The sequence below is a fragment of the Elgaria multicarinata genome, chromosome 3 (assembly GCF_023053635.1).
Source record: "Elgaria multicarinata webbii isolate HBS135686 ecotype San Diego chromosome 3, rElgMul1.1.pri, whole genome shotgun sequence".
NCBI classification, from domain to species: Eukaryota; Metazoa; Chordata; class Lepidosauria; order Squamata; family Anguidae; genus Elgaria; species Elgaria multicarinata.
This window is the reverse complement of record NC_086173.1, coordinates 154066460-154208117: the sequence shown is the minus strand read 5'-3', so window position 1 is coordinate 154208117 and position 141658 is coordinate 154066460. Positions and strand designations below refer to the sequence as shown.

Genomic DNA, 141658 nt, shown 5'->3' with positions numbered 1-141658 from the left:
ATATCCAAACGTGTGATTAGGGACTGCTGTCTGTAGTAAACTGCACATTCAAGTATAGAAAGGGGACAGGCTAATTTCAATCACACATGCACAAACAAAAAATCAGATTTGTTAACCAAGTAGGATGATCTTTTTGGGCACACATGGTGAGCCAAAGTTGAAAAATCCATTTCCGGGGTGGGGTGGGTTACTTGGGGACATTGGGAGAGAAGACCACATTGTCATGCAAAGCAGCATTTAGGCCTCAGAATTTGCTAGGTAAGACCGTCCACATTCCCAAGGCTGTTTTGGAAAAAGGGCTGCAAACTCTGTTAGTTATGCGAGTCATTTGCAAACTTCCTCCCCAATACAATTTGTTATTATTGCAGTAAGCCTCAGCACTATTTGGCAACCTTAGGAGGAGAGGGTCAGGTGACCTGTGCCCCCCAGGAAAAAGAATGGGACGAGGGGCTCTCCAGAGAATGAGGCATCCGAGACAGCATAGAGTTGGGTTGCTCTGTCGGCATCATAAATTATGATTTTTTGCGCCTGATAGTTCAGAACTACTCGGACCCTCTTGAGCTCCCCACTCATGGGAGGACTAGGGTGGGTGACACCTCCGTGGTCCTCTCTCTTCCTTTCCATAGCCCAGACGCCTTCTTCCAGACTAATGTTGAAATAGGCCTTTCTCTGTAAAGACTTTCTGGCAACGCCCACAGCCCAGCGTTCCGCATCACCCACGATGACCTCCCAGCTGTGTCGGCCTGATGTAAATCCCTTGTGCCCCAGCACAACGGCCCGTTCCTTGAATCGCTCTGGATTGTCGGGCACATCTTGACATTTGTCTCCCAATCTCACACTCCGGTAATCTTCTGACAGAATGAGGATGGGATGAGCCGTGTCTGGGTCCAGGGTTACTTTGGCTGTAGGGAGGTGGTGGGGAAATGAGAAAAAAAGTGGATCAGGTGGGAGAATGGTTTACACTGAACTCCAAAACATCCCAGGAATGACCTTCCCCTTTAAAAATCAATACGGTTTCCATGTACTTGCATTCTGGATTGGGATATTCTTCTTTCTTATAGAGGAATATCCTCTATAAGAAGGATGCAGACAAGCTGGAGCGTGTTCAGAGGAGGGCAACCAGGATGATCAGGGGTCTGGAAACAAAGCCCTATGAAGAGAGACTGAAAGAACTGGGCATGTTTAGCCTGGAGAAGAGAAGATTGAGGGGAGACATGATAGCACTCTTCAAATACTTAAAAGGTTGTCCCACAGAGGAGGGCCAGGATCTCTTCTCGATCCTCCCAGAGTGCAGGACACGGAATAACGGGCTCAAGTTAAAGGAAGCCAGATTCCAGCTGGACATCAGGAAAAACTTCCTGACTGTTAGAGCAGTACGGCAATGGAACCAGTTATCTAGGGAGGTTGTGGGCTCTCCCACAATAGAGGCCTTCAAGAGGCAGCTGGACAAGCATCTGTCAGGGATGCTTTTGGTGGATTCCTGCATTGAGCAGGGGGTTGGACTCGATGGCCTTGTAGGCCCCTTCCAACTCTACGATTCTATGATTCTATGATAGACTTTCCCCTTATTTGAACATGGAGAACGCTGCGGGCAGATTGGTCAAGGACAGAAAACATTCCCTCCTGCTAATCTTCATGGAGGATTTAGGGCGAGGTGCTCATCAGCTTCCAGACTGACGGACATACAATAACAACAGTTTATTGCTTATTAGCCAGTCAGGCCATGCGCATACAGAAACATAATAAAATACTCCTCACGCCAGAGGTAATACCCAAATACAAAGTGTTAATGAAATGGCTAACAAGAGCAAGTTAAAACATCTGGTAATCCTGGACAATATTTGCTGATATATTATACTATATTAATAAGTTCAGTCTTTTATGGCTGCCAGTGATGGGCATACTATACAGAGTAGGAGGAGCATGGAGGCCACCTTTGCCTCCATGCATTTCCTGCTCAGCATTTTTGCTAGATGGGCTTTTTTGCCTGTCTAGCTCAGGCTCTGAAGAGCAGGAGGGAAGGAGGTTGGGGAGGCTGGAAGATTCTTCCCAATCTGGCCTCCCCACCCACAGAACTGCCCCCTTTCCCTCCTCTCCGAGGAAAGGCAACCAGCGTGGGTTTCTCTGCGCCAACTGTGAAGGGGAGGAGGCAAGGAGCGCCGACCCAGAAATCTGAAAAATCCTAGGAGTCTTGGGAACATAGAATTGCTCCCTCTGTTATTTAAAATCCTAGTGTTCCTGCAATTCAAGGAAGCTTCGACAAAGACCACCCATAAAAAGCAGTTCTGTGTTTTGCTGTCTAAGATAGCTGGAGGAAGAAGGAAGGCCAGAGAGAAGCGATGAACATTTTTGCTGGCTTGACACTCCTTGTGGGAATTGGCCATTTATGCCTTCCAGGGAAGATCCAGGTGCTTCTGTTCAAGTACGCAGGCACCAGGTTATGCCCTCTGGTTTGTATGCTTTGGATTGGGAACAGCATCAGCACAGCAAACCTGCTGGCCAGTTTCGATTCAGCTAGTGGCATTGATCAGCATCAGTGTTTATTTCAAAAAATCTCCTTTATGCACTTCTGTGGTGCCACAGCAAATTGAAAATCTGTATTAGGGTCCTATCTTTATTAGGCCAACTAGCTCAAAGTCACAAAAAGTGTGCAAGCTTTTCAGATCGCCCGATTTGCTTTTGCAAACCACCCAGAGAGTTTCGGCTACGGGGTGATATATAAATGTAATGAATAGATAGATCTCTTCCTTAGACAAGACATAACCAAAATGTCACAAATCCCCCACCATTCAGCTGCAGTAGTATCTGGTCACTCTAGCTATAGAGTGGAATGAAGAGGGAATTTCACTAGGTGCAGCAAGCATACAAATGACACCTGCTGAAATTCCCTTTTCAATATAACCGTTAAAGATACAGAAGCCCTGTCCTCTTTTCATAGGGTCACCCTAGATGTTAATTAAGAGAGAAGCCAGATAAGTAATGTTGATAAGGGTGACCATATGGTAAGGAGGACAGGGCTCCTGTATCTTTAACAGTTGAATAGGAAAAATAATTTATTTATTATTCGTATTTTATTATTGCATTTATATCCCGCCTTTTTTCCTCTTAAGGAACCCAAGGTGGTGTACATAATCCTCCTCTCCATTTTATCCTTACAACAACAAGCCTGTGAGGTAGGTTGGGCTGAGAGTCTGTGACTGGCCCAAAATCACCCAGTGGGTTTCCATGGTCGAGTGGAGACTAGAACCCGGATCTCCCGACTCTCAGTCCAACACTTTAGCCACTGCACCACACTGGCTCAGAATTTCAGCAGGTGTCGTTTGTATGCATTCTCCCATCACCACAACACTTAAATCTGCAGGAGCCTTGCCTAGCATGACTAGATACAGAAGACGGCAGGGCTCCTGCAGCTTTAACTGTTGTGATGAAGAGGGAATTTCACCAGGTGCTGCAGGCATACAAATGACACCTGATGAAATTCCCTTTCTTATACAACTTTTAAAGGTACAGGAGCCCAGTCTTCCTTTCCATATGATCACCTTACAGTTAACCCTTTGATCAGCACAGGACTCGGGAATTCCAATGAAACCGAAGCAGGCAGCTCTCTGACAAGTCCCCCTCCCACCAGCGGATTTGATTCTTCAGCAGTTCTTTCAACTTACTTTTTTGCAGAACACTTTCTTTTGTTATGGTGTCTGGGAAAGGAAAGGGGAAAAGATTAGGCATCACACCATCAAGGGAACATAGGAAGCTGCCTTATAGACCATTGGTCTATCGAGCCCAGCATTGTTGACACAGACTGGCAGCAACTCTCCGTGGTTTCAGGCAGAACGCCATCCTTCCCCTACCTGGAGAAGCTGGGGATCAAACCAGGTGCTTTTGTAACACAAAAACATAACGCCTATGTTTCCTGTATTTCAAAGAAAAGATTAAGAAAACGCTGAAAGAGAGGATGGACTGGAGGGAGGAAATTAGCCCCTCACTTCTAATTAGTTTCCACATATTTGCTTCCAAATATTCCAATTTGTCTTCTGCTAATGAGATTCCTACCCTCATCTTGCCACAGCATATCCAAAATGATGCACGAGATGATGCATGGTATAGAGAATGTGGCTAGGAAGACATTGTTCTCCCTTAATACTAGACCCCAAAGGGGATCATCCCATGAAGCCGATTAGTGGGAAAATCAGGACGGATAAAAGAAAGGAATTCTACACACAAGGCAGAGTCAAACTATGGAATTCACTCCCACTAGTTGTAGTGATGGTCACCAATTTGGATGGTTTTAAAACAGGGTTGAATAAATACCTGGAAGAAAAGGCTATCAATGGCTACTGATGTCTATATGCTACCTGCAGTAACAGAGGAAGTATGCTTACGTACACCAGTTGCTGGGGAACATGGGGAGGAGGGTGCTGTTGCACTCATGTCCTGCTTGTGCGCCCCTGGTCAATGGCTGGTTGACCACTGTGTGAACAGAACGCTGACTAGATGGATTATTGGTCTGATCCAACATGGTGCCTCTTATGTTCTGATCCACTGACAGTTGCTTCAAAGTTGGCAAGTTCATACACAAGATAATTGCCTTCAGGCTGCCATCTGATGCATATTTACTTGGGAATAAATCCCATTGAAAACAAGGGGACTGACAGCCAAGGGAATATGCTTAGGACTGAGTTGGAAATGTTTAAATATCTGCATTACATAGGATTTGCATCACATCCGTCACCTGTAGAACTACATCCTCAACTCAGCCAAATTTAATTAAGTCCCACTGACACCATTGAAACCCATCATTAAATCCACCTTAACAATCTTGTTCCATTAATTAAAAGGGGACTTAGCCATATCTAGATTTTGCTCACTTAGAACAGATGTCTTTACAGGGATCCCTGCATAAACTTGCATGTGCTCAAGAAAACCCTTCTGAAGCTTCCTTTGTTTTTAAAGGATGTAGGTGTTGTTGTTGTTTTTAAATGGCAGGCATAATCTTAGAAGGGCAAGACCCCTCGATATGAAAAAAAGGAAACACCTCTTTTGAGATGCTGCAATGTTTATAAAGGTTTATAATGTTTACAAAGAGCCGGTGTAGTGGCTAAAGTGTTGGACTGGGAGTCGGGAGATCCAGGTTCTAGTCCCCACTCAGCCATGGAAACCCACTGGGGGACTTTGGGCCAGTCACAGACTCTCAGCCCAGCCTACCTCACAGGGTTGTTGTTGTGAGGATAAAATGGAGAGGAGGAGGATTATTTATTTATTACATTTTTATACCGCCCAATAGCCGAAGCTCTCTGGGCAGTTCACCACCTTGGGTTCCTTGGAGGATAAAGGCGGGATATAAATGCAATAAACAATAATAAATAATAAAGTAATTTTATTTCTATATCTGCTGCCCAATTAGATAACATTTTAGCTGACTTTTTTTTAGTTAATGAATCTAACAAATTAATCAAATACACCCCACAAGCCATATTATTTATTTCACACCATTTCAGTCTTCCAAACATTTAGATGAAATGAAACACATCCAACATCACATGAGGAGACGTCCGCTCGCACAACACATTTTCCTCTTTTTCTCCCCTCCGCAACCACGCAAATATGCCCCTAAAGCAGCTCCAGAGGGTTCTCCAGAGCAGATATTGGGCTGGGAGGGGGTGGGGTGCTAGAAAGGGAACCCATGAAGGGGAGGGGCTGAAGTTCAGCGGTAGAACACTGGTTCGAAAGTTCGATCCCTGGCATTTCCAGGGAGGGCTGGGAAAGAATCCTGCTTGAAACCCTGAAGTGCTGCTGCCAGTCTGTGTCAACAGTACTGGGCTAAATGGACCAAGGTAGAAATAGCCCATGCTTCTATGATAAAGGACCATGAGCCTTTCCCTTCCCACGCCTGGGCCAACGTTACAGCCAAAACAAGATCTTGGCATCCATTTCTCCTCACCTTTAAACTGCTCTATTGCACTTTGGAGGAACAGGCTTCTGTCAAAGTATTCGATGAGTTTCCATGACAGCGCTACAGGACAAGGTCCAGGAGTCTCCAATGACTTTCTCTCCTCGTACCTGGAGGGGGGGGGGGAGAAAAATGTTGCCATCTGTCCAACTAAGTGGAGGCTGATGGTTCTGATCAGGGCCGGATTGAGGCCCGCTGATGCCCTAAGCACAGCCCAATAATGGTGCCCCCTTGGCCCTTCCATTGCTTAGCTGGCAGGACATTACCGTATTTCTTTGATTCTAAGATGCCATCGATTCTAAGACGCACCCCATTTTTAGAGATGTTAATTTGGGGGGAAAAGGGCATCTTAGAATCAAAGAAATACTTCCCTCACCGCCCAGCCAACCTCCTCCCCCCTCCTCTGCGCTTTCTTCTAATGGTTGTGTCCTTTTCTTTTTTCCCCTCTTTGCGTGGGAAGAAGGGGGGGCGTTGAAACAAAGAGTAAACTTAACTCTCCAGTCCCGCTCTTTACTTGTCTGTGCATCAGGGGACGACAACACGCGAGTAAGTCCCATGGAAATCAATGGGACTTACGAATAAATTTGCCTAACAAAAAAACAGGCGCTTACCCTCCCACCTCGCATGGCTCGAGGCTGCTGCAGGAGCTTCCTCTTTTCCTCTTACCGTATTGCTTCGATTCTAAGACGCCATCGATTCTAAGACGCAGTCCATTTTTAGAGCTCTTTATTTAGGGAAAAAAGTGCGTCTTAGAATCGAAGAAATACGGTAAGACTCAATAAGTGCTGAAGGTGAAATCAGACATTAAAAACACCGTTTCCTTCAAGGCCGCCCCCCACGCCAGAACACACAACTATATTAAATATAAACTGGTTTTTGTGTGTGTTATATTTGACAATGAATAGCAGAAAGCAATATAAGCCAATTACTTACCTATAAGTAGGGCAACAGAATAAAATACAAATTTTCATCACTGTTTTATGCATTTTTTCCCCATAAAACTGTTATAAGGGGGAAATGCAAAAATTTATTGAAAACTACTTTTTAATCTGGAATTCCTTAAAATTAGATGGCTACAGCTGTGGTACCAATGGTGCCCACCTTCCCTTGGTGCCCTAAGCACGTGCTTATATTGCTTAAAGGTTAATCTAGGGCTGGTTCCAATGTCAGAGGAGAGGTAAATCCACTCAGAGCTATCCAAGAATAAAAGAACAGTAGAGTTCGAAGGGGCCTATAAGGCCATCGAGTCCAACCCCCTGCTCAAGGCAGGAATCCACCTTACAGCATCCCTGACAGATGGTTGTCCAGCTGCCTCTTGAAGGCCTCTAGCGTGGGAGAGCCCACCACCTCACCAGGCAACTGATTCCATTGTCGTACTGCTCTAACAGTCAGGAAGTTTTTCCTGATGTCCAGCTGGAATCTGGCTTCCTGTCACTTGAGCCCGTTATTCCGTGTCCTGCACTCTGGGAGGATCGAGAAGAGATCCTGGCCCTCCTCTGTGTGACAACCTTTCAGGTACTTGAAGAGTGCTATCATGTCTCCCCTCAGTCTAAACACGCCCAGTTCTTTCAGCATTTTCTTGAGTTCCAGGGTAGTATACAGGCTGGGGGGAGGTGTTTGCAGACCTCTATTTTAGGTCCTGCATGCAGGAAGAATGAACAACTTCCCCTTGGAGCCAGAAACAGGGAAATGTTTATTTCTTTAGTTCATTTCTGTACCACCCAATAGCTGAAGCTCTCTGTGCAGTACCCAAAAATTAAATCCACAAGGTACAGCATAAAATATTAAATATGGAAGCTTAAAACCACAATATGAAAGTGCAACCAGAATAAAAACGAGTAGCAATGCAGAGATTTAAAACAACAGAGTTAAAAGATTAGGATGGTAAAATGCTAAAATACTGGGTAAATTAAAAGGTCTTCACCTAGGGCCAAAACCACTTTACCAACCATTCAACTTTCTTCAGCTGTTTCCCCCACCCCACCTGCTTTTTATAACGTCTTGCCTAATTAAGGAGCAATCCTATGACTCCTAGACAGCATCTGAGGGGCTTTAGGATAGTTCAGATTCCCAGCTCTGGAGATACAGCTCTGACCAAGGGGTGGGGGAAATCGGAGCTGAACCCCCCCTCCCTCACAGAACTATGCCAGCTCTCTGAAGCTGGGAACATATGATCCAGCCTCCTGCCCTCCCACTTCAGAATGCCCCACCATTGTTAGATGGGCTTTCTTGGCCTCAGCAGCACCTCCTGCTCTGCACTGGATGTCCGTAACCCTCCAAGGTTTACGACCATCAAGAGTGGAATATGGAGGATTGCGCCCTAAGAGATCAGGGGATTGTGAAAGCTTGTGCATTCTTGCCTGACTTTATGCTTGACCTAATCAAGGTATTACAGTAGTTTAGATTTAGGGATGTTCTTCACTGGCTCTCCACATTGTCCCCAGCATCATGAAGCAGGACAGAAAATGAAGGAGATCCACTTACCTCTGCAAAGTGCTGCTAACATCCTATAGAGAAAAGAGAGAAATCAATGGGAAATTCAGTGTCTGTCACCATCCGTGCTCTCTAGACGCATTATAGAATCATAGAGTTGGAAGGGGCCTATAAGGCCATCGAGTCCAACCCCCTGCTCAGTTCAGGACAGATCATTGTCTAGCTGCCTCTTGAAGGCCTCTAGTTTGGGAGAGCCCACAACCTCCCTAGGTAACGGGTTCCATTGTCGTACTGCTCTAACAGTCAAGAAGTTTTTCCTGATGTCCAGCTGGAATCTGAGCCCATTATTCTGTGTCCTGCACTCTGGGATGATTGAGAAGAGATCCTGGCCCTCCTCTGTGTGACAACCTTTCAAGTATTTGAAGAGTGCTCTCATGTCTCCCCTCAATCTTCTCTTCTCCAGGCTAAACATGCCCAGTTCTTTCAGTCTCTCTTCATAGGGCTTTGTTTCCAAACTCCTGATCATCCTAGTTACCCTCCTCTGAACATGCTCTGAACATTAGGCCTGGAAGGAAGATGTCCGACTGTCCAACTGAAGTAGTTTAACCAAAGAACGCAGCATAACTTCTTTAAAGAAGCATGAGACATGAAAAGGCACATATCCCAGCCTTGAGAAAGGCTGGATCAGACCAACTGTCTTGTCTAGTGGAGCATCTTGTTGGCAACAGGGCTGACTGAAAATATTTTGCTGCCCGAGGCAGAGCAGCAAACGACATCCTGGTACATAACATACCCAAGGCCAGTCAAGTTATTTTAGTATCCAAGGCAGAAAATTCCACAAACACCTTTTGCCCTTCCAATTAGTAACGATGTAACAACAAACATAAGAACATAAGAAGAGCCCTGCTGGATCAGACCAAGGGTCCATCTAGTCCAGGACTCTGTAGTAGCTACTACAGCTAGGAATTTATCCAACCCCCTTTAGAAGCCATCCAAATTGGTGGCCATCACTATGTCACGTGGTAGTGAATTCCATGCTGTGTGAACAAGTCCTTCCTGTTATCTGTCCTGAATCTCCCACCAATCAGCTTCATGGAATGACCATGTTGGGTTCTAGTATTATGGGAGAAGTAGAAAGATGCCTCCCTATCCACATTCTGCACACCAGGCATAATTCTGTACACCTTTATCAGGTCTCCCCCCTCAGCTATTTTCTAAGCTAAACCAGATCAGGAACTAACTATTTGCTGCCCTTCCATGACATCCATAATCATCTGCCTCACTCTGCCTACTTGTAGGACTGGCCCTGGTTCACCAGAGTGGCTTCTGGGAAGCCCATAAGCAGGACATCAAGGCAGCAGCATCTAACCAGAAGCCCTGAGGAGACAAATCACATGCAAACAGCTCAGAACTGCAACCGTTCTAGCAAGCTGAGCTGAAGGAGGCGAGAGAGAGGGCTATTCCACCAGCCCTCCTTTAAAAAAAATTCTCCTCTTCCCTCCTCGTTCCTCTTTCCTTATGTGTCGTGCCTTTTCAGATGGTAAGCCTGTGGGCAGGGCCTGTCTTGTTTAAAAAGTAAACTACTTGGGGAGGCTTTTTGGTTGAGGAATGGCATTAAAATTCTTCAAACAAACAAATAAATAAATAAGAGCATCAAATAGTAATCTGTAGTTGGCATCAAGGAGAATTCCCTCTCCTTGATGCCACTTGGGTGCTCCTGGATATGACAGAGTAAACTTCTCAGCTGTATAAACAGGGAAATGTCATGCTTTGTGTACATGAGGATGACATCTTCTTAGAGCCGCCCTGGTAAAGGGCTGGGGCCATTTCTGCCCCCATCTGACCTGCAGGAGTTCCCTCGCTGGCTGCTCACGCTTCTCCTCCATCTCCCGGATCATTCTTCCAAGGGAGTTGTAGTCTTCAGAGAGTTTGGCCTGGTGCAGTTCTCCGTTTCCTAAAAGCTCCTCCTCCAGCAGGTCCATCTCAACCAGAGGTTCATTTTCGTGATGCAGATACTCACACAGTTTATCAAATCCATCCTTTACTGCTTTCCTCTGACATTTCATTTTTTTCTGTGGCAAGACGATGGAAAGAGAAGGAAAAGAGGATCATGTTAGGAATGAGGACAGTCTTCACGAGTTAAGCGGGAGGTTGGGAGAATTCCTGCAAGAGGGGGGCACTACTGAAGCTTCAGAGCTTCCTAAAGACTTACAGAGGCCACCCAAAACGTGAATTAGCATCGTTTTGGAAGACCAGGATTTTCCAAAGAAACACACCTCCCGACACATCGTGGCTTTAAACTCTACAGCATTTAACGTACATTTCCCCCCCTCCCCAAACGTCAATTCTAGAGCTGCTTTGCTTCCCAGTAATAATGACACTTACCAACGCAACTTGTTTTTTATTCTCCGTGTCTACTTTATATGCAGTATTTTTCGCTTTCTCCTTCTGCAGAATCTCCAGGTAGCTGGTGATCTGATCCTGGAAAGCAAGTTTTCCTTGTTTGAGGTTTAACGGAATACACACATCAAAATTTGTCTAATAATAATTATAATAATAACAACAACAACAACAACAACAACAACAACAACGAGGAGTGCAGTTGGATAATATGTTTGCTCCCTCTGTAACATACCAGCATCAGAACCTGGATGATGTAACGGTTCACAGCATTTCTAGCCTTGACTATCCAGATGGTGTTGGACTACAACTCCCATAATCCCTAATGGCTGGGGATGATGGAAGCTAGAGTCCAGAAACGTCTGGGAACCCAAGGTTGGGAAAGGCTGGATCAGAGTGTCGCACTAGATAGGATAAGGAAGATCCTGTTTCAAATCCCCACTCAGCCACAGAGCACATTGGGTGGTGACCTTGGGCCTGTCACCAACTCACAGCCTAATCTACCTCAAAGGGTTGTTGTGAGAATCACATAGCTGGCCTTCAGCTCGTTGGAGGAAAGGCAGCAGAGAAATGTAAAATAAATAAATAAAGCACCATTCAGGAGCAGGCCACAATCTGAAGAACATTGATGCGAGGCTAGGAAAGGAGGCCTGGAAACAAAGCCCTATGAAGTGAGACTGAAAGAACTGGGCATGTTTAACCTGGAGAAGAGAAGATTGAGGGGAGACATGATAGCACTCTTCAAATACTTAAAAGGTTGTCACACAGAGGAGGGCCAGGATCTCTTCTCGATCATCCCAGAGTGCAGGCTACAGAATAATGGGCTCAAGTTAAAGGAAGCCAGATTCCGGTTGGACATCAGGAAAAACTTCCTGACAGTTAGAGCAGTACGACAATGGAATCAGTTACCTAGGGAGGTTGTGGGCTCTCCCACACTAGAGGCATTCCAGAATCAGCTGGACAACCATCTAAGGTTTGCTTTAAGGTGGATTCCTGCATTGAGCAGGGGGTTGGACTTGATGGTCTTATAGGCCCCTTCCAACTCTACTAGTCTAGGATTCTATGAATTTTCCCAGCAACAACGTATTGTTGTGACCTATGCCTGATGTAAGGCAAGGTATTTCGGGGTGGCTTGGTTTTGAATGGGGTGTTAAGGCCCAGTTGCTCTACAAAAAAACCCCTGCTCCACGTGGAAATGACATCTGCGAGAAGCCGGTCAATATTTTATTTATTTATTTATTTATTTATTTATTGCATTTCTATACCGCCCAATAGCCGGCGCTCTCTGGGCGGTTCACAATATGGATCAACAGCTGCCTGCCTTTTGTGGCTCTGGGGACACTCAGAATGAGCTTCCAAATTTCCCACTCTGCCACTGAAAGCCGAGCGAGGTTATCATGTCAGCAGGCACCTAGGGGATAAACAGAGCCTTGGAGGAGCTACCATGACTCCCGGCTGGGTTGTGGAGGCTCCAGTCACATTCAAAGCCCTCAATGGCTTGGGGCCAGGCAATCTGAAGGAACGCCTCCTCCCATATGTACCTGCCTGGTCCTAAGATCCTCTTTAGGGGTCCTTCTCTGTGAGCCCCTGCCAAAGAAAGCGAGGCAGGTGGCTACCAGGAGGAGGGCCTTCTCTGCTGTGGCACCCCACGTGTGGAATGAGCTCCCTACTGAGGTTTGCCTGACACCTACTCATTTCAATGCCAGGCGTTATCAGTTTATCATCTTAATCTTTTAACTTGCTGTTTTAAATCCATATTTTAAATCTGTATAAACCTCTGCATTGATGCTCGGTTTTATCCTGTTTGTGCTTTTATATTGTACTTTTACATTGTGTGTGTGTGTGGTTGTGTTTTTTTTAAAATATTTATTTATTTTATTACATTTATATACCGCCCCATAGCCGAAGCCCCCTGGGCGGTTTACAAAAGTTAAAAACAGTGAACATTAAAAAGTATACAAAATTTAAAACATTCAAAAACATAAAAACAACGGTATCCATTTAAAAACAACAGTTCTGGGGTCCGTTAAAAACAAACTTAGCATTGTTAAATGCTGTTGAATGCCTGGAGAAGAGAAAAGTCTTGACCTGGCGCCGAAAAGATAACAATGTTGGTGTCAGGCGAGCCTCATCGGGGAGATCATTCCATAACTGGGGTGCCACCACTGAAAAGGCCCTCTTGTGACTTGTTTTATACCTTGAAATGTATTTAATGGTTTTTAATTTTTGTGAACCACCCAGAGAGCTTTAGGCTGTTGGGCGGTATAGAAATGCAACAAATAAAATAAACATGAAGTGCCTAAAGCAGCCGCTTGCAACCTGGGGCCCTCTAGAGGTTTTTGGACTGCAACTCCCATCATCCCCAGCCAGTCAATGCTGGATGGGGATGGTAGAATGTGTTAAGTATATGAAAAGAAATACTTGCTTAGTCATTAAAATTGTGTGTGTATGGCTATCTCAGGGTTAAACAGAGAAAGTATATCTGTGGGCAATTACCTTGAGATAGAGGCTGTTCTGGGAACCTTGCCAAGATTCTAAGTTAGCCTCATCACAGCTGTATGTAATGTAGATAAGAATTGTGTAGATCTGTATATAGTTTCTCACTTGTGTAAAATGGAACTGATCACTGCTCTATGATCACTGCTCTCTGTGTATGCCTCAGTGTGCTGATCTGAACTGATCTGATTTGAACTGCACAGAAGCCTGAAGGAAATAAACCAGCTCTGCTGTGTAAGACCTGCGTGATGTGTGTTTGTTTCTGAGCACAAACAGAGTTCCAGAGAGAGAAAAGTTCTGGCACAATAACCCAACAAAGGTTATGGGCCCAGTCTAGCCTAGACCAGCCTACGCCAGCCTAATCCAGGCAGAAGAACCAGAACTTGATGGGAACGGTGCAGTATCAGAACCAGGAGTCTGCTAAAACAGAAAACTGTTGATGAAGGAAGACATCAAGCTAAAGCCAGTGCTGCAAAGTGAGGAAAAATCTCAGTCGGCTGACTCTGAGGAGGACTCTGAGCAGGAGGACGGTGAGATACCAATTCCTAAAGCAGAGGGAATGGCAGGAGCTAATATGTCTGGTTTGCATCAATTGTTAGAAAAGCTGAATGACTCTAACTATGCATTATGGTCTTACAAAATGCAAATGTATCTGATTCAGGCTGAACTGTGGTATGTAGTCACAGAGGATCCACCAGATAGAGCAGATCCACAGAATGCTAAATGGTTTAAGGACGATGCAAAAGCAATGGCAGTTATTGCATTAGCTGTGGAAGACTCTCAAATTTCCTTCATTCAGTTTTTGAATACATCAAAAGAGTGCTGGAATGCACTACAAGCTGTATATCAAAGAGAAACAGCGGGCAGTAAAGTAATTCTAACCCGGAAACTGTATGGAATGAAGCTGAAACCAGGGGAGTCTATGTCAAACCATTTGAAAAGCATGAGAGAAATCTTCAATCAACTCAGGGCACGAGGGATGGAGTTTACAACTATACACCAAGTCTATGTGATTTTGTCAAGTCTTGATTCATCGTATGACGCGGTTGTCACCATGATGGAAAGTCAAGAGGAGAAAAATTTAACCCTCGAGTATGTAGCTGGAAAACTACTGGAAACCTATGAAAGAAGACAAGCTTCAAAACAACAGAGCCTTAAACTTCCTGTGGCTGAATTTCAACAAAGCCATAAATCTTCTGACGTGGTGGCTGCATTAAAGGCAAGGAAATGCTTTAACTGTGGTTCCACAGGACACTTAAGGCGGGATTGCAACAACAAGAAGAAAAAGCAGTCAACAGCAAAGTGGAGAGAAGAAAACAACATGAATGAAGCTGAATCAACAAAGAAGTGTCTTCTAGCAAGAGTCAAAGAAACAATGAATCCTTGGTTTTTGGACTCTGGGGCTTCAATAAGTATGGCAAAAGACAAACTTTCATTTGTAACCTTGGAAACTTCTACTTCAAAGCAAAAGTGTGTTACCCTTGCAAATGGAACAAAAATCCAGATTTGTGGTGTGGGTAATGTATATTTTGATTGTCTGGGAGTTGAACTACAAAGTGTTTTATATGTACCAGAATTGGAAACAAACCTTCTAAGTGTGTTTCAGTTAACAGAAATGGGGTATGAGGTTTGTTTTACTGAAGAAAATTGTACTATAAAACAGGGAAACAAGGTGTGTGTGCAGGGAATAATGAAAGATTCTTTGTATGTGATTAATACTTGTACAGAAAATGAAGTTGTAGCCAGCAAAGTCACAACAAAAACAATAGCCAATTGCAAACCACACCAAGAGTGTATCCATTTAACTCATAAAAGGTTTGGTCATGCTAACTATAAAACAATTTCTAAGATTCCAGAATTGTGTGAAGGGGTGAAAATCAAACCATGTTCTAACTATCTAGAATGTAATGTATGCAGTGAAACCAAGTGTCATAAGTCAAACATTCCAAAACATAGTGAGAGAACAACAAAAAGAATTTTTGAATTAATTCATGCAGATCTTGCAGGTCCTTTTGAGACAAGTCAAGGAGGAAACAGATTTTTCTTGTCTATTGTTGATGATTACAGTAGATTTGGATTTGTGTATGTGTTAAAACAGAAGAGTGAAACTTTTGGAAAGTTCAAAGCGTTTGTTAAGTGGAGTAAAAATAGATTTAAAGAACCTATAGCTAATCTAAGAACGGACCGGGGAGGTGAATTTCTTAGCAACCAATTTAAAAAATTCCTCAGTGATGAGGGTATACAACATGACCTTACTGCTCCATATTCACCATTTCAAAATGGAGTTGCAGAAAGGAAAAACAGAACCTTGCAGAACATGTTAAGAGCTCTATTGAAAGAATCAGGATTGTCTAACCTGTTCTGGGCAGAAGCTTTGTCCACCTCAAATTATTTGTTAAACAGGCTTTACCACTCTGTACATGAAAAAACTCCATATGAAATGTTTTACAAAAGAAAACCTAGAGTGTCACATATAAGGGTTTTTGGAAGTAAATGTTTTGCTCATATTCAGAAAGAAAACAGACCAGGAAAACTAGCTCAGAGAGGTTTGGAATGTAAACTGTTGGGATATGATACACAAACAAAAGGCTATCGTTTGTGGTCTCCATATCACAAAAGTGTAATTGTGAGCAGAGATGTAGTTTTTCATGAACAAATGCAGGAAACAAAACAGTATGTAAGTTTGCCTGTAGAACAGAAAGCTGTAGAAACAGAAGAAATTCCTGAACAATCTCAGCAAGAGAGGGAGGGGGAAGAAACTGTAGAGGAGGAAACTATGCCTGTAACTATGCCAAGACGATCAGAAAGGGAACGCAAAGCTCCAATTCGTTACTCAGATGAATACCAAAGCAAACAGGTTTCTCATAGAGCTTTACTAATAGCCTATGAACCTACTTCATTTGAGGAAATTCAGGAAATGGAACCTACAGAAGCTCAGGGCTGGCATGAAGCAATGTCAGAGGAAATCAGAGCAATGGAAAAAAATGAAACGTGGGAGCTAGTACCTTTACCTGAAGGTCGTAAAGCCATTACCTGTAAATGGGTATTCAAAGTAAAACAAAATGAGAAAGGACAGGTGGAACGTTACAGAGCAAGATTGGTAGCAAGAGGATTTGCTCAAAAATATCTAATAGATTTTGAAGAAGTTTATGCACCTACAACAAAATACTCAAGTGTAAAACTTTTGTTAAAAATTGCAGCAGAAAAACAATTGAATGTATTTCATTTTGACATCAAAACAGCTTTCTTATATGGAGATTTAACTGAGGAAATTTACATGACTCAACCAAAAGGTTTTGTTAAAAATCCAGGGTTAGTTTGTAAATTGAAAAAATCCATATATGGTTTGAGGCAAGCAGCAAGGTGTTGGAATAAGAAACTGGACAATGTATTGATCAAAATGGGTTTTAAACAAAGCAAAGCTGATCATTGTTTGTACACAAAACAGGATGGTTCAAATGTAGTGTATTTGCTGATTTATGTAGATGATTTGTTACTGGTTTTTAATGAAGAAGAACAGAAAAACACATTTGTAAACCAGCTGCAAAGACATTTTGAGTTAAAAGACCTTGGTTCAGTGAAAAGTTATTTGGGAATGCAAATTTCAAAAGATTCTAACACAGGGTCATTTCTGATTGAACAAAGTGGCAAAATTAAAAAATTGCTGGAAGAACACAGCATGGAGAATTGTAAAATTGTTGCCACTCCTATGGTCACTGATTTTCAAAATCAGACAGACAGTACTGAAATGGAAGACATACAGAAATATCAGAGTGTGATTGGAAGTTTACTTTATCTAGCAAACCTAAGTAGACCAGATATTACATTTGCTGTAAATCTTTTAAGCAGAAAAATGACAAAACCTTCTGTAACTGATTGGACAGCTGTAAAACGTGTATTGAGATATCTAAAAGGTACAATCAATTACAAATTGGAAATATCTACACACAAAGATGGAAATTTCTGTGTTTATGCAGATGCTGACTGGGCTAACGCAATTGATAGAAAGTCTACCAGTGGAGCAGCATTCTTTTACAATCAATCCTTGATTGATTGGTATACAAGAAAACAAAATTGTGTAGCAACCTCTAGTGCAGAAGCAGAATATATCAGCTTATCTCTGGCTTGTAATGAGATTGAGTGGTATAAACAATTATTTGCTGATCTAAGGTTGGAAATTGAGACACCAGTAACCATATTTGAGGATAATCAGGCATGTATTAGTATGGCTACATCTGAAAAGTGTAAACCAAGAACTAAACATGTGGATGTTCGTTATTCTCATGTGAAAGATATAATTCAGAAGGGCTGGATTAAGCTTGAATATTGTCCATCTGAAATGATGTTGGCTGATTTATTCACAAAACCAGTATCAATGGTAAAACACAAAGAGATGCTTTTAAAGCTGGGTCTCAGATTGTAACACAATTTAAACAACATGCGCAAGAGGAGGACTGTTAAGTATATGAAAAGAAATACTTGCTTAGTCATTAAAATTGTGTGTGTATGGCTATCTCAGGGTTAAACAGAGAAAGTATATCTGTGGGCAATTACCTTGAGATAGAGGCTGTTCTGGGAACCTTGCCAAGATTCTAAGTTAGCCTCATCACAGCTGTATGTAATGTAGATAAGAATTGTGTAGATCTGTATATAGTTTCTCACTTGTGTAAAATGGAACTGATCACTGCTCTATGATCACTGCTCTCTGTGTATGCCTCAGTGTGCTGATCTGAACTGATCTGATTTGAACTGCACAGAAGCCTGAAGGAAATAAACCAGCTCTGCTGTGTAAGACCTGCGTGATGTGTGTTTGTTTCTGAGCACAAACAGAGTTCCAGAGAGAGAAAAGTTCTGGCACAATAACCCAACAGAATGTGTAGTCTAACAACATCTGGAAGGCACCTGAATAAGGGAAGCTGACTTAAGGCACCTACACGCCCACCAGGATTGAGTGAGATGAGGCACACCTCAGTCCCCTCCAAAGAAAGGATTCATCTAAAGACCCATTAGATAGAGGAGAGAGCTCCTGAGTTTGTGCAGCGTTCACTTCTGCACAACTGCATAAAGGAAACTATTTCTCATACTTGGGATCAGGTATAATGGCTTCCCAAGAGGGGAGAGGATTCTGGGCAGCCCTGAAGCTTAGAGGCTGAGGCTTTTCAGAGTAGGCCCTGCTCATTCCTCTCAGTGGCCCTGTTCAGAAGACACCTCAAACCACAGCTTTAACTACACTGAATACAGCTTTTTGTCTTATTCGCCCGGGTTACAGCCATGATTTAAGGTGTCTTCTGAACAGGGCCAGTAGCTCACTCTTACCTTGTACTCTTGGGCGGCTTCTTCCACCCGGACCACGCTGTGACCTCCGTGCTCTTGGGAACCGTGGCACTCCACGCAGAGGGGAGCATGATCATCCCTGCAGAAGAGGTCCAGGGGCTGCTTATGCCGCTCGCATTCAGCTGCCCAGGCCAGCGTCTCTCTCCCTGCGGACACTTCCCAGTCGTTGAATATTTCAATCAGGTTTGAGAGAGAATAGCAGGGATGGAAGGTGTTTTTGATGACGGTCCTGCAACAGGGGCACACTTCTTTCTCCGCCCAGCTTCTACGGATGCAGGTTTCGCAGAAGGTGTGCCCGCACTCCAGGGTCATTGGAAGATTAAAGTAACGGAGGCAGACAGGGCAGGTCATTTCCTGTTGAGTCTTCTTCCTGACACTCTTTGCATCCATGACTTCACTCTTGTAGCAAGGGGTGAATTTCCTTCTTCAGAAGCAGCCACAACCTTGCATAGAAATGTCAGAGTTAAACTCCATAGTAAACTTTTAATTTGAAACAGGGCATGGAAATAGGCCATGCCTTCACAGAGCGGTAAAAGCAGCAGTTTCTGCAGCCGAAACTCTCCCCACGGCCTGAGTTCGATCCCAGCGGAAGCTGGTTTCAAGCAGCCGGCTCGGGTCGACTCAGCCTTCCATCCTCCCGAGGTCGGTAAAATGAGTACCCAGTTAGAGATCAACTTCCGGATAACACCGTGGGAGGCTGCAGAGACGGAGCTCCAAACATAACCTCCCAAAGATAAGAGTTTTTAACTTTAATTTTATACGGACATTTTAACTTATTTCTATCTCATTTACTATCAAACTGAGAATCTGTTTTACACTTATGTGTTTGTTTGTTTTTTGGGAAGCAAACTGAAACGCTGCTCTCAAGGTTGGTGGTTTGTCAAGGCTTGAGAAGCCTTTCTCTTTTATTTTTTAGACTTTTTAAAGAAGCCTATCTACTCCCATTTTACTCTGGATATCATCAGTCTTTTTTTTTTAACCTTTTTAACTTTTGACACTTATCTTTTAAATTTTAATTGCAATTTGTACCTGTGTGCTTCATGGGTCAGACAGCCGCACCATAGAGGACCACAGAGAGAACCCAGTTAGCTGGGGGAAAGGTAATAACGGCCGGGGAAGGCAACGGCAAACCACCCCACTATAAGGCCTGCCAAGAAAACGTCAGCGAAAGCTGGCATCCCTCCAAGAGTCAGTAATGACTCAGAGCTTGCACGAGAGGTTCCTTTCCTTTCCTTCTGATCAAGATAATCTAAGGGCAGGGAACGACACCATCAGTTTGTATAATGAGAGCTTTGGCTATGGGGTGGTATATAAATGCAATAAATAAATAAATAGTAAGGCATATTCAGGGGCACTGAAGGCAGCAAAAAAAAAAACTTTGCTGCCACTATTAAATCTTCAATTTGCCGCCCAGCGGAGCTTTTCAGAGTTGTCCGGGGGCTATTACATGCTGGCCCCAAGGACAAGGTAGAACCATCTGAGGCCCGCGGTAATGAATTTGCTAGGCACTTCCAAAATAAAATCTTTTGCATCCGCCAGGACTTAGACGCCACTGTTATAGCAGGTGAATCTAGTGAGGTATCCAGAGTACAGGCTTGTCCAGTTTTCTTGGATGAGTTTCAGTTGGTACAGCTCGAGGATGTTGACAAGGTGCTTGAAAAGTTCCGTGCAAACACCTCTATACTGGATCCTTGCCCCTCTTGGCTAATAAAAGCTAGCAGGGATGGAACAGCCAGCTGGGCCAAGGAAGTGATTAAAGCCTCCCTGCGAGAGGGAGGGGTCCCGGGCCGTCTGAAAGAGGCGACAGTGAGACCACTCCTGAAGAAACCTTCCTTGGACCTGGAAAATCTTAATAACTACAGGCCGGTTGCAAATGTTCCATTCCTGGGCAAGGTCCTTGAGTGGGTGGTTGCGGGCCAGCTCTAGACACTCTTGGATGAGACTGATTATCTGGATCCATTTCAGTCGGGTTTCAGGCCTGGTTTTGGAACGGAAACAGCCTTGGTCGCCCTGTATGTCGGGAGAAAGACTGGGGGAGTGTGACTCTGTTGATTCTCCCTTGATCTCTCAGTGGCTTTCGATACCATTGACCATGGTATCCCTCTGGAGCGTCTGGCTGAGTTGGGAGTGGGAGTTGGAGGCATTGCAGTGGGTCCGCTCCTACTTGGTGGGTCAGCTCCAGAAGATGGTGCAGGGAGGTCTGAGCATTTAACACCGATTCTGGCCTGCTTTAATTGGCTCCCTATACGTTTCCAAGCCCAATTCAAGGTGCTGGTTTAAACCTATAAAGCCCTACATAGCTTGGGACCACAATACCTGATGGAACGCCTCTCCCGACATGAACCTACCCGTACACTGCACTCAACATCTAAGGTCCTCCTCCGAGTGCCTACTCCAAGGGAAGCTCGGAGGATGGCAACAAGGGAGAGGGCCTTTTCGGTGGTGGCCACCCAAGAGTGGAATGATCTCCCTGATGAGGCTCGCCTGGCGCCAACATTATCTTTCAGACACCAGGTCAAGACTTTCCTCTCCTCCCAGGCATTTAACGGCATTGAACGCTAAGTTTGTTTTTTAATGGACCCCAGAATTGTTGTTTTAAATGGATGCTGTTGTTTTTATGTCTCTGATGGTTTTTAAGTTTTGTATACTTTTAATGTTTACTGTTTTTAGCTTTTGTGAACTGCCCAGAGAGCTTCGGCTGTGGGGTGGTATATAAATGTAATAAAATAAATATAATGGGCAGGGATGGCATATATGAGAATTCCTGTGGTATAACTAAATGCAGCCTTCTACAACTGAGTGTATTTCATCTGCTGGGCTACAACTCCCATCATCCCCAGACAGCACACCCAAGCTGGCTTGGGGTGATGGGAATCATAGTCCCTGGTTGGGGAAGGCAGCTCTAACATATATGTTCAGCCTTGTAGGACATGAGGCTGGCTAGCTCAAACGCTCTAGGACACGGATGGGGGGCTGTGGCCCTCCACATGTTGTCCAGCTCCCATCAGCCCCAGCCAGAGTGTCCAATAGGAGTAATGGGAATTGTAGTCCAACAATATCTGGAGAGCCCCAGGTTCTCAATTTCTATACCTAATCTATTAGGGCAGCCTTTCCCAAACTTGTGCCTCCCAGATGTTGTGGGACTACAACTCCCATCAGCCCCATACAGCAGGACAGTGTTGAGTAAGGATGATAGGCATTATCATCTGGAGGGCAGGCTGTATTAGGGGATGTCTTGGTGTCAGACCTCTGTTGGATGAGCAGCAGAAAGTGAGAAAGATTTAGGAGCCTGGATTGGCATATTTGAAATAAAAGAGTTGTGGCCTAAGGCAGAATGTGCTAAGAAAAGCTTACAGGATGCTGAAATGTTTCTGTTGAAAGGACCAAGTCTGTTATGTAATCTAATCTATTATTTAATCAATGGTGGAGAGGTTATACCTAGCCAATGGGATTCCATTGTTGAAGGAAAGATCATTCTAATTGTCCCAGCTTGACATTGGACTTGAATATTTCAACTAATGAGATTAGTTCAGATTCTGGGACAGCATTACAATGGCCAGGCTGTGCCCTCAGGAAAAGAGACCTCAAAACAATAGGTCTCCACCTTGGAAAGGAATATGTGGGGATTGGGGGTTGGGTTACCACAATCCCCAGGACCAGGAAATGCAGACCTCATGATCTGCCCACCCCCAACAAGGGGGGGGTGTCCCTCCCCCTCCACATGGCAGGAGCTCTGTGGGATCTACAACTGGGCCCCAACTGTTGTCACTACTGTTATAAACAGTTTTAAAGCAGTATTTATTTATTTATTTATTAAACTTATATACCACTCCCATAGCCAGGGCTCTCTGGGCGGTTTACAGAAATTCTAAAATTGAGGTAAAAACAAGTATACAAAATTTAAAACTCTAAAACACAGAGCATACACACATAAAGCATTAAAAACCGATTAAAAACTAAATGTGTGGGTAATTAGGATGTGCCGCCATATGCCTGGGCAAAGAGGAAAGTCTTAACCTGGCGCCGGAAGGATAGCAGCATTGGCGCCAGGCAAGCCTCATCAGGGAGATCATTCCACAGTCTGGGGGCCACCACCGAAAAGGCCCTGTCCCTCGTTGCCACACTCCGAGCCTCTCTCGGAGTAGGCACCCGGAGGAGGACCTTAGATGTTGAGCGTAGTGACCGGGTGTACTCACGTTGGGAGAGGCATTCCGTCAGGTATTGTGGTCCCAAGCCGTGTAAGGCTTTATAGGTCAAAACCAGCACCTTGAATTGGGCTCGGAAACATACAGGCAGCCAGTGCAAGCGGACCAGAGCAGGTGTTATGTGGTCAAACCTTCTGGTTCCCGAAATCAATCTGGCCGCTGCATTTTGCACGAGCTGCAGCTTCCGAACCGTCTTCAAAGGCAGCCCTACGTAGAGCGCATTGCAGTAATCTAACTTGGAGGTTACCAGAGCATGGACAACTGAAGCCAGGTTATCCCTGTCTAGATAGGGGCGTAGCTGGGCCACCAACCGGAGTTTGTAGAAGGCACTCCGTGCCACTGAGGTCACCTGAGCCTCAAGTGACAATGATGGGTCTAAAAGAACCCCCACCCTACAAACCAGGGTGAGTGCAATCCCATCCAGAACCGGTAGAACACCCCCCATCCTGTCAGCGGAATCACCTACTAACAGCATCTCAGTCTTGTCTGGATTGAGTCTCAGTTTATTAGCCCTCTACAGTAGTGTAGATCCTGCCTAAGTGCTTGTCATGAAGATGGTCCCAGGGTCAATTTAGTTATTTACTATTATTCCATCTATATTCCATCTTTTTTCCTCTTGCAAGGAAACCAAGGCAGCTTACATGGTCCTCCTCCTCTCCATATTATCCCAACAACACTGTGAGGTAGGTTAGGCTAAGAGTCAGTGACTGGCCCAAAGTCACCCAGTGAGCTTTATGGCCAAGCGGGGAGTAGAACTCAGGCCTCCAGAGTCATAAGAACATAAGAAGAGCCCTGCTGGATCAGACTGAGGGTCCATCTAGTCCAGCACTCTGTTCACACAGTGGCCAAGCAGCTGTCGACCAGGGACCAACAAAGCAGGACATGGTGCAACAGCACCCTCCTGCCCATGTTCCCCAGCAACTGGTGCACACAGGCTTACTGCCTTGAATACTGGAGAGAGCACACAACCATCTGGGCTAGTAGCCATTGATAGCCTTCGGCCTCCAGGAGTTTATCCAACCCCCCCTTTTAAAGCCATCCAAATTGCTGGCCATGACTCTCCAAGTGGGGTCAGGCAAGAGACCTTAGAAAGTTGCTGCCAGTCAGAGCAAACAATACATGCAGGGTGACCATACAGAAAGGAGGACAGGGCTCCTTTATCGTTAACAGTTGTATTGAAAAGGGAATTTCAGCAGGTGTCATTTGTATATATGGAGAACTTGGTGAAATTTCCTCTTCATCACAACAGTTAAAGCTGCAGGTGTCCTGTCCTCATTTAAATCTGGTCACTCTAGTAAAGCTCCTGCAGCTTTAACAGTTGTGATGAAGAGGGGATTTCACCAGGTTCTCCATATATACAAATGACACCTGCTGAAATTCCTTTTTCCATGCAACTGTTGAAGATACAGGAGCCCTGTCCTCCTTTTCATAGGGTCACCCTAATATCTGGCTAGAAGAACCCATTTAGACTGCATAGATATATGTTCATAGTCCCACATCACTGGGACTATATTTCAAAGAGCACTTTTGCCTCTGCATGGTTAGATGAGGGGGGGAATCATACAATTCCCGGCATTTCCCAGCTATGGTCCAGGCAGTTGTAGGACCTTGTTGTCTCAACAGGCATAGGATTGTGCTCCAAATTCCTAAAACCCACTGCCTTGTGAGGAAAACTGGAAAGGGGAAGCAGATGGTCCTTTCATGCATGTTGCTGGAAGACCTGGAAGTTACCCTCCCACCCACCGCCATATCTCCTGTAAACACAACACAAGTTATATATGGTCTGTTGGAGGGGGGTCTCCTTCGCCCCCTCCCCTGTTTCTATCTATTATTGTTATTATTTATTTATTTATTTATTTATATATATAGCACCATCAATGTACATGGTGCTGTACAGAGTAAAACAATAAAATAGCAAAACCCTGCCGCATAGGCTTGCATTCTAATAGAATCGAAATAAAACAATAAGAAGGGGAAGAGAATGCACCAAACAGGCACAGGGTAGAGTAAAACTAACAGTATAAAAGTCAGATCAAAATCAAGTTTTAAAAGCTTTAGAAAAAAGAAAAGTTTTTAGCTGAGCTTTAAAAGCTGCGATTGAACTACCCAAGAAAAGCAGCACCCACTCCAAGCCCCCGTTTATAAGGAAATTGACCAGACCGTAGGGGTTTTAAAGAATCCGCTCCAGAGATATGTCGCCGTGGAGAATGTAGAGGAAAGAGAAGCAGAAAGGACTACCACTGCAATTTAAGAGGCATCTATAGTGCAAGCAGAGGGGCCTGCAAGGCTCGGCGCCCTTATACTGAAGCTACCTGGGGGTGGTGGTGTCGGAGCACACCTGGAGAAGATGAGGCTGCGAAACCCGTCCGACACGGAAATTCACTTTACCTCAATTAGCAGCAAAGCGCAGCTGTCCTATCGTGTAGGAGCGGAGCAATCGTTTTGATTCAAGCACTCGAAGAAACGCCGCTGCCGGGAAGAGCGCTAAGGAGCAGGCGGCGAATTCGAAACAGCTGCAGCCACTCCGGCGCGACGCCTACTGGAAGAGCCCAGCTTCCCTCCCTCCACGTGGCTCTGTTGATAATCCACCGGATGCTCCTGGAGAATGGGGAAGCCCGGTGGGCGGGGCCGCTTGGCTGTGCGTCGCAGCCAATCAGCAGCTCCTAGAACGCTACCAAGAAGAGTGCTCCGAAGTTCATCGCTGGAGGAAATTCCCTGGATAGTAATAACCAGGCAGCTAAAGATAAAAGCTGCATTCTCGCAAGGCTAGATTTCCGGTCTCCTTGTGAAATCGCCGCTTGAGGGCTTCTCTTCTGCATACGCGATAAATAGGTTTGGGTGTGGCGGTAAAAGTACCTCAAAGCCTGATTACATCAGGGCACATTCAAACTAAAATTCGTCAGCATGTTCAGTTCTTATCTTCTACTGCTTGAGTAGGGACAAAGGATTTTCTTTTGTTTTTATCGCTCTCCCGTGTGCTAATAAGTTCAGCGATGTGAAGATGTCTGTATACTTATCACCTGGCAACTGTAAATGTAAATAAAGTAATGATTAAGTACGTTCTTAAGTAATGATTAAGAACTGCATTTCAGTTCCACCCTGACCTCAATGTTAACAACCCCCCCCCCCAAATGTGAGTGTCTGTGTATGAAAATTCCAGAGAATATTTACAGTCAACAGACCACCGTTACGGCATATAAGTACACAGACGTTAATAAAAATACATGATGGTAAAAAGGATACAACATCTGTAAAATTCCATCTCAGATTGGAATTCACCAGGGGCAGGGCCTTCAGCGTGGTGGCCCCCTCCTGTGGAATTACCTGCCTCTGGAGGCTCCAACTTTGTACTTCTTTCAGCGCCTCCTGAAAACATCTTTATTCCAAGAAGCGTTTCCTTAATATGCAGCCTTGAATCTCTGTTTTTGCTTCTTTTAAATTTTGTTTTAACTGTTTTATTCTGTTTTTATTTTCATTTTAACTTATACACCGCTCCAAAAAATTTTCAATGGGGAGCGGTATATAAACATTCTAAATAAATAATAAATAAAAATGCTAATCAGTAGGTGTAAAATAATGATCAGACATCTGTGAGTGGTCTAATGAGAATAGCCAGATTCAAAAATTTGGCCACTTGCTCAGTAATAGGCTTATTGGTACCCTGAAGGAAAATAATCATAAGAGACTCAGGAGAGCGACTGGGGAAACGCTGTATAGTGGGGCATATTAGGTCTTTCCTGGCCTCTTGATAATAACTGCAGTAGAGTAGTACACTCAAAATGGACTCCACCTCTACATCATTACAGGGGCAGCATCTAATATTCTTTGGGATTTTCTTGAATCTGCCTTTTAATAGCTTGGAGGGGAGAACATTGAACCTTGCTAAGGAGAATGCTTTCCTATATTTAGGGATAGTTAGCCATCCCAGGTATGGCATTCTGTCTTTGCAGGGATGGCCTAGTAGATCCAATGACTGAAGGGAACATGGTCCCCATGCAGCTCCCTGGAGCTCCTGGTATACATACATATATCATAGAATCATAGAATAGCAGAGTTGGAAGGGGCCTACAAGGCCATCGAGTCCAACCCCCTGCTCAATGCAGGAATCCACCCTAAAGCATCCCTGACAGACGGTTGTCCAGCTGCCTCTTGAAGGCCTCTAGTGTGGGAGAGCCCAAAAACTCCCTAGGTAACTTGTTCCAGTGTTGTACTAACAGTTAGGAAGTTTTTCCTGATGTCGAGCCGGAATCTGGCTTCCTTTAACTTGAGCCTGTTATTCCGTGTCCTGCACTCTGGGAGGACCGAGAAGAGATCCTGGCCCTCCTCTGTGTGGCAACCTTTTAAGTATTTGAAGAGTACTATCATGTCTCCCCTCAATCTTCTCTTCTCCAGGCTAAACATGCCCAGTTCTTTCAGTCTCTCTTCATAGGGCTTTGTTTCTAGACCCCTGATCATCCTGGTTGCCCTCTTCTGAACATGCTCCAGCTTGTCTGCGTCCTTCTTGAATTGTGGAGCCCAGAACTGGACACAATACTCTAGATGAGGCCTAACCAGGGCCGAATAGAGAGGAACCAGTACCCTAACCCTAACCCCTTCCAAGTCCACATTCCACCATTTGCATTGCAGCTACTCTCAACTGAGCTCAACGGAGTCCCTCTCCTACCCTGGGTTTAATTTTCTGCCCTGCCCTTTTGCAAAGAACCAGAGAGTACAAACAGATGGGGCAGGCATGTACAGCATGAGGTGTTGTTGCCTCTCTCAGAATGGAGCTACTTTGGTGTGGAGGAAACAGACATGTTGAAATATCTCTCTGCTCCCTGTCCTTTCATTGGGGTGGGGTTGTTCCTCAAGTAGACCTCGACTCTTTATCTTGTTAAAAACCTATTAATAGATTGAAGTAGTCTCTAGATCCACTTAGAATATATGAGGAAGGGGAGATATCACCTCCCTTCATGGCCAAAACGTACTTCAAATAAAACTGCTTCTAAACAGTTGTCACACATGGGTAGGGTGACAGTATGAAAAGGAGGACAGGGCTCCTGCATTTTTAACAGTTGTATTGAAAAGGGAATTTCAGCAGGTGTCATTGGTATGTACAGGGAACCTGGTGAAATGCCCTCTTTTTCACTACAGTTAAAGCTGCAGGAGCTATACTAGAGTGACCAGATTTAAAAGAGGGCAGGGCACCTGCAGCTTTCACTGTTGTGATGAAGAGGAAATTTCTCCAGGTTCCTCATGTATACAAATGACACCTGCTGAAATTTCCTTTTCAATACAACTGTTAAAGATACAGGAGCCCTGTCCTCCTTTTCAAATGGTCACCCTACTCCTGGTGCCAATTGCAGAGTTGTCCCTCTCTTCCCTTCTCCTTCTTCCGCAGCACCCTCTCTTTGCACAGAGTACATACAGGTGGCACCTCTGGGTGAGCCCCCCTGCCCCCCCCTCCAGTAGCTGCTGATGCAGAAATTGTGCCTGCCGTTGAGAGTCACTAGCTTTGTGAAGAAGTCCAGGCAAATAGAGGAGGTGGCTTCATCCTGAAGCCTCTTCCTCTAGCTCTTCACAGTAGCCATGGCTCAAATTACACACCAGGATGTAACAGGGTTTGTTTTCTTGCCTTCCTTCCCTGCCTTACCCTACCCCACCACACCCAGGCCACTCCAGGCAGGACTGGGCGTTCCTCTTCCCTGAACTGCTAGAAAGGATCAAGTGTCAGTAGCAAAAAGGGAAATGGGGGAGGGGTGACTGCTTTCCCTAGATACAAAGAGATACCTAATCAGAAATGTCTAGGGCTCAAAGAGATCCCCCCTTTGTTTGTTTGTTTAAGAGATTTCCAGGCTGTGTTTATCAGGGCCGGTGCCAGACTATTTGCACCCTAGGCAAGGCGAGCTACTTTTAACCCCCCCCCCAAATTTCCAACTTCAATTTAGCTGTTTTTGAACTATTATATTTTCCTTTTTTCCTTTTTTTCTTAAAACAGCTAATTTGTATAAAACTGTGACCCTTAAAGGGCAATTGGCCTAATGGTAGCGCCAGGCCTCCGGGTTTTAGGACCATTTATTCACAAGGCACATATGGAAAACATAATAATAATAATATAGCAGTGTGCCAATGGAATCAGTTACCTAGGAGGTTGTGGGCTCTCCCACAGTAGGGGCATTCAAGAGGCAGCTGGACAACCATCTGTCAGGGATGCTTTAAGGTGGATTCCTGCATTGAGCAGGGGGTTGGACTCGATGGCCTTGTAGGCCCCTTCCAACTCTGCTATTCTATGATTCTATAGTGCACATACTTAGGATTAGAACAGGGAAGGGGGAAGGAGCATCATCTGGAGGTGGCATTCACTGTCCAAAGAAGTTTCTAGAATCATAGAATAGTAGAATTGGAAGGGGCCTATAAGGCCATCAAGTCCAACCCTCTGCTCCCATTTCTCCTTCAAATTTCCCCTTAACTGCACATGATGTATTTTATATTCGCTGTTGTTCCCCGCCTCGATCCAAGTATTATTATTATTTAGGGTGACCATATTTTGGAAACCAAAAAGGAGGACAACATGGTCTGCCCCCAAGGGGGCGTGTCCAGCACTAAGGGGGCGTGTCCACCTGAACATAGCCTTGGTCACATGTCTGATTTTACAGCACACATTTAAGACAAATCTGTTCTACATAGCATCTTAATGTTAAAATCACTGAAATAAAGAACAAGTGAGAGATTCAATGTATCTGAAATTAACTTCACTCACTCCAACTTTTGTAGGTTATGCTGTACTTTGAAGCTTTTGCTATGCTTTGTGTGATACAGTCTCCCCTTCCCTCAAATATATTTTCTGACTGTATCTTCACTCATTGCAAGCTGCTGTTGTTGTTAACAGAGTTTGCTACTGGCCGGCCGGATGGCTGGCTTTTTTTAATTTCAATTTTTTAAAAAAGCTTGTGTATAATTGTCACAAGTTTCTCTACTCTAACATTAGGGTGGGTGTTGTGGCAGTGAACACCACTTTGCCCATTCACACTTCTCACTTATATACATTAGCTTATCAAGGCTTGTGCGTTGGCACCACTTCGCACATCCAGACTTGAACTCCTGTCTACTTCCTGCACAAACATGCGACTCTGAGACCCTCTTCCTAATGCCCTGCATTTCATGCCAACACCATGGGGCTAAGTTACAATAGATGTCTCTGGGTTGTCTGTGCAGCCTCTGTTGTCTCTCACTCTAAGTCACTGCAGACAAACCAAAGCCTCCAGCCTCAAACAATCTCTCTTTCTCTCTCTCCCCCAAAGTCTCCCAACGGTCCAGCTAGGCTGCACACTTGTGGCTTGGGATATTGCTTATTGCAGGTTATTGCTTGGTCATGTCTGGTGACTCTTACATTATTATTATTATTATTATTATTATTATTATTATTATTATTATTATATCACGCCTTTTGCGTGATATAATATTTTAAAAACCTCTGCCACCAGCCGCCTCCACCTCCTCTCCTCTTGCACAACTTTGATGCACTCTTAAAACACTCTGCGTGGCAAGCCAGCCTCAGGGCCAAGCTACAGGTTCATCTGGGTTGCCTTCAGCCTCTGTCTGCCTTTTGCCAGCCTGCCAACATTTCCAGCCTCAAATAATCCCCCACCCACCCCCCTCTCTCTCTGCCAAAGTCTCCCAACGGTCCAGCCAGGCTGTGCACTTGTACCCTGTGGCTGGGGGTAGGGCAACAGCTTATGGCTTGGTTGCATCCGGTGACTCTTGTTTTTTTTTAAAAAAAACCCTCCAAAACTGCACCAAAACTGGACTCTGAAGGGAAGTGGTAGCGAAGCAAAGCAATGATATGCCAGGTTCCAACATTTTCAGCAACAGCGAATCTGCAAAGAATAGAGCCTCTCTCTCGACTGGCACCTTACTGTTGGTCGTGAGAGTTTTTCTCTAAAGATGACCCTTCATCGCCCGTGATGTGGAAATTTGAGGAAAAGGCCTCTGGCCCATTCTGTTTTGCCCTGTGGGCAGCTTTGACTGACCTCTCCTTTCCCACATTTTGATTTGTGGATGCCTTGCCTCTACTGAGCTCCAGGTACCCGACTGCACACCAAATCTGCAACAGGAAAGGTGCCCTGCTTGCCCAGGACTTCTTACCTAAAGACTGGAGATCCCCTTAATGCCAAGGGCTGAAGCTGCTCAATATGCAGCACCCCAAAAGAGGAGGTTTGACAACCTGAGTTTGAAGGGTATGGCTCCAGCAGTTTTAAAACACAATAATTTTAAAACTTTGAACTTTTTAAAAAATCCTTTAAAAATGGATGAACAGATCTGATTCAAACTTGGCATGGCTATTTCCATGCCAAGTTTGGCATGGCAATAATAATAATAATAATAATAATAATAATAATAATAATAATAATGGGTGACCATATGACCGGATTTTACCAGATTTGTCCGGGTTTTTGATGACAAATCCGGGAGGGGGGCGGGAAGCTGGATTTTTCCCCAAAGAGCAGCTCTAATGGGAATTAACAAAAATGCTTATAACTCCATCATTCTTAAAGATAAACACATGAAACTTGGCACGATGGTAGCTCTTAGGAAGGGCTTTAGTCAAAGAGCTGCTCTTTGGGGGGAAAATCCGGATTCCCCCCCCCTCCCGGATTTGTCATCAAAAACCCGGACAAATCCGGTCATATGGTCGCCATTATTATTATTATTATTATTATTATTATTAGTAGTAGTAGTAGTAGTAGTATCCCGCCTTTTGCCCAATGCTGGGCCTCAAGGTGGCCTTACAAAGTTTAAAACATACATGGGGGGGGGGACATAAATGTTTAAAATACACAACAAAATTATAAGACATTTATTATTATTATTATTATTATTATTATTATTATTATTATTATTATTATTATTATTATTATTTTATATAGCACCATCAATGTACATGGTGCTGTACAGAGTAAAACAGTAAATAGCAAGACCCTGCCGCATAGGCTTACATTCTAATAAAATCATAATAAAACAATAAGGAGGGGAAGAGAATGCAAACAGGCACTGGGTAGGGTAAAACTAACAGTATAGATTGAGGGCCAGATTATTCTCCAAAGGCCTGCTGGAACAAACAAGTTTTAGCCTGCTTCCGAAAGCCCATCAAGGCGGGAGCCAGCCTAGCTTCCCCGGGAAGAGAGTTCCAGAGCAGCGGAGCAGCCACCGAGAAGGCCCTCTCCCATGTTCCCACCAAGCACGCCTGTGAAGATGGTGGGACTGAAAGAAGGGCTTCTCCAGAAGATCTCAAAGCACGGGCAGGCTCATAAGGGAGAATACGTTCTTTCAAATAACCTGGACCTGAGCCATATAGGGTATAGAGTACCATTGGGTCCTTGAGTGAAAACTATTCACTCTGCATATGCTCAAGAGTACCCTCCATTCTTACTTCAGGACTGAACCCCAGTATTGAAAATAAATTCAAGAACTGTGGCTAGGTTCAAACAAAGCCTTTGGAGGTAGACAAAATTGTGCCTGAGGTCACCAATGTGTTGCCAGACACCTTCCTTGGTGATCACTGGTGCACCTTTTACCCTTCACAATTATTATTTTTAAGATTAAAAATTCATATTAGGGGCTGGGATTTCAGAAAAGTGAAATAAGGGTGTTCAGCTGCTAGATACAAAAGAGGGCAGGGCTCCTGCAGCTTTAAATGCAGAAGGAAGTTCATTTGCTGACTTCCAGTTAGCAGCTATGACCAACCTGGGTGCTGTCTAGAAAAAAGTCAGGAGCTCTTTTAAAGCACCCCCATTTGGAAATGAAAAATATATTAAAAATGATTTATGTATTATGTAAATATAAATTAATGTATTTCTGTGTGTGTGTGTTAAGTAAATAGTAGAATAGGAAAATTATGCAAAGTATTCAATTCCAAAATGCAGTGTTTCATGGATAGAGTATGAAGATATAATTCAATTATATCAGAATGCTGGTTTCTTATCGATATGATCTAAAACAGGGATCTCTCCCTGCATTTGCAGACTGTTTAGGCATAGAAGAACTGGAGAAAATGGCTAGCGCAATAACCGTTCATCTTCCATCTCCAAACACAAATATGTGAACCCCTTTCCTTTCCTTTGATGTATCCACCCTGTTCCAACTCCTTCTCCTGTTCGGTCCTACATGGCTGCTTGTCCCAACCTGGTGCCCTGCAAGTATTTTGAACTACAAGCTTCATCACACCTACCGTTTTACCCTGCTAAAACCCACAATTTCCACCTCCGGGTCCTTGGTACGTCCAGCACAGGTCCTTTTCACATGAGTCTTGTTGTTGCCTTATTTCCCGCTGTAGAACTTTTCACCTGCGGTTGTTCCGTGCTTCCGCATATTGCAATTGTCAAGCGAAATTGATTGTCACTGGATTGTTCTGGTGCTAGTGTGGTCACCATGCCTCTGCCCTTTCCCCTCCCCCTCCCCCTCCCCTTCATTGGTTGCTGGGTTGTGAGGGACATGGGCGCAATCTCACACCCACCCACACCTGAGTGTGTTGTTTTGGTTTTGTGGTTTATCAGTTCATAGTGCTGCCTTCGGCTTATGCCAATGGGGGTCTAGAGATGCTCGTTCCTTCCCGGTGGGGTGGGTGGTGGCACACGTATACAAAGCCGTGGTCTTGATACTCTGTCTGAGTGTGTGAATATAGATAGACAGATAGGTATTAGGCGAGGGCTAGACAACTACATATTCCCTAATCCCTGGCTAATGGCCATGTTGATAGGAACGGTAGACTAAGACATCTGGAAGGCATCAGGGGGTCTACCCCGGTATTAAACATTTCACAGCACACACATCTATCTCCTCTAAATATTGCCGCTTGCCTAATTATACATGCAGATGCACATGTTGAAATTTATTACTTAGAAAATGCAGTAAGGTACTGGTTTCCCTTTATTCGGCACTGGTTAGGCCTCATAAGAACATAAGCCCTGCTGGATCTCACCAAGGGTCCATCTAGTCCAGCACTCTGTTCACACAATGGCCAACCAGCCATCGGCCAGGGATGAACAAGCAGGACATGGTGCAACAGCACCCTCCCACCCATGTTCCCCAGCAACTGGTGCACACAGGCTTACTGCCTCGAATACTGGAGATAGCACACAACCATCAGGGCTAGGAGCCATTGATAGCCTTTGTCTCCAGGAATTTGTCCACCCCCCCCTTTTAAAGCCATCACTTCAAGAAGGAGGCAGACAAGCTGGAGCGGGTTCAGAGGAGGGCAACGAGGATGATCAGGGGTCTGGAAACAAAGCCCTATGAGGAGAGACTGAAAGAACTGGGCATGTTTAGCTTTGAGAAGACTGAGGGGAGACATGATAGCAAGTGCTTGAAAGGTTGTCACACAGAGGAGGGCCAGGATCTCTTCTCGATCATCCCAGAGTGCAGGACACGGAATAATGGGCTCAAGTTAAAGGAAGCCAGATTCCAGCTGGACATCAGGAAAAACTTCATGAGTGTTAGAGCAGTACAGCAGTGGAACCAATGACCTAAAGAGGTTGTGGGCTCTCCCACACTAGAGGCACTGAAGATGCATCTGAACAGCCATCTGTCAGGTATGCTTAAGGGTGGATTCCTGCACTGAGCAGAGACTCAGTGGTCCGACAGGTCCCTTCCAACTCTACTTTTCTAGGATTCTATGAAATTGATTTCCCATAGACATCCGCTGTCCCATACTGCTCCCCGCCTCTGCAGAACAAATATTTTAGGACTTTGTACTGTTGGGACTGGGTCGGGTGGATCCCTCTACAACAGCCTTTCTCAACCTGGGGCACTCCAGATGTGTTGGACTGCATCTCCCAGAATGCCCCAGCCAGCTGGCTGGGGCATTCTGGGAGTTGTAGTCCAACACATCTGGAGCGCCCCAGGTTGAGAAAGGCTGCTCTACAATAAAGAGAGACCAAAGAAACAGGGCTCTAATGTGAACAGGCTGCCAGTAGGAAAAACGGGACACATATCAAAGATATCATTGTGTGCTATGACCCCAATTGAAAAGCCTGAGGCACAGAAAGCAGGGGATGATGGGGCCACGTGGCACTGGCTTTCTGCCCAGTTTTCCAGATTCAGACATCTGGACTCTCCTGGCATCACACTGTCTGCATGATGCCTCTAGAAGACATGTGCTGGGTTAAAGTGACAACTAGCACTAACCAGAAGCTGAGAACAGCTGGCTTACAAGGCTGAATTGCTTTCTTTTATAGGGCACATGTGGATGACTTGATGCCCTTTAATGATACCACCAAATCTGCTGATGGAGGTGGGAACGGGGCAATCAAACAAACTGTTGGGCAGCCGGGGGGGGGGGGTGGAGGGGAAGCAAGATTGCATGCCCATCCCCCATGAAAATGTAAAATTCCCAGAAACACATAGGAACTAGTATCGCAAAGGAAATGCAAATCCAAAACCCTTCTTCCTCGCATGCACAAGGGGCTTTCATTTTTGTTTATTTGGAGCATTCAAATCATAGAATAGTAGAGCTGGGAGGGGCCCATAAGGCCATCAAGTCCAACCCCCTGCTCATTTGCAGGAATCCACCCTAAAGCATCCTTGACATATGGCTGTCCATCTGCCTCTTGAAGGCCTCTAGTGTGGGAGAGCCCACAACCTACCTAGGTCACTGGTTCCATTGTCGTACTGCTCTAACAGTCACAAAGTTTTTCCTGATGTCCAGCCGGAATCTGGCTTCCTGTCACTTGAGCCCGTTATTCCGTGTCCTGCACTCTGGGAGGATCGAGAAGAGAGTCAAGAGCGTGACTTTCCCAGCTGCAAAAAAGCATTTAAGTGCGGAGGGTCAAAGTTCAGCAGGCTGCGGAGTGAAAATCATAGCTAATGGCTAACAGTGAAAATTATAGAATCATAAAATAGTAGAGTTGGAAGGGGCCTACAAGGCCATAGAGTCCAAACCCCTGTTCATTTGCAGGAATCCACCCTAAAGCATCCCTGACAGATGGCTGTCCAGCTGCCTCTTGAAGGCCTCTAGTGAGGGAGAGCCCACCACCTCCCTATGCACCATGTTATTCCGGTGCCTTAGAAGATTCGCTGCTAGGTTGGGTTCAGTTGCAACAGACACTATTTAGTCTGGATGAGGTCCGTTGTTCGTTGACACATGGAAGCAGCGCCTGAAACAGGTGAGTTAAAAATCCTACAAATGAGACAACGTGCCATGTGAAATCATGCAGGGGCACACATTTTAATGCATCCTGAGCCTATACAATGGACCTCAAGTAACAGAACCCAGGATGTAGCTTCGAGAAAAGGGGATGAGGCTATGTAGGGAGGAGCTGGATTGGTTCTCAGGGACTCTTGTTGAGTTGCATGGAGCAGAGAAATTGGGAGTGAACTCTGGGACGGCGCAGAGAGAGCACAAAGCCTGACTCTCACTGCAGATATTACATCAGAACATAAGAAGGGCCCTGCTGGATCAGACCAAGGGTCCATCTAGTCCAGCACTCTGTTCACACAGTGGCCAACCAGCCATCGGCCAAGGATGAACAAGCAGGACATGGTGAAACAGCACCCTCCCACCCATGGGAGGGTGCTCCGCAATTCAAGAAGGACGCAGACAAGCTGGAGCGTGTTCAGAGGAGGGCAACCAGGAGGATCAGGGGTCTGGAAACAAAGCCCTGTGAAGAGGGACAGAAAGAACTGGGGATGTTTAGCCTGGAGAAGAGAAGATTGAGGGGAGACATGACAGCACTCTTCAAATACTTAAAAGGTTGTCACACAGAGGAGGGCCAGGATCTCTTCTCGATCCTCCCAGAGTGCAGGATACGGAATAACGGGCTCAAGTTACAGGGAAGCGAGATTCCAGCTGGACATCAGGAAAAACTTCCTGACTGTTAGAGCAGTGCGACATTGGAATCAGTTACCTAGGGAGGTTGTGGGCTCTCCCACACTAGAGGCCTTCAAGAGGCAGCTGGACAAGCATCTGTCAGGGATGCTTTAGGGTGGATTCCTGCATTGAGCAGGGGGTTGGACTCGATGGCCTTGTAGGCCCCTTCCAACTCTGCTATTCTATGATTCTATGTTCCCCAGCAACTGGTGCACTGAGACATTGCCTTGAATACTGGAGATAGCACACAACCATCCAGGCTAGTAGCCATGGATAACCTTCCCCTCCGGGAATTTATCCAACCTCCTATTAGAGCCATCCAGATTGGTGGCCATCACTACATCTTGTGGTAGTGAGTTCCATCCATCATTTAACTCTGCGCTGTGTGAAGAAGTCCTTCCTTTTTATTTGTCCTGGATCTCCCACCAATCAGCTTCATGGGATGACCTCACTGGGTTCTTGGGAAATGTTGGTCGCTGGGAAGGAGTGCAACAAGGGAAGGGCCCTGCGGGGCAAAACGCATGGATCTCTATCCCTCCTGCACCCATCTTCTAAGAAAGGAAACGTTGACTTGCAACAGGAAAAAGTTTTTATTGCGATACTTTTGTGGTGGGACAAGACAGCAAGAACCTTTCCCCGCGCGGGTGGGGCAGTCCTTTGCTGAGAAATGGAAACTTACACATTGGGATTCCGGAAAAAGTAGTGTGCCAATGCGTTCCGCACCTCCTTACCCTCTCGGAAGTGGTGATCATCACCTTGCTTATACTCATCGGCAGCATCTGGCAGCAGCAAAGGGCCTGTCTCCTCGTTTCCCTCTAACAAATCATGCCCCTTGGTCTCACAAATGTTGTGGAGCACCACACAGGCTGTTATCACCGGGACAATGTTCTCCTGCCGCAACGGGAGGCGGGCCGTCAGGCATCGCCACCTTGCCTTGAGTCGGCTGAATGCCTGCTCCACGACATCATGGCACCGGTTAAAGCGCTCGTTGAACGCCGTCTTTCGCTGGTCCAGACGCCCTTTGTACGGCTTGATCAGCCACCTCCGCATGGGGTAGTCGGAGTCAGCCAGAATGAGGGGTGGAACCAGGACATTGTTAATGAGGACAGTAGGGTTGCCTGGCACAAAGACCCCGGCATCCATTGCCTGGCACAGGGCGGAGCTGTGGAAAATGAATGCATCACGGTTCTTCGCAGTCCAACCAATCTCGATATCAATGAAGCGACCACGGTGATCTGTTGTTCCCTGGAGCAGCATGGAGTAGAACGATATTCGGTTCGTGGAGTCCAGGCCCTGTCCTTTTAGCGCATGGATTGGAATGTGGCAACCACCCAGAACTCCCACGCAACGGGGCATTCCCATGGCCAGGAATCCATCCATGATCTGTGGGAGGATGAAAAATACATTACAGTCTCTCTCCAAATCCCAGCCACCTGACAAGATCCAAATCAGGTATGTATCTGCGTGTATGTGTACACACACACACACACATACACCCCCCCTCAACAGCAGTGTTTGGGCAAAAAACTTTTATTAAGGACACACTCAAAACCACCATACTTTCACAGGTCCCATCTGTCTCCGGGGAGTGAACCTGAAAAATCCAGGATGCACACTGTTTAGTCCGGTTCAGTGTGTAGAGGCCAATGGGCTCTGAAATTGCTGGGGGTGTTGGGGGAATTTCCCATGTAGAACTCTGGAGGATCCCTGCCTCAGATCCATGGAAGGCTGATGGGCTCTGAGATTGCTGGGGGTGGAAGGGGAGGGTTGGGAAATTTCCCATACAGAATTTGCATGAGGCTGCTCTGCTCTCCCCCACGCTCTTCCCAGTGAGGACCCACGGTTTAACACTCTTTTATTTATTTATTTCATTTATACCCCGCGTTTTTTCCTCCAAGGAACCCAAAGCAGCTTTCATGGCCCTCCTCCTCTCCATTTTATCCTCAAAACAACAACACCGTGAGGTAGGTCAGGCTGAGAGTCTGTGACTGGCCCAAAGTCACCCAGTGAGCTTTAATGGACAACTGGGGACTTAGAACCCAGGAACTACCGACTCCCAGTCCAACCCTCTGACCACTACATCCTCTTTCCCGCTCTTCAGCAGGTTTCACGCTCCCCCTCCGCCCAGCGCTGGCCCACCGGTCCTACCTTTTCGTGATCACCCAGGAAAACTGTTTTTCTGAGGAGGACCAGTTTGATGGTCAGGCACACCTCCATGACAACGGTACTGACAGTAGACTCCCCAACTCCGAAATGGTTTGCGGCCTCCCGGTAGGTCTCAAGACTGGACAGCCACCAAATGGTTATGGCCAACCGCTTATGCGGAGGGAGCGGCTTCCTCATGATGGTCCTCTGCCTCTCAAGGTGGGGCCTCAGCTGCTCCGCAATCTCAAATAGGGTCGCCCTGGTCATGCGGAAGTTACGGATCCACCTCTCATCGTCCCAAACGCCGAGGACGAAGTCGTCGTACCACTGCTCCGGCTTGGGGAAAACCCAACATCTCCGTGGACGCATCCTCCTTGCACGGAGCGCGATCAAAGCAGCGGCACGTGCCCGCCGCGCCGCCTGTAGCCGGTGGAGTCTTCCCAGGCTTTCCCTGGCAAGCGCACGGAGGTATTCCTGGCGACGACGGGCGCACTGGGCCCTCCGCAAGCGTCCACTCACCCACTCCCTTCCTCCGCCTGCACATTGCTGTTGATACCACTGGCAGAGGTTGAGGATGTTCTGCAGAACCACTCCTATCAGCAGCAAGTACATCTTGAGCAGAAGCATGGCTCTCTGGGCATCCATGATTGTCCACCTTGGAGAAAGGCGGACGGAATCGTGGAAGGACTCTACACACGGAGCAGAAGGGCCTCGTTCCGGACGTGTGGAGCTTTGGTTTGGGAGAAGGTGAGCTCTGAGATTCCACCCCTTGCCCCACCAGTGCCTATTGAAATGATACAACAGTTCTTTCTACAAGGCCTGAGGGGTGTGTGAGAGAGAAAATGAACCTGGGCGAAAGGTCAGTCTTTTGTCTCGCAGAGGAAGGCTCCAGGACAGCTGGGAGGAAGCCGGCCTTGCTTGGAGTTGTGGTTTTTAGACTCCTTCCTCCTGAGTGTGAGGAAAGAAAAGAAAGCATTTTTAAAAGAAATGGCACAAGTTTACAGTATCCTCCTTCTAGTCAAGAGTAAACGCTGAAGCCCCTGCATGTTTACCCCTCTCAGGTCAGGGCTGGGGTGTAGGAGGCCGGGCAATTCTCCACACCGCAACGCCAACAAAGAGCCCATCTCCCACCTCAGCAGAAAAAGCAGGGATCCACCACTGATGGGCATGAAAACATGGCTCTGAGGCTGGGTTCCTCAGGGATGCAACTGTTGTTTGTTTTTATGGGTAATCCTCCACACCGCAATGACGACACAGAACCCATCTCCCATCACAGACTGCAGCAGAAGAAGCAGGGATCCGCCCCTCATGGGCGCAAAAACATCACTCTGAGGCTGGGTTCCTCAGGGATACTGCTGTTTGTTTTTATGGGTAATCCACCGCACTGCAATGCCAACACAGAGCCCATCTCCCACCACAGACTGAAGCAGAGAGAAACCATGATCCACCACTCCTGGGTGTGAAAGCAAGGCTGAGGCCAGGTTCCTCAGGGATACTGCTGTTTGTTTGTTTTTATGGGTAATCCTCGACACCGCAATGCCGACACAGAACCCATCTCCCACCACGGACTGCACAAGAAGCAGGGATCCGCTACTCATGGGCACGAAAGCAAGGCTCTGAGGCCGGTTCCTCACAGAACCCTCCACACCACAATGCCAACACAGAGCCCACCTCTCACCACAGACTGAAGCAGAGAGAAACCATGATCCACCACTCCTGGGTGCGAAAGCAAAGCTCTGAGGCCGGGTTCCTCAGGGATACTGCTGTTTGTTTGTTTTTATGGGTAATCCACCGCACCGCAATGCCAACACAGAGCCCATCTCCCACCACAGACTGAAGCAGAAAGAAACCATGATCCACCATTCCTGGGTGTGAAAGCAAGGCTCTGAGGCCGGGTTCCTCAGGGATACTGCTGTTTGTTTGTTTTTATGGGTAATTCTCCACACCGCAATGCCGACACAGAACCCATCTCCCACCACGGACTGCACAAGAAGCAGGGATCCGCTACTCATGGGCACGAAAGCAAGGCTCTGAGGCCGGTTCCTCACAGAACCCTCCACACCACAATGCCAACACAGAGCCCATCTCCCACCACAGACTGAAGCAGAGAGAAACCATGATCCACCACTCCTGGGTGCGAAAGCAAAGCTCTGAGGCCGGTTCCTCAGGAATATTGCTGTTTGTTTGTTTTTATGGGTAATCCTCCACACCGCAATGCTGACACAGAGCCCATCTTTGTGAACCGCCCAGAGAGCTCCGGCTATTGGGCGGTATAGAAATGTAATAAATAAATAATAAATAAATCTCCCACCACAGAATGAAGCAGAAAGAAACCATGATCCACCACTCCTGGGTGCGAAAGCAAGGCTCTGAGGCCGGTTCCTCAGGGATACTGCTGTTTGTTTTTATGGGCAATCCTCCACACCGCAATGACGACACAGAACCCATCTCCCATCACAGACTGCAGCAGAGAGAAACCATGATCCACCACTCCTGGGTGCGAAAGCAAAGCTCTGAGGCCGGGTTCCTCAGGGATATTGCTGTTTGTTTGTTTGTTTTTATGGGTAATCCACCGCACCGCAATGCCAACACAGAGCCCACCTCTCACCACAGACTGAAGCAGAGAGAAACCATGATCCACCACTCCTGGGTGCGAAAGCAAGGCTCTGAGGCCGGGTTCCTCAGGGATACTGCTGTTTGTTTGTTTTTATGGGTAATCCTCGACACCGCAATGCCAACACAGAACCCATCTCCCACCACAGACTGAAGCAGAGAGAAACCATGATCCACCACTCCTGGGTGTGAAAGCAAGGCTGAGGCCAGGTTCCTCAGGGATACTGCTGTTTGTTTGTTTTTATGGGTAATCCTCGACACCGCAATGCCGACACAGAACCCATCTCCCACCATGGACTGCACAAGAAGCAGGGATCCGCTACTCATGGGCACGAAAGCAAGGCTCTGAGGCCGGTTCCTCACAGAACCCTCCACACCACAATGCCAACACAGAGCCCACCTCTCACCACAGACTGAAGCAGAGAGAAACCATGATCCACCATTCCTGGGTGTGAAAGCAAGGCTCTGAGGCCGGGTTCCTCAGGGATACTCCTGTTTGTTTGTTTTTATGGGTTATCCTCCACACCGCAATGCCAACACAGAACCCATCTCCCACCATGGACTGCACAAGAAGCAGGGATCTGCCACTCATGGGCACGAAAGCAAGGCTCTGAGGCCAGTTTCTCACAGAACCCTCCGCACCACAATGCCAACACAGAGCCCATCTCCCACCACAGACTGAAGCAGAAGAAGCAGGGATCCGCCTCTTATGGGCGCGAAAACATCGCTCTGAGGCCGGGTTCCTCAGGAATATTGCTGTTTGTTTTTATGGGTAATCCTCCACAACGCAACGTCAACACAGAGCCCATCTCCCACCACAGACTGAAGCAGAAAGAAACCATGATCCACCACTCCTGGGTGTGAAAGCAAAGCTCTGAGGCCGGGTTCCTCAGGGATACTCCTGTTTGTTTGTTTGTTTTTATGGGTAATCCACCGCACCGCAATGCCAACACAGAGCCCATCTCCCACCACAGACTGAAGCAGAAAGAAACCGTCATGGGTGCGAAACATCACTCTGAAGCCGGGATTCCCGACCCCACCTGTCCCCTTCTACCCTTTCTAGCGTCGCCACCTCCACCTCCCCAGCGCTGAAGTTCCGCGTCCCTTTGGACTGCTGCAGCTTGGGGATCAACACGCCGGTGCACTGCCCCGACCCACGTTTCTTCCCTGGAACGGAGATGGATGTACTAACGGTGGCACACATACTAACCAATCCACACGAGGAGGATTTGCTTTACTTTATTAAACAGGAGCAAGTGGTTTAATCGTCAACGGGGGTACATAGGAATAAACTGAGAAGCAAAACAGTGCTGCCGGCAGGATACATCGCTGCTTAGCGGAACATCATCACCAGGCCGCAAAACAGTGTTGCTCAACTTCTTTGAACCTAAGTAACAAGCAACGGAAAGGAGCGACCCCTAAACTTAATGGGGGGGACTGTAGCGCACGTGAGGATGGACGGCGAGGGCGCTGCGCTTCAGCCTACCCACCCGAGGAAGGTGGCGCCGAGTCCCTTCCGTTTCAAGGAAGTGTTCCTCCTTTGAGTACAGGAGCATTTCTGGTGTGGCCAGCAGTGGAGAGACAGGGGCGGAAGCAGGGGGCCGAGACGCAGCTGGACCCTCCTCTGGGCAGTCTGTGAAGGTCTCAGCATCCGAACTGTCTCCCTGGAGCGAGTCGCTGCTTGAAATGGGGGGCTCCAGGCTTGGCTCAAGCGGTGGGTGTAGGAGCTGCGGGATGACCGGGCTGGAGCAGGATTCATCTGCCCTAAGAGCTGGGCCGGCTTGTGTTCCATCCAAAGGCTCTGCGTAGGCACTGCTGGGCACGGGGACGACTCCTCCCTCTGGAGGGCGGCTCAGCTGTAGCTGTGAATCCCGGCCTACATCCCCGTCTTCCCCTCCATAACAGTCCGCTGAGGAGGGCTTAACCTTCTTGCGTCGGGAGCGACGCTCCCTCTGCGGCTGGGGACTGCCGTAACTCGCCCCCTGGCTAGACACAAGCGTCTCGCTCAGGGGGCCAATCCGAGCCACCAGGGCACGCAGAAGCTCTGTGTTGGCAAGCATGCTCTCCCTAAACAGCCGGTTGCTCTCCTGGGCCCTGGCCCTCTCCTCGGCCCGCTCCTGGTGCCTCTCCTGGCGGTCCCGCTCCCGCTCCTGGCGGTCCCGCTCTCGCTCCTGCCGCTCCTGCTCTCGCTCTTTGTCCAGAGCCGCCAGCAGACTTCGCGCCACCGCCCGCTCCTCCGTCATTTGCTCCTGCTCCCGCCGGTTCTGCTCCACCAGCTGGAGCAGCAGCGTTTCCGTGCGCTCCCCCCTCTGCCTCCTGCCCTTGTGCCAGCCGAGGCGGGCAGACGGCGAAAGAGTTGCCATGGGGTTAGCGATGGCAGGACCTAACGGGAAGAAACAAGAGAAGGCGGGTCTCAAAACTGAAGCTTGTACGGTAACGGGGTGCTCTGATGGGCTTCTCTGTCCCCCAAGAGCATGCCTCCCTCTCCTTCTCCACTCCCACCAGTCCTAGCGCTGGGGGCCCTGGGCAAGCTTGGCCAGCCGCCGGTCACTTACCAACTTTAGCACATGGATCGCTGGGCCCTGGGCGGTCATCATCCGTCTGTCCTCCTGAAGCACCTCCGCCATCTATAGGAATCACACAAAGAATCTGAATGAGCCGAGAGAGACTGCTATTTTATTCAGTTTATTTATTATTGCATTTATAGCCAAGGATATAAATTACCCTCCAAGGAACCCAAGGCGGTGTACATAATCCCCCTCCTCTCCATTTTATCCTCACAACAACAACCCTGTGAGGTAGGTTGGGCTTGTGCCTGGCCCAAAGTCACCCAGAGGGTTTCCATGGCCGAGTGTGGACTAGAACGCGGATCTCCCGACTCCCAGTCCAACACTCTAACCACGACACCACACTGGCACTATTATTTTTGGGGAAAGGGCTGCCCAGGCACTCACCAGCAGAATTGTGTTCGGCGTTTGGGAGAGGGCTGGGGGTTCCCCCGGGCGGCAGCTGCTCCCCAGCGGGGTCTTCTGCAGGCAGGATTTCCTCGCTGAAGCCTGAGGGGGATACAGAAGACAATGAGCTTTATGCATGGTGTTATTTCAAAGAGCCTCCTGCCCTGCAGTGACCTGTGTGTCCGTGAAAGTGGTCTTACCCACCCACACGCTGTGTAGCATTGGCTAGTCCACAGTAGGGCTGAGAGAGAGGGTCTGCCCACTGCCCCCCCTCCCCAGCATCCCTGAGCCTCTCCTGCACGCCCCCCCCCCTCCAGCACAACCTCTTTCCTGTTCTCCCTCCTTGACCTGTTTTCGGAGGCAGGAAGAAACCATTTCGGCAGGCCTTTGCTGAATAATGTGGACCTCCATCTACGTGTTAAGACTTTTAAAAATTAATATGTATCTCAAAATGTTGACATGTTTTAATATTGTGAACTGCCCAGAGAGCCCCGGCTATTGGGCGGTATAGAAATATAATAAATAAATATTGAAACTTATTTAATTATATTTTCATCTTTTGTATATTTTTACTTACAGCTTTTACCTATATATGCTTTAATTTTGTAAAGCCGCTTAGAGACCCAGCATTGGGCAAAAAGCAGGATACAAATAATTCGTCAACTTGACAGTCTTTTAACATTTAAAAAAGCAATAAAGACCGATCCAGTGGAATTTCAGAATGTTTTTAGGATGTTTTAATTAGGGTGACCATATGAAAAGGAGGACAGGGCTCCTGTATCTTTAACAGTTGTACTGAAAAAGGAATTTCAGCAGGTGCCATTTGTATATATGGAGAACCTGGTGAAATTCCCTCTTCATCACCACAGTTAAAGGTGCAGGAGCTCTACTAGAGTGACCAGGTTGAAAAGAGGGCAGGGCACCTGCAGCTTTAACTGTTGTGATGAAGAGGGAATTTCACCAGGTTCCCCATATATACAAATGACACCTGCTGAAATTTCTTTTTCAATACAAATGTTAAAGATACCGAAGCCCTGTCCTCCTTTTATTTATTTATTATTTATTTATTTATTACATTTTTATACCGCCCAATAGCCGAAGCTCTCTGGGCGGTTCACCCTATTTTAATCATGTATACTATGCTTTTAATCAGTTCTTATGTGTTTTATATTCGCTGTTGTTCCCTGCCTCGATCCAAGTGGAGAGGCAGGTAAGAAATGATGATGATGATAATAATAATGATGATAATATTCAGAGAAGGGTAACCATTAGGGGTCTGGAAACAAAGCCCTATGAAGAGAGACTGAAAGAACTGGGCATTTTTAGCCTGGAGAAGAGAAGATTGAGGGGAGACATGATAGCACTCTTCAAATACTTAAAAGGTTGTCACACAGAGGAGGGCCAGGATCTCTTCTCGATCCTCCCAGAGTGCAGGACACAGAATAATGGGCTCAAGTTAAAGGAAGCCAGATTCCAGGTAGACATCAGGAAAAACTTCATGACAGAGCAGTCCGACAATGGAATCAGTTACAAAAGGAGGTAGTGGGCTCTCCCACACTAGAGACCTTCAAGAGGCAGCTGGACAACCATCTGTCAGGGATGCTTTAGGGTGGATTCCTGCATTGAGCAGGGGGTTGGACTCGATGGCCTTATAGGCCCTTTCCAACTCTGCTATTCTATGATTATAATAATAATAATCACTTTCCCAGCTCCCCACCCCCACCACGGCAGCAATGCTCCATATGGCAACAGGGGAAATGGGGGGGGGGGGGGTGACCCAAGAAATGGACGACAGGATGTGTGAGGGATATGCAAGGGACAAACAAATGCCTGCGAAATGCCACCTACCTATCCTCCCCACCCTAGTGAGGATGTGTGCTTTCATGCTCTCCAACACATCCTATTTCCTCCTCTCCATCATACCCTCTTTCTTCCCCCCCCCCATGACAGTGACGTTCCACATGGGGTGGGGGGAAATTAGAGTGACCATATGAAAAGGAGGACAGGGCTCCTGTATCTTTAACAGTTGCATAGAAAAGGGAATGTCAGCAGGTGTCATTTGTATATATGGAGAACCTGGTGGAATTCCCTCTTTATCACCACAGTTAAAGGTGCAGGAGCTCTACTAGAGTGACCAGATTGAAAAGAGGGCAGGGCACCTGCAGCTTTAACTGCTGTGATGAAGAGGGAAGTTCCCCATATATCAAAGTGACACTTGCGGAAATGCCCTTTTCTATGCAACTGTTAAAGACACAGGAGTCCTCCTTTTCATATGGTCGCCCTAGGAAAATGGGGGAGGTCACAAGCAAAGGTGCGAGGGATATGCGTGCGAAAGGCTACCCGCCTACCTGCGTTCGCCCCCTCCGGCGAGGCCGGGCGCCTTCGCCCCCTCCAACCCATCCTCTTCCCTGCTCTACATCACATCCTCTTCCCCTGCCCCCCACGTGCGCGGGGGACGTGCGAGGGACCACCCAGCCCCCGCGCCGCGCCGCGCCACGCCGCCTACCTACCTGCTCTTTCGTCCACGTGGTCCTCGGCATTGACGGCGGAGAGCCCAGCCCCGAGGTCTTCCGGGGAGGGGAGCAGCAGCTGAGCGGCCGAGAGGTGCCTCCGCCCCACCCGCTTCGGGGTGACGCTGGCATCCCCGCGGAGGATGCGATGGAGCTCGCTGAAGAAAGGGCAGGTGGCCCGGGTATTCCCGGAGCGGGAATTGTGATCCACCACCCGCTTGTACTCCAGGCGCATCACCTTCGTTTTGTTCCGGCACTCCAAGGCGGTGCGTTCGTGGCCGCGCGCAGCCATCTCGCCAGCAATGTATTGGAAGAAGTAGATGTTCCTGTGGCTGCTCCGGAGCTGCTCCTGGATCTTGCTCTCGCCCCAGATTTCGAGCAAGTCCAGAGTCTCCTGGTATCTCCAGGAGACCCCGCGGCCGTTGCGGGTATTAGAAGCCACGGGAGCTACTGCGGTCTCAGCCATGAGAAAAGTGGGGTGCGGGGGGGAGAGGGGGGAGGGAGGGAGGACAGAGCAGCGCAGCTCCCCGAGCAGAACAGGGGGAAAGGGTCGGAAGTTCAAATGGCGCGGCGGAAGAGAACGGCCCCCTCCTTCCCCGTTTGTCAGCAGTGACATCACAGGACCTCCCACCGTGTCACCCCACCCCCAACACGGTGGGGAGGGGAGGGGGGAAGGCTGGGAATACCCGAGGCTTTAGCCCTCTCGGGGAGTGGGGGAACGCCACACTTTCGCCGTCTTAAAATGGGAAAGAGCGAGATGATAACAGCACAGGCACGGTGGCGTGTGAAGATCGCGGGGCTGAACGATGAACAAAAGTTCATGTATAAAAGAGAGCTTCGAAAGCGAACCTGGAAACTGGTCGGTGTGAGCGACTCTCGGCGGAACAAGAGTCTTCAGCCGCTTCCTCTTCCCGGCCGGAGCTGCTGCGGCTGATTGACGCAGGAGCTTTGAAGCTCAGTTTTGTTCCGCTCCTGGCTACGGGTGAGCGCCGTCTGTCGGTCTCGCTGTCTATTCCTCCCCCGTGGCTCAGTTTTCCAATTCAGGCTTTATTTTTTTTATTATTGTTTCTCCTTATTTATTGCATTTATATCCCACCTTAAGGAACCCAAGGTGGCATACATGATCCTGCCCCTCTCCATTTTATCCTCACAACAACCCTGTGAGGTAGGTAGGGCTGACAACCCAGTGAACTTCCATGGCTGAGTGGGGACTAGAACCCGAATCTCCCAACTCCCGGCCCACTGCACCACACCGACTCTTTCCTTGGCACATATCCTACAATTATTATTTTTAAAAAATCCATTTCAATGTCTACTCTGATTCATAGGGCCTTGGAGGGTGGTGGTAGTGGATGCTTTGTTTTTAAAATCTGAGTATGAAATGCGTGCTCCATGTTTCTTAGGAATCACTATTAAAATGCACTAGATAGAAAAGGGGGTGCAAAGGGATACACTCTAATCTTTAGCACAGCCTTCCCAGCCTGGTGCTGTCCAGATGTTTTGGACTTCAAGTCCCATTTGCCCCAACCTGCATGGCCAATGGTCAAGAATGTTTGGAGCTGCAGTCCAAAACATCTGGAGGGCACCAGGTTGGGGAAGGCAGATGCTCGGAGGTGATTTCCAGGGGGCTGATTTTGCTTTGATATCACTGTTTTCGTCTGCAACCCTCCTATATATGTATATAGTCAGGGGTAGGCAAACTGGTGCCCTCTAAATATTTTGGACTACAACTTCCATCATCCACAGCCAATGGTCAGGGATTATGGGAGGTGTAGTCCAAAACATTCGGAGGGTGCCAATTTGCCTACCCCTGGTATATATACTCACCTACATCTGGTGAAGTGGACTCTACTCCACAAAGCTTAAGCCAGCCTTCCTCAACCTGATGTCCTCCATGGATTACAACTCCCATGGCCATGCTGGCTGGGGACAATGGGAGTTGTAGTCCCACATAGCTAGAGGGTGTTGGATTGGCGACGTTTGGTTTATGCCATAATAAATGTGTTGTTTTTAAGGTGCCACAAGACTCTGGCCGGGTTCATACGACACGCTAATCAACCTGGGTGGGTGGGTGCGTGGGTAATAGGAGGAACATTGAAATCAACAGTCAATTAGCCTGTTGTCCAAACCCAGCCTCTTTGTTATAGTTTCTGTCTAGAGTGGAGGAGACACATTCCTTTAAGCCAGCCTTCCTCTGCTGGCTGGGGCATTCTGGGAGATGCAGTCCAACACATCTGGAGTGCCCCAGGTTGAGGAAGGCTGCCTCAGTGGTGAAGAGAACTAGGCCTCTTCTGTGCTGCTCCATGGGGATGAAGTGACGGCTGAGGAGAATCCCAGGAAGAGGCTCCACCATGAAGCAAGCGCCTTGCCCGATTTGCCTGGACTGTTTTGCTGGCACGATTTCTGCCAGACACGTGCGTCACTAGATGTTGGGCAGAGCCTGCCCTCCAATGCCGGCGGGCTATTTAGGAGAAAAAGTTGCCTCATTTTAGACTTTCTTCTTCTTCTTAATGTATCGTACTTCTGCATACTTCAGGGTCCCTTCCCAAGCCTGCTGATGCTTACCTAGCTATACTCTTGCAGCTTTAACTATTGTGATGAAGAGGGAATTTTACAAGGTGCTGCATATGTACAAATTCACACCTGCTGACATTTCCTTTTCTATGCATCTGTTAAAGATACAGGAGCCCTGTCCTCTTTTCTATATGGTCACTTTAGTTTTAAGGAGCCAAAGTGTGGTGTAATGTTCTTTTAAGTTAAAGCATGTCCCAGCAGCTGAATAGTATTTAAGTAATCAAGGTTTGGTGGTTAGCTGTTCCATGTACAAAGAGTGTGCTGCTGGCTTGGATGCCATCTTGTGATGGAGAAATAAAGTTGTTTTGTTTGCTGTATCGGAACCTTGATTGTTTTGGATTCTTCTCCACAAATCTCTTGTAAGAGCCTGACATTACACAAAGTGAGGGTCCCACCCTCAAAAGAATTCTCTATTCCAATCGCTCTCTAGGCCCTGTCTCTAGACTTTGGCCCTGACTCAGCTGAAGTTACTCCCAGCTCAGTCTCAGTAAAAGCAATGGAACCAATTATAGCCAACATGGATTTGTCAAGAACAAGTCCTGGCAGACAAATTTGATCTCATTTTTTTGATAAGGTAACCTCCCTTGTGGACTGTGGGAACGCTGTGGACATCATATATCTTGACTTCAGCAAAGCTTTTGACAAAGTACCACATGACATTCTGATTAACAAACTAGCTAAAAGTGGGCTAGATGGAACAACTATTAGGTGGATTCACAGTTGGCTACAGAATCGGACTCAAAGAGTACTTATCAATGGAACCTTCTCAAACTGGGGAGAGGCAACGAGTGGGGTACCGCAGGGTTCAGTCCTGGGCCCAGTGCTCTTCAACATTTTTATTAATGATTTGGACGAGGATGTGCAGGGAACGCTGATCAAATTTGCAGATGACACAAAATTGGGTGGGATAGCTAATACCCTGGAAGACAGAAACAAACTTCAAAGTGATCTTGACAGGCTGGAGTGCTGGGCTGAAAACAACAGGATGAAATTTAATAGGGATAAATGCCAAGTTCTACATTTAGGAAATAGAAACCAAAAGCACAGTTACAAGATGGGGGATACTTGGCTCAGCAATACTACAAACGAGAAGGATCTTGGAATTGTTGTAGATCGCAAGCTGAATATGAGCCAACAGTGCGATATGGCTGCAAGAAAGGCAAATGCTATTTTGGGCTGCATTAATAGAAGTATAGCTTCCAAATCACGTGAGGTACTGGTTCCTCTCTAGTCGGCCCTGGTTAGGCCTCATCTGGAGTATTGCATCCAGTTCTGGGCTCCACAATTCAAGAAGGACGCAGACAAGCTGGAGCGGGTTCAAAGGAGGGCAACCAGGATGATCAGGGGTCTGGAAACAAAGCCCTAGTAAGAGAGACTGAAAGAGCTGGGCATATTTGGCCTGGAGAAGAGAAGATTGAGGGGAGACATGATAGCACTCTTCAAATACTTAAAAGGTTGTCACACAAAGGAGGGTCAGGATCTCTTCTCGATCGTCCCAGAGTGCAGGACATGGAATAACGGGCTCAAGTTAAAGGAAGCCAGATTCCAGCTGGACATCAGGAAAAACTTCCTGACTGTTAGAGCAGTGGGACAATGGAATCAGTTTCCTAGGGAGGTTGTGGGCACTCCCACACTAGAGGCCTTCAAGAGGCAGCTGGACAAGCATCTGTCAGGGATGCTTTAAGGTGGATTCCTGCATTGAGCAGGGGGTTGGACTCGATGGCCTTGTAGGCCCCTTCCAACTCTGCTATTCTATGATTCTATGATGTGATTCTATAGGGTGGCCATATGAAAAGGAGGACAGGCCTCCTGTATCTTTAACAGTTGCATAGAAAAGGGAATTTCAGCAGGTGTCATTTGTATATATGGATAACCTGTTGAAATGCCCTCTTTATCACTACAGTTAAAGCTGCAGGAGCTATACTAGAGTGACCAGATTTAAAAGAGGGCAGGGCACCTGCAGCTTTAACTGTTGTGATGAATAGGGAATTTCACCAGGTGCTTCATGCCTACAAATGACACCTGCTGAAATTTGTCGCAACTAATTTTAGATTGACCCTGTTTAGACAATACTTTAAGAGTCGGGAGATCCGGGTTCTAATCCCCACTCGGCCATGGAAACCCACTTGGTGACTTTGGGCCAGTCATAGACCCTCAGCCCAACCCACCTCACAGGGTTGTTGTTGTGAGGATAAAGTGGAGAGGAGGAAGATTATATATGCCGCCTCGGGTTCCTTGTAGGAAAAAAGGAGGGAAATAAATGCAATAAATAAATAAATAAATAAATAAATAAATAAACAGTGGTTTAAGCATTTTGAGCTAAACATTATGGCTTAGTGTGACGTGTGAACCATTCCTAACCATGGTGGCTACATAACCATGGTTTAAACATGCTCATCAACCATTTGCTGCAAAAGGTTTAGTGGACTAACCATGGCTTAGTGTGTTGTCTGAACAGGCCGACTGCATCCTTAGCCTGCATTAGGGTGACCATATGAAAAGGAGGACAGGGCTCATGTATCTTTAACAGTTGTATTGAAAAGGGAATTTCAGCAGATGTCATTTGTATATATGAAAAACCTGGTGAAATTTCCCTCTTCATCACAACAGTTAAAGCTGCAGGTGCCCTGCCCTCTTTTAAATCTGGTCACAGTATAGCTGCAGTATAGCTCCTGCAGCTTTAACTGTTGTGATGAAGAGGAAATTCCACCAGGTTTTCCATATATACAAATGACATCTGCTGAAATTCCCTTTTCAATACAACTGTTAAAGATACAGGAGCCCTGTCCTCCTTTTCATATGGTCACCTATATTGCCTGTGATGTCTGTTTCAGGTAACTCCAGGGGATTTGCTTCGGAATCGCCATGTTAGCATTGGGCTGTACCCAGCAAGAACTATGCTAAACAGCACACAACTGCACAAAATCTGAATAACAGACAAGACAATGGGGGTAAAAGAACTGATATAATATGAAAGAAATAACAAGATTGAACTATGCAACAAGCTATATTTTATTTTTTTTCCATTTTTTTCATTTCTATACCTCCCAATAACCGAAGCTCTCTGGGCGGTTCACAAAAATTAAAATCATGAAGAGCATAATAAAGCAACCAACCATTTAAAAACACAAATACAAAATACAATATAAAAAGCACAACTAGGATAAAAAGACAGCAAAAATTGATATAGGTTAAAATATGAGATTAAAACAGCAGAGTTTAAATTTAAGTTAAATTAGGTGTTAAAATACTGAGAAAATAAAAAGGTCTTCAGCTGGCGACGAAAGGAAAACAATGTGGGCGCCAAGCGAACCTCTCTGGGGAGCTCGTTCCACAACCGGGGTGCCACAGCGGAGAAAGCCCTCATGTATATATGTATACTGACAATAGCGTCAGTATACATATATACATATCAGAGTAATAGTTACAAAAACAGGTTCATGAATTGCCAATGACTTGCTGAGTGAGAGAAAACTTTACAGGACTCCGGATTTTAAACCTGTTTCGCCGCAGCTTCATCAGAACCTCGCTATAGTTACACTACTAATAAGCTTGTACCATGGGAGAAAGGTGAGGCAATTCTTATATTGTTCCTCTGTCCAAAAACATCTTTAAATGACCTCCCAAGCCGGATTGACTCGAATCCCAGGCAGGTTTCTGGAAACTTTCGGGGGGGGAGTGAGTTTTTTGAGCAGCTGCTCATTAGTGTGGGGAGGGGGTTCCCTTTAAAGCTAAAATGCTTCAAAAAGCACTTTATATTCCTGTTTGAGCATTTTCCACTCACAGGATTGTCTTGCTATCCTCATTGGGCCCTTCTTAGAATCATAGAATAGTAGAGTTGGAAGGGGCCTACAAGGCCATCGAGTCCAACCCCCTGCTCAACCCCAGATTTTTTATTTTTTTTAGGATAAATGACAGAGGAGAAACTGCTTGGGGGTGCGCTGGATCAATTGAAAGGAAGTAATTTCCCTATTGAATCACAGAATAGCAGAGTTGGAAGGGGCCTACAAGGCCATTGTGTCCAACCCCCTGCTCAATGCAGGAATCCACCCTAAAGCATCCCTGACAGATGGTTGTCCAGCTGCCTCTTGAATGACTCTAGTGTGGGAGAGCCCACAACCTCCCTAGGTCACTGGTTCCATTGTCATACTGCTCTAACCGTCAGGAAGTTTTTCCTGATGTCTACCTGGAATCTGGCTTCCTTTAACTTGAGCCCGTTATTCCGTGTCCTGCACTCTGGGAGGATCGAGAAGAGATCCTGGCCCTCCTCTGTGTGACAACATTTTGTCTTACATTTTGGGGGGGCCGTGTCATACAAAATGTTAATCTCTCTGCTAATCAGCCCCAGTGTCCAAGTGCTTTATTCTGAAGGGGCTGTCACTGCTTGCTCTGATGGCAGAGAAGAACTGGAGAACAACTCTGCAATGCTAGGGTGACCATATGAAAAGGAGGATAGGGCTCCTGTATTTTTAACAGTTGTATTGAAAAGGGAATTTCAGCAAGTCTCATTTGTATATATGGAGAACCTGGTGAAATTCCCTCTTCATCACAACGGTTAAAGTGCAGAAGCTATACTAGAGTAACCAGATTTAAAAGAAGGCAGGGCACCTGCAGCTTTAACTGTTGTGATGAAGAGGGAATTTCACCAGGTTCTCCATATATACAAATGACACCTGCTGAAATTCCCTTTTCTATGCAACTGTTAATGATACAGGAGCCCTGTCTTCCTTTTCATATGGTCACCCTAGCCTTATAGGCCCCTTCCAACTCTACTATTCTATGATCCATATCAACAAGCCAGTTCTAGCACTTTTATGTTCACCAGGAGCAGGTCCTCCATTTAAGTGGCCATTTAAGAACAGGCCATCCCCAAATACTTTGCATTACAACAGAGAATAATCTATTATGGCTGTGAAAACTAATTTCCCCCAGCTGTTGTAATCATTGAAGCTAAGCTCAGACGGAACAAAGAATTCTGAGGGGGATGGCAGATGAAATCAACTTAAAAATGTCAGTGTTGCTCTCCTGGGGGCCCTGGCCCCTCTACACACACCGCTGCCAGCTATAGCCCCCTTCACAAACAACAATATTTTGTTGCAACGTTTTGTCCACTTGTATTCTAGCTTGAATGAGGCTTTCTACCAATCGAACTTCTCTTCTGGATGGTCTTAACGGGTTTTACATTGTTGGCCAGCAATCCTTTCTTTGTCTAATGATCAACTCGCTTGTTTCATGCTTCTATTTAAATAAATATTTGCTAAAATCAGTAAGACAACATACCTGATTCATTTTTAGTTTTTGCTTCCTAGCGTCAGTTTACACTTTTGTTTTGCCGTAGGCTTCCTAATATGCTGTACATGTTTTATATGTTGTGGTTTAAAGAAACTTCCAAGCATCCTGAAAAGATTTGGTTCTCCTGATTTTCCTTTGAAAGGAGTACATCTAAAACATAGAGAATGTTAAAACTTATACATGGGCAAGTGCAAAAAGGCAGAGGGAAGCCGGTTCTCCCTTCTGAAGCTTTTGAGGATAACAAAGCCAGGCATCAATGCATGTTTGTTGTTGTTTATTCGTTCAGTCTAATTCCGTAGTTGATGCTGCACTTATTTAAAAGACAGTCCATGAAAATGACTTATACTAGACGGAGGTTTCTGTTTTCCACAAGTTGTTTTAGAACAGGGAAATGTAGTATTTCAGATGGTTAAAGAAAGCATGATTTTTCTCTTGTGTATTTGGGCTATTCTAGTATGCTACAGTGGCTCCTAGAGGTGATGAGCTAGGCTGTTCTCTCCCTTGCCCTAATTGTTTACCCTGGGAGGCAGGGGGTGCAGTTTCCCATGGCCCTTGGTTCTCTGGCCGATGGAGGAGGACAGTCTGTAAGTCCAGGGAAATTCAGTTGTTCTTCAGGCAGGAGGGGTGAAACAAGCTTCCTGCAACTGCTCTCTGGTGGATGCATGTGGCCAGGGTGGACTCCCCCTTGCCATGATGTTCTTTTACCCCTCTAAGGAGAAAAATATAAGGCATCGAAACAGGAAATTCCATTTGCAAACAATGAAATTGTCAGTCTAGTACTTTTAAAAATGGTAGCTGCTGGTTGGTTTTCTATTATCCCCACAAGGCATGGCAGGTGCTTTGAGAAACCATTGCAAAGCAGCATCACCCCCAAACTAACCCCAATGCTCATTTACATGCAAATGGCCGGATGTCAAAATCTGACATCCTCAGATAGCTGCAGACACACCTCTGATGCCTACCCTGTGTCCTTTCACTTTTTTTTTTTTTTTAGTGCTGGGTCACCATTTTTATTTCCCTGCCTGATGTACAGTCAACTCTGAGGGGTTGTGGCAAATTAAAATGGCAGCACCCGGTGGGGTTTAGGAACTGCCATTTTAATTTCCCACAATCCCCTAGAGCAATGCCACATTGGGGAATTATGGGAAATTTAAAAGCCTGTGGCTCTCACTTAGCTCTCACTTGACTGCTTGCAACTGCTTACTCAATAATATAGCAGAGAGTATACCTGAGGGCACTTTTTAAACTCTGGCTCCTGGGTGGCTGTTTAGCTTTTCTATGAAGAAAAGTTCCTGCAGGAAATGTTCCTCTCTCAAGAGCACAACACATGTGTATGCAGTAACTCCACTCCTGAAATCTCTTCATTGGCTTCCAATTCATTTCAGAATCCAATATAAACTTCTCCTGTTGACCTACAAAGCTTTTCACAGTCTAGCTCCTTCCTATCTCTCCTCTCTCATCTCACACTATTGCCCCGCTCGTGGTCTTCGCTCCTCTGATGCCATGTTTCTCGCCTGCCCAAGGGTCTCTACTTCCCTTGCTCGGCTTCGTCCATTTTCTTCTGCTGCCCCTTATGCCTGGAACGCTCTTCGAGAACATTTGAGAACTACAAGTTCAACTGCAGCTTTTAAAGCTCAGCTAAAAACTTTTCTTTTTCCTAAAGCTTTTAAAACTTGATTTTGTTCTGACTTTATACTGTTAGTTTTACCCTACCCAGTCCCTGTTTACCCTACCCTGTGCCTGTTTGCATTCTCTTCCCCTCCTTATTGTTTTATTATGATTTTATTAGAATGTAAGCCTATGCAGCAGGGTCTTGCTATTTACTGTTTTACTCTGTACAGCACCATGTACATTGATGGTGCTATATAAATCATCATCATCATCATGATCATCATCATCATCTACTCTTTGTCATTGTGATGAACCAAAGTACCTTCATCTTTCTGGAAAGGTAGAAGGATCCTTGAACAAAGAACAAATCAGTAAAGCTATATATAGAAGACTCCTAAATCTACATCTCTATACATTCCAGACTTCCCCCACACCTCAGTTATGTAAAAGAAGGGCAGTAAAAATAATCAGGGCCTCCCAGACTGATTGGTCAGTTTGAATTTCCTTAGGAACTGCCCATACACATCCCAGAAATACCTGCCTTTGCTAAGGAAACCTTTTATTCAGGTGGAAAGGAAAAAGGCCACATCAGCCTACCTAGGCCTGGAAGTCCCAGCTGTGGACTTCATCTCCTCCCCAACTTGTGAGCTGTTTTCGTGAGTTGCTCTTAGCATCTCGGTAAGTAAAGTTTTGGTGAGCTAGTTCGATGTTGCATTTTATTTTTGAAAGCAACTGGCTATTTCTCTGCTTCTCTCCGCTTGGTCCTTTAAGAAATATATTGGCTTAGAAACTGGAGTTGTCTTGCCTAGATGGAAAGTTGGCCTTACCCAGCTTGAGAAAGATGCTAGCCCGGTTGCTTAGGAGGCTAAAGGAAGCTCTGGAAAAGAGGCTTATCCTTCTCCATATATAAAGTCTATAAGCCTATCTTCTCCTATTAGCAGGATATTGCCCATAGATAGGAGAAGACAGGTTTATGGTCTTTATATATGGAGAAGGATAACTGGCTCTCACACCACACAGGACAGCCAGCATAGTGGTTAGAGTGTTGGGCTGGGACTCGAGAGATCTGGGTTCTAGTCCCCACTCAGCCATGGAAATTGGCTGTTCAGATGATGCACTAATCAACTGTTGTTTCCCATTCTGTTCCTATTACCCCCCACCCTCAGTTGCTTAGCATGTGGTCCGAACTCAGCCACTGATTTTCTGCTAGTCACAGATTCTCAGGCCAACCTACCTCACAGGGTTGTTGTTAGGATAAAATGGAGGGGAGAAGGATTATGTACTCTGCCTTGGGTTCTTTGGCAGAAGAAAGGCGGGCTATAAATGCAATAATAGATAAATAAATATGAGAGTGATGGTGTCTTGCAGTCAGTCCTACCTCACAGGATGGAGGTGCTGACACACAGCTTATGCTGGCTGGACATATTTTGTATCTCTTTTGTTGTTGCTGGAAATCGTAGGTAGTGAAAAATAAAGTGCAAAGATTAGCCGTTATCCCCATATTGGTGGGGGTGGATATGTCTGGCTTTTACCACAGCCCTGCAATGTAAACCATGGGTAACATTATAGGTTAGAAGAACAGGGGTGAGGCTGGTGTGGATTTTCGGCGCCCATACAAACGCCCCTTAAGCGACTTAAATTAACCCCTCACACACACCCCTCCAAGCTCCAAAGCAGCGTCATCGTTTTAAAACAGAAGCTTTGTGGCTTTAAACGTTTTCAAGTTAAAACAAATAATCCTACACTTTTCACATAGAAAGCGTTAGAAAGACCCTGAGCTTCTGCCTTTGCTGCAACCATTTGTCCGAAGCTGCTGCTGATCTTGGTGCTATTTTCCAAAAAGTTTTAAGTGTCGCTGTTGCGCATTATTATTATTATTATTGTTGTTGTTGTTTTAACTGTACTTTGCTCCTTTGGCTGAAGTTGGAGGTAAACTGATCCTATGAATATTTTACTCCGGAGAAAGTCCCACGGATTTCAGTGAGATTTATTTCCCCCAAAAGTAAATATGCACGGAATTGCAACTTGCAATTATAACTTGCAATAATAAATAATAACTTGCAAATAATAATAATAATAATTTTCGTACTCGCCTCTCCATTTTGATCGAGGCGGAGAACAACAGTAAATATAAAATACATAAAACTGAATTAAACCATAATATACATCGTTAAAACATGGAGGAGGACAGTCTGTAAGTCCAGGGAAATTCAGTTGTTCTTCAGGCAAGAGGGGTGAAACAAGCTTCCTGCAACTGCTCTCTGGTGGATGCATGTGGCCAGGGTGAACTCCCCCTTGCCATGATGTTCTTTTACCCCTCCAAGGAGAAAAATATAAGGCATCAAAACAGGAAATTCCATTTGCAAGCAATGAAATTGTCAGTCTAGTACTTTTAAAAATTGCAGCTGCTGGTTGGTTTTCCATTATCCCCACAAGGCATGGCAGGTGCTTTGAGATACCACAGCAAAGGTAAGTCATCTGGTTAATTTTGCGAGCAGCATCACCCCCAAACTAACCCCAATGCTCATTTACATGCAAATGGTCGGATGTCAAAACCTGACATCCTCAGATAGCTGCAGACACACCTCTGATGCCTACCCTGTGTCCTTACACTTTTTTTTTTTTTAGTGCTGGGTCACCATTTTTATTTCCCTGCCTGATGTACAGTCAACTCTGAGGGGTTGTGGCAAATTAAAATGGCAGCACCCGGTGGGGTTTAGGAACTGCCATTTTAATTTCCCACAATCCCCTGGAGCAATGCCACATTGGGGAATTATGGGAAATTTAAACGCCTGTGGCTCTCACTTAGCTCTCACTTGACTGCTTGCAACTGCTTACTCAATAATATAGCAGAGAGTATATCTGAGGGCACTTTTTAAACTCTGGCTCCTGGGTGGCTGGTTAGCTTTTCTATGAAGAAAAGTTCCTGCAGGGAATGTTCCTCTCTCAAGAGCACAACACATGTGTATACAACTGAGTGTGGGTTTGAGATTTACTGCAGAGGACTGTAATATAATCTACTCTTTGTCATTGTGATGAACCAAAGTACCTTCATTTTTCTGGAAAGATAGAAGGATCCTTGAACAAAGAACAAATCAGTAAAGCTATATATAGAAGACTCCTAAATCTACATCTCTATACATTCCAGACTTCCCCCACACCTCAGTTATGTAAAAGAAGGGCAGAAAAAATAATCAGGGCCTCCCAGACTGATTGGTCAGTTTGAATTTCCTTAGGAGTTGCCCATACACATCCCAGAAATACCTGCCTTTGCTAAGGAAAACTTTTATTCAGGTGGAAAGGAAAAAGGCCACATCAGCCTACCTAGGCCTGAAAGTCCCAGCTGTGGACTTCATCTCCTCCCCAACTTGTGAGCTGTTTTCGTGAGTTGCTCTTAGCATCTCGGTAAGTAAAGTTTTGGTGAGCTAGTTCGATGTTGCATTTTATTTTTGAAAGCAACTGGCTATTTCTCTGCTTCTCTCCGCTTGGTCCTTTAAGAAATATATTGGCTTAGAAACTGGAGTTGTCTTGCCTAGATGAAAAGTTGGCCTTACCCAGCTTGAGAAAGATGCTAGCCCGGTTGCTTAGGAGGCTAAAGGAAGCTCTGGAAAAGAGGCTTATCCTTCTCCATATATAAAGTCTATAAGCCTATCTTCTCCTATTAGCAGGACATTGCCCATAGATAGGAGAAGACAGGTTTATGGTCTTTATATATGGAGAAGGATAACTGGCTCTCACACCACACAGGACAGCCAGCATAGTGGTTAGAGTGTTGGGCTGGGACTCGAGAGATCTGGGTTCTAGTTCCCACTCAGCCATGGAAATTGGCTGTTCAGATGATGCACTAATCAACTGTTGTTTCCCATTCTGTTCCTATTACCCCCCACCCTCAGTTGCTTAGCATGCGGTCCGAACTCAGCCACTGATTTTCTGCTAGTCACAGATTCTCAGGCCAACCTACCTCACAGGGTTGTTGTTAGGATAAAATGGAGGGGAGAAGGATTATGTACTCTGCCTTGGGTTCTTTGGCAGAAGAAAGGCGGGCTATAAATGCAATAATAGATAAATAAATATGAGAGTGATGGTGTCTTGCAGTCAGCCTACCTCACAGGATGGAGGTGCTGACACACAGCTTATGCTGGCTGGACATATTTTGTATCTCTTTTGTTGTTGCTGGAAATCGTAGGTAGTGAAAAATAAAGTGCAAAGATTAGCCATTATCCCCATATTGGTGGGGGTGGATATGTCTGGCTTTTACCACAGCCCTGCAATGTAAACCATGGGTAACATTATAGGTTAGAAGAACAGGGGTGAGGCTGGTGTGGATTTTCGGCGCCCATACAAAACAAAAGCTTTGTGGCTTTAAACGTTTTCAAGTTAAAACAAATAATCCTACACTTTTCACACAGAAAGCGTTAGAAAGACCCTGAGCTTCTGTCTTTGCTGCAACCATTTGTCCGGAGAAGCCGCTGCTGATCTTGGTGCTATTTCCCAAAAAGTTTTAAGCGTCGCTGCTGCTTATTATTATTATTATTATTATTATTATTATTATTATTATTATTATTATTGTAACTGTACTTTTCTCCTTTGGCTGAAGTTGGAGGTAAACTGATCCTATGAATATTTTACTCCGGAGAAAGTCCCACGGATTTCAGTGAGATTTATTTCCCCCAAAAGCAAATATGCACGGAATTGCAACTTGCAATTATAACTTGCAAAAATAAATAATAACGTAATAATAATAATAATAATAATAATAATAAATTTCTTACCCGCCTCTCCATTTTGATCGAGGCGGGGAACAACAGTAAATATAAAACACATAAAACTGACTTAAACCATAATCTCTTCATCGTTAAAGCATCCTAAAGACACCTTAAAATCTTAAAACATCTTATTTGTTCGTTGACCGGTGATGGGTGATATTTCTGTAAGTGCTTCCTTTACCCCCTTTGCCCTCAGTTTTCTCATTGTTTGCCACAAGTCCCAGGAGCGCCTTTTAAAATAAATTCCATATTGATCTCTGTTCCACGCGGGTCGGGGACTGCAGGCGCGCGCTACAGACATCTGTGTTTTGAAATATGTATGTTTTCAGGAATCGTAATTAAAATGCAGCAGATAAATAGAAAGGGCAAAGCGACGAGAAAAATTCTGCCATAAAAAATACCCTTTTATGTAAACGTCTCTCTCTCTCTCTCTCTCTCTCTCTGGACATATGTAGTATTCACTAGGAGTGGTTGGGTGGGAGCGTCCATTTCAAATATTTCAGTTCTTTTTACACGTGGGTTCAGTCTTGCTTCCCGCCCTAAGATCTCCCATGGCTGTTGGGGGCAATTTTTTCAGCTGCTACTACCACACACATACACACATTTCAATCTCCCCTTGTAGGGCAGTTGAACCTTTTAAAAAAACCTCACCGTTTTTCCATGGGATCATCAGGGTGCAAATTAACTGGATTTAATTTATTTGTGATGAGAAATCAATAGTCTGGTTTCGGCTCCTGTGAAATTTAAATAAATCCTAGAAATTATTTCTAAATTATTTTTGTGCATAGACATATGAATTAGCATATGCAGATTTTATGCACGTTTGTGTCCTATGGGCCTGGCTCCCAAATCATATATGTGCCTAGCAATGTCCTTTGTAGATGTGGGAGGAAGGAAGGAAGGAAGGAATTTCTTGAGATGCACATTTTATATTTCTGGATGGAGTGGTAATCTCATACCATCCTCTCCACTACTTCTTTCTCTCTAGGGCAGCCTTGCCCAACTTGGGGCCCTCCAGATGTTTTGGACTTCAATTCCCATCAGCCCCAGCCAGCATGGCCAGTGGTCAGGAATGGTGGTTAAAGTGTTGGACTGGGAGTTGGGAGATCCGGGTTCTAGTCTCTACTCGGCCATGGAAACCCACTGGGTGACTTTGGGCCAGTCACAGACTCTCAACCCAGCCTACCTCACAGGGTTGTTGTTGTGAGGATAAAATAGAAAGGAGGATTATGTACACTGCCATGGGCTCCCTAAGAGGAAAAAAGGCAAGATATAAATGCAGTAATAAATAATATTTGTATTTCTTTATTTACAGTCAACAGACCAATATAAAACAAGAAGATACACCATTATATAAAACAGTACAAAGTAGGGATAAAAAAAAGAAGAGGGAGTGTTACAAAACCACTAAAGATACTAGATTGTTATTTGTTGGTTTCTGAAAAGGGAACAGAATTGGGTTATTGGGGCCTAGCATAGTGAAAAAGGGAGGGATATATAGATAATAAAATTGCTAATCTGTGGATTTAAGCACAATCAACATTCATAAGAGATCTGGTGCGGATGGCCAAATTCAGGAATTTGGCCACCTGCTCAGTGGTAGATTTACTGGAGCCCTGAAGTAGACTAATCAGGAGTGACTCAGGGGAGTGTCCAGGGAAACGTTGCATAATAGGACATAATAGGTCTTTCCTTGCCTGTTGGTAAAAATTGCAATGGAATTCTGCATGTGATCTTCCATTGCAATAAATAATAAATAAAATAAAAAATAAGTTGTCCATAATATTTGGACGACTGTCATTGTTTCAGGAGGGGCTTCTTCTGGGGAGAGGAAAAAGATATCTCACTCCTTTATGTGGCATTGCAGGGGTGACGTGATGGCTACTGCAGGCCCAGGCAAGAGGCTTCGATACGAAATGACTTGCCCCATCTGCCTTGGCTACTTTGCTGATCCTGTCATTCTGGAGTGTGGGCACAATTTTTGTCAAAACTGCATCAGCAGATGTTGGGCAGAATCCGGCGCACGCGTCAGCTGCCCTCAGTGCCGAAAGGTTATGAAGAGGAACTTCAAGCCAAACAGACCTCTTGCAAATATTGTGGACATACTTCGTGTTTGGGGCTTGCCTGCAAAAAAAGAGGTGGCCGAAAAAGGGATGCAATGCGAGAGCCACCAGGAGAACCTGACGCACTTCTGCATGGACCATCAAAGCGCATTCTGCATGGCTTGCAGCACGGCCCAGGAACACAAAAGCCACCATGTGTTGCCTGTGGAGAAGGCTGCCAGAGAGTACAAGGTAAGAATGAACCATTGGCAATATTTTGGCATGATCGCCCATTTAGAACAGGGGTACAAAGCTAATCCTCTGGTAGTTGCAATCTGGCCTGCTGACATTCCCTGGAAGATCACACCCCCATTTCCCAATCCCCCCATCCCAATTATTTTATGGTTTTCTGCCTTTTGTGCAGTTTCCCCCCATTCTTAAAAGGTTGACACGCCTCTCCTAAGGCTTAGCAAGAGTTACAAGAGTTACGGTTACAACAGCTGGGGCTGTTTAGTTTGGGGGAAAAGAATGTGGATAGGGAGACATTTTTCTCTATCAAAATACTAGAACCCGGGGTCATCCCATGAAGCTGATTTGGTGGGAGATTCAGAACAAATACAAGGAAGGACAGATAAAAGAAAGGACCCTCAGCTAGTTCTGTGTCAACTAGAGATAGCACATGGGAAGAAAGATATTTACTACTCTGGTAATTACACTGTTTTGATGCGCATAATAGGACTGTGTTTTTTTGTGAAGGGCCCTGGAAGTAAAAATATTGGCAGATAAAAAGAAGTGCTTTTTCCACACAGCGCATAGTTAAATTATGGAATTCACCACCACAACATGCGGTGATGGCCACCAATTTGGATGGTTTTAAAAGGGGGTTGGATAAATTCCTGGAAGAGAAGGCTATCAATGGCTACTGGTCCTGATGGTTTATGTGCTACTTCCAGTATCAGAGGCAGTAAGCCTATATACACCATTTGCTGGACAGCATGAGTGGGAGGGTGCTGTTGCACCATGTCCTGCTTTGTTGGTCCCTGGTTGACGGCTGGTTGGCCGCTGTGTGAACAGAATGCTGGACTAGATGGACCCTTGGTCTGATCCATCAGGGCTCTTCTTACGTTATGTTCTTACATGTCTGTGGGCTCTGGTAGGGGCAGCTGCTCCTCCCAGCACTTCTACAGGGACATCATATGAAGCTACTCATTGGGCGCTGGAATCCTCACACCTATATCTGATAGGAGATTACAGCAGCAATTTCTGCAGGGGATCACTGGAAGATCTATGGGTCAGATACAGAACTCCATGGCTGGAGATCTTCACCCTGGCCTGTAGGCTACAGTGGAACAGACAACACGCTAAACCATGGTTAGGCTGCTAACCCTTTTGCAGCAAATAGTTGGGGAGCGTGTTTAAGCTGTGGTTATGTAGCCACCATGGCTAAGCTTGGCTCACACGACATGCTAAGCCATAATGTTTAGATAAAAATGTTTATTTATTTATTTATTTATTTATTACATTTCTATACCGCCCAATAGCCGGAGCTCTCTGGGCGGTTCACAAAAATTAAAACCATTCAAAGTATAAAACAACAGTATAAAACCATAATATAAAACCATAATATAAAATACAATATAACCACTGTGGCTTAATGCGTCAGCTGAACAGGGCTGTTGTGCATTTTTTATGTATTTTACTGCTGAAAGCCACCTTGGGAGGGCTTCTGCTCAGACAGGCAGCCAAGAAATGTTTTAAATAAATTTCTATAAGCAAATGTGGGTGACTCCTCCATATGCTAGAATGTAGGGGCAGAAGCAAGGCTATTGTCTTAACGCCTTGCTCCCACACTTTCTCATTGACCATGCTGATCTGTATATAGAGCAATCCTCTAATAAGGAACTTCTTTCTGTTCAGATTTATATCCACAGCCGTATGGAGATGATTAAGGGCAAGATAGACAGCATCCTTACATCTAAAGTGAACGAAATAAAGGAAAGCCAAAAACTGTTCGTAAGTGTCATGACTGTTGTAAGTACTGGAGCCGGTAACTGGGGGGAAGTGAACAGAAAAGCAAAAGCCACAAGGCAGATCCGCTCTTTAAAAAAACAGGTTGCTTACCTGTAACCATAGTTCTTCGAGCGGCCATCTGTGCATTCACACATGTAGGGGCTCTGTGCCTGCATGGAGCTCGTTTCATTCAAAACGAGCTCCGTGCAGGTGCAGAACCCCATATATGTGATGCACAGAGACCACGAAGAAGCAGCTATATTATTTGGAATGGCTTTGATCTTCACTACAAGGGTAAATGAAAGCATATTGTAAAGGTGGAACTTTGTCAGGCACGGGTGGGCAACTTCTGGCCCTCTGGGTGTTTTGGCCTACGGTTCCCATCAGTCCTAGGTAGCATAGCCAACAATGAGGGATAGTGAGAGTTTTAGGCCGACATCATCTGGAGGGCCAGGACTTGGCCCACCCCTGCTGTCAGCAGGGCCGGTGCTACCATAGAGGCCACTCAGGCGGCTGCCTAGAGCGCCAAGGTAAGGGGGGCACCAAACGCCGCATCTGGAAGCCGCTCTCCCAAAGTGGGTCTGAGAGGGCGGCTTCCTGGCACGCCGTTCCGAAGCCGCCCACACGCCCAGCTTCCTGTCTTCACTTTGGCTGGGTGGGCGCGCCCTGAAGTCGCTCTCCCAGAGTGGCTTCTGGCCAGGCACACCATTCCGAAGCTGCCCACCCGCCGGGCCCCCCACCCCAGCGTCCTGGCTTTGCTTCGGCTGGGCACCCACCCAGCTCAAGTGAAGCCACACACCCACCCCAGCGTCCTGGCTTCGTTTCAGCTGGGTGGGCACCCAGCCGAAGCGAAGCCAGGACACTGGGGTGGGTGGGTGGCTTCAGAAAGGCGCACCTGGAAGTTGCTCTCCCAGAGCGGCTTCCTGCCGGGTGCGCTATTCCGAAGCTGCCCCCCCCCCCCGCGTCCTGGCTTCACTTCGGCTGGGCGGCTGAGATGGCGCCCCGCGCCCAGGTACACTGGGGTGGGTGTGGGTGAAAGCAGCTCACCTGCCTAGGGCACAAAATAGTCTGGCACTGGCCCTGGCTGTCAGTCTTTCTCTGCTGAAGAAAAAGGAGAAGGCTGTGGTTTAGAAACAACAACAGTATAATAGGAGTGATAACACTCAAACCACAAAAACATCAAAACAACTTTCATAGATGAATAATTCAAAAGCTTTACAAAGAGCTGCTTCTTGATTTTTAATTTGAATTGTTAATTGGGATGATTCTTCCTTAGATTTTTCTATAATAAGCAACATCAAATCAAAGGAACATTTGTTAAGGATCGAAATCCACTTCATTTTAAATTCATTGTCATCTCTAAATAGCACAGGCATCTTATTAATTCGAAGCCCTCTAGGTATTCTACGGGCTCTATAATAGTCCATAAGAGATGTTGCATGTAAGCTTTATAAAAGCTGTTTTATTCGCATTGCATAATGATGTATGTGATTGGTTATAAATGCTGAGTATGGTGTTTTTGAATTATCTTTCAGCGTCATACTGAGGAAGAATCTTCGAAACAGCTATTTGTACCGGACTACTGTATATATATATATATATATATAGACGCTTTATGTGAATAGTTCAATATTGCAGGCTTTGTTGTGAATGTTGGTGTGAACATCATAGAAATATTGTTGATGTGCCTGTTCTTTGTACATTTGTAAAGCTTTTGAATTATTCATCTATGAAAGTTGTTTTGATGTTTTTGTGGTTTGAGTGTTATCACTCCTATTATACTGTTAGTCTTTCTCTGCTGACATGGCAGCTGGATCAATCTCTGTTGAAAAACATCAGACGTGGCCTTTCATCACCCATTTCTTGTTGCCACAAAGTCTGCCTGTGTTGATGGGAGCCAGTGTGGTGTAGTGGTTAGAGTGTTGGAGTGGGGAGATCTGGGTTCTAATCCCTATTTGGCCATGGAAGCTGACTTTGAGCCAGTCTCCTAACCTACCTGGCTGTCCATCATCACCTGAATCTCTTGCTGATATAGGTAAGCAAAGGGCTGGAAGTGGCGGGTGTAACTCACAGGGTTGTTGTAAGGATAAAACGGGGCAGAGGAGGACCATGGAAGCTGCCTTCGGGTTCCTTGCAAGAAAAAAAAAAGCAGGACATAAATATAATTAATAAATAAATGATTTCTGAACCTTAGCTGGTGCTTATAGGCCCCTTCCAACTATACTATTCTATGATTCTCTTTTCCATCTAATTGTTCCAGAAGGAAATAGAAACCTATAGGAAAAGAACAGTGGCTGTGTTCAGACAACTGCATGACATTTTGGAAGAGCAAGAGAAGCACCTGCTGTACAATGTCGAAGAGATGAAGAAGGAGGTTGTGCGGAAAAGGGACGAGCACTTGACCAGACTTTCCAGGCAAAACTCTGCTCTTGAAAACACGATCCGTGAGATGGAGGAGATACATCAGCAGCCGCCGAATGAATTCCTGCTGGTAAGGCAGTGGCTCCTCCCAACTGGAGACCTGACCGTGTGCCGCCTTCACCTGTAGAAGTGAAGGGGACCAGTTTGCGGTGCTGAAAACCAGGTCTGATATTGACAGGCGCATCCAAGGGAAACAGGATAGCATGTCCGCCTGAGTGGATGTGATGAGACTGGGAAAGGGAGTGGTTGGGCTAGATGGCCTGTTCACAGTGGCTGGCTGAAATCAAGCTCAGGTGAAGCAGATAACATAGGGTGACCATATGAAAAGGGGGACAGGGCTCCTGTATCTTTAACAGTTGTACTGAAAAGGGAATTTCAGCAGGTGTCATTTGTATATATGGAGAACCTGGTGAAATTCCCTCTTCATCAAAACTGTTAAAGCTGCAGGTGCCCTGCCCTCTTTTAAATCTGGTCACTCTAGTATAGCTCCTGCACTTTAACTGTTGTGATGAAGAGGGAATTTCACCAGGTTCTCCATATATACAAATGACATCTGCTGAAATTCTCTTTTCTATGCAACTGTTAAAGATACAGGAGCCCTGTCCTTTTCATAGGGTCACCCTAGATGACCCTATGAATCTAGGGTCATAGGGGATGGGAAAACAGAGCAGGAATGGAAACGTCAGCTATTTAAACCCCCAGAGACCTTGGAAAAGCAGGTGACAGAAGGAGAATCATAGAATCATAGAGTTGGAAGGGGCCTATAAGGCCATCGAGTCCAACCCCCTACTCAATGCAGGGATCCAGCTGCCTCTTGAAGGCCTCTAGTGTGGGAGAGCCCACCACCTCCCTAGGTAACTGGTTCCATTGCCATACTGCTCTAACAGTCAGGAAACAGAAATGAAATGAAATCAAATAAATAACTAAATGGATGACCTGCCAAAATCTGGCTTCCTGTCACTTGAGCCCATTATTCCGTGTCCTGCACTCTGGGATGATTGAGAAGAGATCCTGGCCCTCCTCTGTGTGACAACCTTTCAAGTATTTGAAGAGTGCTATCATGTTTCCCCTCAGTCTTCTCTTCTCCAGGCTAAACATGCCCAGTTCTTTCAGTCTCCTCATAGGGCTTCGTTTCCAGACCTCTGAGAGAATGACAGAAGATAGCCAGGAAGCATCTGAGGGTGTATTGGATTTATGGGAATAATCAATCCTTGTAGGTGGGGAGGGAATTTCAGTTCCAACCATCCCCTATTAGAAGCTGGGCCATTTATCTATCTATTTATTTATGGTATTTTTACCCCTATCTTCAGCCAAGAAAGTCTTATAGAGCAGCTTACACAAATTAATAATGAGAGAGTAGCTTCCCTCAAGCTTAGCATCTGAAAGGCACCTCAGAGAAGGAAAAGGGAATGGGAGGGAAGAGGAGAAACAGCAAAACTCAGGCCCCAGTTCTTATAGGCTGTCTTTCTGGCATGGTGAAACAAGCTTCCTGCAGTGGTTCCTTCTCTGCCCAATGTTTGGGGCTAGACTGGACTCCCCCCCCCCCCTTGTCATGCTGGTGTTCCTGGGAGGCAGGGGGGTGCAGGCTCTCAGTGGCCCTTGGTTCTCTGGTTGGTGGAGGATGCCAGACGGTACAGCTTCTGGCAGGGAGGGCTGAATCAAGTTCCTTGCAGCCGCGACTTCTCTGGCCCATGTTTGGGGCCAAGTTAGTCACAGAATCCGAGACCTGGAGTCCTCCGGTGTAAGAGGAGGATGAGAACACTCTGAAAGGTTGGGATTTTGGAGAGACCCTCACAGAGGGTTATTTTGAACTGGATATCCTATATACCAGCCTTCCCCAGCCTGGTGCCCTACAATTCCCACCGTCCCCAGTTTGCATGGCAGGCTGAGGAATGCTGCTGTATACTAGCCTTCCCTCAGCCTCTTGCCCTCCTGATATTTTGGACTTCAACTCCCATCAGTCCCAGCCTGCATGGCCAATGGTCAAGAATGTTGAGAGTTGTGGTCCAAACACATTTGTAGGGGAGGCTGCTATATACTAACAGAGAACTCCTCCTGTGAGTATTGATCCTTATTTAGCCAAAATAAAGAAGGGGGAGGCATCAGCAGGCATGTCTGTGTCCGGGGTGGGTAGGTAGCAATCATATGTCCCCCCCCCATTTTTTTAAAAAAGTAGAGAAAACACCCCAACAAGGACTGTGCATCTTCAGCGGACACAGAATGCTAAGTATCTGTTGGGGGAGGGGGAGCAGATGGAGGAGGGAATGGATCGTGCAGCACCTGGTGAAATTTCCTCTTCCTCACAACAGTTAAAGCTGCAGGAGCCCTACTCTCTTTTGTATCTGGTCACTCTAGTATAGCTCCTGCGGCTTTATCTGTTGTGATGAAGAGGGAATTTCACCAGGTGCTGCACGAATAACAGTGACACCTGCTGAAGCTCCATTTCGTATACAATTGTTAAAAGATACAGGAGCCCTATCCTCCTTTCCATATGGTCACCCTAGCTTATCAGCCCACTGACAACAGAGCAACAGCTGATCATCAAAGGGACAGAGTGTCACCTCTCAGGGCCTCTGTGTGTGTGTGTGTGTGTGTGTGTGTGTGTGCACGTGGTTTTCATAGCACGGCCTGTTACAGACATTGAGCGCCTTCTTCTTTCTCTTTCCTCCCTCTCTAGAACATTAGAACCATCTTGGAGAGGTAAGCAGACTTTACTCATTTCCTTCCATGTTTCCTGAGGCTGGGAAATGGGGTGTAAGAAGAACATGGTTCATTAAGGCTCTTGAGGAGAGAATTTAGGACTCGCTCCACCTGCTGCAGCGTTTTCATAGGTGAAAATAAGGATATTCTTTGGACTCACACTCCGAATTTAGTCCTGGGGAGGTGGAAGCTTTGTGACTCCTTTCTGTAACCGTGTCCTCTACCTGAGCCATTAACTCAGGAGCTTCTTCTGGGGAAGAGGGGTTGGGGTCCTCTGAGGATGAACGTTCTGGGACTGGGACCATGACTCCTGTCTTGTAAGGCATTGGCACGGACTATTTTCAAATAAGTGCAGCACCTATCACGGAATTAGAAGCTTCATACATAATAGACGTTGATGCCTTTTGCTGTATTGGGGATTCTGAATTGGATAGATGGTTATTGTTGATCCCTTCTAGGCTTGAGATGCTCGACGCATGTGACTTTGACAATCAAGTGGATTTTTATCCCATGTTGAAGTGGGGTCTCTGGGAATGTAGCGATGTCATTCCCTTTCTGGAAGGCGTCATGGCGACATTCAGAGGTAATGAAGAATGGCTTCCAACACTTTCATACTTGACATTACGTTGACCCGGAAGTGGATGGTGTTTGTAATGTTAGCAGAGCCAGGGAAACGCGCGGTTTAAGTTCTGGTTGAGAAGACAACTGTAGTTCACTGGGGAAAGGTCAAAATTGCACATGCAAATGTAGCTCAGAATTGCATTCTCTCATTTAAAAAACAACGTAAAAGTATCAGTCATTCATTTGTACTTAGTACAAATTACTGGAGCAAGTTCATAGAATCAGAATAGTAGAATTGGAAAGGGCCTACAAGGCCATCGAGTCCAACCCCCTGCTCAATGCAGGAATCCACCTTAAAGCATCCCTGACAGATGGTTGTCCAGCTGCCTCTTGAAGGCCTCTAGTGTGTGCCTCTAGGTAACTGGTTCCATTGTACTGCTCTAACTATCAGGAAGCTTTTCCTGATGTCCAGCCAGAATCTGGCTTCCAGTAACTTGAACCCATTATTCCATGTCCTGCACTCTGGGATGATCGAGAAGAGACCCCTGGCCCTCCTCTGAGGGCCAGGATCTCTTCTCGATCATCCCAGATTGAAGGACATTAAATAATGGGCTCAAGTAACTTTCAAGTATTTGAAGAGTGCTCAGCCTTCTCTTTTTAAGGCTAAACATGCCCAGTTCTTTCAGTCACTCCTCATAGGGCTTTGTTTCCAGACCCCTCGTTAGTTGAGACTTCACTTCTGCGAAGTCATAATTAGGTTTAGGCAGATCAAAGCTTTATGCTGCAGTGTTCCTAGGAACTCAGTCTCACCTCAAAGGAACTCACTTTTGAATAGCCATGTTGAGTTGATAACTTTTTAAGCAATACTCACATGAGCTTGTCAAATTTGATATTTTTGCTCTACCATTTTTTTCAAGAAAATTGTATTCTGAGAAAGCAAATGTGAATGTTTTAAAACAAGGAGCTAAGGGAAGGATTTCCACCTTCCCCAGACTTGTTTCATCACTGACTTAAGCTGGCAGGCCTACCCAGATGAATTTTAAACCTAAGAATTTTAAGATGCTGAGATTATTATTTTAATGTTGTATGGGGTTTATATGCTCTTTTAACTAATTTTATGTATTATATTGTGTTTGGTGTTCTTCCCCACCTCGATCCAGAGGGTTAGTGGTTAGGCTGCATCTAGAGTATTGCGTCCAGTTCTGGGCTCCACAATTCAATAAGGACGCAGACAAGCTGGAGCATGTTCAGAGGAGGGCAACCAGGATGATCAGGGGTCTGGAAACAAAGCCCTATGAAGAGAGACTGAAAGAACTGGGCATGTTTAGCCTGGAGAAGAGAAGATTGAGGGGAGACATGATAGCACTCTTCAAATACTTAAAAGGTTGTCACACAGAGGAGGGCCAGGATCTCTTCTTGATCCTCCCAGAGTGCAGGACACGGAATAACAGGCTCAAGTTAAAAGAAGCCAGATTCCAGCTGGACATCAGGAAAAACTGCCTGACTGTTAGAGCAGTACGACAATGGAATCAGTTACCTAGGGAGGTTGTGGGTTCTCCCACACTAGAGGCCTTCAAGAGGCAGCTGGACAAACATTTGTCAGGGATGCTTTAAGGTGGATTCCTGCACTGAGCAGGGGGTTGGACTCGATGGCCTTGTAGGCCCCTTCCAACTCTGCTATTCTATTCTTCTATGAGAGGCGGGTAATAAATAATAATAATAATAATAATAATAATAATAATAATAATAATAATTCTTACTATTATCAAGTGGGTTTTCCATTTTTGTTTTGTGCTGACAAGATTTGTTTATAAGCATGATTGTCTGAGGGATGCTTAATCTCTGTTCTTTTTCCCCTCCTCAGAATTTCTAGTATCAGGACTTGCACCCAAACAAGGTAAATTATAAGAATTCAAGGAGGACCAATTTACGGGGAGGAATGGAGGCTTGAATGATTGCTTGTGCTTGATTGGAGCTCACCAGCTCTGCCCTGGGGATGATGGAACCATCAATAGATTAGTTATGAATAGTTGGAAAAAAGAACAAGGCAGCCGTTTTGTGCTCATCTTGATGTTTCTGTGGTTTGACATTAGGATAAAAGAACGGCCTTGCTACAACAGAGTAAGGGTCCATCTAGTCCAGAAATGTTGAATTCAGCCGAGGGCTGAGTTTTGGGGGGCTTTTGGCAGGCCGTTTCAGTGGTGGCAGGGCTGCGGCAAAGGGTGCAGGGTCAAAAATAAAGCGTATTTTATCCTGAAGCTCTTAACTGCCTGGAACTAAACCTTAGGAGAGGCATTCCAACCAGTTTAGAATGGGTGGGTGGGTGGACTGCTGAAAAGCCGGGAAAGCACCAGGTTGGAGGAAAGAAGTGGAGCTAGGGGAAAGGGGCGTGGCCATCCAGGTAATTCGAGAGGGCCAGATTGGGACCACAGGTGTGAGGTTCCTCACCACAGCCAGGTGTACACCTCTTTAAAGCTCTCATAAGCAGAGCAATGGCATCTCTTCACTCGTTTCTCCTCAGCATCAGGTTTTTAGAGGCAGGTTTGTAAATGGCTGATAAGAATCTACTCCCGATAACCAGCCAAGGGGCCTGTTGCCGTGGCCAGTGCTTTTTTAATGCTAAAAGTCCTACAACTCCCAGCATGCCCCAGCCAGCATGGCTGGCTGGGGCATGCTGGGAATTGTACGACTTTTTTTATGTCTAAACATGCATAGGATTGCGTCCTAAACTAGCTCTTCCCCAATTCTTGCGCCCTCCAAATGTTTTAGACTGCAAGTCCCAGCATTCCAGCATTGGCCAAGCTGCCCTGGAGCTGATGAGATAGGGAAGTGCAAAACATTTAGAGAAGTATATGGGAACACGTTGGATAATAATAAAAGTTTGTGGACTTGTGTGTATCCAAGGCTGTTCAGAGATATATGGCCCCTTTACATGGAGGCTCTGCTAAACTATCATGGCTGAGAAGTCTCCCAATCCCAAATTGAAGTCCTGCTGTGTTGAGAGGGAATGTAATTTCTGCAGTATGTTTGGGCCCAGGAAGTTTCTTGACTGATTCTGATTCTGGGGCCAGTGTGGTGTAGTGGCTAGAGTGTTGGACTGGGAGTCAGGAGATCTGGGTTCTAGTCCCCACTTGGCCATGGAAGATTGCTGGGTGACTTTGGGCCAGTCACAGACTCTCAGCCCAGCCTACCTCACAGGGTTGCTGTTGTGAAGATAAAATGGAGAGGAGGAGGATTATGTATGCCGCCTTGGGTTCCTTGGAGGAAAAAAGGCGGGATATAAATGTAATAAATAAATAATAATAAAAATAAAAATCTTCTCTCTCTCCCCCCACTCCCCTCTCTCTCATCCCCTTTCCCCTGCTCTGCAACAGCAAACGTAATTCTGGATCCGGACACAGCGCATCCCTGTCTCCTCGTGTCCGAGGATGGTAAAAGTGTGAGGATGGGAGATAGAGTTCAGGATCTGCCGGCGAATCCTGAGCGATTTGATTTGTACCCTTTTGTCCTGGGCTGTGAGGGATTCAAAGCAGGCAGGCACTTCTGGGAAGTCACCCTGGGACATAGAGAAATTTGGGTTGTGGGAGTCCTCAGTGAGTCTGTGAGTAGGAAGGATGTGGTCAATTTCCTTCCTGAGGAAGGGATCTGGGGGTTGGGGAAATGGGACGATGAGTACAGGGCCTCCACCCGCCATTGGGAACCTCCTCTCGCCCTGCTTCAGGAGCCCACGAAGGTCCGGGTGATGCTGAACTATGAGGGGGGGCAGGTGGCATTTTTCGATGCGGATACTTTAGACATGCTCTACGTATACTCAGATATCTTCTTCTCTGGGGAGACCATCCTTCCCTTCTTATTTTTGATTGGAGAAGAACCCATGATGCTCTCCCCCTGAGGCGTTCTAAAGGTGGTGGTGGGTGAAACCGATTTACAACTGGAGTTGTGTTGTACCTTCACCCTTCTGTCTGGAAGTGGGATCATGAGGAACCCTTTACTTTTTCTTGTTTAAAAGTGATGGATTTTTATGGTGCAAATTAAATGGTCCTTTTCACAAGCAGGAAGTCCCTCCGCCCAAATGCCTTACAGTGCCATTTTGAGCACTAGTTCTTCAACCCTTATGTCGTTTAGCAAGCCACTTTTAAGTGCAATAAAAGAGGGGGTATTTCAACATTCCTTTTTCTGTATACATTTATCTTCAGCCTTCCTTAAGGGAGCCAAATCTATCTGACAGCTCCAGTGCAATTATTTTCCAGACCATGATGATCAATGGTAGGGAGGGGAGGGACATTGGCCCTGTGGGACTTTTTGTTGTGGCGCTGGCAGCCATTTTGAATATCCTGGGTGCAGCGGGGGCACACTGTAAGAACATAAGAAGAGCCCTGCTGGATCAGACCAAGGGTCCATCTAGTCCAGCACTTGGTTCACACAGTGGCCAAGCAGCCATCGGCCAGGGATGAACAAGCAGGACGTGGTGCAACAGCACCTTCCCACCCATGTTCCCCAGCAAATGGTGCATACAGGCTTACTGCCTCGAATACTGGAGAGAGCACACAACCATCAGGGCTAGTAACCATGGATAACCTTCGCCTCCTGGAATTTATCCAACCCCCTTTTAAAGCCATCCAGATTGGTGGCCATGAGTACATCTTGTGGTAGTGAGTTCCATAATTTAACTATGCGCTGTGAGGAAGTCCTTCCTTTTATTTGTCCTGGATCTCCCACCAATCAGTTTCATGGGATGACCCCAGGTTCTAGTATTTTGAGAGAGGGAGAAAAATGTCCCCCTGTCACCATGCATAATTTTGTACACCTCTTATCAGGTCTCCCCTTAGGCTCCTTTTTTTCCAAGCTAAACAATCCCAGTTGTAACCTTCCTTCATTGGGGAGATGCTCCAGCCCCTTAATCATTTAGTTGCCCTTTTCTGCACTTTTCCCAGCTATGTGATATCCTTTTTTAGGTGTGGTGACCAGAACTGTACGCAGTATTCTAAGTGTGGTCGCACCAAAGATTCGTATAAAGGCAGTGTGATACTGGCCGTTTTATTCTCGTTACATGTGAATCTGGGAAGGGTGGGTTGTTGGGGTGGATGACAAGCCACCCACAACTAGGTATGTGAAGGCCCAGAAATAAAACTGGGAAAAATTGGGGGAAATGTTTTTCCCCCTGAGGACCATTTTTGGGTCCCACCCCAAAATGGAAAAAAAAAATGAAATATTTTCTTTTAAAATTTAATTCTAAATTAAATATTTTATTTTATGAACTTGGATGATGAAATGTTTTCTTATAGAATTTAAGGGAAAGTATTTATATATTGTTACCCTTTACTCCCCACAATATGATTTCTAAAAACGATGTAATAACAGTTTTATGGAAAGACTAGAGTTGTAAAATGTCTGGAAATAATGAAGCCGTGAGGGAAAATGGTTTTTAATCCTCTCCGTAAGATTCCCAGGATAGTTCATTTGTTTATTCCTTATTAAAATTATTGATCTAAGTATATTTTGCTGAGAGACATTTATGCTCTGTCTTTACAGTAAATGTGCATTTTTGACAGTTTGGGTTTTGTTCTACAGAGTCCTGTGTATCTGATGCTGTAGCAGTCATTTAATATAGTTCTAATCTATTCAGACAAGAATTACGAATTTACTGAGTTTACTTTTAAAATATAATGATAATTTTATGAGCAAACTAAGTTATACATTAAATCATTTTAGGAAGGCAAAGGCTGCTTTATGTTCCTAAAGCAGCCCTCCAGATGTTTTGTACTACAGTATCTAGCATCCCTGACCATTGCCCTTGCTGCCTGAAGCTGATGGGAAATGAAGCCCAAGATACCTGGAGGGCACTAGGTTGGGGAAGGATATAGCAATAAAGTCACTTTAGATCTGTAAAGAGCATTAAAAAAAAGTATTGCCTATTTTTCCATTTCCCCCTAAATTTGGTTCCCCCCCCCAAAAAAAAAACCTGAGGGGGAAAAAAGTTGTTTTCCCCATAGCTTCTCAATTTTCCATAAATTTAACATCTATGGCCACAACTGTAAAACTGCCAATAGGTTCTGGGTGACCCACCGTTGCCAGATTCAGATGTAACGAGAAGCTACGGCACCACTCCCGGCATGCCCCAAATATTCAAAATAACATGTCTTGTTACGTAGGGTGACCATATGAAAAGGAGGACAGGGCTCCTGTACCTTTAACAGTTGTATTGAAAAGGGAATTTCAGCAGGTGTCATTTGTATATATGGAGAATCTGGTGAAATTCCCTCTTCATCACCACAGTTAAAGCTGCAGGAGCTATACTAGAGTGACCAGATTTAAAAGAGGGCAGGGCACCTGCAGCTTTAACTGTTGTGATGAAAAGGAAATTTCACCAGGTTCTCCATATATACAAATGACACCTGCTGAAATCCCCTTTTCTATGCAACTGTTAAAGATACAGGAGCCCTGTCCTCCTTTTCATATGGTCACCCTATTGTTACGTGTGAACCTGGTCATATCGGTCAAAACAAACTTTGGCAGCTCCATGACAGTCTCTGCAGTCCTCTAGTCACTAGAATGAACTCACACGGGAGCTGCTTTTTCCTTCCCTTTTTCAGTTCCTCTGCAGCCAATTTCTTAGAGGCAGAAACACACGGACAATCTTTAGGCCTGGTGTCTAAAGGCATGACCTCCTTAGGGAGCTCATTCCACAGCCGGGGTGCCACAGCAGAGAAGGCCCTCCTCCTGGTAGCCACCTGCCTCACTTTCTTTGGCAGGGGCTCGTGGAGGAGGACCCCTGAGGACCCCCTACACATCCGCAGGCTCAATAAGATGAGTCACGGTGAGTGACTTAGATGAGCCTGTGGAGGAGCGGTGATGCTCTGGAAAAGGTGCCAAATTGATGCGTCTTTTTCTCTGCTGCTGCCGCTCCACTGAGCAGGATCAAGGCACCATTTTGGAGGTCAGAATTTTTCCGGCCAGCTGGACCAGGAATCCGGGATTCTTGCCCAGCCGGTCGGGACATTTCAGAATCTCCCGGAAATCGGGACATTCCCGGTTTTCCAGGATGTATGGCAACCCTATTTTTATGTCACTTGTTATCTATCCTTTGTATGTTCTATATTAATTTTGCTGGTCTGTGACCGTAGTAAATGGCAACCCTATTTTTATGTCACTTTTTATCTATACTTTGTATGTTCTATATTAATTTTGCTGGTCTGTGACCGTAGTAAATGGCAACCCTATTTTTATGTCACTTTTTATCTATACTTTGTATGTTCTATATTAATTTTGCTGGTCTGTGACCGTCGTAAATGGCAACCCTATTTTTATGTCACTTTTTATCTATCCTTTGTATGTTCTATATTAATTTTGCTGGTCTGTGACTGTAGTAAATAATAATTGAATAATAGTATGTGTCAGCAAATACACCTATTTACATAAGTCCTGAAGGGGCAAGAGGATGTTATTCCAAAGGACATTCCCATTTCTACAGTTGAACTGTAAGGATTGTAGTTAACAGCTAGGCAGAGCCAGATGTTATTTTTTAAAGAGGATTTTAGTTCCTCTATTAAGTGTCTGTGAACATGTTTTGTATCTGTTTTGATGTATTGAGATGTTAACTTTCATTAAAGGTTTCTCTTCCTATTGTTCTTGTCGCTGCAAAATTTTCTCTAGAATTTTCAATTCTGTTCCACAACAAAAGTCCCCAAGGTGGCTTAGATCTGAATGAAAATCCCAGAAAAGAATAATGCCAAGACAGACTAAAAACAGCAATGCCAATAGAACAAGTAGTAACCTTAGAACAATAGAACAAGTAGTAACAAGTAGTAGTAACACAAACCTATTTGTGTTTTTAACTTGTTGGCTGTTTTATGATGGTTTTAATTTTTGTGAACCGCCCAGAGAGCTTCGGCTATTGGGTGGTATAAAAATGTAATAAATAAATAAATAAAAATAAATAAATAACCTAAAAGTAGCAAAATCATAGACTCATAGAATAGCAGAGTTGGAAGGGGCCTACAAGGCCATTGTGTCCAACCCCCTGCTCAATGCAGGAATCCACCCTAAAGCATCCCTGACAGATGGTTGTCCAGCTGCCTCTTGAAGGCCTCTAGTGTGGGAGAGCTCACAACCTTCCAAGGTAACTGATTCCATTGTCGTACTGCTCTAACAGTCAGGAAGTTTTTCCTGATGTCCAGCTGGAATCTGGCTTCCTTTAACTTGAGCCTGTTATTCCGTGTTCTGCACTCTGGGAGGATCGAGAAAAGATCCTGGCCCTCCTCTGTGTGACAACCTTTTAAGTATTTGAAGAGTGCTATCCTGTCTCCCCTCAATCTTCTCTTCTCCAGGCTAAACATGCCCAGTTCTTTCAGTCTCTCTTTATAGGGCTTTGTTTCCTGACCCCTGATCATCCTGGTTGCCCTCCTCTGAACACGCTCCAGCTTGTCTGCATCCTTCTTGAATTGTGGAGCCCAGAACTGGACGCAATTCTCTAAATGAGGCCTAACCAGGGCCGAATAGAGAGGAATCAGTACCTCACGCGATTTGGAAGCTATACTTCTATTAATGCAGCCCAAAATTGCATTGGCCTTTCTTGCAGCCATATCGCACTGTTGGCTCATATTCAGCTTGTGATCTACAACAATTCCAAGATCCTTCTCATTTGTAGTATTGCTGAGCCAAGTATCCCCCATCTTGTAACTGTGCATTTGGTTTCTATTCCCTAAATGTAGAACTTGGCATTTATCCCTGTTAAATTTCATTCTGTTGTTTTCAGCCCAGCGCTCTAGCCTATCAAGATCACTTTGAAGTTTGTTTCTGTCTTCAAGGGTATTAGCTATCCCACCCAATTTTGTGTCATCTGCAAATTTGATAAGCCCTCCTTGTCCAAATCATTAATAAAAATGTTGAAGAGGACTAGGCCCAGGACTGAGCCCTGCAGTACCCCACTTGTTACCTCCCCCCAGTTTGAGAAGGTACCATTGATAAGCACTCTTTGAGTCCGATTCTGTAGCCAACTGTGAACCCACCTAATAGTTGTTCCATCTAGCCCACTTTTAGCTAGTTTGTTAATCAGAATATCATGGGCACTTTGTCAAAAGCTTTGCTGAAGTCAAGCTATATTATGTCCACAGCATTCTCACAATCCCCAAGGGAGGTTACCCATCAAAAAAATGACATCATCACCTCGCTGCATTGGAAAAAGTCAGGTTAAGTCCCCGACTTTTTTATTTTGGATCTTTGGGGGAAAGTCCTGGGATGGGTCCACAATGGCTTCTGCATCATATAAACAACACAGCACCACTGCAGAGCCACCCTGGGGTTTTCCCGTCATATAGACACCTGCCCTATCAGCTCCAGATTGTGGAAAACACCCTTTTCGGAGGCTCTGAGGAGCTGCTGCCCTTCAGTGGCTCCTTACACATCTCCAAAAAAAGAGAAACCTATCATCAAAAAGGAGGATAAAGGAAGACATATATTTGCATGTACGAATGAAAATTTATAGATGCAAATTTAGACGTAATTGCTTTAGTTTGAAATAATACATTTCCCCAGACTGGGGAAGGCTGTGATCAGGTGACTTGTGCTCTTCTCCAGTTTGCTGTTCAGATGCGAACTGCTGATGGGCAAATTTAAAAGGCTCCTGCTGCTATTGTAGCTAGAAAAGGGCCAAAAAGCCTTTCAAACAGAACAGTCATAGAATCATAGAATAGCAGAGTTGGAAGGGGCCTACAAGGCCATCGAGTCCAACCCCCTGCTCAATGCAGGAATCCACCCTAAAGCATTCCTGACAGATGTCTGTCCTGCTGCCTCTTGAAGACCTCTAGTGTGGGAGAGCCCACAACCTTACCAGGCAACTGATTCCATTGTCGTACTGCTCTAACAGTCAGGTTTTCCTGATGTCCAGCTGGAATCTGGCTTCCTTTAACTTGAGCCCGTTATTCCGTGTCCTGCACTCTGGGAGGATCGAGAAGAGATCCTGTGTGTGACAACCTTTTCAGTATTGGAAGAGTGCTCTCATGTCTCCCCTCAATCTTCTCTTCTCCAGTCCTTCAGACGTGCAATGGTTCTCTGGCAGCCCTTCAAATGGAGGAGTTTCCCCTGTGATGTGGGAGAAACGGCAAGAGTAGAGGGAGAAATGGTCAGACTCTGTATAAGGCAGCGGTCCTTTGTTGCGATGTTTTGAACTCAAGAAGTTTTTTAAGAGAACCCTCTGGAGAAGGGAAGAAACCCCCCCCCCTTCTCTCCTGCCTCCAGTTTCAGCCCTTCCAGGAAGAGGAACGCCACGTCCTTCCTGCGGCTAAGCGCCGCCTGGGCGGGGAGGAGGAGGAGGAACAAGCAGGAGAAACGAAACTCGCCCTCTTCGCAACATTCTGGCCTTTGCTTGCAGCCATGGCTGATGCTGAAAGCCCCAGGAAGAGGCTTCAAGAGGAAGCGACTTGCTCGGTTTGCCTGGACTTTTTCACGGATCCGGTGACCATAGACTGCGGGCACAACTTTTGCCGCGCCTGCATCGAGAAGTGCTGGAGGAATTCACCCACAGATGCTGCCTGTCCTGAGTGCCGAGAGAGAGTTCAGCAGCCGAGCCTCAAGCCGAACAGGCTGCTGGCCAATATGGTGGAGATTGCCAAAGAGCTGAGTTTCTTAGGGAGCAAAGAGGTGAAGGCAGAGGGGAGAGGGGAGAAAGTCTGCGAGACGCACCAGGAGCCCCTGAAGCTCTTCTGCAAGGACGACGAGGCCGCCATCTGCGTGGTGTGCGACAGGTCCAAGGAGCACCGAGATCACAACGTGGTTCCCTTGCAGGAGGCTGCCCAGGAGTACAAGGTAAAGGCGAGTCCCCATTACACAGACTGAGTCGTATTTTGAGAGATGCCAGGAGAGGAGGAGAGAAGGGAGCAGCTTCTAGGAGTGGGGTAGGTTGGGGGCACTGAAAGGGGTCCAGCCCGAAATTGGGAAAGCTGTGAGATGAGCCTGGATAAATGTGGGATCCACAAAATCAAACTCGGATCCTGTTGATTACATACGTTGTTGTTTTTTTTACAGGAGATAGGATTTCTGATTTCAGGGACTGCAATGTTCTTCCCTACTCCATCACAGAGCTTTTCTCCATTAAAACAACAACAACCCCAAAACCCCGGGATGGTGTAAAAGCCGGAATGGAACAGGCTTTATATTAAAAAGAACATGCCAAAAACAGCAGCATGTGTAAGAAACGCTTGAGCACGATATTTTAGGACGAAAACCCTTGCAATATGATATCGCTATTAACCTCATAACTCCCAGAACAACATTGGGCGGTATAGAAATGCAATAAATAAATAAATAGCCACAAAACATCCACAGAAACCATGTTTTGATGCCTGTTTTGGGCCATAGTCCATTTATTTAGTTATTTAGTTATTATGGTTATATCCCGCCGTTTTTCCTCCAAGGAACCCAAGGCGGCATACATAATCCTCCTCCTCTCCATTTTTTATCCTCACAACAACAACCCTGCGAGGTAGGTTGGGCTGAGTATGTGCTGGCCCAAAGTCACCCAGTGGGTTTCCATGGCTGAGTGGGGACTAGAACCCGGATCTCCCAACTCTCAGTCCAACACCTTAGCCACTACACCATACTGGCTCTCCACATTTAGCACAAAACAGGCTGAAACAGCCGCTTCCAACTGAGCCAACACAACTAAACTCACCACTCACACATTACTAGGTGGGACAGATATAATGAGCCACAAAACTTCCATGAAAACCATGTTACAATACCTGTTCAGGGCCATAGTCCATTTTGCCCAGCGAATGGCTGAAATCAAACAAACCCACCAGTCACATGTAATTATGGCAGAGATGCAACAAGCACCAAAACTTCCACGTAAACCACATTCCAAAATCTGTTCTAGGCCATAGTTCATTTTGCGCAATTGGCTCATTGCCACGTGGTTTCATTGGAATACTTCCTATCTCTGCCTTGAGTTTGAACTTCCATTCAAATCAATAAAACTGCACCATCTAGTGGCAGAATTAGAATCATAGAATCACAGAGTTGGAAGGGGCCTACAGGGCCATCGAGTCCAACCCCCTGCTCAATGCAGGAATCCACCCTAAAGCATCCCTGACAGATGGTTGTCCAGCTGCCTCTTGAAGGCCTCTAGTGTGGGAGAGCACGGGGCTCCTAATATAGGGGGTTATTTGGCGGATTTCTGTCTGTTTTCTGACTGTGGGATAAGGGGAAGGGCAGGAGATTTCCTGCATGATGATGACGTCATGAAATCGACCTGCAAAGTTACGTGAGTGGCCAGTCATGAGCGTGCTATAAATCACTCATTTACAAACAGCCTCAGCGAGTGATAAATCCAGACTCCAACTGGATGTCGTGACTATTCAGTCTCTTACACTATACTGGAATAAAGACAGAGAAAGCCAAGAGACTGCTCTACACACACCCAGTACTGGAAAGGAGAGGGGGAAAATATTTCAAAACTTGCCTCTCATCGTTTCTCACCAGCATTTTAAATATATTTATATTGACTAAATCTGTACGGAGGAACCAAACCGGTCCTTTTGTCTTCTTTGCAGGATCTGATCCATCATCGTCTGGAGATTCTGAGGAAGGAGAGAGAAGAAATCATGGCATTTAAAGTAGAAAGAGAAACGGAAATCCAAGCACTGCTTGTAAGTGGCACTGCTGCTAAAAAAGGGAATGTGTACAGGAAAAAAACTGGGGGAAACGAAATATGCAGAAAGGTATAAATAATAATAATAATTTATTTATTTATTTGTTACCCGCCTCTCCCGCTGGATTGAGGCGGGGTACAACACAAATAAAACACCATAAAATAAACACAACTCATTCAAACGTTTAAAACCAGTGCATCATTAAAAGTAGCACACCATTAAAAAAGGCATCTTAAAATTCGACTGGGTAGGCCTCCTGGAAGAGATCAGTCTTTATGGTTTTCTTAAATTCTGCAAGATTGTTAAGTTGACGAATCTTTCCTGGCAATCCATTTCACAAACTGGGAGCAACGGAAGAAAAGGTCCTCTGGGTAATAGTTGTCAGCCTTGTTTTTGTTGGCTGGAGTAAATTCTTCCCAGAGGACCTGAGTGTGCAGGGCGGATTGTACGGGAGAAGGCAGCCCTGCTCCTCAGAATCTTTATGACTTGGCCTGATCTGATCTCCCATCAAGTGTTTGTGAAGGGCCATGCTAAGGATAGGCCCTTGTCAGTCTTTTGAAAAATCTTTCCCATCAAATGTTCGTGAAAGGCCATGCTAAGGACAGGCCCCTTTGGGAGCACCATAACACATGGAGGCTCATTTATCAGGCATGCATGAATGGGCTTTCTCCCTCAAATTACCCCAGAATCATGGAATGTGCTCCCTCAAGATCTACTATTGGCCCCCACTTTCTTGGCCTTTAGAAAGGGTGTAAAGACACACTCCTTCACTTTAGCTTTTTATTAATGATTTGGATGAGGAAGTGCAGGGAATGCTTATCAGATTTGCAGATGACACAAAATTGGGTGGGATAGCTAATACATTGAAAGACAGAAACAAACTTCAAAGTGTTCTTGATGGGCTGGAGCACTGGGCTGAAAACGACAAAATGAAATTTAGTAGGGATAAATGCTAAGTTCTGCACCTAGGAAAAAGAAACCAAGTGCACAGTTACAAGATGGGGGATATTTGGCTTAGCAATACTACAAGCGAGAAGGATCTTGGAATTGTTGTAGATCACAAGCTGAATATGAGTTAACACTGCAATGTGGCTGCAAAAAAAGCAAATGATAACTTGTGCTGCATTAATAGAAGTATAGCTTCTTAATTGCCGCAAGGTACTGGTTCCCCTCTATTTGGTACTGGTTAGGCCTCATCTAGAGTATTGTGCCCAGTTCTGGGCACCATGCTTCAAGAAGGATGCAGACAAGCTGAAGGGGGTTCAGAGGAGGGAAACGATCAGGGGTCTGGAAACAAAGCCCTATTTTTTATTTATTAAGAACTGAATGTGGGAACAGAATGCTGGACAAGATAGGCCTTTGCATGTTCAGAGGAGGGCAACCAGGATGATCAGGGGTCTGGAAACAAAGCCCTATGAAGAGAGACTGAAAGAACTGGGCATGTTTAGCCTGGAGAAGAGAAGATTGAGGGGAGACATGAGAGCACTCTTCAAATACTTGAAAGGTTGTCACACAGAGGAGGGCCAGGATCTCTTCTCAATCATCCCAGGGTGCAGGATACGGAATAACGTGCTCAAGTTACAGGAAGCCAGATTTCAGCTGGACATCAGGAAAAACTTCCTGATTGTTAGAGCAGTATGACAATGGAACTAGTGACCTAGGGAAGTCGTGGGTTCTTCCACACTAGAGGCCTTCGAGAGGCAGCTGGACAACCATCTATCAGGTATGCTTTAGGGTGGATTCTTGCATTGAGCAGGGGGTTGGACTCAATGCCCTTATAGACCCCTTCCAACTCTACTATTCTATGATTCTATGAAACTCTGCAGTTTTCATGCTCTTTCTGTTTTTGTTATTATTGCTACAAGCAGTTATTGTTTTAAATTGCTGTTCTCTGCCTTGATGGATTTTTACCAAATAAGGCAGTATGTAAATGTGATCGATACTGTAGAGAGATAGAGAGATAAAGTTGATAGAACCTCTTAGAAAAGTCTGGAAGTTCCCTTCATACGCCATTCTCTTCGCCTACCTTTTAAGACTGCAGGGTCACATTATATTCCTGATTTCTTTGCATCTGCTTGTTACAGGAGCAATTGAAAGCCAGGAAGGAAAAAACAGTGGTTCATTTCCAACAACTACGCCAGTTCCTAGTAGAACAAGAAAAGCTTTTCATGGCTCAGATGGAAGAGGTAGAGAAGAAGATCGCAATGAAACGGGATGAGCAGGTGGCCAAAATTTCAGAGCTTCTCTTGTCTCTGGAAAGAATGATGCAGGAAATGGCGGAGAAACGTCAACAGTCAGTGAGTGAACTCTTGCAGGTAAGATGGCAAGAATCCTCATGGGAATACTGGTTCTTAACTGTTTTGAGCTTTCTTCAGTTACACAAGATGTAGAGAGGCCCAATTTTTGTTAAAGGTACCTGGGTTTGTTATGTCCAGGACCATATAAAAGAACGACAAGATAGTCCTGAACTACAAAGTTCATTCCATGCTAGCCTTTTGCCTAGAATTGCCATCCTTCATTCACTAAGAATTTACAGATGAACAGGAAAATGTTGTTCTCATTTTCTTGTATTTCTTGACACCGTGCCTTTAACTTAGATCTGATTTGTGGAGATTTTTTTTTACTCAGTATCCCGCCCTGTATGTACTAGAAAAAGGGTAGTGAGGCTTTTCAGGGCTACTGTGACTTTAATTAAAAGCATCCTCTAGCTTTTGCCTTTGCAATTTTTGGGAAAAGGATAATGGGGTAGATGCATGCTTGGCATTTATCCATTTTGAGAATTCTTGTCCAATATATATATTCATCTCTTTTAAGAGCTTCGAATTGGATGCTTAGCCTTGCACTGAAATGACCCCACTTTGACTGTGGAATTCATTTTCTCAATGATTTGAGAAAAACATTGAGCAAGCACACTGAGTTCCCTTTTATTTCTCTCCATTCCCTATAGGATATAAAATGCACCTTGAAGAGGTAAGTGGATCCCACTCATTTCCCTTCATACTTCGTGATACTGAGAAGGCTCAGGACAGCATGAGTGGCATTTGGCCCCCCAGGTTGCTTGGGGTTTGAGATGGGAATGGAGTCCAATGTATTACTGATAAAATAACATTGTTTTGGATTTGTAATGCTCCTGTTCTCACACAAAGGATTTTTCTATCTGAAGCTTAAACCCACATTTTTAATGAAGTCTCCAATTCCAGATCTTTTGTGGGATTGGCTCCTTTACATGTCCCGCCCGCTTTCTTTCTTTCTTTCTTTCTTTCTTTCTTTCTTTCTCTGCATTTCTATATGCTCCGTTATTGTGGGTGGCCGGGTCGGAAACACCATGTTCTGAATTTTTCCCATTGGGGCAAAAAGTTAGTTTTTGGGACATAGCTCCCCCATGTGCAACTGTCCCAAATTTTGCATGTAGATAGCTACCTAATTTGCTAGCAGATTAGCTAGGTTTGGTGGATGATAAAGCTTATTATGGGATGTTATTCACACACAGCCTCGTGTGGCGCAGAGCGCTAAAGCAGCTGTTTCTGCAGCTGAAACTCTCCCCACGGCCTGAGTTCAATCCCAGCAGAAGCTGGTTTCAGGCAGCCGGCTCGGGTCGACTCAGCCTTCCATCCTCCCGAGGTCCCAGTAAGCTGGGGGAAAGGTAATCATGGCCAGGGAAGGCAACGGCAAACCACCCCGCTATAAGGCCTGCCAAGAAAATGTCAGCGAAAGCTGGCATCCCTCCAAGAGTCAGTAATGACTCAGTGCTTGCACGAGAGGTTCCTTTCCTATTCACCCCCCCCCCCACGTAGGGCCTCATGGATGGAAGTTAGGATTGCCCTTTGGTTTATAGTAGGGGTGTGCACGGACCCCCCGCTCCGCTTCACTTGCAGATCCGCCATTTTCCGGATCGGGCCGCTCCGCCCCGCCCCCCGCTCCGCCCACTTCCGCTCCGCTCCGCCCGGAGCTCCGGATCCGGATCCGGAGCTCCGTTTCCCCCCCCCCCCCCATAGGCTTGCATTGAAAGCTAAAAAATTATACAACTTTTTTTCTGTTCAAGTTAGAAACCTCATGTTTGGCACCATGACACCTCATGGGGATACACACGCACGCCAAGTTTCAAAGCAATCCCATCATCCCCTGATTTTTGGCGATTTTTTGAAAATCGGGCACCCCACACACAACATCCCTGCGAGGTGGGCAGGGGAGGACGGAGGGAAGGCAGGCAGGCATGCAGCTGGCATTTCTGGGGGCATAAAGAAGTGAGCCAAGGATAAGCCAGTAATGCATATAAAATGGAATAAATCAATCAATAAACAAAGGAGGGGTGGAATTAAAAGCAGCAGTGTTGCTCAATAAACAGCAAGAAGAATTTTTTTAAAAAGGCTATATCTGTCTTTTACCAGCAATAGGGGGACGTGCCTGGGGGAGGGGGAAGTAGCTGCCAGTTCAAGACCCTGACAGCCACCAACAGCTCTGAGAAGAAGTAAAACGCTCACTTCGACTCATAACAGGCATTGCTCCACCACTGAAAAGTGACCATTCACTTCAACTCATGATAGGCATTGCTCCACCGTTTTACTCTTTTTGGAAGGCTCTAATGGCCTTCCAGTGCAGGAGAGAGTGGGGGCACGTCCACGATGAGATGCCCTAGGGGAGCTCATCCCCTTGCACCACATCGATTCAGTTGTTCACCAAGGTTAGGGTGGGGAGCAGTGCTGTGTTTCTATCTCTTATTCTTGGCTTAGTATATGATTTCAGGTTGTGTTTGTGCATTTGGTGGGGCTACTGTGTTAAAAAACACGGGGAAAAGCCCGTTCAGATGAAGAAAGAGAAGTTTCCCAGAATCCCAAGTTACCTGTTTTGCCTATGCCCTCCTCCAACTTTGGGATCATCATGACCGGGAGCTGACTCTGCCCCTCAGCCCTTTGAAAAAGGTATTTTTCCCGCCGATTTTTAAAAAACTTCTAGCCCGCGACCCGTACGATGCAGAAAATTGAGAGTGGTCTCAAAATGACCCCCATCCACGACTCTCTGTGCACAAGAATTTTCAGAATGATAGCTTAAACCCCCCCCAGTTATCCCCGATTCTTTCCCTCAATGCAATCCTATGGGCGAAAAGCCGAAAACGCAGTTTGAGCCGCGCGGTTGACCCGATTTTCACAAAAATATAGCCCGCGACCCGTACGATGCAGAAAGTTGAGAGTGGTCTCAAAATGACCCCCATCCACGACTCTCTGTGCACAAGAATTTTCAGAATGATAGCTTAAACCCCCCCCCCCCAGTTATCCCCGATTCTTTCCCTCAATGCAATCCTATGGGCGAAAAGCCAAACGCCGTTTGAGCCGCGCGGTTGACCCGATTTTCACAAAAATATAGCCCGCGACCCAGACAACGCAGAGAGGTGAGAGTGGTCTCAAAATGACCCCCATCCACGACTCTCTGTGCACAAGAATTTTCAGAATGATAGCTTCAAAAACAACGTAGTTATGCGCGATTATTTGCCGCAATGCAATCCTATGGCGAAATGTTTTCAAGATGGCGACCGGAGCGCTCCGCCTGAACTCGGAGCTCCGAAAAATGGGCGCTTCTCTTCGCCTTGCTTCTAGGGGGTCCGCGGTCCGCTCCTACTCCGCCTCTGGGTAAGGCGGAGCAGGCCAATCCGCTACTGCTTCTACGCTCCTAATCGGAGCGGAGCACATCCCTAGTTTATAGGTCTGTGGGGGGTGGGTTTCTCGTTCTTCTAGTGCATACACTATGGTAGAAATGTTTTTGAGAGTGAAAATTCAAGAAAAAGGTGTGAAAAGACATGATCAACCTTTTATGGATGGAAAGCTACCCAATTTGCCAGGCTGAGACAGAGTGGGCTAACTAGCAGCGAGGTCAAAATCCAGCTAGATTGGTCAAAGATTTGGGGGGGAATATGAGCTTTCTCCCCCCCAAAAAATGTTTGTTTGTATTGAGCCTGAGTGAATGCAGGCTACGCATGGGTTAACACTTTAGTACCCATAGCCTCATTCCACATCCCACTTACCGTTTGTTCCACTACCCCTGTGACACTATCAGCAGTGAAGAGGATAACAGGTTGAATGCTGATTGGCAGAGGGGAAGTTGGGATGTCATACCAGATAGGGAGAGGAAAGCCAGCACCGAGCACAACAAAAAGTTAACAGTTTGGCCTCTGTCGGGCTGTAGCAGCACAGGAAGGGCAATCTGCATTCCCATGGCCTCCACCTCGTTTCGGTTTGTCTAAACAAGCGTAGGAATTAATTTCAGACAGCTCCAGTCACTATTTACAAATGGTTTTCTCAGAGAAGAAACATTCTCAAAGCAATCTGAAATTCAACTCTGTTTATTGAGAGAGAAACCACAGCTGTAGGAGATCCAGACCTGGGTCTGAATCTGAATAGCATACCTGAACATGGAACTTCTGTAATTCTTTGGCTAGGAAGCAGACATTTAGACAGTGCGTGTTACAAGTTGTTAGGGTTTTGACAGTTATGTGTTGAAGCGATAACTTTTGCCTCCACAGAAGCAGACACCCAGAGATGCTTAATCAGAAGGGGCAACTCTGACTTGACATACATAATAACACTCAAGGTGTTGACTGATAGGTCCAAGAGCCCTGTGGTTCAGCAGTCACATGTGCATCCCAGTGGGTTTCCGCCCTTTGTCACTTGCCTAGAGATGTGAAAGCCTGGGAAAAAACTGGGAAAATTTGGAAAAAAACCTTCCCCCCCCCCCCCCGGTTTCCCCTCGAAGCCTCTTATGGTTTTTTCCTGAAAAATTGAAAAAAATGAAGAAAAAACAGATTTATGGGATGTTTCATTTTAGCATGATGAATACAATGTTAAAGACAAGGTGTTCAGATATTTACTTCTCCAAATGATTTCTAAAGACTGTACAGTATCAGATTATTACAATGTGTGTGCACCAAATAAAAGCAAATCCTAGGTTGCAAATTGAGACTATAACTCTCAAATGCAAGAGCAAGAGGCATTTCTGCCTCTAGGGGGCAGCACTGCCATTGAAGCAGAGACTGAAACTAATAGTGATAGCTATAGGTCAGAAAATGAGTCTGATTAAATTTCATGCATATTCATTGAATCTTGGTTCCCCCTTTTTTCTCAATTTTTTTTTATGGGAATGGTTGCTTTATGTCTTGACACTGGAGGACTAGCAGAAACATAAATAATTTTCTTTGTTACTAATGTTGCTGGTTTCTTCTGTTGTTGTTTTTTTAAATTGGTTTTTTTTGCTTGCTCATAAACTGGCAGAACCAAAGAGGTTCCTTACAGTTCAGGTGTTCCTAACAGCTAACGAGCTTGTAGCTCCATTTGTTACCAAAAAAGGTAAAAAGAAGTAAAAAACTAAATTAAATTTGTAATAATTGTTTGAATACACTGTACTTTTAAAATAACAAATGTATTAATTTTATACCAAACCAACTTGGACATAATTAGATTTTATGTTACTAAAGTAACAAAGTGACTTTCAATCTGCAAAAGGTGCTAATATTGCATTATTTCAATTTTTCCAGAAATTTCCCTTTTTTTCTGAAACCCCCCGGAAAAAAACCTGTTTTTTTCCATGGCTTCAAAATTTCTGGAAATTTTACATCTCTACACTTGCCACGTGTGTGCTGGACCCTTTATCAATGGGTGTTATGGTTGGAAAAATGATTTTCCAGCCTTTTGTGTGCTGAGTTCAACCATAACACATGAACCACTGTAAGTTTTGCCACTAACACAACCACTAGGTGGAGCTGTTGTATAACGGAATTGTGCAAATCATAGAATCATAGAATAGCAGAGTTGGAAGGGGCCTACAAGGCCATCGAGTCCAACCCCCTGCTCAATGCAGGAATCCACCCTAAAGCATCCCCGACAGATGATTGTCCAGCTGCCTCTTGAAGGCTTCTAGTGTGGGAGAGCCCACAACCTCCCTAGGTAACTGATTCCATTGTCGCACTGCTCTAACAGTCAGGAAGAGACTAGGGTCTCATGACACCAAGTGAGGAAGCTCTGAAGCTCTGAGCACAGTCATTTTGGACATTCCTGGAGAGACAAGGGGAAAAGAGTCAAGCAGTTGCTCTCTGTTCTAGGCAGCAGTGGAGCAGCTAGGACATTTCAGACCCTGGACATAATGGCCTTGCAAGGGGGCCTTTTAGAGAGCCGTGTGCATTATGTCACTTGTGAAGCACAGCACTCACATTTCTCTTTGCCCCACCATTACGCCATACTTTATGGCTGCTTATATATGCCTTATTTATTTATTTATTGCACTTATATACTGCTCAAATAGCCAGGGCTTTCTGGGCAGTTTACAGAAATTCTAAAATTAAGATAAAAACGAGTATACAAAATTTAAAACTCTAAAACACAGAACATACACACATACAACATTAAAAACCGTTAAAAAGACCTAAACATGTGGGTGATCAAGATGTGCCGCCATATGCCCGGGCAAAGAGGAAAGTCTTAACCTGGCACCAGAAAGATAGCAGCGTTGGTGCCAGGCGAGCCTCGTCAGGGAGATCATTCCATAGTCTGGGGGCCACCACCGAAAAGGCCCTGTCCCTCGTTGCTACACTCTGAGCCTCTCTCGGAGTAGGCACCCGGAGGAGGACCTTAGATGTTGAACGTAGTGACCAGGTATATTCACGTCGGGAGAGGCGTTCCATCAGGTATTGTGGTCCCAAGCCGTGTAAGGCTTTCTAGGTCATATTCTCTAATATGTTAGAGAACCAACAAATGTTTGCCAACTCTGATAAAAATAAAAGAAATATTTATTTATTTATTTATTTATTTATTTATTTATTACATTTCTATACCGCCCAATAGCCAGAGCTCTCTGGGCGGTTCACAAATACGCTGAGCATGTGTGGTTTCACATTTTAAACTCACTTAAATCCTAGCACCATTATGACTACGAGAACAATCTGGAGTTTGCCAGCTCAGGTGTTGACCTGTTTGTTGCTGCCCTGATCACCTGCTGCTCTCTGGGTGGTCATTTGGGGATCCCCAGGGCTGCAGGGCATTTATATGTCTGCCCCAAAGTCCAGCCCTAGGTGCACCACTCCTTGGCAGCATCTGCGTATTCCTCATGATGTCTAGTTAGGCCTTGGGGATTTTGGAGCCATAGTGAGGGAGAGTCTCCTCCGCAAAGCACCTCCACCTCTCTCTGCAGCTGCCTGGGTCCCTTGGCTTTCTGCCACTCCTTTCTTTGTTTCTCTCCTCCAGGTGTGAGAAGAATACGTTTGAGAAATCTGTGGTTTACTTCTCCCCTGCGCTGAGGTGGAGGATCTCGGATGTCTGGGATATGAATTTCTTTCTGGAGGGTTCCATGAAGCAGTTCCAAGGTACCAAAGGCTGCTGCAAAGGATTTCACATTGCGTTTTGAATTGGTTCAGATGGGGGAGGCAAAGGTCACTTGTAATGTTGGCAGAGTTGGAAAATTGGGGGGCTTTGTGTTCCTGTTGAGATGAGAAGACAAAGTGACCTGGTATGCACAATATGGTGACCAACTGTGGCTTAATGTACCCACAAGGTCTATTGCGTTGTGCCAGTTGCCTGCCAATGCCATTTTTGCATGGCACTTGTGTGTGCCCGGTTTGCTTTGTCTTGTCATGTTGTGCGATCCTAGAAAACAGGTTGTTTATGGGTATTCTTATGTATTCAAACTTGACTAATATGCTTCATTGGGAACTTTGAAAAAATCCCCATTAGCAAAAGACAAGCTTGAATATTTGTGGGGGGAGGATTCACTTCCACCTCTTCCAGGTGAGTATCAGAATTTACTTAAACCTATACTTGAAATAAGGGGGGAACTTGACAAAATAAAGACATGAAATTATTTTTGCGGTGGCAGGAGGTGTTGTTCCAAGATTTGTAATAAGCAGAATGGTGTGATGTTTTGTCCTTCTTCCCTTTCTTTCCCCAGACACCCTGGTATCTGGACTTCAGCTGAAGAAAGGTAAACTCTGGGATTACGAAAGAACACTAATGGGGGGGTGGTATTTGGTGTCTGCTTGTACTTCATTGGATTTCCCCATTTCTGCCTGGGGGCCTCTGAAACAATAAATGAGATGAGTAGGAAAAGAGGGTCAAACAATTCTATGCCTATATCTGACATGTACACATACTACTTATTCCTTTGAGATTAGAATTGTCCACCTGGATCAGGAAAAGGGTCTGTCAGGTCCAGCATTAGAATCATAGAATCATAGAATAGCAGAGTTGGAAGGGGCCTACAAGGCCATCGAGTCCATCCCCCTGCTCAATGCAGGAATCCGCCCTAAAGCATCCCTGGCAGATGGTTGTCCAGCTGCCTCTTGAATGCCTCTAGTGTGAGAAAGCACACAACCTCCCTTCCATTGTCGTACTGCTCTAACAGTCAGGAAGTTTTTCCTGATGTCCAGCTGGAATCTGGCTTCCTTTAACTTGAGCCCGTTATTCCATGTCCTGCACTCTGGGATATTTGAGAAGAGATCCTGGCCCTCCTCTGTGTGACAATCTTTTAAGTATTTGAAGACTGCTATCATGTCTCCCCTCAATCTTCTCTTCTCCAGGCTAAACATGCCCAGTTCTTTCAGTCTCTCTTCATAGGGCTTTGTTTCCAGACCCCTGATCATTCTGGTTGCCCTCCTCTGAACACGCTCCAGCTTGTCTGCGTCCTCCTTGAATTGTGGTGCCCAGAACTGGACGCAATACTCTAGATGAGGCCTAACCAGGGCCGAATAGAGAGGAACCAGTACCTCACGTGATTTGGAAGCTATACTTCTATTAATGCAGTCCAAAATAGCATTTGCCTTTCTTGCAGCCATATCGCACTGTTGGCTCATATTCAGCTTGTGATCTACAACAATTCCAAAACCATGTACACTGATGGTGCTAAATAAATAAATAAATAAATAAATAAATAAATAAATAATATCGCCCTGTGTAGACATGCCCTTGGTTGCCTGCAAATCTGCTGAGATCTATATTGGAGCTTTCAGGTAGAAAGAGACTTTTCTATTGTAGCTCTTGTAAGACTAACCTCTCAATTTCTTTAGGTCTTTAGGTCTCCTTTAAAGCCATCAAAGGTTTAGAAGCCATTTTTTATTCAAGGGAAATGTAATTCCTGTGATGGGTCTCTAGGCTGAGGTGGGCCTGTTTAGAAGACGCCTTAAACCACGGCTTTAACCATGGTGAATAAAGCAAGAAGCCTTATTCACCATGGTTAAAGCTGTGGTTTAAGGCGTCTTCTGAACGGGGCTGGTAAATTCTATTTATTATTTTCTATTTATTATTTATAATTATTATTTTCTTTCCTCATTTTTCTCCCCTCCCTCAACAGCAAACATATTACTGAATCCATACACAGCAAATCCCCAGGTCATCCTCTCTGAGGATTTTAGAAGTGCAAGTCTCCAAAAGCACCGTCAGGATCTGCCCGACAACCCTGAGAGATTTGACAGATTGAAGTGTGTATTGGGATGTGAGGGATTCACGGCAGGCAGACATTACTGGGAAGTCAGTGTGGGGAATGAAGGAGCTTGGGCTGTGGGGGTTGCCAGAGAGTCTGTGAGGAGGAAGGGCATGATAAACTTTGGTTCTGAGGAAGGGATCTGGAATATGGGGAGGTGGAATAGTGCGTACAGGGCCTCAGACTCCCCTGATTGCTCTCCACTGTCCCTGAGTAAGGAGCCCAAGAGGATCCGAGTTAGTCTGAACTATGAAGGGAGAGTGCTGGCCTTTCACGATGCTGATACGGCAACCTTGATCTACACCTACTCAGTAGCCCCATTCTCTGGGGAGACCCTTTTCCCCTTCTTTTGGGTGTGGGGAAAAGCCCACCTGACCCTCTCTCCTTAAGCTGGTCAAAGGGTGAGGAGAGACGAACATGAACCCAATGCAGTTCAGACACACATTCAGCCTCTTAGCCTTATACATCCACAGGGGTCCTTCTCCGCGAGCCCCTGCCAAAGGAAGTGAGGCAGGTGGCTACTAGGAGGAGGGCCTTCTCTGCTGTGGCACCCCGGCTGTGGCAAGAGCTCCCCAGAGGGGTTCACTTGGTGCTTACACTGTACTCCTTCTGTCGCCAGCTGAAGACCTTTTTATTTTCTCCTTATTTTAACACTTAATTTAACTTAAATTTAAACTTTGCTGTTTTAATTCCATATTTTAACCTGTATCAATTTTTGCTGTGTGGTTTTATCCTGGTTGTGCTTTTTATATTGTATTTTGTATTTGTGTTTTTAGATTGTTGGTTGTTTTTATGCTCGTCGTGGTTTTAATTTTTGTGAACCGCCCAGAGAGCTTCGGCTATTGGGTGGTATAAAAATGTAAATAATAATTAATAATAATAGCCAGGACTGAGCTTAAAAAGATCCCTCTAACCCCGCCCAACCTGTTTAAGAAGTCATTTCTGATCAGGAGGGATTGGCTGGCCCTTGCATCAGTCAAGAGTCTACCTCCTGCCCAAGGGCCAATTTCAAATTGCATTTAAAAAGGCAAAAAACTGTTTTTAAAAATCTATAAAACACCTGTTAAAATATTTAAGTAGATAATCATGTTGCGTAATAACGAAATTGACATCTCTGTAAAAGCTTACAGGGGCTTCAAGTCACTCTCCAAATGTAACTTAAAAGGATTTTTCTCTTTCCTCTGTAGCTTTATTAGAGGAAGTATTTATTTATTTATTTATTACATTTTTATACCACCCAATAGCCGAAGCTCTCTGGGCGGTTCACAAAAATTAAAACCATAATAAAACAACCAAGAGGTTAAAAGCACAATTACAAAATACAATATAAAAAGCACAACCAGGATAAAACCACGCAGCAAAATTGATATAAGATTAAAATACAGAGTTAGAACAGTAAAATTTAAATTTAAGTTAAAATTAAGAGTTAAAATACTGAGAGAATAAAAAGGTCTTCGGCTGGCGATGAAAGGAGTACAGTGTAGGCACCAGGCGGACCTCTCTGGGGAGCTCATTCCACAACCGGGGTGCCACAGCGGAGAAAGCCATTAATTGTCTTAATACTCTTGTCTGTTCTAAGCCAAGGGAGAATGGAGTTCTTACCATTACAAATGGAGTTCTTACCATTGTCACCCTCAATTCTGGTTTCCATTTTCCTTGCCCATCTTCTTCCACAAGCAATAAATATGTACCAGCTGAAGTTTCCAGTCTGGAAATTTCAGCTGGTATAAAACAGGGCAGCACATTTACTAACAGGGACTGACCAATGAGACCACATCACGCCAGTCCTTTTCCAGCTTCATTGGCTGCCAGTCCAGGTCCGGGCCCGATTCAAAGTGCTGGTATTAACATCCAAAGCCCTAAACGGCGTGGGGCCAGGCTATCTGAAGGAACGCCTCCTCCCATATGTATCTGCCCAGACTCTAAGGTCATCCTCAGGGGTCCTTCTCTGAGAGCCCCTGCCAAAGGAAGTGAGGCAGGTGGGTACCAGGAGGAGGGGCCTTCTCTGCTGTGGCACCCCGGCTGTGGAATGAGCTCCCTAGAGAGGTTTGCCTGGCGTATGTGTCAGAGTCTTGGTGTGTGAGAGTTCAGGTCAGCAGCATCTGGAACAGGAGCTTAGTAAGGGTTGTCAAGTCCGAGTCCAAGATAACAAACTGGATCAGAAGCCAGGAAGAGTGGTCAGCCGGTCCGGGGTCACAGGGAGGCAGGAGCAGGACAGAGAAGCGATGTCAGTTCAGTCCGAAGTCGAAGGCGGGAGTGAAACAGAGAAGTGATGTAAATCAGGCCAAAGTCGAGAGCTGGATCCAAACGGAGGAAGCAAGGTCCAGTGAAGCAAAGTCGGAACATGGAACAGGCTGGCTGCTAGGAATTATCCCGGGTGTCTGCCAGGAAGCGCAAGGCATCCCGCTTCCTCCTTTTCTAATCCAGGCAGATGACCTCCGCCCTCTCCCCCAGCTGTGCCTCATCACATCAGCCTGCTATTTAAGCATCGCATTCCTCTCCTGCCGATTGTGCACGCGCACACGCCTTCTGACTGACTGCAACTGTACCGCTCGCTTGTGCCGTCGGCATTCCCGAGGACTGGGCGGCTCTACCTCCACCTCCCTAGGAACTTCAGGTAAGGCCAGGTCCTGGTCAACCTGTGCCTCTGGCACCTCCTCTGTTCTGGGATCTTCTTCCCTCTGCAAGCCCATCTCTGGCTCGACTGTGGGAGCAGACACTCCCTCTCCTGCAGGAGTGTTTTCCTCCTCATCCTCATCCGAGGAGGCCTCCCCAAGTACATTCCTAACACTACTCAGGAAGGCTGCTGTGACATCCTGGCCAAAATTTCTATGCAAAGAGGCCCAATTTTACTTTTTTAACAGATTCCAAATGACGATCCACCTATGCAAGTCCAAATGTGAGCAACAGATCCAGATTTGCTGGAGTAGGTAGGACAAAGGGAATGTTGTTCCAAAGAGGTGTGTGCTCCCATTTTACTCTGATGCATATACAATGCTTTATTGCTGAATTGACTGTTTACTTATTAGGGTTTTTGTATGGTGTATATGAAGATGAATATATGAGTATCTTTTGGTGAAGCTTCCGATCTTGTATTAAAGATTTGTCAGATTTTAAAAAGCACACTGGTCTCACTGATTTATTTTATGAAACAAGCTGACTTCTGAAGCTGAAGGAATCTTCTTCTTCTTATTTATTTATATAGCGCCATCAATGTACATGGTGCTGTACAGAGTAAAACAGTAAATAGCAAGACCCTGCCGCATAGGCTTACATTCTAATAAAATCATAATAAAACAATAAGGAGGGGAAGAGAATGCACCAAACAGGCACAGGGTAGGGTAAAACTAACAGTATAAAGTCAGAGCAAAATCAAGTTCTGGAAGCTTTCAGTGCTTCCTGCATGAGGCATTTATTGCAGACTTATGATTCCTTACTCATGTTTGTTTACAAGTTCTTTAGACTCTGTTGCCACACATGCTGGTTGCATGCTACTGCCATTGCAAACATGGCAAAGACTGAATTGCTTGTTTTTCCTCCTAAACCTTCTCCTCACCTCTCATTCTCTCTTACTGTCAACGATGTCACGCTTACTCCGGTCACGGAAGCTCGTAGTCTTGGCTTTATATTTGACTCCTCGCTCTCCTTTACTCCTCACATCGAGGCAGTAGCTAAATCCTGTCGTTTCTTCCTGTATAATATTGCCAGGATTCGATCATTTTTGTCTGTCTCTTCTGCCAAGACTCTTGTTCATGCATTGGTTATTTCTCGGTTGGACTACTGCAACCTTCTCTCTGGCCTTCCTTCGTCTCACATCAGTCTGCTGGTCTCTGTCCACCACTCTGCCGCTAAGATCATCTTCTTGGCCCGCCGCTCTGACCATGTCACTCCACTTCTGAAATCTCTTCATTGGCTTCCAATTCACTCCAGAATCCAATATAAACTTCTCCTGCTGACCTTCAAAGCTCTTCACGGCCTAGCTCCTGCCTATCTCTCCTCTCTCATCTCACACTATCGCCCCGCTCGTGCTCTCCGCTCCTCTGATGCCATGTTTCTCGCCTGCCCAAGAACCTCCACTTCCCTTACTCGGCTTCGTCCTTTTTCTTCTGCTGCCCCTTACGCCTGGAACGCTCTTCCAGAACACTTAAGAACTACAAACTCAATCACTGCTTTTAAAACTCAGCTAAAAACTTTTCTTTTCCCTATAGCCTTCAAATATTGAGTTTGTTCTGACTCTATACTGTTTAGCTTCACCCTGTGCCTGTAAACTGTGTTTACACTTCCCTGTGCCTGTTCGCATTCTCCTTCCCTCTTTATTGTTTACTACAACTTATTAGATTGTAAGCCTACGCGGCAGGGTCCTGCTATTTACTGTGTTATCTGTACAGCACCATGTACATTGATGGTGCTATATAAATAAATAATAATAATAATAATAATTGCATGGCTTGTTGTGTCATGCGAACGTGTGCAGCATGGCTTATTTAAGGGGTGGGGGAAACCCTCAATTGTGTAAACTGGCCCCCAAAGAGAGAGAGGGACAATTTCCTACAGCTCTGGTTGGCTGGCTGAAACCAAGTAGAAACTGGGGGTTCCAGAAGGAGACTGATGGCAGGCTGGCAAGATGAACTGGGGTTTGGTGGATCACTTAGGATACTTGTATTTGTGTGTCTTCTTTGTGTGCGTAAAAAACAACCTGGGGAACACAATGAATCAGCAAAAGCCTGAGATGAGCCTTTACTTTGTAAAGTGGCATCTCCCAAATACCCGGGGGGGGGGGGCTTCCAGAAGGTTGGTGCCACCACAGAGAAGGTCTGCTTTTGGCAAACTGTAGGTTGCCTACTGAATGAATGAATGAAATCTTTATTGCTAAAAGCGATAAGCCATCACAATCTGGTATAATTAGAAAGATAGAATACAAGTAAGAAGATGAGCTAATATAAACACAATAACAATAGTGAGTTTAAAATAAAAAAATGGTAAACAAAAATACAAGAATATAAAAATTGAGAGTCACATTAGCGCAAGTTAAGAGCTCCCCTATGGGGTAGTAGACCAATGTATATAAAGAAGGATAAAAATTTATCTCCAGCTCCACATTATAATACTTTTAAATGGTTTTGATGCCTAGCTCTTAACTTACTTGCAACCAAGGCAAATTTTGCAACCAAAGCAGTGATACATTATTGTCAGCTAACAAGATACATATTTGCTCAAGGGGAGGTCGGTTAGGGTCCACATATTTGGCCAAGGGCTCAAATACTGAATTTGAGCCAGATACAATTGGTCCGTCTGGTGGTGGTCTCTCATGTTTATATATTTTGGGTGGCATGGAATAAAGCCAGACTGCTCGCTTGAGGGAATGGTATCAAAGGCAAAACTGAAGTACTTTGGCCACATAATGAGAAGACAGGATACCCTGGAGAAGAGGCTGATGCTAGGGAAAGTGGAAGGCAAAAGGAAGAGGGGCCGACCAAGGGCAAGATGGAGGGATGATATTCTGGAAGTGACAGACTTGACCTTGGGGGAGCTGGGGGTGGCGACGGCCGACAGAAAGCTCTGGCGTGGGCTGGTCCATGAAGTCATGAAGAGTCGGAAGCGACTGAACGAATAAACAACAACGCAATACAGGTATTCTGGGACAGGAGTTAATCAAAAGATTGGCTACTGAATTTTATTTATTTATTATTGCATTTATATCCCGCCTTTTTTCCTGCAAGGAACCCAAGGCGGCATACATAATCCTCCTTCTCCTCTCCATTTATCCTTCTTCTCTGTGCCCTAAGACCTGGACTTCTTTCACAACAGTCTGGTGGGGTCATGACCGATCTTTCTATAAAAGCAATGATCTCTGAGTTATCTCTGAATTTCAGCACAATAATCTATCATGTCTAATATAATAATGGCCAGAGCCTTATCCGCTGGTTTTATTATAGTAGACTTTTCCTCAAAGCAACTATTGTAAATATTCAGATCTGTCTGGGACAAATTATACCAATTCCTTGAGAAAGTATTCTCCAACTTAATCAAATCACGATGGACTATTTATTTTATTTATTTATTTATTACATTTCTATACTGCCGGAGCTTCATAGGTTCATTGGGCACACAGACAGTTCCCTGGCTCAGTTCCTGGTGTCTCTGATTTAAAAAGATCCATCTCCTTTGGGCTGATTGCCTGATTGGTGGAGTGTCACTTCCAGAGAGAGAAGGCATCACCTGGGCTGGATGGAGCAATAATCTTGTCAGTCTAAGGCTGCTTCATCCTCATTTCCCTTTAGTTCTGATGTTCAGTCTGTGAGTGCCGTTGCTTATGCAGCCAAAAGAGTATCACCTGAGCAGAAGTGAGAGGTATTGGCAGACTCAAGGGAACACTTCAAAATTACACACAACAGACACATGAAACTGGGGATGGGAGACCCTGAAAAGGGGGTATTTGTAGAACAGCTCAATGAATATTAAAAGAGAGCTAGACAAATTCCTGGCGGCTATGTGCTGCCTCCATTGCTTGCAGCACGCCACTTCCTGCGGGTGCCTCACTTTGTGTAACGGAATGGCTTCAAATAGAGGACACCTTCAAATACAGAACAGCTGCCTGGCAGCCCTTGAAATAGAGGCCTTTCCCCTGTGAAGTGGGAGACAAGGCCACCCTAAGAGCTGGATGGACCAATGGTCAGACTCTGTATCAGGCAGCGCCATTGTTGCAATGTTTTGGCAAGTGTTGGACTGGGAGTCGGGAGATCTGGGTTCTAGTCCCCACTGGGCCATGGAAACCCACTGGGTGACTTTGGGCCAGTCACAGACTCTCAGCCCAACCCACCTCACAGGGTTGTTGTGAGGATAAAGTGACAAGGACGATTATGTACGCGCAGCCTTGGGCTCCTTGCAGGAAAAGAGGGGGGATATAAATGCAAGAATAATAAAATAAAGGGAATCTTCTGGCGAAGGCAAAATCCCCAAGAACTTCCTCCTCTTCTGACTCCAGTTTCAGCACTTCTAGAAGGCGCAATGCCCCAACTTGCTTGCAGTTAAACGCTACCCGAGTTGGGAGGAGGAGGAGCAGGCAGGGAAAAAAGAAATTCTCTCTTTCTCTCCCTCCTCCTCCTCCTCCTGTGCTTGCTTGGGGATGGAGCAGGGTTCCTATTTCAGCAATGGCGCAGGCTCAAGGAAACGTGCTTTGCTGGAGGGAGCACTGCTGAGCAACCAGTCCAAAGCCACCCTGCTCTACAACCGAGGGAGACGGAAGGGCTATGGGTACTAGGAGGCCTCCTGGGCAATGAAAGAGTTAAATGCAGTTGGCGAATTAATTAACCTTTGCCTGCCTGTTTTAGAGCAGCTCAGACTGAGCAGGCGCGGTGAGAGCCGAGCCCGGAGCACGTGCTGACTACCTCGCGGCGATTTGGGCGATTCAGAAAGTTTCAAGAATATCAACGCTATCACCTTCTCGGTCTGATCTTACTGCTGTTTTTTTTTAAAATTATTATTATTATTATTATTATTATTATTATTATTATTATTATTATTATTATTTTCTCACTAGTGGTGGTTGCGGATCACTTCTATTCATTTCTGGTTGGGCAGGGGCTGGTTTTCCTGCATTGTCCTCCGCACAAATACTTCTGTTTTTAAAACCCATTCCCGTCAGAGCCCAATTAATTCATTTAAAAATCTTTCCGTGGGGTTTCGTTTGAATACATAGAGGGGTTAAGGGAATGCATTTAAATTTGCTCTGCCATGGTGGGTAAAAAAGTATTTGGGCATGGTGTGCGTTGCAAATTGATAAATTCTCATGTGTGTTTTGTGTATATATTATTATATACTTATTACTGTTTATTTATTATATTTCTGTACTGCCTAATAGCTGAAGCTCTCTTCTTTTTTGTATTATTATTATTGCGATAGAATACACATCGGCATTGACTATTTGCTTCTGTGTGCCAAGTCCTATATGACCTTTTTGTGAACTGCCCAGAGAGCTTTGGCTATTGGGCAGTATAGAATTGCAATGAATAACTAACTAACTAAATAAAGGGATATATACAGGAATTCTATGTAAGTCTACTCAGAAGTAAGTTTCACTGAATTTATCCCATGTAAGTATGCATATGTGTGTGAGAAACAGGTTTTTCGTCTTTCCTGCCTCATCCCTTCTGCTTTCAGTGTTGGAGAAGCCAGGTTATTATTATTATTATTATTATTATTATTATTATTATTATTATTATTATTATTATTATTATTATTTATATAGCACCATCAATGTACATGGTGCTGTACAGAGTAAAACAGTAAATAGCAAGACCCTGCCGCATAGGCTTACATTCTGTCTGCTAGAAACCGCTCTATTTGTGTTTGTTTATTTCTTTCTTTATTGCATCTTTATACCACCCAATAGCCGAAGCTTCCTGGGCGGTTCCCAAAAATTAAAACCATTCGAAGTATAAAACTAACAGTATAAAAACATGATATACAATACAACATAAAAGCGCAACCAGGATAAAATCAGCAGCAGTGCAGAAATACGAATTTAAAACAGCAAAGTTAAAATTGAATTTATAGACTGTTAAAATGCTGAGAGAATAAAAAGGTCTTCTTCACCTGGCGTCTGAAAGAATATAGTGTAGATGCCAGGCAAACTTCTTTTGGCAGGGGCTCATAGAGAAGTACCCTTGAGGATACTTGAGGATGACCTTAGAGTCTGGGCAGGTACATACGGGAGGAGGCGTTCCTTCAGATAGCCTGGCCCCAAGCTGTTTAGGGCTTTAAATGTTAATACCAGCACTTTGAATCGGGCCTGGACCTGGACTGGAGCCAACGAAGCTGGAAAAGGACTGGCGTGATGTGGTCTCGTCGGCCAGTCCCTGTTAGTAACCGTGCTGCCCTGTTTTGTACCAGTTGAAGTTTCTGGACCATTGCTACTCTGTGGGGTGAGGAGGAGGGATTGGTGGGTTGAACTGTTTGTAAAGTTGAGCCTGGAATCCATTTTGTTATGCTGTATAATGCATCTCAGCCACATTTTGAACATGTGGTTTTAAAAAATCCTTTCTTTCCTTTTAGTAGTGGAATTGCACAAATATTGTGGGGTAAATTCCTTCTGTTTAATGTTTGTTGGGCCACATTTTTAAAACAGCAATTTCTAATTATGTCATCCAAACGCTTTCGCTTGCAGTCATGGATTCTTAATTGCCCGCTACCTCAGTTTGCTTGTGTGTGAAATGGGTTTCCTTGTCTCCCATCCCCCGTTCATTGAAATCTTGGAGAAGTGGGATTGTCTACAAATGCCTTTTTCTTTGTTCTGACATACTCTGGATAAACTAGGGTACTTTTTAAGCACTGTAAAAAAGAAAGAAAGAAAAAGACTGCTCTTTCTGTTGGTACTGTGAACTTAGCATGCTGCAACCCAAATTCATTTTCTCTCTTGCAGTCATTGACTTTAATTGGCCCCCTGCCTCAGGGCTTCTCCACATGACCAGTGTATCTCATCTCTGTACGGCTGTTTCTACTTCCTATTCAAGCATAGGCTCTGTATACTGGCTGGTTTTATCTTGCTACATTCCTCCTATTATCTTTTCATGAAGGGATGGAGTGTCTCGTAAGCATCGCTACTCTTGAGAGTCAAATCCTTACATGTGGCAGGTGACGTCCGTGATACCTGCCCTTTCCCCTCCCCTCACAGATTACTGGTTGCTGCGTTGTGATTGACATAGCCCCGCAGTACAGATGGACAGGGACCCCAGGAAACACACGCTGCCCAGAGAGATGGCTTTTGATTGTGTTGCCTGGTGGGCCACTGGAATGCCACCGTGCTGGCCGGGCAATGCAACCAAAAGCCATGTCTGTACATTGGAAGGGCACAGAAGGGGTGACATTCCCATGTCATTGTCATCAGTGTCGTTGCCATAACCGCACCTCTCGCAACCGCTAATTTTACCGTGGTGCAAGTACACGGGCTGGTGCTGGCGCTTTCATGATGAGACCAGGGGAAAGAATGCATTTTCCCTGGGGTAAGAAAGGGGAAAGCATGGGATAACCATTGGAGGACAATGCCGTCATGTAAAGCACCCGGAAAATTCCATGCCTGAGGAACGATGATCACTCAACAAAGCTCAGTTTGCCTGTGTGTGAAATGGGTTTTTTTCCTCTCTCATCCCCTTCCCTTCTGCTTTTAATATGTGGGCTCTGCTGCAAACAGCTTTCTCTGTGTTGTTATTCTGGAGAAATTTCTGCAGGGGAGGGGCAGGTTGGTGGGTTGAACTGTGTAGCGAAAAGTTCGGTTCAGCAAAATAGCTGTCCTTGGTTCCACCTCTAATGACCGCACCTTTCTGTCCCAGCAGTTAGATTGGCCACGAACCTCCATCGGTGTGCATAGTGACTGCTTGGAGTCATGGCGGCTGCTGAAAGCCCCAGGAAGAGGCTTCGAGAGGAAGCGACTTGCTCCGTTTGCCTGGACTTTTTCACGGATCCGGTGATGCTGGACTGTGGGCACAACTTTTGCCAGGCCTGCATCGAGAAGTGCTGGGGTGACGATGCGCCCACAGATGCGTCCAAAGACGTCACCTGTCCTAAGTGTCGAGAGAGAGTTCAGCAGAGGAGCCTGAAACGAAACAAGCAGCTTGCTAATGTGACTGAGATTGCCAAAGAGCTGAGCGTGCTGGTGAAGGCGGAAGGAGGAGGGTGGAAGGTCTGCGAGTGGCACCAGGAGCCCTTGAAGCTCTTTTGCATAGAAGACGAGGCCCCCATCTGCGTGGTGTGCGACAGGTCGAAAGAGCACCGAGCTCACAACGTGGTTCCCCTGCAGGAGGCTGCCCAGGAGTACGAGGTAAAGGCGAGTCCCCATTTCATGGACGGAGGAATATTTTGGGAGGTGCCAAGGCGAGGAGGAGGGAATGACTGCTGAGTGTGTGGTGTTGAGACTGAACTGTCTCCAGCTCTGAAGTGGGGAAGTTCCAAGTCAAGACTAGATTAAAATCAGATCCGCAAAGTCAAAAACAGATTTTTAAAGGGGATAGGATTCACCATTTCAGGGACTGCAGTGTTCCTTCCTTCCTCTCAAGGAGTGATAAATCCAGACTCCAACTGGATGTCGTAACCTAGTCAATCTGTTAAGGCTTTACTGCAGCGGTTCTCAACCTGTGGGTCGGGACCCCTTTGGGGGTCGAACGACCCTTTCACAGGGGTCGCCGAAGACCATCGGAAAACACATATTTCCGATGGTCTTAGGAACCGAGACATTTTATTTATTTGTAATTAGAAATAAATATTTCACAATATATAATTACATATTGTTTTTGTGATCACTATGCTTTAATTATGTTCAATTTGTAACAATGAAAATACATCTTGCCTATCAGATATTTACATTACGATTCATCACAGTAGCAAAATTACAGTTATGAAGTAGCAACGAAAATAATTTTGTGGTTGGGGGTCACCACAACATAAGGAACTGTATTAAAGGGTCGCGGCATTAGGAAGGTTGAGAACCACTGCTTTACTGGGCTAAAGGGGGAGGTAGCTTCGAGACCCCTGCGCACACAAACTCAGCACTGGAAGGCAGGGGGAACAATATTCTTTGATTGGCCTGTCTTTGTTTCTCAGTAGCATTTTGAATCTATTTATATTGACCAAATCTCTACAGAGGAACCAAACTGGCACTCTTGTCTTCTCTCCAGGATCGGATCTGTAGCTGCCTGGAGACACTGAAGATGGAGAGAGAGAAAATTCTGGCATATAAAGCAGATGCGGAAACCGAAAGCCGAGACCTGCTTGTGAGTGTCACTGTTGTTGGAAAGTGAAGACGTATGAGAAAAAATATATGGGGGGGAGGGGAATGAAACATGCAGATGGGTACAAAACCACACAGCAGCCTTGCTCCTCAGAACATTTGTTATTTGAATCATAGAATAGCAGAGTTGGAAGGGGCCTACAAGGCCATCGAGTCCAACCCCCTGCTCAATGCAGGAATCCACCCTAAAGCATTCCCGACAGATGCTTGTCAAGCTGCCTCTTGAAGGCCTCTAGTGTGGGAGACCCCACAACCTCCCTAGGTAACTGATTCTAGTGTGGGAGAGCCCACAACCTCCCTAGGTAACTGATTGGAATGGCCCTGTTCAGAGGAGGGCAACCAAGATGATCAGGGATCTGGAAACAAAGCCCTGTGAAGAGAGACTGAAAGAACTGGGCATGTTTAGCCTGGAGAAGAGAAGATTGAGGGGAGACATGACAGCACTCTTCAAATACTTAAAAGGTTGTCACACAGAGGAGGGCCAGGATCTCTTCTCGATCCTCCCAGAGTGCAGGACACGGAATAACGGGCTCAAGTTACAGGAAGCCAGATTCCAGCTGGACATCAGGAAAAACTTCCTGACTGTTAGAGCAGTGCGACAATGGAATCAGTTACCTAGGGAGATTCTGGGCTCTCCCACACTAGAGGCCTTCAAGAGGCAGCTGGACAAGCATCTGTCGGGGATGCTTTAGGGTGGATTCCTGCATTGAGCAGGGGGTTGGACTCGATGGCCTTGTAGGCCCCTTCCAACTCGGCTATTCTATGATTCTATGATCCGATCTCTTTCCCTGACCAATGCAGGAGAGGTTCTTTTGAGAGCACCATCACCTACAGAGGCTCGTTTGTCAGCGATTAGCTTCATCGTACCAGCGTTATACTGTGAAATCACTGCAAGTTGAATACGAAGGACTCTGAAGTTTTCTACCTTATAATGTGCTTTTACTGTGAAGCACTCTGAACTGTCCTGCTGTGAATCCGCTGCTTCCCTAAAAGAAGCGCTGAAAATAGAATCGTGGAAAGAGCGACTCTTTTTACTCCCCCACAATCCCAAGGCTAATTTTAACGTACTTCCTTGTCCTTCTCCGAACGGCCAATGGGGGCGCAGACGGATGATTTTTAAACTTCACATTAAACAAATGCTTACATCTGCATAAGTTTTGAAGACAAAGACATCAAAATCGGCACAGTAATAAATATTAAGGAGGGCTTTCAGTATACCAAATTTGAATCGGATTGGGTCATCCGTTCATTTTTTAATGACTTTTTTACATCCCCCCTCCTTAAACCCTTTTCCTGGTATGCAAAAGATCATAGGAGCAGGGTGTGATTTAGCTAACAACAACGACAGCTTAACGCTATGGGGGTAATTCAAGGGAAATGGGTACGTGGGATGAAGCTATATGTGTGAAATGGTTTTCTCCCCACAAATTGCTCTGAAATTATGGAATGTGCTCCTTAAGAACTATGATTGTCTCTCAATTTCTTGCCCATGAAAAAGGTTGTCAAGATGTACCTTTTTAAATTACCCTTTAAAAATTTGTAGTTTTTAATGCCTTTAAAGTTTTTACTGTTTCAAGTTTTTATTGTTTTAAATTGTTGTACATCGAATTAATGGCTTTTTTTTTAGCAAACAAGGCAATATATAATGTTACAAATAAATAAATAATGTTGATAGAATCTCCTTGAAAAGTTCCCAAGTTTCCTTTATACGCGATTCTATTCACCTACCTTTTAATATTGCTGAAACACATTATATTCCTGACTTCTTTTCACCTGCTTCTTACAGAAGCAAATGGAAGCTGAGAAGGAAAAGCTAGTGGTTCTGTTCCAACAACTACGCCAGTTTCTGGAAGAGCAAGAGAAACTTCTGCTGGCTCAGATGGACGAGGTGGAGAAGGAGATCGTGATGAAACGGGATGAACACTTGGCCAAAATTTCAGAGGATCTATCGTCTCTGGAAAGAAAAATGCAGGAAATGGAGGAGAAGTGTCAACAGTCATCGAGTGAAATCCTGCAGGTCAGATGGCAAAAACAGCCAAGATTTCTCTTTGTGGCAATACTGGTTCCGACTATGAGAAAAAGAGGCTACTAGCTCTGGTGCTAAGAAATGTCGAAAGAAATTTCTTTATTTTTATCCAAAATATAATTTTTTTTAAAATGTTGAAAACAACTTTCAATCAAACTTGTACAACTCTCAATGTTTTGGATCTGGAGATCCTTCGTCAGGAGCTGTACAACGAAATAAATTACTTTTTGAAGTAATTATAAATTTTAAACCTTCTAGATCAGGCTTCCTCAACCTGGGGCGCTCCAGATGTGTTGGACTACAACTCCCAGAATGCCCCAGCCAGCGATGCAGTACAACACATCTGGAGTGCCCCAGGTTGAGGAAGGCTGATCTAGATATTTTTTACAAAACCGCAGTGGAGTTTTACAAAACTGCTGATGGATAAAGAATGAACAGTGGTTTTGTAAAAAATATCTAGAAGGTTTTACATTTATAATTACTTCAAAAAGTAATTTATTTCATTGTACAGCTCCTGATGAAGGATCTCCGGATCTGAAATGTTGAGCGTTGTACAAGTTTGATTGAAACTTGTTTTGAACATTTTTAAATTTTAATATTTCGGATAAAAATAAAGAAATTTCTTTTGTCATTTCTTAGCACCAGAGCTAGTAGCCTCTTTTTCTCACAGCCTTTTCGTAGTGCTTTCCCCCCTTTTTCCTCAAATACTGGTTCTGAACCTTTTGGGCACATTCTTTACTTACACAAGTTGTAGAGAGCCCGAATCTATGTTATGGGTAACTGGGTTTATAATGTCCAGGACCATGCAAAAGAGGAACGAGATCATACATTCCCCTTCACTTGGGCTATTCTGAACTAGAGGGTTGTTCCCATGCTAGTCATTATTCTGGAATTGCCCCCTTCCATTCACTAAGAATACTGTTCTCAGTCTCTTGTATTATGGTGTTTTTTGACTTGACCCTTCTACTTGGATCTGATTTGAGGAATCACAGAATAGCAGAGTTGGAAGGGGCCTATAAGGCCATGGAGTCCAACCCCCTGCTCAAGGCAGGAATCTACCCTAAAGCATACCTGACAGATGGTTGTCCAGCTGGAGAATTCTTTTCACTCCAAACATAATTGTATCAGCACCCTGATGTATATAATTTATAGGGTGACCACATGAAAAGGAGGACAGGGCTCCTGTATCTTTAACAGTTGCACAGAAAAGGGAATTTCAGCAGGTGTCATTGGTATGCATGTCGCACCTGGTGAAATGTCCTCTTCATCACAACAGTTAAAGCTGCAGGAGCTATACTGCAGCTATACCGTGACCAGATTTAAAAGAGGGCAGGGCACCTGCAGCTTTAACTGTTGTGATGAAGAGGAAATTTCACCAGGTTCCCCATATATACAAATGACACCTGCTGAAATTCCCTTTTCTATACAACTGTTAAGATACAGGAGCCCTGTCCTCCTTTTCATATGATCGCCCTAATGTAATATAAGCTGGCAAAGTGGTACTGGGGCTTTTCAGGGCTACCATGACTTTAATTAACAGCATCCTTGTAGCTTTTACTGTTGTAACTTTTGGGAACAGGATGCTGGATAAGACAGATGCTTTGCATTTGCTCCTTTTGAGAATTCTTGTCCATTATTTACTTATCTGCTTCAGTTTTCAAGAGTTTTAAATAGATTGCCTTGTATTGCACTGAAATGACCACCCTTTGACTGCGGAATTCATTGTGCTAATGATTTCCCTACACAGAGCAGTAAGCACTGATGAGATCCCTTTTATGTCTCCTTTCCCTCTAGGGTATAAGAAGCACCTTTAAGAGGTAAGTGGATCCAAGTCACTTGCCACCATGCTACTGGGAAGGCTCAGAATAGCAGGAGTGGCGTTTGGCCCTCCAGGCTGCTTGTGTGTGCGTGTAGGGTGGAGGAGTACAGGTTGTCTGAAGTGTTTATCCCTAAGGTGATTGGAAATATCATTCATTCATTGTAAACCACTCAGAGAGTCATAGAATCATAGAATAGCAGAGTTGGAAGGGACCTACAAGGCCATCGAGTCCAACCCCCTGCTCAATGCAGGAATCCACCCTAAAGCATCCCTGACAGATGCTTGTCTAGCTGCCTCTTGAAGGCCTCTAGTGTGGGAGAGCCCACAACCTCTCTAGGTAACTGATTCCATTGTCGTACTGCTCTAACAGTCAGGAAGTTTTTCCTGATGTCCAGCTGGAATCTGGCTTCCTTTAACTTGAGGCCGTTATTCCGTGTCCTGCACTCTGGGAGGATTGAGAAGAGATCGTGGCCCTCCTCTGTGTGACAACCTTTTAAGTATTTGAAGAGTGCTCTCATGTCTCCCCTCAAGCTTTGGCTATGGGGTGGTATATAAATGCAATAAATAAATAAATATATCTTTAAATTTCCATCTTTAGGGAACTACAAAAACACAGAAAGGCATTTTACTGTCATGTGAAATCCCCAAGACTCATAGCATTCCCCGTCATTCTGATGTTTAACACTGTGCCATTGCTTATGTAGCCAAAACAGCTTCACCAAAGCCCAAGGTTTGCAGAAGTATGAACAAATATTTATTGGGCGAGGACTTTAAGGGGGGAAACAAATCCCCCAAACAGCCCAATGAGGATGGAGCAATGGAGCATGCTCAGTGGATATGGAATGCTGGCTGCCTCCTGAGAAGGAAAACGGGTTGGAATGAACAGGAGTGTCCTGGAGTGCAGGGTGACTGGAATACGAGTGTATAGGAGCACCCCACACTGCAACATTTTGTGGCAGGTCCCATGCATTCATTAGTCTATCTACCCTTTTAGAGAGCCATGTGCACTACATCACTTGTGAAACACAGCACTCACATGTCTCTTGGCCCCACCACTATGCCATACTTTACAGCTGCTTCTATATGCAGCTATAAAGTTGTGTTATGTTAGCATACCATCAACTGTTTACCAGCCCAGATGAAAAAGAAATAATAGAATCATAGACTAGTAGAGTTGGAAGGGGCCTACAAGGCCATTGAGTCCAACTCCCCGCTCAATGCAGGAATCCACCCTAAAGCATACCTGACAGATGGTTGTCCAGCTGCCTCTTGAAGGCCTCTAATGTGGGAGAGCTCACAACCTTAGTATGTACAGTTTTGCATTTTAAATTGAAATCATTACATTACCAACACTATAAGAAAAATCTGGAGTTTGCCAGCCCAGTCGTTGACATATTTGCCACTACCCTTATGATCTGCTGCTGTCTGGCTGGTCCTTTGGGGACCCGCAGGGCTGCGAGGCCCTATGCATCTGCCCCAAGGTCCAGCCCAAGGTGCATCCTTGCTCAGAAGCAGCCATTTATTCTTCATGATGTATAGTTGGGTTTTGGGGGTTTCGGAGTCCCGGGATCTGTCCATACATGGGGAAAGCCCAACGGTGTCTGTGGATTTGCGCTGCGTCAGGTAGACAATGCAGACGAAAGCTGAAGCTGCACATTGAAAAATTTGGGGACTTAACCACTGTGTGATGGTCAATTTGGGGCCAATCCACCTTCCACAAGGAAGAGAGTGGGGGCGGCTCTGGTCCCCAGATGACTGTTCAGTAACCCCACACTCCCTCCTCAGCATCAGGATTACCCCACGCCACCCTTGGGGAAGGAAACCGCAGGTTTTTTGAGGGACGCGGTGCCAACCCAGTGCCATGAAGACACCCCCATAGTCGGGGAGAGTCCCCTCTGCAAAGCACCTCCATCCCACTTTGTCTTTCTGCAGCTGCCTGAGTCCCTTAGCTGGTGTTCCTTTCTTTGGGGAATTCTAGATTTGACAGAGCCTGGGTGAACATTTGTTTCTCTCCTCCAGGTATGAGAAGAATACATTTGAGAAATCTGTGGCTTTCCCCAATGCACTGAAGTGGAGGATTTGGGACTTCTCTGATATAAATCCCTTTCTGGAGGGTTGCATGAAGCAGTTCAAAGGTACCGAAGAGTGGCTGCAAAGGAATTCACACTGTGTATTGAGCTGGTCCAGATGTCAGTGGAAAAAGGTCACTAGTAATGTTGTGTGGGTTGGAAAAATGGGGAAGTTAAGGTACAATCCTATGCATGTTCAGACAGAGGAAAGTCCCGCAACTCCCAGCATTCCCAAGCCACCATGGGAACATTTTTTTCGTCCTTCGTGTTCTAAGTTGAGAAGACAAAATAAGTTCGTTGGTGAAAGGGCTCAGTTTAAAATTGTTTCTGCAAATTTAGCACATGTATTCTTATGTATCCAAACTTAACTAACCTGCCTACTTGGAAACGTTGAGAAAATTCCCATTTATTTATTTATTACATTTATATACCACCCCATAGCCTAAGCTCTCTGGGCAGTTTACAACAGTTAAAAATTGTAAACATTAAAAAGTATAACAAAATTTAAAAACCATTGGAAACATAAAAACAACAGGAGAAGGCAAACTTGAATACTTGTAAACAAAGAAGATTTGGAGGGAGGATTTCTCTCACTTCCACCTCTGTGAGATTCTTGTCAGAATTCACTTAAACCTTTACTTGAAATAAGGAAGAATGGACAAAATACTGACATCAAATGATTTTTGAGCGGGGGATGGGGTGGTGGTGTAGTTCCAAGATTTGTTCTAAGCAGAACAATGTGATGTTTTGTCCCTCTTGTCTTTCCTTCCCCAGATGCCCTGATATCTGGACTTCAGCTGAAGAAAGGTAAAGCGTGGGATATGATAGAGCACCAGAATTAGCAAAGGAGTTGGGAGATGGAGGGATTTGGATCTTGTCAGAAAGTTGTCTGCTTATTACTTGGCTCAGCAATACTACAAACGAGAAGGATCTTGGAATTGTTGTAGATTGCAAGCTGAATATGAGCCAACAGTGCGATATGGCTGCAAGAAAGGCCAATGCTATTTTGGGCTGCATTAATAGAAGTATAGCTTCCAAATCACGTGAGGTACTGGTTCCTCTCTATTCGGCCCTGGTTAGGCCTCACCTAGACTATTCCGTCCAGTTCTGGGCACCACAATTCAAGAAGGACGCAGACAAGCTGGATTGTGTTCAGAGGAGGGCAACCAGGATGATCAGGGGTCTGGAAACAAAGCCCTATGAAGAGAGACTGAAAGAACTGGGCATGTTTAGCCTGGAGAAGAGAAGGTTGAGGGGAGACATGATAGCACTCTTCAAATACTTAAAAGGTTGTCACACAGAGGAGGGCCAGGATCTCTTCTCGATCCTCCCAGAGTGCAGGACACGGAATAACGGGCTCAAGTTAAAGGAAGCCAGATTCCGGCTGGACATCAGGAAAAAGTTCCTGACTGTTAGAGCAGTACGACAATGGAATCAGTGACCTAGGGAGGTTGTGGGCTCTCCCACACTAGAGGCCTTCAAGAGGCAGCTGGACAAGCATCTGTCAGGGATGCTTTAGGGTGGATTCCTGCATAAAGCAGGGGGTTGGACTTGATGGCCTTGTAGGCCCCTTCCAACTCTGCTATTCTATGATTCTATGATTCTATTTGATCGCATTCCCCCCCTGGTTGTGCCCTGGGGCCGCTGGAACAATAAATGAGACGAGTAGGAAAAGAGGCAACTCTTATTTATGTCAATGTTGATATATCTTCACACATACAGTGGTGGCCAAAATTGTGGACACTTTTTGAATTTTTTGATGTTTTGCAACATTGCATGCTTATAGAAAATGTTCCGTTTCACGAAATTCAAATATTTATATATCAATTAAAATACCTGATTCATGTAATACAACAATCCTGCTTCTTTTCCTGGGTGTCCAATCAACTCTTTTCTTTAGTGCCATTGCTCTATTTATGATGTACATACATACACTTTTAATTTGAGAAATACTTCAAATATTTATTTATTTTATGTATTTATTTATTACGTTTTTATACCGCTCAATAGCCAAAGCTCTCTGGGCGGTTCACAAAAATTAAAATGATGAAGAGCATAAAAACAACCAACAATCTAAAAACACAAATACAAAATACAATATAAAAAGCACAACCAGGATAAAACCACGCAGCAAAAATTGACATAAGTTAAAATATGGAATTAAAACAGCGAAGTTTAAATTTGTTAATAGGTGTTAAAATACTGAGAAAATAAAAAGTTCTTCAGCTGGCGATGGAAGGAATACAATGAAGGCGCCAGCCGAACCTCTCGTTCCACAGCCGGGGTGCCACAGCAGAGAAGGCCCTCCTCCTGGTATATTCACACAATCTCCAATTGCGCTTCAGTTACAGAACAAACAGCAAAACTGACTTTCCCTAACTTGAAACATGATGTATCGCAGCTACTGCCATGTGATTGGTCCCCAAAACAAGGACTGTGATTGGCCAGTAGGGTTTGCAGTTCCAATTCGCTTCTTCACTCAATCACACCTGTTTGTTTTTAGACTAAAGTAAGCATAACTTTTTTTGTACTGCAGATATTTGCATTCTGTTTTTTGTATTGAATTCAGCATTAAATTATCTTTCAATTGATATATAAACATTTGCATTTCGTGAAACAGAACATTTTCTATAAGCTTGCAAAGTTGCAAAACATGAAAATTTCAAAAAGTGTCCACAATTTTGGTCACCACTGTATTGATTCCTTTGACATAAAACTGTCCACCTGGATCAGGAAAAGGGTCTGTCAAATCCAGCATTATATTTCCATCAGTGGCCAAGCCATGTGCAGGGGATGAAGGGAGTTGCCACGGAAATGGTTGTCTGAAGTGGATAAGGTGAAAAGAAGGGAGAAACAGGTTCTCGGGCTGCAAAGGATTTATTGATACAAAGCCCGTCACGTTTCGTCCTGTGTCTTTTCGAAAGGCCTTCTTCAGGAGGTTGTAAGAAAAAATTGCAGATTTTCGTCTAACACTGGGCTGCATCATCTGATACTCAATGCAGCCCAGTGTTAGAGGAAAATCTGCAATTTTTCCTTCTTTTCACCTGACTTGGATGCTTCAAAGTGGACAAGGTTCTTCTCCAGGTGACCAGACAAGGGGGATCTCCTTCCCTTTCCCTTAGCCATCAAATCATTGTCATGACGAGATGTTCCTGGGCTATTAACCCTTGTGGATTTAGTGGCCTGCAAATCTACTGAGATGAATCTTGGAGCTTCTAGATAGAAAGAGACTTCGCGATTCTAAGACACACTTTTCCCCCCATATAAACATCTCTAAAAATGGGGTGCGTCTTAGAATCGCAGGTGTGTCTTAGGGGTTTTTTTTCTGTTGGTGGTACTGAAATTAGTGTGTGTTTTACAATTGATGGTGTCTTACAATCGAAGAAATACAGTAGCTCTTTTTAGACCGAAACGCTGAGTTTGTTTAGTTTTCCTTCAAAGCCATCGAAGATTGGCAAGTTCATAGAATCATAGAATCATAGAATAGCAGACTTGGAAGGGGCCTACAAGGCCATCTAGTCCAACCCCCTGTTCAATGCAGGAATCCACCCTAAAGCATCCCTGACAGATGCTTGTCCAGCTGCCTCTTGAAGGCCTCTAGTGTGGGAGAGCCCACAACTTCCCTAGGTAACTGGTTCCATTGTCGTACTGCTCTAACAGTCAGGAAGTTTTTCCTGATGTCCAGCCGGAATCTGACTTCCTTTAACTTGAGCCCGTTATTCCGTGTCCTGCACTCTGGGAGTTGTCTGCCCCTCTCCCTTCTTAGGGGAAAGGTAATTCCTGTGGTGTCCCTCCAGGATGGGAATGTAACAGGGTCTCCTGGTTGATTCTATTTAATATATTTTCCTTCCTCATCTCTCCTCACCCCTACCAACAGCAAACGTATCTCTTGATCCAGACACAGCAAATTACATGCTCATCCTGTTTGAGGATCATAAAAGTGTGAGAGAAGTAGAGACAGATGAAGAAGGTGAAGACGACCTGCCCGACAACCCTGAGAGATTTGATGAGTGCAGCTTTTTGTTGGGGCGTGAGGGATTCACGGCTGGCAGGCATTTCTGGGAAGTCGCTGTGAAGAATGAGGGGCAATGGTCTGTGGGAGTGGCCAGAAAGTCTATGAGGAGGAAGGGCCAGCTCACCTATGACACCGAGGAAGGGATCTGGGATCTGGGGGAGTGGGATGGTGAGTGCAGGCATTCCCAAAGCGATGATCCATTGTCAGTGAGTGGAGAGCTCAAGAGGATCCGTGTGAGTCTGAACCACGATGGGGGTCGGGTGGCCTTTTACAATGCTGATACTGCGGCCCTGATTTTTGTGTACACAGCAGCCCCATTCTCCGGGGAGACCCTCCTCCCCTTCTTTTCGCTGTCAGGAACAGTTGTCTTGACCATCGCTCCTTAAGGTGGTCAAAGATGGGGACGGATGCACACAAACCCACAGCCGTTCCGACACGTTTTGCCTCCTCCCCTGGGGACTGGGCGCCGGCCCTTGTGCCTATCAGGAGTCTTACCTCCTCCCGCTGAGCCAATTTCAAAATAAATTTAAAAAGGCAAGAAATCTTACAAGAAATCAATAAAGCACCTGATAAAACCTCCGTCGCCACCCCTGTTCCTGTGTGTGTCAATCTCTCCATCCTTCACTAAGGTGTACCTCACAAACCTTTCTGCATGCACTCACCAGACCTGGATGTTTAATAAAACAAATTGCAGTGTACTGACAGCTTTGCAAGAGCTGACACAGGCTTCACGTCCCTCACCAAATTTAACGAAAAGGGAGCTGGCCTTTGTTCCTCCCTCTTGCAAATTTTCCTCTTTCCTTTGTAGCTTTATTAGAGGCAGTAACCCGTTGTCTTAATACCCTTATCTGTTCTAAGTAAAGGAAGAACTCAAAATAGAAGCTGGTGGTTCTGACATTAGTGGGTCTGGGAATCTTCCCTGGGTTTCAGTCGGAACGCTAATAAAAGAGCTCTCCATGGTGCTGACTATTTTGGGCATTGGGTTCAGCACTTTGGATACCCCCCTTAGAGTTCCGACTAGTTCTCATTGAATCCACCCAACAATTCTGGTTTCCCTTGGCCTGTCTTCCTACCCACACTTCCACAAGCCATAATTATTCTAAAAAGCCAAACAAACCCGCCAAAAACATCCAGCATTCATTGTTGCGGCTCGGGGAGGCTGCAGTGACGTTCTGGGCAAAATCTCTATGCAAAGAGGCCCAATTTACTTTTTTAAGATTCCAAATGAGGAACCTCCTATGCAAGAAGTCCCAATAGGAGCAACGGATCCTGATTTGGGGAAGCAGGCTGAGCAAAGGGAACATGGTTCTAAAACGCAAGGTGGCTGGTGCTCCCGTTTTACAGGGATGCAGATCCAGTGCTTAATAGTTGAACTGAATCTGTATTTACTTTTTTTGGGTGGGGTATGATGTATATGTTTGTTTCAGTGAGGCCTATAATGTTCTTGTATTAAAGATTTCCCTGCACACTTCAAAAAGCATCCTAGTCTCATTGATTTATGTAATAAGCTGACTTCTCAAATTCAAGGAATCTGGAAAAGGGTCTTGGAAACTAACCGTGACTGCAGGGCAGGTTGACATGGGAGAAGACGGCCCTTCATATACCTTCGTCCACACAACCCTTTTTCTAAGGGATTCAGAGGGACTTACAAGGGTCTCATTCCGTTCTCCATTGGTCCTATCGTGTTGGTGGAGTCATCTGCATGTTTAGCCTGGAGAAGAGAAGATTGAGGGGAGACATGATAGCACTCTTCAAATACTTGAAAGGTTGTCACACATAAGAGGGCCAGGATCTCTTCTCGATCCTCCCAGAGTGCAGGACACAGAATAACAGGCTCAAGTGACAGGAAGCCAGATTCCGGCTGGACATCAGGAAAAACTTCCTGACTGTAAAGAGCAGTATGACAATGGAACCAGTTACCTAGGGAGGTTTGTTTATTTATTTATTACATTTCTATACCGACCAATAGCCGGAGCTCTCTGGGTGGTTGTGGGCTCTCCCACACTAGAGGCCTTCAAGAGGCAGCTGGACAACCATCTGTCAGGGATGCTTTAGGGTGGATTCCGGCATTGAACGGGGTTGGACTCGATGGCCTTATAGGCCCCTTCCAACTTTACTATTCTATGATTCTCTGATCACTGCTGGCCCTGAATGTTGGGAAGTATATAAGAACATAAGGGCCATGCTGGATCTGATCCAGCATTCTGTTCACACAGTGTATGCGTCAGGGCATGCAAAAAAGTACTGGGGGCATGTCCCTACCGCCTTCTGGTGAGGCTTGCACTCCCGAACCATATGCAGTGAGGCACTGTGGTAGCTGGAATGGGGCCTTCTAGCAGTGTGTGCACGCATGTGTATAGTGTTACATGGGACCACGCAAGAGGACTGCCCAGAGAGTTGTGATATCATAGGCTTCCTCTGCATCTGCAAGGTAGGTGCATGTGTGTTGTCAACGTGGTCTCTGCTTGGTGGGTTATTCCAACTTCTTTTCCTTTTCTTGTCTTGCTTTGTCTTGTTTTTCCTCTGTCTTGTCTTTTAGAACTCAGAGCGCTACAAAAACTTACATGGGCTTCACGCCACTCAAGAAAACTAACTAATGAGGATCGGTCTTTCCCTTCTCTCTTGCAAAGTTTCCCCTTTGCTCTGTAGTCTTTTTCTTAAGCAGTAATCCATTCATCAATGGAGGTCACAGGGGCAGTGCCTCCCACCATTGCCACCCACAATTCTGGTCTCCATTACCCTTGCTCGTCTTCCCACCCAGACTTCCACAAGCCATAAATATTCCAGAAAACAAACAAGCCCACCCAAAATATCCTCCTTCGTTGTTGCTACTCAGGGAGGCTGCTCTGACTTTCGGCAGGATGTTTATGCAAAGAGGCCCAATTTACACATTTGACAGATTCCAAATAATAACAATAATAAATTTATTTCTAACCCGCCTCTCCATCCCGATCCAGGCGGGGAACAACAAGAAGCATTTGGCATTGACCTCTCCTGGAGCAAAAGGTAAGGATGGCAGAACTTCTGTCTTCTGCGGCTAGAAAGTCCTTTACATAAAAGCCACGCTGAGAGTGTAGGTGCTTGCCTGCACATGCTCAACTTGCATATTTCTAAATAAACAAGTATTTCAAAGCTACTTTTCTAGCTTCCATAATGACCCAACTCAAATCCTTCCTTACATCAAGGCTTTTTTCCTTCTCTTCACTCCCCCCCCCATTTTAAAGGAAAACCCCCACAATGGTGGCATTTCTTCTTGGTATTATATGGCCAACCCCTGAAGAAGAGGTCAAGATTTTCCATATTTATTTTGCAATATGCAGCCCTGCTCCCAAAATCTCCTTCAGTGTCTAAGAAGCAGTGTCTAAGGAAGCCTTCCTGAATGTGGAACCCCCTCCAAATGTTTTGGACTTCAACTCCCATCAGGCCCAGTCAGCATGGTCAGGAGTGCTGGGAGTTGTGGTCCTGAGTCCAAGACACCTGGAAGGTACACTCCTGTGTGTATCCCTAGATGGTCACCCAACACCACATAAGGCTCTCAGAGCCATACAAGTAGGGTGACCATATGGAAAGAAGGACAGGGCTCCTGTATCTTTAACAATTGCATAGAAAAGAGAATATCAGCAAGTGTCATTGTTATACATGTAGCAGGTGTCATTGTTATACATCCCTCCTCATCACAACAGTTAAAGCTGCAGGTGCCCTTCTCTCTTTTGTATCTGGTCACCCTACGCAGGACGCCTGCAGCTTTAACAGTTTTGATGAAGAGGGAATTTCACCATGTGTTGCATGTATTCAACAGACACCTGCTGAAATTTCCTTCTCTATACAACTGTTAAAGATACAGGAGCCCTGTCCTCCTTTTCATATGGTCACCCTACATGTATGAATGCAGGTGTTCAGATGCAAATTTAGACATAATTACTATACTTTATAAATAGCAATACAAAACACGTCCCCACAGTGGGGAAAACTCTGACCGAGTGACTCCTGTACCTTCTCAGTTTGCTGTTCAGGTGCTAATTGAATGGGCCAATTGGAGGCCCCCCTTCTTCTGAGAGTCGTTAGTTTTCAAACCAGATATGGATTGAATCAATAGGGTGACCCTATGAAAAGGAGGACAGGGCTCCTGTCTCTTTAACAGTTGTATTGAAAAGGGAATTTCAGCAGGTGTCATTTGTATATATGGGGAACCTGGTGAAATTTCGTCTTCATCACAACAGTTAAAGCTGCAGGAGCCCTGCCCTGTTTTAAATCTGGTCACTCTAATGTAGCTCCTGCAGCTTTAACTGTGATGAAGAAGGAATTTCACCAGGTTCTCCATATATACAAATGACACCTGTCGAAACCCCCTTTTCTATGCAACTGTTAAAAATACAGGAGCCCTTTCCTCCTTTTCATAGGGTCACCCTAGAGCCTTTCCAATAGAGGACTCCTTCAAAGAAAGAATTGCTCTTTGGCAGCCTTTCAAATGGAGCCCTTTGCTAAGATAGGACACACGCGGCCACCCTCAGAGCTGGATGGACCAATGGTCAGGCTGTGTATAAGGGCAGCTTATACACAGCCTTATATGTTTGCTGCTGTGTTTGGACCTCTAGGCGTTTTTAAGGGAAGCCCCTGCAGAAGGGAGCAGCCCCGCCTCCTCCTCCTCCTCTGCCCCGAGGTCCAGCCCTGCTAGAAAGGGGAACGCCCCATCCCATCTGCAGCGAATCCACGCCTGGGCGGGGAGGAAGAGGAGCCGGCGACAAAACCCGAGGCTAAACCAGTTTGCATCGTTTTGGTCTTTGCTTGGAGCCATGGCTGCTGCTGCTGCTGCTGCTGACAGCCCCAGGAAGAGGCTTCGCGATGAAGTGACTTGCTCCATTTGCCTGGACTTCTTCACGGAGCCCGTGACCATAGACTGCGGGCACAACTTTTGCCATCCCTGCCTCGAGAGGTACTGGAGGAATTCGCCCACGGGAGCCGCCTGCCCCGAGTGCCGAGAGAAAGTTCGGAAGCGGAGCCTGAAGCCGAACAGGCTGCTGGCCAACATGGTGGAGATTGCCAAAGAGATGAAGCCGGAGCAGGGGGGCGGGGAGGTCTGCAAGAGGCACCAGGAGCCCCTGAACCTCTTTTGCAAGGTCGACGAGGCCCCCGTCTGCGATATGTGTGAGAGATCCAAGGAGCACCGAGCTCACAACGTGGTTCTCGTGCAGGAGGCTGCCCAGGAGTACAAGGTAAAGACAAATCCCCCTTACGTAGGGTGGCCATACGAAAAGGAGGACAGGGCTCCTGTATCATAGAATCATAGAATTATAGAATAGCAGAGTTGGAAGGGGCCTACAAGGCCATCGAGTCCAACCCCCTGCTCAATGCAGGAATCCACCCTAAAGCATCCCTGACAGATGGTTGTCCAGCTGCCTCTTGAAGGCCTCTAGTGTGGGAGAGCCCACAACCTCCCTAGGTAACTGATTCCATTGTCGCACTGCTCTAACAGTCAAGAAGTTTTTCCTAATGTCCAGCTGGAATCTGGCTTCCTTTAACTTGAGCCCGTTATTCTGTGTCCTGCACTCTGGGAGGATCGAGAATGTCTCAGTGACTCAGTCCATGTAAGTGACATTATGAAAAGGAGGACAGGGCTCCTGTATCTTTAACAGTTGCATAGAAAAGGGACTTTCGGCAGGTGTCGTTTGTATATATGGAGAACCTGGTGAAATTCCCTCTGCATCACAACAGTTAAAGCTGCATTAGCTATACTAGAGCGACCAGATTTAAAAGAGGGCAGGGCTCCTGCAGCTTTAACTGGTGTGATGAAGAGGGAATTTCACCAGGTGCTGCATGCATAGAAATAACACCTGCTGAAGTTCGCTTTTCAATACAACTGTTAAAGATACAGGAGCCCTGTCCTCCTTTTCATAATGTCACTTACATGGACTGAGACATTGAGATGTGCCAGGGCAGGAGATTGCTGAAGGTGGGGTAAAGTGAGAAAGCTGGAAATAGAACTGGATAAAACTCAGATCCACAAAGTTAAAAACGGATGTTATTGATTTCATACAATTTTTACAGGGAATAGGACTCACCATTTATGGGACTCCAATGTTCCTCCCTTTTCCTTTTCAGGAGTGTTAAACCCAGATTCCAACTGATTGTAGCAGCCTATTCAATCTATTATGCTTTACTGGGATAAAGGGGGGCTTTACTGTAAGCAAAACACCTGCAGCCTTACTGGGGCTTTCTGCTTTTGGTTTCTTTGCAGGATTAGGATGGGCATCTTTACATGCCAGACATGTATTTTAAATTGAGGCAGTGCCTCCATATCACCCTGGCATTTGTGCAAAGGAGCTGTGGGTGGGGAAAGTTGTTTTCCTAGGTTATCTTGTGCTATACTGTTTCCTTGCAGCCCCTAGGAAAGCTCTGGCTTTCTTCAGAGGAGATGTAAAATTGTGCTGCAAGTCAACCGTAGACACACTTACCTGGGCGTAAGCCCCATTGAACTTAATGGGGGTGCTCTGAATCAACCGAAGACATTGATTCTGGGGTGCGCCAGCATTACACACTGCCAATCTGGCACCGTGAACTTTTAAAACTATCTTACCTCTGATCTTTTTGAAAGCAGGGCAATGGGAGTAAAGGGCAGGAGACATCCGGGAGGTTCAGGAGCATGCAATAAATTGCTCCTGCAGAGGGAGGCAGCTAGGAGACTCCTACACACACACACACACACACACACACACACACACAGAGCCCTGGAAGGCAGAGGAGAAAATGCCTTAAAACGTGCCGTTGTTTCTCAGTAGCATTTGAAATATATCTATACTGATGGGAATAGCCCCTAGAAGTATAACTTCCAAATTGCGTGAAGTACTGGTTCCTCTCTATTCAGCCCTAGTTAGGTCTCATCTAGAGTATTGCATCCAGTTCTGGGCTCCACAATTCAAGAAGGACACAGACAAGCTGGAGCGTGTTCAGCGGAGGGCAACCAGGATGATCAGGGGTCTGGAAACAAAGCCCTATGAAGAGACACTGAAAGAATTGGGCATGTTTAGCCTGGAGAAGAGAAGATTGAGGGGAGACATGATAGCACTCTTCAAATACTTAAAAGGTTGTCACACAGAGGAGGGCCAGGATCTCTTCTCGGTCATCCCAGAGTGCAGGACACGGAATAATGGGCTCAAGTTAAAGGAAGCCAGATTCCAGCTGGACATCAGGAAAAACTTCCTGACTGTTAGAGCAGTACAACAATGGAACCAGTTACCTAGGGAGGTTGTGGGCTCTCTCACACTAGAAGCCTTCAAGAGGCAGCTGGACAGCCATCTGTCAGGTGTGCTTTAGGGTGGATTCCTGCACTGAGCAGGGGATTGGACTTGATGGCCTTATAGGCCCCTTCCAACTCTACTACCGTATTTCTTCGATTGCAAGACACCATCGATTGTAAGATGCACATTAATTTCAGTGCCACCAACAGGAAAAAAGCTTTGATTCTAAGAATAATAATCACACCCACAATTCTAAGTCGCACCCCGTTTTTAGAGATGTTTATATGGGGGGTAGAGTGCGTCTTAGAATCGAAAAAAAGACGGTATTCTATGATTCTAGCCAGTGGTTCTCAACCTGTGGGTCGCGACCCCTTTGGGGGTCGAACAACACTTTCACAGGGGTCGCCTAAGAGCATCGGAAAACACATATTTCCGATGGTCTTAGGAACCGAGACACCGCTCCTCTATCCGTCCCCAGGGGGGTCCGCCCACATGCAGATACACCCACATATGAGTGCCCGGCGTGATGACATCATTGCGCCAACCCTATCACATACACCCCGTACAAGCAGCTACTCTGTTAAAAGCGGCTACTTTGTTGAAAGCAGCAGTATTGGAGGTAAAATGAGTAGACTTGTTGTGGAAGAGGATCTTCGTTGTGCTCTTGCAAAGACTGCCCCGAGAATTTCTGATTTGGCGAGAAAAAAGCAATCTCAACCTTCGCACTGACGTTGGCTTTTTACGCATACTGTCGCAAAATGTAGCAATGTAGTTTACTGTTGTTATATTAAGAGTGTTACCCATGCTACACCATGCTTCAAGACAAAATTTCATTTATTTGTAATTAGAAATAAATATTTCACAATATATAATTACATATTGTTTTTGTGATTGATCACTATGCTTTAATTATGTTCAATTTGTAACAATGAAAATACATCCTGCATATCAGATATTTGCATTACGATTCATCACAGTAGCAAAATTATAGTTATGAAGTAGCAACGAAAATAATTTTATGGTTGGGGGTCACCACAACATGAGGAACTGTATTAAAGGGTCACGGGATTAGGAAGGTTGAGAACCACTGTTCTAAACAGCATTGTGAGGCGGGGGCATGGGATAATTTGGAATCCTGTATCCAAGGCCAGAATCAGAGCTCTAACCTTGGATCCAAGAGTCCGAGCATCCCTCTTCCACCACTTCTCTGTCCCAGCGGTCTCAGAGAGAACTGGGCTGGCTATCCCCGGCCTTCTCCAGCCTCTGTCCCCCCACTCCCACCGGACGCTTCAGCTAAATGGGTGAAAATGCCATAACTAAAATATGGAGAGGTAGGAGTGCAGAGGTAAAGATCGTCTCTGTACTCCTCCAGCTGTGCCCTCAGCCTGGGAGTCCAGATCTTATTGATTGGGCCCTAAACTTCTACTGAAGAACAAACTAGCATTTTTTGTCTACTCTCCAGGATCGGATCTGTCGCTGCCTGGAGTCTCTGAGGAAGGAGAAAGTGAAAATTCTGGCATGTAGAGCAGACACAGAAAAGGAAAGCCAAGCCCTGCTGGTAAGTGTCAATGTGGCTGGAAAATGAACATGGACAACAAAGAATTTCCCGGGGAAATGAAATATACGGAAGGGTATGATGAAGCCCTGCTCCTCCGAACGAGTGTGGTGTAGTGGCTAAAGTGTTGGATTGGGAGTTGGGAGATCCGGGTTCTAGTCCCCACTCGGTCATGGAAACCCACTGGGTGACTTTGGGCCGGTCACAGGCCCTCAGCCCAACCCACCTCACAGGGTTGTTGTTGTTGTGAAGATAAAATGGAGAGGAGGATTATGTACGCTGCCTTAGGTTCGTTGGAGGGAAAAAGGTGGGATGTAAATGCAATAAATAAGTAAATAAACCTTTTTGATTTGGAATGAACCGATTTGAACTCCCATAAGATGTCCATGAAAGGCCACGCTAAAGGTGGGGCCTGTGTACGTTGTTTGAAAACTCTTTCCTCGCGAATGCAGGAGAGGCCCCTTTGAGAGCACCAGAACCCACAGGGGCTGGACATGCATATTTTTCCTCCTAAGCCTTCTCCTCATCTCTCATTCTCTCTTACTGTCAATAATGTTACACTTACTCCAGTCAAGGAAACTCGTAGTCTTGGCTTTATAATTGACTCCTCGCTCTCCTTTATTCCTCATATTGAGTCAGTAGCTAAATCCTGTCGTTTTTTCCTGTATAATATTGCCAGGATTCGATCATTTTTGTCTGTCTCTTCTGCCAAGACTCTTGTTCATGCATTGGTTATTTCTCGATTGGACTACTGCAACCTTCTTCTCACTGGCCTTCCTTCTTCTCACATCAGTCCGTTGGTTTCTGTCCACCACTCTGCTGCTAAGATCATCTTCTTGGCTTGCCGCTCTGACCATGTTACTCCACTTCTGAAATCTCTTCATTGGCTTCCAATTCACTTCAGAATCCAATATAAACTTCTCCTGTTGACCTACAAAGCTTTTCACTGTCTAGCTCCTTCCTATCTTTCCTCTCTCATCTCACACTATTCCCCCGCTCGTGCTCTTCGCTCCTCTGATGCCATGTTTCTCGCCTGCCCAAGGGTCTCTACTTCCCTTGCTTGGCTTCGTCCATTTTCTTCTGCTGCCCCTTATGCCTGGAACGCTCTTCCAGAACATTTGAGAACTACAAGTTCAATCGCAGCTTTTAAAGCTCAACTAAAAACTTTTCTTTTTCCTAAAGCTTTTAAAACTTGAATTGTTCTGACTTTTATACTGCCTGTTTGGTGCATTCTCTTACCCTCCTTCTTGCTTTATTATGATTTTATTAGAATGTAAGCCTATGCGGCAGGGTCTTGCTATTTATTGTTTTACTCTGTACAGCACCATGTACATTAATGGTGCTATATAAATAAATAATAATAATAATGAAAAGGGGTTTCTCCCCCAAGTTTCCCTCCAAGAATGGAATGTGCTCCCTCCAGAACTACAATTGCAGCCCCCCTCTTTTGGCCTTTTGAAAGGGTGTAAAGCTGCACCTTTTCAATTTAGCCTTTTCAAATGTATAGTTTTTACGGTTTTTGTTTTTGTTGCTGCAAGGATTTATTGGTTTAAACCATTGCACACTACTTTGGAGGCTTTTTAGCAGATAAGGTAATATATAATGTTACAAATAAATAAATAAAGCTGATATAATCTCTTTGTGTAGTCTGGAAGTGTCCTTCATATACAATTCTCTTAATCTCTCCCTTAAGAGTGGAGGAATGCATTCAGAGCTTTATCACACCAGCGTTACACTGTGCAATCACTGCGAATTGCGTGCAAAGGACTCAGAAGTTTCCCATCTTATAATCTGCTTTTATTGTGAAGTACTCCCAGGCATCCTGCTTTAATTGTGCTATAAAGGCAAAAGACTCGCCGTATTTTGATACTAGTTTTTGAGCGTATCATCCGAGCGGCCACTGGGGCACAGGAGCAGGATTTGAAGAAAAATTAAACAAATGCTTACATCTGCATAAGCTTTAAAGACAAAGACATCAAAATTGGCTCAGTAATAGATATTAAGGACAGCTTTAAGCATGCAAAATTTGAATTGGATTGGGTCATCAGTTGATTTTTAATGATTTTTTTACATTTCCCACCTTAAACCTATTTCCTGGTATGCAAAGGATCTTGCCACTGGTAGCAATAACAACAACGCTGACAGCTTAGCGCTGTAGGGGATAATTCAAGGCAAACAGGTACATGGGATAAAGCTCTCCGTGCTTGACGTCTTTTCACCGGCTTGTTACAGGACCAAATGGAAGCAGGGAGGAAAAAGACAGTGGTTCAGTTCCAACAACTGCGCCAGTTTCTGGAAGAGCAGGAGAAGCTTCTCCTGGTCCAGATGGACGAGGTGGAAAAGGAGATCGCAAGGACACGGGATGAGCACTTGGCCAAAATCTCAGAGGAACTCTCATCTCTGGAAAGAACAATGCAGGAAATGGAAGAGAAGATTCAACTGCCTGCAAGTGAACTCCTGCAGGTAAGACGGCAGGAACAGCCGAGGTTTCTCTTCCTGAGCATATGAGTTCTGGACTTTTTATTTATTTATCTATTACATTTCTATACCACCCAATAGCCGAAGCTCTCTGGGCGGCTCACAAAAATTAAAACCATAATAAAACAACCAACAGGTTAAAAGCACAATTACAAAATACAGTATAAATAGCACAACCAGAATAAAACCAAGCAGCAAAATTGATATAAGATTAAAATACAGCGTTAGAACAGTAAAATTTAAATTTAAGTTAAAATTAAGTGTTAAAATATGTGTTTTATTTAACTACCCAAGGCATGGGGAGGCCAAATTAGTGTTTCAGGTAATGGGTTTATTATGTCCAAGACCATATAAAAGAGGAACACAACAGTTTATGTGCCTGCCCGGACCTTAAGATCATCCACAGGGGTCCTTCTCCGTGAGCCCCTGCCAAAGGAAGTGAGGCAGGTGGCTACTAGGAGGAGGGCCTTCTCTGCTGTGGCACCCCGGCTGTGGAACGAGCTCCCCAGAGAGGTTCACTTGGCGCCTACAGTGTACTCCTTCCATCGCCAGCTGAAGACCTTTTTATTTTCTCAGTATTTTAACACTTAATTTAACTTAAATTTAAACTTTGCTCTTTTAATTCCATATTTTAACCTATTTCAAGTTTTGCTGTGTGGTTTTATCCTGGTTGTGCTTTTTATATTGTATTTTGTATTTGTGTTTTTAAATTGTTGGGTTTTTTTATGCTCTTCATGGTTTTAATTTTTGTGAACCGCCCAGAGAGCTTCGGCTATTGGGCCATATAAAAATGTAATAAATAATATTATTAATAATAATTTATTCACCTTTGTGTGAATAAACTCTGAACTAGAGGGTTGTTTTCACTCTAGCCATTTAGGCCAGATCTACACCTTGTGTCAAATCATTACAAACGTGGAATAAAAAGCAGGATATAACACTATGAAAGCTCTCTGGGTGGTTTGCATAGGATAAAACACTTAAACAATATACAAAAAATTAAAAATCACAAAAACATACCCAGACTTATCAGATATTGCTAAATGCCTGGGAGAAGATAAAAGTCTTGACCTGGCGCTGAAGAAATAACAATGTGGGCCTCGTCAGGAAGATTGTTCCACAATTGGGGGGCCACCACAGAAAAGGCCCTTTCTCTTGTTGCTGTCCTTTGAGCTTCCCTTGGAGTAGGCACCTAGAGGAGGACCTTAGATGTTGAGTGCAGAGTACGGGTAGGTTCATGTCATTAAAGGCGTTCTGTCAGGTATTGTGGTCCCAAGCCATGTAAGGCTTTATAGGTTAAAACCAGCACCTTGAATTGGACTCGGAAACATACAGGCAGCCAATGAAAGCAGGCCAGAGTGGGTCTTATATGCTCGAACCTTCTGGTCCCGGCCTAGACGGATGCTTGGCATCTACTCATTTTCAGAATTCTTGTCCTATACGGATTTATCGGATTCAATTTCTACGAGTTTTAAATCGATTTTGCATTGCCTGCTGTATTTATTTTGTCAGAGGTTTCCTTCCCAGAATGCTAAGCGCTGAGCTCCCTGTTATTTCTCTCCACTCCCTCTAGGATATCAGAAGCACCTTGAAGAGGTAAGTGGATCCCGCTCATTTCTTTTCGTACTCAGGGCCGGCCCTACCATTAAGAGGTAGGAAGCGGGCGCAGCAGGTGGATCCGGAGTTCTTTGCTGCCTGTGCAGGCAGCCAGCAGGCCCAGGAAGCAACAGCCGCTTGCTCACCTGCGCGCCTCCCGCTGTGCCATGCCTCTCAGCCCCATGGGCCAAGTTAGCCAGTTCCCTTTCCCTAGCAGAGACACGCACACCTGTGTTGCCAGCCTGCTGCACAGGCATCGCGTGGCTCCTGAAGGCAGGAGGACCTTACAGGGAACGCGCTGGCAATGTGGGTACACACGTTCATGGCAAGGGGGGTAGGCTGCCTGGTGGCAGGCAAGAGCACAGATGGAGTGTGGGGAGAGGGAGGGGATCGCGGGACTGTGGGAGGGGAGATGGGAGAGGGTCATGGCGGGTTTCCACTTCAGGTGGCGACCTACCTTGGGCCAGGCCTGTTCATCAAATTGCACAGTACCGTAGGGTTGCCATACATCCTGGAAAACTGGGAATGTCCCGATTTCCGGGAGATTCTGAAACGTCCCGACCAGCTGGGCAAGAATTCCAGATTCCTGGTCCAGCTGGCCAGAGGAATTCTGACCTCCAAAATGGTGCCTTGATCCTGCTCAGTGGAGCGGCGGCAGCAGAGAAAAAGACGCATCAATTCGGCGCCTTTTCCAGAGCATCACCGCTCCTCCACAGGCTCATCTGAGTCACTCACCGTGACTCACCTTATTGCGCCTGCGGATGCGTAGGGGGTCCTCAGGGGTCCTTCTCCACGAGCCCCTGCCAAAGGAAGTGAGGCAGGTGGCTACTAGGAGGAGGGACTTCTCTGCTGTGGCACCCCGGCTGTGGAATGAGCTCCCTAAGGAGGCCATGCCTTTAGACACCAGGTGAAGACCTTTTTATTCTCCCAGCATTTTAACAGTCTATAAATACATTTTAACGTGGTGTTTTAAATTTGTAATTTTGCATTGCTGCTTTTATCTGGTTGAGCTTTTATATTGTATTTTATATTACGGTTTTAGACTGTTGTTTTATACTTTGAATGTTTTTAATTTTTGTGAACCGCCCAGAGAGCTCCGGCTATTGGGCGGTATAGAAATGTAACAAATAAATAAATAGAAGAGGAACAACAGCGAGGAAAGGCGCACGTGCTCTCCTCAGGCTACCTGAGTCCCATGCAATGCAAAGGGGTTTGGTGAGCTTGGCTGGTTGTGGTCAGACCTTTAGGGTAAGCGTGGGGCGGAGCTGCTGGGTTATTTGTGGGGGAAGAAAGAGAGTTTTGTGGGGGACAGGAGGGAGGGAGCGAGTGGGGGACGAGGGGGTGAAGGAGAGGAAAGGAGAGAGGGGAGAAAGGAAAGCCGCTCCCCAAAAAATCACCCTCAACAATCCACCTCCTTGGATTTGGGTTGCAAGCCTCAAATCTGTTACTTGGAAGTAAGTTGCAGTGAATTTAAGATGTCTGGTTTTACAGTTGTTGATGTTTTAATTGAAAAATTGGGCTTTCCCTAGACCTTTACATATTGCTCAGTTTTTTTTTAAATCGTAGCCCCCCACCCCAAAAAAGAATTGTCCCGGTTTTGTGGATTCAGAATATGGCAACCCTACGGTACTTGGATGGCTCAGCAGAGCACGAATGACCTGTGGTTCTCCAGGCTCCTTGGGGCAGGCGGCGTTCCGATATCATAGATGACAATATCAACATGCTTTCAGAGTTATAACACACTTACTCTCCCAGAGGGGGTTGCTACATTACATTACACCAAGTCTTCTTCTCTGCTTGCTCTACTCTGTATTCGTTTTAGTAAAAGAAACCCAAAGGGAGCATTCAAAAGGTAATTAATAATGTAACTAGTCCCATGTATCTTTAAATTACCAGCCCCCCACAGCTTAAACTTCAGGAAAGTTTTACAGCCATGTGAAATCTCTTCTCATAGAGGGCTCCATCACACCTACACTTTTGCCTTGGTTTGCCCTCATATCGTCCCTCTTCATTTCCACTGCATGTGATGTAGGGCTGTGCATGGAACCCCCACCCCCCAAACTGCTTTGTGGCCTGATCCGGAACTTCAGGATTGGGCCAGAACCGCTTCAGGTCGATCCGACCCTCCCTCGCTCTGCTCCGTGGAGCGAGATCTGGAGGGCCGGATCGAGATTTTGTCCCCCTTCCCCCCTTACTTGCCTCTGTGGTGGATGGTGGAGGCAGGTAAGTGGGGAAGGGGGGACCAAATGGGGACCAAATAAGCCCCCCCTCCCCCTTAACTGGCTCTGCCACCGTCGCCACATGGACTGTGGTGGAGCCAGGTAAACCCCCCTCCCACCCCACTTAACTGTGTCTGTCACCGGCTTCAACTGAGGCGCCAGGTGAGCCCCCTTCCTCTCCCATTTACCTGCGTCCGGAGCTCCAGATCAAGGTGAACTGCTTCGCCTCGATTCGCAGCTCCCTCGACCCAATTTGGATCCGCCTTTGGCGGAGGCAGATCGGATTGCTCCGCTCCGGATTCAGGGAACTGAAGCAGAGCGGAGCACAGCCCTAGTGTGAAGCCCTGACCACTTACATCTGTGTGCTTTTAGGGTTCATGCATCTTTACACCTCTCCTCCTCTGTGCATCTGCGAATCGGCTATTGCATCTGCCTGCGGATCTCCTTCGTCCCTCCCCCTACACTTTATTGGTTGTTGTTGGTTGGACAACTAACCCCCACCCCTTGTGCTGACTGTGATGGACATGGGGCTACTAGGTGTTGCTCTGCTTTTTCCTCAGGCAGTAGCTTCTCTTGTGGCTGAACAGAGCTGGGAAAAACAAGGACTTCTCTCCCCTATATAGTGTCGTGGATATCTCCTGTTGTGTCCAAGCCTTGTGGAAAGGGCACCAGGCAAACCCAGTCCCCCTCACCCCTGCCTTTGATGCTTTGGAGCATGAACCGAGGAGGTGTTGCATGGTTCTCCTTGCCACGTGCTTCCAAGCCCCCCAAAGAGCGCTGGTGCGCTTATTTGTGGGTGCGTGCTGTACATTTTAACAGCATTGTGTGTAGAAAGCTATGGCCTTTGTCCCTCTAACCGGCTCTCAGGGAAGTTCTCTTTGGAGGGGGAAGGAAGAAGAAGCGAGATCTCCTCTGACTGATAAGAGACTCTCGTAAGTCTCTCGCAAAGGCGCTGCCCTCTTCCTCTTCCTGCCTCACACGGTGCACCTCTCATGCACACTCCATTGGTCAAACGCACGGACACACACAGAGGAGTCCTCCGTGGCTCTCTAGAACTGGATCTTCTGGGTCAGTCAACTTCCCTCCATCCCTCCCTGGGGTATCTGATGACATCACTGGCTGAGTTCTCCCCTCGCTTGCTTGCTTCTTGCTTGTAACTTCTGTCCTGAGAAGTGGTGCCAGGAATAACCCAGTCTGTCTGCAGCTCAGAAGCTCCTATCATCCAGAAGGGAGGAAAAATACACACACACGGCCTGTCCTTCAATATATATGTATGTGTGCATAGATTTTTTTTTTAACAAAAACACACAAATCAGATGCCCTTTGGCTGTTGGAATATCTCTATCGTCAAAACAAAGTAAGTTTAAGAAAACTGATACAAACAATATATCAAATTTAGGTGTAACTATGCTTATTACAATAAAATCATATTAGTAGAAAATGTTTTTAGTCTTAAAGCAAATACATACATTTAAAATTTTAACATCAAACAAAAATCCCCAAACGCGTTTCAACCATACAGGTCTTCCTCAGTGGGAAAGGGATATGTGGATTTTTTAAAAAATATATACAAATATTAAAAAACTTTTTATGCCCCAGATATAGGGAGTTCCTATTGGACCCAAAGTTGGCTCTTGTAAATCTTCAAGCTTGTAACAAGAAAGACGGAGGACTAAATACTCCCTCCTGTCTTCAAGACGCTTGGCTCCCAAGTAATATCTAGTTGCATGAATGATGTCTCAAATGAACAGATATATGCAAAATATGCAAGATAAACTTTCCATTGGAATATCTCTGCCGGTCACTTTATAAAGCAATCCTGCAAGTTTTGCGGGTGCCTGCTGTACATTTCCACAGAATTGTGCGTTGAACGCTATGGCCTTTGCACCTCCTCCCTGCCTTCCAGGCACGTCCCCCCCCCCCTGTTCATCTGCTAGACTGCCCTTGAACACACGCCCACAGAACATCGGATTGGATAGAAATACATGTTGAGGGTGGAGCGGTGTCCTTTTGCATTGCTGGGAAAACCGGACTTTCCCAGCTCCAAAAAACATTGCAAAGAAGGGGGGGAAGAGGTGAAATCAGGACAGGACAGGGATGACGTCATGTGAGTCCTGTGCTGCACATCAACATACAAAGCATGGCAACTGTGGGCTAAAACACTGGTGTGATGGAATCCGTAGTAGTGGCAGTAGCATTCCCTGTATTTCTGACGTTCAGGCATGAGTGCTATGGCTTATGTAGCCAAAACAGCTTCACGGAAGCCCAAGGTTTGCTGAAGTACAATCCTCAAAACAGACCAATCGGGACTGAGCATCCTCAGGAGAGATGGAATGCTGGCTGAATGGTGGGAAGAAAATGGGTGGAAATGGAATGGAGTATCCTAGAGGAGGGTGACTGGTGGCTTCTCCACATTATGCTAAGATCCTGCAACTTTACCAGGACATCTGCTTCCGTATCCGTTGCAGGATTACAATTGGCTCCTTTCACGTGTTCCCCCCCCTTTTTTATTTTTTCTCAGCAAGTTCTATATGTTTCATTAGAAAGCCTCTAGATGGTGCTGTGATATAGCTCACATGTTGACATGTTTGTCACGCTCAGATCATCTGCTGCTCTCTAGGTCACCATTTGGGGACCCACAGGACTGGAGGCCTAATGCATCTGTCCCAAGGTTCAAGCCTAGCTGCACCACTGTTTCTTATGATGCCTGCTTGGGCTTCCAGAGGCCTGGCTTTGGGGATTTGGGAGCCATTGTGAGGGCTCTTGTAAATCTTGCTTGTTTTAATTGTATCAACTGAATGTTTTTAAGGTTTTTAACCTCCTCTGCAAAGCACCTCCATCTTCCTCTGCCTGTCTGCAGCTGCCCATGACTTTTAGCCTTCTGCCACTTCCTTCTTTCTCTCTTCCTTTCTTTGGGGGGAATTCTAGATTCGACAGAGGCTGGGACAACATTTGTTTCTCTCCTCCAGGTTTGGGGAGAATAAGTTTGAGAAATCTGCGGCTTTTTCCGTTGCACTGAAGTGGAGGACCCACGACACCTCTGATATAAATCTCATTCTGGAGGTTTCTATGAAGCAGTTCCAAGGTACCAAGGAGTGTCTGCAAAGGATTTCATGCTGTGCATTGAATTGGTCTAGACATGGGTGGCAAAGGTCACCTGTAACGTGGGCGGAGTAGGAAAAATGGAGAACTTCCTGTTGAGAAGACAAAATGATCTGGTTTGCGTGATATGAGAACCAACTGTGGCTGAATTTACCCATGGGGGCTTAACATATACCCATGTTTTGATTAAATATAAGGAAAAGCTTCCTGACGGAAAGTTCCATACAACAGTAGAACAGTCTACCTACGGAGGTTGTGGGCTCTCCATCTCTGGAGATTTTTAGGAAGAGGTTTAATTGGTTCTCCTTCATATTACAGAGGGTTGGGCTAGATCAGCCTTCCTCAACCTGGGGCGCTCCAGATGTGTTGGACTACAACTCCCAGAGTGCCCCAGCCAGCAGAGCTGGCTTGGGCATTCTGGGAATTGTAGTCCAACACATCTGGAGCGCCCCAGGTTGAGGAAGGCTGATCTAGATGATCCCTGTCTTCCCTTCCAACTCCACTGTACTGTGGTTTAAAAAATCCCATCGAGGGCTATTTAACAACTGTGGGTATTTATGACATCCAAACCCAGTCACTACCACCTCTCTGAGATTCATATCAGACTTCCCTTAAAGCTTTTCTTGAAATAAGAGGAGAAATTGACAAAATAATGACATCAAATGATGGAGGGGGGATTGTTCCAAGATTTTCTGTGAGTAGAATGGTGTGATGTTTTGTCTCTGTTCCCTTTCTTTCCCCCAGACACTCTGGTATCTGGTCTTCAGCTGAAGGAAGGTAACCTGGGGGATTACGACAGAGCACCAGAATTAAAGGAGGGCAGGGGCGGAGGGATTGGGGCCATGTGCAAAAGTTTCCTGTTTGCATTTTGTTAGATTTTCCCATTCATTCAAACTAGAGATGACACAAATAGGAAAGTTGGATCGAGCGGTTCTGTTTATCTCCATATATTTTGCACACACAAAAACACACATCCTTCGTCCTTTGACGAAATAACTGTCCATTTGGGGAAAGGGTCTGTTAGGTTCAGCATTCTGCTTCCATCTATGGCTCCAGGCCACATGCTGCACAGGATCTCTGGGAGGATCTCTTCTCGATCCTCCCAGAGTGCAGGGCACAGAGTAACGGGCTCAAGATAAAGGAAGCCAGATTCCAGCTGGACATCAGGAAAAACTTCCTGACTGTTAGAGCAATACGGCAATGGAATCAGTTACCTAGGGAGGTTGTGGGTTCTCCCACACTAGAGGCCTTCAAGAGGCAGCTGGACAAGCATCTGTCAGGGATGCTTTAGGGTGGATTCCTGCATTGAGCAGGGGGTTGGACTCGATGGCCTTGTAGGCCCCTTCCAACTCTGCTATTCTATGATTCTATGAAGACAGCAGCCACTTACCTGGCCATCTGAGGGGGAGGGGGAACTCCTCCAGGTGATCATGCAGGTGGAACTCCTTCCCTTTCTCTTAGTCATGCAAGAATTGCCATAAGGTCCCTGCTGGCTTCTGGGATGTTTCTGGGCTAGCAACATTCGTGGACTCAGCTGCTTGCAAACCTACTGAGATTAATATTGGGGTTTCCAGGTAGAGAGAGAATCACTATCAGATCTGGTGGTAGACCTAACCTCTCAATTCGTTTAATGTTCCTTTAAAGCCATCAAAGGTTGGGAAGTCATCTGCTCCCCACCCTCCAGTTTTTTAGGGGAAAGTGTATTCCTGTGATGTATTGCGTCCAGTTCTGGGCACCACAATTCAAGAAGGACGCAGACAAGCTGGAGCGTGTTCAGAGGAGGGCAATGAGGATGATCAGGGGTCTGGAAACAAAACCCTATGGAGAGAGACTGAAAGAACTGGGCCTGTTTAGCCTGGGGAAGAGGAGGTTGAGGGGAGGCATGATAGCACTCTTCAAATACTTGAAAGGTTGTCACACAGAGGAGGGCCAGGATCTCTTCTCGATCATCCCAGAGTGCAGGACATGAAATAACGGGCTCAAGTGACAGGAAGCCAGATTCCGGCTGGACATCAGGAAAAACGTCCTGATTGTTAGAGAAGTACAACAATGGAACCAGTGACCTAGGGAGGTTGTCGGCTCTCCCACACTAGGGGCATTCAATAGACAGCTGGACAACCATCTGTTAAATATGCTTTAGGGTGGATTCCTGCGTTGAGCCGGGGGTTGGACTGGATGGCCTTGTAGGCCCCTTCCAACTCTGCTATTCTATGATTCTATGATTCTATGAAATGTAATTTATCTTTTCTCTTGTCATCTCTCTCCCACCTCCCACAGCAAATGTCTCTCTGGATCCCTACACAGCGCATCCATGCCTCATCCTGTCTGAGGATCATAAAAGTGCAAAGCTTGGATGGGAATGTCAAAATCTGCTGAACTACCCTGAGAGATTTGACATCATGCCGTTTGTGTTGGGACATCAGGGATTCACGGCAGGCAGACATTTCTGGGAAGTTGTCGTGGGGAATGAGGGTCAGTGGTCTGTGGGGGTCGCCAGAAAGTCTGTGAGGAGGAAAGGCTTGATAAACATTTGTCCTGAGGAAGGGATGTGGGTTATTGGGAAGTGGGGTGGTGAGTACATAGCCTCACGGCTCTCTCACAGCTTTCCTCTTTCCATGAGGGAGGAACTCAAGAGGATCCGCGTGAGTCTGAACTATGGTGGGGGACGGGTGTCCTTCTACGATGCTGACACCGCTGACCTGATCTTTGCCTACCCAGCAGCCCCATTCTCTGGAGACACCCTTCTCCCTTTATTTGGGATGTGGGAAAAATCCCAACTGACCCTCTCTCCTTAAGGGTGGGGAGCGACGTCCCTAAACCACTTATAGCTCTGACACACTTTGGGCCTCCACTGCAAGACCGAGCCCAGGCAGGCCCCAATCCACACAATCTGTTTAAGGAGGGGCCCAGTTTTGAGCAGGAGAGATTGGCTGTCCCTTGTGTCACTCAAGAGTCTACTTCCTGCTCATGAGTCAATTGCAAAGTGCATTTGAAGAATGTATTTTAAGCAAATTAATAAAAGTCGCCTAAAATTTTAAATGCATAATCATGTCATATGCATGCGAGTGTGTTCTTGGGGGGCGGGAAACCTGTGGAAGGGAGCTGCATTCCTGTTGCCCCTCCCCACTGCTTCTGTGAGCTTTCACTCCTGAGACTATTGGGGGGGGGAGAGGAGATGCCTGCTCACCCCATTAAGCCAAAACTCTCCACTGCTCCCTCCTGCTTCTGTGCTCATCAGTCTGTCCTTCCTTCACTTAAAAGGGTTGCCATATTCTGAATCTACAAAACCAGGACAATTTTTTCAGGGTGTGTTTGTGTGGGATTTTTTTTTTTAAATTGAGCAATATGTAAAGGTCTAGGGCAGCCTCTCAACCTGGGGCGCTCCAGATGTGTTGGACTACAACTCCCAGAATGCCCCAGCCAGCTGGGGCATTCTGGGAGATGCAGTCCAACACATCTGGAGTGCCCCAGGTTGAGAACCACTGGTCTAGGGAAAGCCCAATTTTTCAATTAAAACATCAACAACTGTAAAACCAGACATCTCAAGTTTACTGCAACTTACTTCCAAGTAACTGATTTGAGGCTTGCAACCCAAATCCAAGGAGGTGGATTTTTGAAGGGTGCTTTTGGGGGGAGTGAATTTCCTTTCCTTTCTCCCCTCTCTCCTTCATCTCCTCCTCACTCACTCCTGTCCCCCACAAATAACCCATCAGCTCTGCCCTGTGTTTACCCTAAAGGTCTGGCCACAACCAGCCAAGCTCACCAAACTCCTTTGCATTGTATGGGACTCAGGTAGCCTGAGAGCACTGTGCCTTTCCTTGCTGTTGTTTTTCTTCTACGCAGCCGCAGGCACAACAAGGTGAGTCTCGGTGAGTGACTCAGATGAGCCTGTGGAGGAGCGGTGATGCTCTGGAAAAAGCACCGGATTGCTGCGTCTTTTTCTCTGATATTGCTGATTCACTGAACAGGCTCAAGGCACCATTTTGAAGGTCAGAATTTCTCCGGCCAACTGGACCAGGAATCCGGGATTCTTGCCCAGCCGGTTGGGACATTTCAGAATCTCCTAGAAATTGGGACATTCCCGGTTTTCCGGGACGTATGGCAACCCTATTCACTAAGGCAGTCAAATATCCCTCGCAAACCTTCCTGCTGTTACTCTCCAGCCCAGGATGATGAATATCGAAATTAAAAAGTGTGCATTGATTGAACACTCACACAGGCTTCTGGTCACTCACCAAACCTGTCTAGGGATCCCAGTCCTTCCCCCCTCCCTCTTGTAAATTCCCTCTTTCCTCTGTAGTTTTCTTAAAGAGGCAGGAACCCATGAAGGGAGCAACTTCAAAGAATCCAATGCAGGGTGAGAGGAGCTGTGGGTTTTTTTTGCCTGTCTAGCTAGGGAATCTTGGAGGGGGAGGGAAGGCGTCTGCAGAGGCCTGGGGATCAGTCCCCTCCTTGCAAACAGAAAGGTCCCCTTTCCCCCACTCTAAGGCCACTTCTACAACATTGGAGAGGCCGCTGGCATGAATCCCTCTGAGCCAGTTGGGAGGGGGAGAGGGCAGGAGTGAGTTTTCCTGGCTCCAAGGTCAAAGCTCTGTTTCTGACCTTGGATCTGGGGCTCCAAAATGTCCTATGGCTGCCCAGATGCTCTTGCCCCCCCCCCCGCAGCACTGATCCCAAATTGTCTTGACCCCCCTTGTCTGTTCCAAGGAAAGAGAGAACTCCAGATGGGCGCCCAACAGGCAATGCCTTCCACCATTGTCACCCAAAATTTTAGTCTCTGGTTCCCTGAGTTGGGAAAGGGTTAGCCAATGTCCCTCCAGCGTATTATTGGAGGCATAGGTCTGGACCAGTGTGAGGTGTAGTTATATTTTAGTGCTATTTTGTGTGAATGTATGAATACTGACTTCTATCAGCATCGCTAACTTTTCAAATAGTTCCTGATGTTTTGGACGTAGATCCCATCAAGCCTGGGCAGTATGGCCTACTATCAGGAGTGCTTGGAGCTGTGGTCCTGAGTCCAAGGCCTCCATCACGGGTGATTTACTGCGGGGGTCATTTGGGACCCATGATGCCATGGCCAATCCTCAGCAAAGCTGCCGCTTCCCTCTGGAAAAGGTGGTTTTTGAAAGGACTTCTATTACATCTTTTTCCTAATACATAGCTCCCACAAGGTTTTGTCACAGTGTGCCATGGCCCCTCCCCCACCGCAACTGCCCCATTCCCTCTTGTTCCCCAATCGAAGTAGCTTTTCCCATTGAGAAAATCCCCAGGAGCGTTGCAGAGACCCCTCACAATACGGCAGTAGTGGGGGAACGCATTCACCTTAGGTAGCCTGCTTTTAACATATCCCCCCTTCAGGCCATGCTTACTTGGAATAAATAAATAAATCTCGCTTCCCTGCAGTGAAGCTTGAACACAGGGCTCTTTGCCCTGTGAAGTGGCTGGCTCTAATTTTTGGTCCTTTGAAATGACCAGCTCTGCATGTTGGAAAAGTGCTCAGCTCTGAACCACAGTTGCTATGGTAGTTGCTAAGGAAATGTTGCAAAATGTCTAAGAGAAGCCATTCTTAAGATAACCAAAATCTAGTGAATGTTCTTCAGGGAACAGTGAGTACTGTAGATCAGCGGTCCCCAACCTTTTTGGTACCAGGGACCGGTTTCGTGGAAGACAATTTTCCCACAGACTGGGGGGGGGGGGTTGAGGGGATGGTTTTGGGAAGCCCCCCCCTCCAGCATCCTGGCTTCGCTTCGGCTGGGTGGGCGGCCAGCCGAAGCGAAGCCAGGACACTGGGGCGGGCAGGGGGCTTCGGAACGGCACGCCCGGAAGTCGCTCTCCCAGAGCGGCTTCCAGCCGGGTGCGCCATTCTGTAACCGCCCCCCACCCCAGCGTCCTGGTTTCGCTTTGGCTGGGCAGGCGAGATGGCGCCCCGCGCCCAGGTATGCTGGGGTGTGTGTATGAAAACAGCTCACCTGCGTGGCCCGGTTCCTAACAGGCCATGGACCGGTCCCAGTCTGTGGCCCGGGGGTTAGGGACCCCTGCTGTAGATGCTTGCCAAGAAAATGTATTTCCTTGTACTTTCTTTTCAGCTAGAAATGACGGCCTGTGTATGCAGCCACCAGAGAAGATAGTGTATAAATACCGAGCTACCTCCCTTGCGAGGTAGGCACATGCTTTGGGAGCAATTAGCTCTTGTGTCTTTTTATTCTGCAGAATAAATGTTGTTTGACCCATACTTCAAACGAGCTATTTTTGCAACATGCATGCCCTTTATTTCTTTTACTGCTTGTGACTCACTTGTACCCTGATCAGGGTTGGCCCCAATCTCTCTGGGCCACAGGGCACGGTGTCCTACGGGCACACAAAAAAGTCCTTATTTTTCATCTGTGAAATGATGGCGATTATAAAAATGGAGTGCTTTTAGGCATGTACAGAGTGCATATCTTTTACTGGAGCATCCATTATCAGAGATACAGAGTTTTTGCCTGCATTCACTGCCCAGAGAAGGGGCTTATCCTTCCTGTCTCTTCTGGAGCAGACGCTTTGCCTGTGGAAGGTCCCAGGTTCCGATCCCTGCCCGCTCCAGATCCTGGGAAACGCCCCTTCCGGAGACCCTGCAGAGGCGTTGAACCGCAGCGGCTACTTAGACATTTCTCTGAAAAAAGTACGAAAGATGATAGATATGGTCATGTATGAATACATATGGATAGATGCAAATTTAGAAATAAATTACTATACTTTAAAACAGAAATATAGTACACGTTACCCTAATGGTGAAGGCGACGCTTGTGCCTGTTCAAGGGGAAGACA

At 45.7% G+C, this 141658-nt stretch overlaps 7 protein-coding genes across 9 annotated transcripts; 4 read left to right on the top strand and 3 right to left on the bottom strand.

Moving 5' to 3' along the window:
- Positions 1-393: 393 nt before the first annotated feature.
- Positions 394-19000, bottom strand: LOC134395585 (zinc finger protein RFP-like). Its single transcript, XM_063121745.1, has 6 exons — positions 18593-19000; positions 10766-10861; positions 10225-10452; positions 8432-8454; positions 5939-6057; positions 394-902 (listed from the first exon to the last, which is right to left on the bottom strand). Exons 1-6 carry the CDS (start codon positions 18998-19000, stop codon positions 394-396), a joined length of 1383 nt encoding a protein of 460 aa, XP_062977815.1.
- Positions 19001-37333: 18333 nt separating this feature from the next.
- LOC134395583 (uncharacterized) lies at positions 37334-39448 on the bottom strand. Its single transcript, XM_063121744.1, has 2 exons — positions 38807-39448; positions 37334-38041 (listed from the first exon to the last, which is right to left on the bottom strand). The coding sequence occupies exons 1-2, from the start codon at positions 39446-39448 to the stop codon at positions 37334-37336; spliced, it is 1350 nt and encodes a 449-aa protein (XP_062977814.1).
- A 19-nt stretch (positions 39449-39467) lies between these two features.
- On the bottom strand, positions 39468-47346 carry LOC134395582 (uncharacterized). Its single transcript, XM_063121743.1, has 5 exons — positions 46881-47346; positions 44371-44472; positions 43972-44043; positions 42907-43799; positions 39468-39751 (listed from the first exon to the last, which is right to left on the bottom strand). Exons 1-5 carry the CDS (start codon positions 47344-47346, stop codon positions 39737-39739), a joined length of 1548 nt encoding a protein of 515 aa, XP_062977813.1. The 3' UTR covers positions 39468-39736.
- A 26465-nt stretch (positions 47347-73811) lies between these two features.
- Positions 73812-74749, top strand: LOC134395581 (thaicobrin-like). The gene is made up of 2 exons (XM_063121742.1): positions 73812-73866; positions 74232-74749. Exons 1-2 carry the CDS (start codon positions 73812-73814, stop codon positions 74747-74749), a joined length of 573 nt encoding a protein of 190 aa, XP_062977812.1.
- Positions 74750-81220: 6471 nt separating this feature from the next.
- Positions 81221-96171, top strand: LOC134396059 (E3 ubiquitin-protein ligase TRIM7-like). Its single transcript, XM_063122408.1, has 7 exons — positions 81221-81660; positions 83406-83501; positions 85589-85819; positions 86452-86474; positions 92729-92847; positions 93429-93461; positions 94827-96171. The coding sequence occupies exons 1-7, from the start codon at positions 81229-81231 to the stop codon at positions 95342-95344; spliced, it is 1452 nt and encodes a 483-aa protein (XP_062978478.1). The 5' UTR covers positions 81221-81228; the 3' UTR covers positions 95345-96171.
- Positions 96172-96386: 215 nt separating this feature from the next.
- On the top strand, positions 96387-118143 carry LOC134396058 (zinc finger protein RFP-like). 3 transcript variants are annotated; one of them, XM_063122406.1, is made up of 10 exons: positions 96387-97572; positions 97820-97915; positions 102287-102402; positions 105284-105771; positions 106625-106720; positions 108524-108754; positions 110558-110580; positions 112602-112717; positions 113426-113458; positions 116529-118143. In XM_063122406.1, exons 4-10 carry the CDS (start codon positions 105337-105339, stop codon positions 117050-117052), a joined length of 1458 nt encoding a protein of 485 aa, XP_062978476.1. In that variant the 5' UTR covers positions 96387-97572; positions 97820-97915; positions 102287-102402; positions 105284-105336; the 3' UTR covers positions 117053-118143. The 3 variants fall into 3 exon arrangements, with proteins under 3 accessions (XP_062978476.1, XP_062978475.1, XP_062978477.1); XM_063122405.1 differs by having other exon boundaries at positions 96387-97915; XM_063122407.1 differs by lacking the exons at positions 96387-97572; positions 97820-97915; positions 102287-102402 and having other exon boundaries at positions 104828-105771.
- A 3316-nt stretch (positions 118144-121459) lies between these two features.
- On the top strand, positions 121460-137646 carry LOC134395580 (tripartite motif-containing protein 10-like). The gene is made up of 7 exons (XM_063121741.1): positions 121460-121879; positions 125364-125459; positions 127689-127919; positions 129508-129530; positions 134719-134834; positions 135554-135628; positions 137129-137646. The coding sequence occupies exons 1-7, from the start codon at positions 121460-121462 to the stop codon at positions 137644-137646; spliced, it is 1479 nt and encodes a 492-aa protein (XP_062977811.1).
- The last annotated feature ends 4012 nt before the right edge of the window (positions 137647-141658 follow it).

Excerpts from the sequence above, each read along its gene's own strand:
- LOC134395585 (XM_063121745.1), bottom strand. The coding sequence starts at position 19,000 with ATGGATGCAAAGAGTGTCAGGAAGAAGACTCAACAGGAAATGACCTGC. Across the intron at positions 10,862-18,592 it reads AAGCCGCCCAAGAGTACAAG|GATCAGATCACCAGCTACCT; the intron begins GTAAGAGTGAGC and ends CTTGCTTTCCAG. Across the intron at positions 903-5,938 it reads TGCAATAGAGCAGTTTAAAG|CCAAAGTAACCCTGGACCCA; the intron begins GTGAGGAGAAAT and ends ACCTCCCTACAG.
- LOC134395583 (XM_063121744.1), bottom strand. The coding sequence starts at position 39,448 with ATGGATGCCCAGAGAGCCATGCTTCTGCTCAAGATGTACTTGCTGCTG. Across the intron at positions 38,042-38,806 it reads TCCTGGGTGATCACGAAAAG|ATCATGGATGGATTCCTGGC; the intron begins GTAGGACCGGTG and ends ATCCTCCCACAG.
- LOC134395582 (XM_063121743.1), bottom strand. The coding sequence starts at position 47,346 with ATGGCTGAGACCGCAGTAGCTCCCGTGGCTTCTAATACCCGCAACGGC. Across the intron at positions 44,473-46,880 it reads CCACGTGGACGAAAGAGCAG|GCTTCAGCGAGGAAATCCTG; the intron begins GTAGGTAGGCGG and ends TATCCCCCTCAG. Across the intron at positions 44,044-44,370 it reads CGCCGAACACAATTCTGCTG|ATGGCGGAGGTGCTTCAGGA; the intron begins GTGAGTGCCTGG and ends TGATTCCTATAG.
- LOC134395581 (XM_063121742.1), top strand. The coding sequence starts at position 73,812 with ATGGCTGAGAAGTCTCCCAATCCCAAATTGAAGTCCTGCTGTGTTGAG. Across the intron at positions 73,867-74,231 it reads CTGCTGTGTTGAGAGGGAAT|CAAACGTAATTCTGGATCCG; the intron begins GTAATTTCTGCA and ends GCTCTGCAACAG.
- LOC134396059 (XM_063122408.1), top strand. The coding sequence starts at position 81,229 with ATGGCTGATGCTGAAAGCCCCAGGAAGAGGCTTCAAGAGGAAGCGACT. Across the intron at positions 83,502-85,588 it reads CGGAAATCCAAGCACTGCTT|GAGCAATTGAAAGCCAGGAA; the intron begins GTAAGTGGCACT and ends TGCTTGTTACAG. Across the intron at positions 93,462-94,826 it reads TGGACTTCAGCTGAAGAAAG|CAAACATATTACTGAATCCA; the intron begins GTAAACTCTGGG and ends CTCCCTCAACAG.
- LOC134396058 (XM_063122406.1), top strand. The coding sequence starts at position 105,337 with ATGGCGGCTGCTGAAAGCCCCAGGAAGAGGCTTCGAGAGGAAGCGACT. Across the intron at positions 105,772-106,624 it reads AGGCTGCCCAGGAGTACGAG|GATCGGATCTGTAGCTGCCT; the intron begins GTAAAGGCGAGT and ends TCTTCTCTCCAG. Across the intron at positions 108,755-110,557 it reads CATCGAGTGAAATCCTGCAG|GGTATAAGAAGCACCTTTAA; the intron begins GTCAGATGGCAA and ends CTTTCCCTCTAG.
- LOC134395580 (XM_063121741.1), top strand. The coding sequence starts at position 121,460 with ATGGCTGCTGCTGCTGCTGCTGCTGACAGCCCCAGGAAGAGGCTTCGC. Across the intron at positions 125,460-127,688 it reads AGGAAAGCCAAGCCCTGCTG|GACCAAATGGAAGCAGGGAG; the intron begins GTAAGTGTCAAT and ends GGCTTGTTACAG. Across the intron at positions 127,920-129,507 it reads CTGCAAGTGAACTCCTGCAG|GATATCAGAAGCACCTTGAA; the intron begins GTAAGACGGCAG and ends CACTCCCTCTAG.